Source organism: Stenella coeruleoalba, assembly GCF_951394435.1.
Source record: "Stenella coeruleoalba genome assembly, chromosome: 2".
In the NCBI taxonomy this organism is placed as follows: domain Eukaryota; kingdom Metazoa; phylum Chordata; class Mammalia; order Artiodactyla; family Delphinidae; genus Stenella; species Stenella coeruleoalba.
Window position 1 is genome coordinate 24,590,468 of NC_137147.1, and position 142,480 is coordinate 24,732,947.

Sequence of the window (142,480 nt, forward strand, 5' to 3'; positions counted from 1 at the left end):
TACACAGCCATAAAAAGAAACGAAATTGAGTTATTTGTAGTGAGGTGGATGGACCTAGAGTCTGTCATACAGAGAGTGAAGTAAGTCAAAAAGAGAAAAACAAATACCGTATGCTAACACATACATATGGAATCTAAAAAAAAAAACAAAACCAAAAACAGGTTCTCATGAACCTAGGGGCAGTACAGGAATAAAGACACAGACATAGAGAATGGACATGAGGACACGGGGAGGGGGAAGGGTAAGCTGGGACAAAGTAAGAAAGTAACATTGGCATATATACACTACCAAATGTAAAACAGATAGCTAGTGGGAAGCAGCTGCATGGCACAGCGAGATCAGCTCGGTGCTTTGCGACCACCTAGAGGGGTGGGATAAGGAGGGTGGGAGGGAGACACAAGAGGGAGGGGATATGGGGATATATGTATACATATAGCTGATTCACTTTGTTATACAGCAGAAACTAACACAACGCTGTAAGGCAGTTATACTCCAATAAAGATGTTAAAAAAAAAAAAAGATGACACAGTGCATAGCAATTGATTATAATTAATGCCTTGAATAACTTTTTCTTTTTTGCTAGGACAGCCATATTTTAAGGAAAGTGTCTTTAGAAAAAATGGCTAAATATTGGCTATCTTTAAAGTTAATGAAAATAGGTAATCTAGAAAAAGACATCCATAGGAATACAAAATAATCATTCAAAGAGCTGCCTGTTTAATAAATACTTATTAGAAATACAAAATTAAGTCAAATACTCTTGCATGAATTGGTTTTAAAAATCTTTAAAGTGAAAAGAAAAAAAAGGCAAGAAATAACAGGAAGGTTAAATGGATCTGAAAACATTCAAGAATACTTAACTTGAGGTAAACTGGGCTTTGGGAGAATGGGTTTTGGGCCATATGACCGTAGGCAAGTTGGCTTTAGGTGAACTGAACAAGAGCCAGTTTGGTGGGACATATTGGGAGGCAAGGAGGCCAATGAGGGGATCAGATCTGAACCAGGATGCTGGTGGTAGAGTGGGAGAGGAGAGGATACAGGACATACAAGGTGATATAGTTTATGGGGCATTTCTATGAAGGTCAAGACCCTCACTTCAAAGGCTGACTCCTGGCTTTTGTACCTGGGTGACTGTGGGTGGCACCAACCACTAAGACAGTGAATGCAGGTCCCTTGGTAAAAATGAAATTTGGGGAAATACTGGCCCCGAAGAGAGAGAGAGATGGTCTCATCAAATCTTGCTTCCAGGTAGAGCTGCTGACTGGCATCACTGGTCCCCAAGAGTTGTTTAAATCCTTTTCTCTCCTCCCAGACCACAGACCTCCTGGCTCACCTCTGCCCCCACCGGCAGGAGGCTCTCTCCTTACCCAAAGCCAGCTGCTCTTGTGAAATATACCCCAGTTCCTTAAAGGCAGGCGCCATGTCTGATTCATCTTGTCTCTCCACTCCCCTCCGCAATAAAAGGGCATTGAAGGGATGCATGTGACATACATGAATCGAGGCATGTGTAAGTGGCCACGGGATGACCAGTGAAAGGCTTACCATGGCCTCCACTGTCCTGGTGTCAAAGAGCATGCAAGAGACAAAGAGGTGGCCCTTGCCCTCCAAGGACTGCACAGGGCACGCAGACAGTTGAGTGTGGACGGTGGGGGTAGACAGACGTATCAAGAGAACTGAGAGGGGGAGGAGAGGAGCTCAACAAGGGCAGTGATCTTGGGAAGTTCCCTACAGAAGGCAGGACTTGAGAGCTGTCATGAACATAGAAAGCAGAGGGCTTGGATATAAGGAAAAGCAGAGAGAGGCAGAGTGAACACCCAGAGCAAGACCGTGGAGATGGGGTGACCATGGAGATGTCTATAAAACATCAAGATCAGCCTGTTTAGGAATCTCACAACCCAGACAGGCAGAGAGAGGTGACAACCCTCACAGGAGCTCTCATCTCACTCAACGGGACGTGTGAAGTAGGAAAAGCAGAAGAAAGAGAAGCTTCCACACACACAGTCCAGTTCCCAAACTCATCCTTGGTTAAACATGGGCTCTGTGAACTGGCCAGCTCAGCTCTCAGGCCAATGGGGAGCACCTACGGGAGGCTGTCTTTACCTTAAATGCTCCCAGGATGTCTCTTTCAAACTAACACTGTGATTAAAGAAAGAGCTCCTGCCAGCTCTCTGGTGGTAACCTGGGTGGACAGCAACTACGAGAATCAATAAGAGAAATTAACCCTATTTCAGCCAAAAAGCCAGTTTCTAAATACCCTATGGATCATCAGAAAATAGCCATGGCTATTATAGAAAGCGTGTCCATACAACTGGTATCCAGCCAGAATGGCATGGCCTTTGTGTTGGTTTTGACCAGAAAATAACATATAAGGTAACCAATCAGCAGCCCTCACTCTCATCGTCTCAACAACAGCAGTAACAATAAGACCTTACTGTAATTTAACTCTGTTTTCTCTTGCTCAGCTCTCTGGAGAGTGTCCAGTCTATAATCGTCTCTTTATTTTCTATCCCTGTAGACATGTCTATTATTCTCCTCTAGACTTCCTCTGGGTTCTCCACATCTTCCAAACGTGGGTCCAGGGCCCTTAAAGATAATAGCTGCAATGATAAGGGCACTTTGGGTTAAAACGCAAATACCCAATTTAAAGTAACACACAGAAAAGGGAGAGGCAGATTTATTGGCTCATGTAATTGAAAAACCAAGGTGGATCTGGCCTGCAGGAATGGCTGGATCTAGGAGTTCAAAAGAGAGGCAGGCAAGATAGCCACTGGAACTTAGGAACCAGTGGAAAGACAGTCATCCTCCATAGTCTTTGCTGAAAGTCACAGGAATGCCCTTGGAGTCATGAGCCCATGCTGGAACCAATGTCTGTGGCCAGAGAGATGGCCATCTGTCTACCCCCATGGCGTGTGGGAGACACTGGATCAGCATACTCGCAGGAATGGGTGTTGCTACAGGAGAAGGGAGTTCTGTTAAAGCTGCAAGGGATGCTGGGTAGATAAACTGTTCACTTGCACGCTATGTCTCTGTTAGATTCTTAGCGTTGCTCTTCCCTGTCGCTTTCACTGGCACTATCTATTCACATTCATCACAGTCCTCCAAGAAAGGGCAACCTATGGACAACCACTCCATTTCATAGCAGGGGAAGCAGAGGCTCAGAAACCGAAACAAGCTGCCCAGTGATAGCAGAACTAGGTTGATGGGTCTGATCTCCAGCTGCCCGGCTCAGTGTAGGCGACACTGGCCCCCGTCCAGAGAATACGGTCTAGGACAAAGGCAGGAAAAAGATCACAGCCTACTCTGGACACATTGTGCCATCTGGTTATTATGGACATAAGCTGTTACAAGTCAGAACTCACTTCTAATCAGCTCATTATAACATCCTGAATGTTCCTGGTTTCTCTTCTAAATCCCATGTCAGTCATCATTTTTCCCTGCATACCTGAGGGGAGGCAGGAGGGAGAGGAAGAAGTGAAAAAGGCAGAACCTCCTCTATATTCCTACTTACCATGGGGCAACATTGAATCTCTGCCAATGTCAACTTCCCTTATAAGGATTTCCCTAGAAGGGGATGCATTCCAGCATCCAAGGCTGCCCAAGAGGCTTGATGTGAGGCCTCGCTGGCTGGGTGAGCCCTGGGCCATACAGGCCGACCCTCTGCAGAGAAATGACTACTCCTAGGGTGCCACTGCCCAGCTGCACTCACTGCAGGAAGCACGGAAGCCCACCACTTCAGGAACCCACTAGCTCCAGACTGAGGAGGCTGCAGGAAGGCAGGACAGGTCCAACCTCTAGCAGGCTCAGTGGAAGCAGTCCACTCCAGCAGAGGAAAATGGAAAGTCAGTAGTTGAGAGCCGAAGCTCTGGCTGCAGACTACCTTGGCTCAAAGCCTGGCTCCACCATTCACTGCTTGTGTGCCTCTAGCAAGCAACCTAAGCCTCTGTGCCTCAGTTTACTCACCTGTACACAGAGGATAACAGTGGTCCCTAGACTTCATAGGGTTGTCATATGGCTGGGAGGAGTGATGGCCAGCATCCAGCAGAGGTTGCTACATGCCCAAATAAAACATCAAGTTGTACCTACCACCTCAAGATCACAAAATGGCTGCTAAAGTTCCAGACATCCAAAACCACACACCAGTCTCCCCTGCTGGAATGAAGAAGAAGGGGCAATACTCACAAACTATACCTATATCAATATCTAAAAAAAAAGCTTCCCAGAATCACTCCAAAAGATTCCTCTTCACCTGCCATGTCGTGTGCCACCACCAGCTGCAAGGGAAGCTGGGAAACCAAGACCTCACTTTTTCAGCCTCTCAAGTAGAGGGCAGGGTTAAGAAAAGGCGTTGGGAATACGGTCTGCCATGGGGGCTAATCATAAAAATAAGTGACATTTATTGAGCACTTGCTATGGTTTCTCTTCTCTAAGCATTTCTGCAAGCACATTGCATATATTATCTAACTTCCTCCTCCCAATGACCCCGTGAGGTAGGTACTATTATTCCCACTATTCAAATCTAGGAATTGGAGCCCAGAGAAGTTGTGTTGCTTGCCCAAGATCACACAGAACACTGAGGGCAACAGGATTTGAACTCAGGCCAACTGTAGAGAGAGCCCAGGCCCTTGGGCTGGAGGGCATCACCTCCATGATGGTAGCAGCCGCTGTCAACAGATGTTTACAGATACTCTGATGTGCACATGCTTACATTTGGCACAAAAAGGAGCAAGCACCCAGGGGCCAGGGAAGAAGACCCCCACCTACACACAGCCCTGGAAACTCCAAGAGGGCAAGGAATACCCAGAGCCCCTGACCTCTGTCCCCAATTCATCAACCTGGAAGGACTTCATGTCCCACCCAGTGTCACCTTGGAGGAAAGTCCTGCTGCTGGCGCTCCACCCTCCAGCCTTCCCTCTGTTATTACTCACCTAGAGGAAGGATCACCAAGCACTTCCGTCATTCGTGGCTTGGGCAGTCAGTCGTGGGCTAGAAACAGTCGACCACCAGCCCAGCTGAGACTCTGACTTCCCCTCTGGGCACTGGGAGGTGGTTGCCAGTCCAGGCTGATGCAGAGGACACCAGGCCCACCACTCAGGAGTGACTGACCGGAGGGCTCCCTGCCAACCTCCCACTAGTGATTTCCATGTCTAGGGCTGCAAATACACCTGGAAAACAAAATTGCTAGTGCCAGGCCTATCTTTTGGTGGGAGGGGTTTGGTGCTCACGCTTCTGATGTTACATCCATTTGTCACTACATTTGTGTGTTTGCTTAAAGAGTTAACGTATGGTAAATGTAAACATTAAAATTACACAGCCATTTGTATTACCTTGTGTTGCTAGAGCTGCATTTTTTAGTTTCCTGGGAGTCTTTTAATTTGGAAATAGCCAGGCCTCCCTTAATCTCAAAGAGGCTCTGCCTAACGCCCACCTGTGGAGAAGTTCATAAGCTGCGTTTCTTCCTGCTCCAGAAGATACCTGGAAGGTGCATGAGCCTAACGCTGGGTCCCAACCCTGGCCGGGGAGCTTGAAGGAACAAAATCAGTACATCCCCGCTGTCCATATGATGTTTCCCAGGGTGTGGCACGATGAGGGGGTGCTCCTCCTTCGTGGTATTCTTCCTCAAACCCCTAATCCCATTCTCATCACAAGAAAACATCAGACAAGCCAAACTTGAAAGACGATCTACAAGTACCTGGCCAGTGCCCTTCCAAAGTGTCAAGGTCATGAAAAACAAGGGACGTCTGAGGAGCTGTCCTAGAGCAGGGACTAAGGAGACGTGACAAATGAATGTAAAGTACGTCCTAGACTGGATCCTGGGACGTGGCGAGGACATTCGTGAGGAAATTGATGAAACTGGAATAGTTTAGTTGATGGTATTGTACTAATGTTAATTCTTAGTGTTAATAAAGGTTACCCTGGTTATGTAAGGTGTTAACATTGGGGAGAGCTAGGTGAACGCTATATGGGTATCCTCTGGGTACTATCTTTACAACCTACTGTAAATCTAAAGTTATTTCAAAATAAAAAGTTTTAAAAAATTGTTTTAAGTGCCTGGCCCTCATTCAAACCAAGTTAATCAGAATCTTGGGCATTCAGAGCTCTCCCGGTGATCCCGATGTGCAGGTAGAGTTGAGACCTATAGACCAGAGATTTCAACCGTGAGTGTGTACATCAGAATTCCCTAGAGGGCTCATTAAAACAGACTGGTGGGTCCCACCCCCAGAGTTTCTGCTTCGGCAGATCTGGAGTGGGGTCTGAGACCTGCATTTCTAACCAGCTCCTGGGTTACACTGATGCTGCCTGTCCCAGGGCCACACCTTGAGAACCACTGATCAGAGCCTTGCAACTCAAAGCATCACCCTCAGACAAGCAGCATCAGCATCCCCCGGGAGCTGGTTAGAAATGCTGAACCTCAGGCCCCACGCACACCCACTGAGGCAGAACCTGTGTTTTAACATTAGCCTAGGTTACTTGTGTATACAGGGAAGTTTGGAAAGCACTGCTCAGGAAGGAGGGATGAGGAAATGGGAGCTGAAATGTCAGGGGTCAGGGGGCTATGGACACCCATCGCTTCACCACTTCACCAGCCTGGACTTCCCTTTACACACGGGAGAGAGAAAAACAGGAAGAAACACCAGAGGCTCTTTGCTATCGCTAAGCCAAAGGCAGAACTGGGCAGAAAGAGCGCTTCCTGTCCCTTGCAGTGCTGGCCAGGGGCACGGTGACCTGGCTAGCAGAGGAGCTAGCCGATGACGGGGGCTGAGGCAGCCTCCAGAGAAGTCGAGTAAACCGGGCCAGGAGGCACTGGCTGTAGGAACACGGACATCACAGCCCAAGGTTTAATATTTACTCTGCTGAGGGTCCCTCATCCTTCCTTCAGAAAAGGGGAGAGCAGCTTTGTAATAAGCTTTACTCCACAGGAGGGAAGGAGGGAGGGAGGGAGGAAGGAAAGGAGGTAAGAGCAGAGCCTTTCTGAACAAATGGGTTTTTACCAAAATATTTGCAGACTTAAGGCTTAGGAGACGGGGCCTCCCCAGTCCCCCTTGGCCAGTTACAAACAGCAGCAGCACCAGGTCGCCGGGCATTCAAGGCCTCTCACCCCCGATCCAGCCCAGCAAACATCACCCCCAGCAGGCCAGGCTGCCAGGAACTCTCTGAGACCCTGTTCATCCTGTCTATTCAGATCTTGCCCAGTCACCAGTTCCCAGCTCAGACCCTAGCTCCGCCTGGCCACACCCTGAGACTGCTGAAGCCCCAGTGTCCCTCGGCAAGGCTCCATCCCGCCCTTCTCACATTTGCTTACACTGAGGATAATTCCAAACCTCCAAAGCACTGCCCCTGAGGATCTGTGCCGCTTGGAGCCACACTCATTTTCTGAGATGTCATCAGAAGTCCCTACAGCCGTGAAGTGGTGGAGGACGGGAGCACCTAGCAGCCCACGATGCTGAGAGTGACCATCGCTGATCCCGGGAGTGGGCTCAGAACACGGCAGAAATTAACCTGACAATCAAACAAGGCAGTGTTCCTAGCAGAGGGAGACTGGCATGTGCAGCTTCTTTTTCAATACACAGGTTTCAACTCCCTTGAAAATAGTGAAGCATTCTGAGAGTCTAAATATTTGCGTGTTTATTGAGCACTTACTACAAACCAGGACATCCGCACTTCCTATGAGCTGGGTGCATACTCGAGAAGCCAAATGGGCCATCGAGTTGGAATTCTCCTCAGGTGGATGAGAAGAGGGAAGGGGAACTATAGCCATGTTGCCCAAATCAAAGAAGCCAACACCTAAATTGAGTAAGGATCCAAGGGTTAAAAGAGAAGGTGCTCTTCAAAGTAAGCTGGTGCTGACTTCCTGACACACTGTAACTGCTGGGAGAAGAAAGCCGCAGGATTTTACTGGAAGCACCAAACCCAAATCAGTGTATGGAAGTTCCACAGCACAGAAGGGAGCAGGGCAAAGGTCCCACGTATAAACTCACGTGCACACTCTCTGAGCTGCAGAACAGAGATCCTGAGATGGATCCACCAGAGGTGGCTCCACCTGGCAGAGCAGAAGGCACAGACCAGTGGTCAGTCGATAAAGACGCACCTCAGGCCAAGTACACAGGATGACGAGACACCAGAGTGATTGTTATACAGTGAAGACTCTGCCTGGTCTTTGTTGCTTTGTCTGCTCCTGGGAGACGACCTCTCAATCCTTGGACTTTCTTAGTGATGGGAGTACCTCTGTTATTCATGGTGTGCCCCCTGGATCACACCTGAGCTTATGCTAAATGACTCAGGATGGGGTTGATAGCAGCCCCACCTTCTCCAGGGAGGGAAGGGGGCCTGGAGATTGTGTTCAGTCACGTGGTCAATGATTCAATCAATCGTGCTTATATAATGAAACCCTGATAAAAACTCTGGACACTGAAGCTTAACGAACGCATTTCTGTGCCAAGAGGTTCCCTTCACAGCAAGAACCCAGAAGCTCTGCATTTGGGATCCTCCCAGACCTCACCCTGTGTGTCTCTTCATTTGCCTGGTCACAAGTGTAGTGCTTTCCTGAGTTCTGTGAGTCATTCAGCAAATTATCAAATCTAAAGGGGTTGTGGGAACCCCCAAATTTGTAGTCAGTTGGTCAAAAGTGTAGATGGCCTAGGGACCCCTAAACCTGCAACTTGTGTCTGAAGTGAGGGCAGTCTTATGGGAACTATGTGCTTAAGGGAACAGAGTCTGTACTAGCTCTAGGTGGTCAGCATCAGAATTGCACTGCAGTATCACAGTGGTCCAGGTCCATCCTGTCTTAGGCCCGAGGAACATGCAGGACTCGGTCTGCACTTCCAGAACTTTTTGTCTCCTTCACCCATCCACTCCCCCACTTCCACTGAAAACCCAACTTTCTCTGAAGTCAGGGTGTTAGAGTCACAATTCCACTGAAAACCCAACTTTCTCTAAGTCAGGGTGTTAGAGTCACAATTCAGGCACATATGACAGCTCACGGAGCAGGCGTAATCCATATCTCCAGCACTGTGGAATAAAAAGCAAAGCATGGACCCTCATTCAGCAGCTGAGTGACTTCAAGCAAATTACTAAACTTCTCTGAGCCTCAGTTCCCATCTCTGTGAGATGAGGCTAATGACCCCTCGCCCTCATAGAGCTGATGAGACAAGTCAAGATGTAACTTATTTACAAAGAACCTAGCGTGTTCTCTCACACGTGGAAGGCACTCAGTAAACACTGACCCCTCCTATTTTCAAACTGCTCTGTACCCCAAGCTCTCCCAGCCTCTCAGCTCTCTCTGGATAACTGTTCTGGCAACATGCTGATGTCTTAGATCCCAAGGCAGCAGGAAGCCAACCATTAAACCCAAAGTGAAAAGCGAGTAACCATTACCTTGAACAAAAAGGACATTTATATTTACTTCAGTGGCTATAAAAGACACCATAAATGTAATATGCAGCGTGCGTCCTCGTGACTCATAACAGATCCTGCAAATTATTCTCTCAGGTCTCAGGGTGCAACCAACTGGTCACTAAGAACAATTAATTCTTTCAGGAAATAAAGGGATTGCGAATCATCTCTGGTCAGTGAAAAATCTGCTTCTTGTGTTATAAATAAAGAGAACGGAAAATGAGACTTAAATTTAGGGTTTTTTCTGCCCTCATGGATGCAGTGAAGTAAGATTGGAGAGATTTAAACACAATTACTCTCTGTGAGCCTGGGTGCTCGGTGAGAGCTAGGATCTGCCATATCTGGGGTCTTGGGGATCTGGAGACCACACCAACACAGGAGTTTGCGGGTGTCCCCAAAACAGGACCAGATGATCGAGTGGGGGGGGGGCAGGCTAGCAACAGGCAATAAGGTAGAAGCAGAGTCCAGACAGGCGACAAAGAGGTTTCAGAGTGGAAGCCCAGCCACGGTGACTGAACTTTAGACTACAGTCTCCAGGACTGGGGGTATCAAATGATGAATCCAAGGGCTAAGTCAGAAGCCAACTGGTAGAACAAGGCAGGTGCCAGGTCACAGGGAATGAGGTGAGAAACCGGGGGAACCAAAGTCAGAGGTTTCAGCTGAGCCTCCGAGTTCCTGGCCTTGGGCTTCCTAACCACTCCAACCAAGGTCTCAGTCTTAGAAAGTGAGAGATACATACAAGAATCAGAAAGCTGCCGCACAGTGGAAGGATGGAAGGATTTCAGAGCCAGGAAGCCGAGCAGATCACAATGTCGCACGGCATCCAGACCCACTCCTACCTAGTGGCCAAAGTGGATTCACTCCCAACCTGGAATAAAAATCCCACTGACCAAGCTCTGCTCTGCAACCCTGAAGGGGTTTTTATTGAATCACAGTACAGAAAACACCAAAGGGTCACCACGACAGCAGTGAACTCACAGCTGCCACAGAGGCTGGCGTGGGCGCCAAGCCACCTCGCTAAGGTCGGCACCTCTGGGGGGCGACAGCGCAAGGAGAGGAAACTGTTCTCCAGTTCAGAGACCACGCTCCCTTCCAGCAAAATCGAACTTCCTGCAAGTTAAATGTGCCCTCAGTGGGATTCATGGTCCATCCTGATAACAGGAAGGGTTAACGGAAGAGGGGGGGCATCCAACCCAATGGCCCACAGGGGGAGCGGGAAAGCAGACTGCCGTGCCTTCTCCCTGGATACAGAGAGAAAGGAACCTATCACACGGCACAGCTTGGGGGTCCCAAGACAAGGGCTCCAAAGGAGAGGAATTTCAGAGGTGGAGCACAACGGTGCCATGGACAGAGACCGTGGGGCTCCAGGCCACCAGCTGGCAGAATCGGGGCAAGCGCGTAGAGACATGATGGAAGAGTGAGGAGTGAAAAGACCCCTTGGCCACCAAAAGGTCACACCGGGAAGGGAACAGTAAGTCCACTCAGTGTGGAGCAGGCAACAGCCAGCAGAGCAGGGCCAACACCCAGCTGGCCAGCCTCAGCCCCTTCACACGCAGAACGAGTTCATGAAGGTTGATCTGCCATAAGTTGAAGGCCTCACTGAAAGAGATCTGGGTCCTTCTGAAGAATGAATGGGTATTCTTCTTCTTGTGCCTGCAGGAGGGGCAGGAAGGAAGGAGAGAACAGGAGATAAAGAGGTAAGAAGTACTCAGTATCATTAGAACAATGGAAGATGGTGGCTTTGCCAACTCACCAGCCCCCTGCCCCAGTGGACAACTCCTGGTTACGATCAGACCACAGCCCAGTCAGGGACCTGAGGAACTCAGCTATTCCAAAGGCATCTTCCAGGTAAGTGGGGTCAGCAAAAGCAGTTGTTTCACAGCGTATCAAAGGTTTAGTGAACCCAGTGGGTAGCACGTTCCAATGTTTCCCTTTTTCCAAAAGTATAGTTAATATTTATCAAATCAGAATCCCCCAAACCCAAAGGTAAAACCTTCCCCAAACTTTCTGAGGGTGAGAATCACTTGGAAACCTAATCAAGGTAGTCCTGGGAGGCTGGGGCCACTGTGGATTCAGCCCAGCTCAATCTCTTCTGCACCAACGAAAGGACATGATGAAAATTGGTGTTTATGATGACCACCTATTCCAGACTTGTGTCTTGTTTTTTTTGGCTGTGCCGTGTGGCTTGCGGGATCTTAGTTCCCCGACAAGGGATTGAACCTGGGTGCTGGCAGTGAAAGCACCCAGTCCTAACCACTGGACTGCTCCGGGAACTCCCGAGACTTTGTTTCCTGAACCTCAGAGGAAGAATAAATCATGTTCGGCCCTTTCTGTATACAGTCTATCTTCCTGTAATCTAACTCAGTATTTGATAATGGGTACATGATGTATGTGGTCAACACTCCCTTCACCCATTTACCAGAATGACCCATTCACTGCCTAGAATAGATGGGCTCGGAGCTGACCACAGTCCAGGCCTGCCTTCTCAGGTGAGAACATTCAGCCAGAGCATAGGCCTTCCTGTGTATTTGCTACTGTCAGCTAGGAGAGCCTAGAACCCTCTTTCCTCTGTCACTACCCCCCTGAGGAAGCACCCTTTCCTTCCTCATCAACACCTCAAGGATGCTGAGACATCTAAAAAGACCTGAGATTCGAGATGGCCTGCTGGTGACACCCTCTTGAGTCACAGCCACACCTGCAGGGAAAAGAACACTGGCCTCACTGCCTGGCCAATGCTGGGGACACAGTCCCGGGACCAGCTGGAGATGGGATGCGAACCCGGGCATCCCGATCCCAAGTCCGGGGGATGCTTGGATGGGACTGAGATTTTCCGAAGACACTGTAAACTTTACTAAGGGTAAGAATCACCTGCAAAGCTTGCCCAGGAGGGTGAGGTCCTAGAATCCACAATTTTAACAAGTAGAGGTGGCTCTCTGGACCACCTCAAAACACAGCCCCGAGGCATCAGCCAGGTCACTGGAGCTGTGTTCTGCCCCTAACTTCCTGCAGGGAGAGCTGGAGACTGGGGAGCTCAGGCATGGCCCTGGGGACTGGTGGGAAAACTGGAGGTGTGCAGACCCCTGGGGCTGGCGGGGAGCTAGAGGGGAGGAGCGGCCGGAGCTCACACTCACGCGGCCAGCGCCTTGACGCAGCAACGCGACATGTTGAGGAAGGAGGTGGCGCTGGCGCGGGTGCCCAGGGCGGCCTCGATGCCCCGCAGCAGGTCGTTGGTCTTGAAGATGAGCAGCATCTGACGCGGCACGAGGTTGAGAAGGTGGCTGATCTGGGGAAGGTAGTTGGCCGCATTGTTGCGGATCTCTGAGTCCTGAAGCAGAGACAGGAGGACAAACAGACGGCTGGCATGGGAAGTGGGGCCCCGGGTGGCGGGCTGTCCGGGCAGCCTGTGACCTGAGGGGCTGCAAGGAAGCTCCGGGAGGGAGCGTCTAGCACAGCTGCCTCAGCAGCACTGGGAATCCTCCCCAGAGGGAAGCCTAGCCCAAGGGGCTTTGTAGCCGGGCAAACCTGGATGGGACAACTCACCCAACTTCTAGCCAAGCACCGAACGCGGTACAGGAGCAGAAGCACATCAGCAGGAACCAGGCCACATTTCTGCTGCCTCTGCCATCCTAGCTCCTGGCAGCCAAGGTCACCCATACCCAGCCCCCAAGCCCCCAAGCCCACACTGACTGGGCAGGAAGTCTACCTCCCCGACCAACCATTTGATGAGTCCAGACTCTCAGCCCGGGGTCCACCCTTGTGTTCTTTTCTAAGGCTTCTTCGCTGGCCACCAATTTCAGGCCAGGCCTGGAAGGAGCCTTGGAAGCTGGTGCTTCTGAGTCACATCCCCCATCTCTCCTGCCAAGCCCAGGCTGGTGCAGTTGAGAGGTCTGAGCTGCTGACCCCAAACCCAAACCCAAAGTCCTCCCCCATACCCTGCCTGGCCCCGCACCCCACCAGACCTGCCCACCTGGCCACCGCTTATCACTGTCCTCCACGCTGGAGCCAGCATCAGCCCGCCCACTGCCCGGGGTCCTCCTGTCCCCAGAGCAGGATTCAGGGCTGCCCTTGCCCCATCCTGGTGGGTAAGTTTGGGGTCTGGCTTCCCAGCCTTCCCCGTCCCTGAGCTCTGCATGGTTCTGGGCAGATAACTGCCTCTAGCCAGAGTCCTGAGTATAGAGTGAGGCTCTGGTCCCTTCTCAGTCTCCAGAGAAACAGTGATGGTGACAACGATGCCAATAGTCCACTCGTACGGCGCATCACTAAGTAAGCCGGGCGCTCTGACAACGCTTGCATGTGTTAACTCACCTAATCGCACGGCAACCCGAGTAGGCAAGCGTATACCCCCATGTGAGAGGAGGAAACTGAGGCACTGAGAAGTTAAGTAACCTCCCCAAGGTCCGCAGCTAGTAAGAGGTGAGTCAGAAGTCAAACCCAGGCCGTGCAGCTCCCAAGCCCACACCCTCACCACTACACTGCCTGTCATCTCACAGAGGACTGTGTGACCCAATGTCCTCCCCAAAAAACTGGGCATGTTAACACCGTCTGTGCCCACCTCCCAGCGGAACCCAGAGGGTCATCAGGGATAAGGTACGGGGAGGCGCGTGGGGCCCGTCAAAGTCACCCCAAGGGGCCCAGCAATGCTGCCAAGCGCTTCACCCTGCCCAGCCGCCTTCTGCAGCAGGAGCAGAGCTCTCCGCTCTTTCAGCAGCACGCGTGCGCCGCTGACAACTGAGCCGCTGTGAAACCTGAAATGTCCCCCAGGCAGGAGCTATCAGACTGGAACATCTCAACACGAGCCAGACACCAAGAGGCTGTCTGCCTCCCCGCCACCTCCCCGCACAGCTGCAGGTCGCCCTGCTTGCGGGGGCTAAGGGCAGATCAAGGCCCCGCTCACCAGACCCCCTCTCAGCCCAAACGGAAGGCCCTGTGTCCACCCAGGCTACCCCGAGGGGCTCTTTCTCAGAGCAGCACAGCCGTCAAGCTTGGAACCTGCTGGATGTCTACCCGCTTGCAAAAACAAAACTCTAACTTAGTTAATAAAACCAGATATCATTCACTGAGAACCTACTGTGTGCCACGCAATCTTGTCCGTCCCTGTGGCTTTGATACCATCTATAGGCTGAAGACTCCCAAACTTATACGTCTCGAGGCTGGATCTCTGAGCACCAGGCTTAACTGCCCACGACACCGCTATCTGGACGCTCAGGAGAACTACTGACCCTCCCACCCCAAACATGTCCTTCCCCAAGTCTTCCTAGGTCAGGAAGTGGTGCCCCTCCACCCCATAACTCACCTCAAAAAGCTACGATGCAACTCTGACTCTCCCCTTTTCCTCCCCTCACGTCCAAGCCGACAGAAAGGCCTCTCACTCTTATGTCCAGAATACACCTTGGCCCCACCTGCTTCTCTCCACCTCCATTAGCAGAGTCTGAGCCCCGTCATCCTTCCACCTGTTCATCTTGCCCCGCTCCAGAGAAATACTTAACATAGCGAGTCTGAGCACATGCTTCTCCTGCTCAAAACCTGTCAAAGCCTCTGCTTTGTCCTGAGAATGAATCTGAAATTCTCCCTGTGTGATACTCTCCCAGCTCAGGCCTCCAAACGCTTCTCAGTCCACCATCCTCCTCACACACTCCAGACCACCCAACCCTGCCCCCTTAATGCATCGCGTGCCCTCTGCCTGGAGTGCTTTCTCCAAGCTCTTCCCGTGGCTGGTGCCTTTCTTGTCCTTCGGGCCTCAGCTTACATGTCAACTCCCCAGCGAGATCTCCTCCACAGCATCCCCCCATCACCCATCATCACGGCACCCTGCTTATTTCCCGCCCGCCCCTCCCCCCAGCACCTCTAACCTGCACTTATTCCATTTACCTGTTTATTCACTTGTTTACTGTCTGTCTTCCTCTACAAGTGCAAATTACATGGAAGTCCTGTCTGTCTGTTCGTCACTGGATCCATAGTCCAGGGTCCAGCAAAAACAAATGTTTATTCAGCGAACAAATTTCAGAAACTATGAGGAGGCATTTTACATGCGTTATCAATAAAGCAGAAACTATCATCCCTATCCAACAAACGAAGGAGATTGTTTTTCTTCTTCTGAGATGATGAGCTGAAAGCTGTGTAAGCCTGGGGTGACTGGTGGTCACCTTTGCCACCAAGTTTGCTGGGGAACGACGTCAACTTGGAGGAAAGCAGAGCCAAGAGATGGCAAGAGGCGGTTGGTGGTTTGCTGACATCGCTGCTGACTCTGGACCCAGCCATTCCTAAAGCCCCCACCACAAGGCAGCTCGCAAGGGAGGACTCTGAGGCTCAGAGAGGTGACCAGAACCATCCAAGGTCATGCCACCAGAAGCAGGCACTGGAACCAGAGCCCAGGTCTTTCTACTGCACAAGCAGGACCCTGTCCCTTGTGGTGAGCGTAAGCCCCTCCCCACATGGACACGGGCAAGTCTGCAAAGGTCTGCAAACTGACAGACCGGGAAGACAGAAGGCAATTCCTTGAGGGATTAAGGAGCCCGGGAGGGAGCTCACCCTGAGCCAGGAAGAACGAGCTACCCGCTAAGCCCCTACTGGAGGGGCAGAGGTGAGTACAAGTACAGGGAGAAGGTGTTCCTAGGATCGGTCTCAGCCCAGACTCCCGATCCAATGGAGGAATGAGCTACAAACAAAAAGACCAAAAGAGCTGTTTCACTAAAAACTCCACAGGAATGAAGGGACAAGCAGCCCTTGAGTACGGCGTGAGGAGTGAAGCCCCCTGCCCAGGAGGGTGCCCTAGAGCAGCCCCACGATGGGGGATGGTGCCCAGCAGGAGACAGCGGGTGGCGCCAGACTTATTCACCAGACAGTCCCTGGGGATTCCCAGAAGTCCTGGGGGAGAACTTGGTGGAAGCCTGAAATCTTATGACAGCAGGTTGTAGTGAAAGTCACAGAGCCTGGATTATACGGTTAACGTGACCTACTTATATTCCAGGTTGATAAGGCCAGGAGGGACACAGTGGGACAGCGTCCCCTTTCCCTCCGTCCATCCAGGCACACTCTTTCTCCCTCCCTCCCTCCTCCTCAACCAGTACCTCTCTAATTCTGCCCCTACTCCATCCCCACAGCACCACCAGTATAGAACCCCAGACCCTGGGTTGGCAGGGCTCCAAACGCCACGCCTGGCCCTGCCCCTTGCATCCGGGACAGGGCAGGACCGGGGCGGGGGGGGGGCACCCACCTCAGTGGCGGTGACTGGAGTTTGGCCAATGCCCCTGTTGACTGAGTCCCACGACCGGGCTGTCAGCATGCAGGTGAACAAGGGGTAGAGGTCCCCGGCTCCCAGGCGCTGGCTGTACTTCTTCACATTCTTCATGTCGGTCCAGATCAGCGACTGCCAGAGGTGGCAGTAATCCAGGCGGAATTCTTCCGTGAGCACCTACAGCGGGGGCAGCATGGCAGGACCTAGGCCCCCTCTCCCCATGAAAGACCTAGTCCCTGGCTGGTGTGACCACTGCAAAGGGGAGTGGAGGGAAACCATGGTTCCTGCACAACGTCTGCTCCTCTCCCACAGTCAGCCATCCTTGAAGGTCCAGGTACAAAGCCACTATTTGGCCAGCCTTGGTCCTGAGTGGCAGAGGCTACCAACAGCCCACCAAAATCTATATTCCCCTCTTCTTCCCACGTCTAAGATCCCCGCCTTCCTCCTAGTTAGATGTAGCCCTCTGCCTGAGCTCTGACCAATGGAATGTGGCAGAAGCTCCACTTGCAGGCCTGGTCCCTGAAAACTTCCCCATGCATGCTCCTCTGAGCCCTTACCCCTGCTGCTGGTGGGCGGCGAGACACCCAAGGAGACCTGGGAGCAACAGCCTCGGTCAGCCCCTGCTTGCAGGCTCCTCCACGCACCCCAGACTGGTGTGTGAGCAGGCAATTAGACATCTGTTGTGTCTGGGCCATCATTCACTTGGGGGCTGTGTCTAACTTAAACTAACATGCCCAACACCCCTGAGCCTTTCAAAGGAAGCCCAGATTTGGGGATGTGGGATCAGGGCTCTGAGGCGAGAAGCAGGAGACCACCAGGGAAACCTCCCCAGGAGCACCTGCCTCATGGAATCAAGCCAGGACCTGGGTCCTGGGATTGACACTGAACTTGTCAGCTTCTAGGCAGGAACACGTGGCTCACTGGAACCGGCTCTGTGTCCCAAGTTCCAGAGGACAGTCAGGACCATCCAACCCCTATCAGTTTCCTGCGCCCTTTCCCATGACATATGACCTCCTCACTGGGGCTGAGTTACCCTTCCCCTTGAAGTCCAGCTCATGTAAGGGCAGCTCACCTCCCAGGGTCTGGCTGGCCTGAGCTTCCCTGGGAAAAAGGTTTTTTTTTTTGCAGCTGAGAAAGCCCATTCACACATCCAGGCACAATCTCATCTACCCCTCACAGGTGCCTCTAAAGGAGGTGTTATCACTCTCACTCTATTAGGAGGAAGCTGAGGCTCGGAGAGCTTGGAGAGCTCCTCTGACCTTGACTTCCACAAGATAACAGCTCTAGGGGTAGGGCTGGGCCCTCTTCAGCTACCTTGCTATCTGCTTCCCATTTCTGTGGCCAGTAGGGGAGTTCAGCGGGCTCTGAGCCCAAGCAGGACCAGACCCTGGGGGGAAAGGGCGCTCCTACCTGGTAAAGCCCATGGTCCAAGAGGACGATCTCCACCTTTCCTGTGCCCGGGCACTTCCGCACCAGCACATTGCCTGGGTGAGGGTCACAGTGCACGAAGCCGTTGACAAAGATCATCTCACTGTACATCTTGCCCAGGTGGCGCGAGATCTGAAAGAGAAGGGAGGTGGGTGGGAGTTGCACCTCATTATCACGTGCCTCAGAGATTTCTCCTCTGGCCCCTCAATCTGGCCACTCTCAAGAGGAAGGCCTGAGCAGTCACGGTGGGAGGGATGGCTTGAGATTGCACCGTTCTTGATAGAAGCTCAACGCTCACCCAGCTTTTCCTAACTTCAGCTGCACATGAGATTCAGCTGGAACTCAGAAATGTTAGGGGTGGTACCCAGGCATCAGTACTATCTTTAAGTGCCCAAGGTGATTTTAATGATGGCAACGTAGGAGAACCACTGCTTCTAGGTTTTCTGAAGACTGTAACACCCACCTCCCACACCTGCCCCTCCAATCTGCCCTGGTTTTTCTCTTCTCTCAGTCCCTCTTCCTTGTTACCCCCAAAGCTGAATATGGGTTGGAAAGCTGGGTGGGGGTAGGGATCACTCTACCTGCCCCTTCTCCAAAGAACAAGGTCAGGGGGCTGAGGACCAGGGATAGATGACCCCCATTACCCTCTGGGGCTGCCTCAGCAGCTCCAGGCCAGTCCCAGGAGTACCCAGAATCACAAGCCCTTCTCCCCTCTCCCTTCAGCCCCTTTCCCTACTCCCTTCCCTGCCACAGCCCAATGCTAATCTGATTTATGATGTCTGCACAGAAGAAATGACACTGGAGAGGCCATTTAAATCATCCTGTCACTGCTGCTCTCCCTGCCGAGGCAGCCTCCTTATCTCTACTCCCTTTTCATTAAAGCTAAAAGCCTCTTCCCAGCTAGGGAACAGCTGCTGAACAGAGCCAGACCCGGACCCACAGATGGTCTGCTGATGGGTTTCCACAGGACAAAGAGATGCTTAACCCAGGAAGCTGGCGCCCTAGGACACACACTGCCCTTGGCATCCCTCAGCCTCGGCTGGACCCCATGTTCACTAACAAACATATCCCAGCTAGAGGAGAGGAGCTGGGGCCCGTGGGATGGGGAACATAGGATTAGGGTCTTAAGATAAAGACTCCTTTCCTTGGTTTACAAAGTCCTGTACAACCAGGCCCAGCCTCCCTCCCTGGTCTCATCTTGTACCACACTGACATTCCAGCCATATTTGCTCTCTTCCTCTTCTCTAATAATCTCTGTGCCTTCCTACCTCAGGGCCTTTGCACATGATATTCCAGGAACATTGCTTCATTTCCCCTTCAGCTGTTTCACTCCTCTCTTCCTTCCCACCCCACTGAGCATCACCTCCCTGGGGAAGCCTTCCCTGACCTCCTAGACTAAATGATGTTCTCCTGCCATACACCCTCACACTTTTCTACCACTAGCACACTCTTTGTATTATTATTTGATTAACAACCATCTAGCCCGCTATCATAAGCTCCTGTATGATAGCAGAACTGGCTCTATTTTGTTAAACAGCTTCATTGAGGTCTAAGTTACATATCATAGACTGGTTCTATTATTCATCCCCTTGCCTGTAACAGGCCAAACATGTGAGTATAGGACTCTGCCTTCAACATGAATGAGACCCTTGACTCTCCATGTTTTTCTGGGATGCTGAGGTTCCGGCCTCTGATGCTTATCCGAACCCCATTAGTCTCCTCTGAATCCCAATCAATGATAATTGGCCTCCAATTAAATCATTAAGAATAAGTCTACTTTAGTAACAGTAGTTGTCATCCTTATTAAAAGCCCTAAAAGTAAGTACAATCATGATCCCCATTTTGCAGATTAGGAACTGAGACTCGTCGAGGTTTAATGTACCCAGAGCTACCTGGCTGGAAAGGGGTGGAGACAGAATTCAAACCAGGTGTGACCCACAGCCTTCCAGTAACCACTATTCTATACTGGCTCACGCCGACTTCTGCACTTCTCAATTGAACTTTGTGACCTTAAAGAAGTTAGTCATACTCTCAACTTCAGCAAAATGAAAATAATAATAGTGCCCCTCTCACGGGCCACTGTCAGGTCAATGAGAGTATCATGGTGCTCGGGACCTAGGAACCTCTCCTAGGTGCCCCTGATTCCTCATAATGCTCCTGGGAGGGTGGCAGACTAGGTTTCATTGTACCTTTCTAAGAAATGATGAAATCAGGGTTAAAGAGGCCATCTAAACTCTTGACACTTAGACTGTCGCCCTGTGCCCTGCTACCACACGCTCCTGACATTTTTCTTGGAGGAAAGCAATACCCAGTACTCAGTGTCTGTGGGCATCAGGAACAGAACTTTACCCCGTGTCATGTTCCCAGACTTAGGCTGAGATGTTGGGTGCCCCAGGGCCACCATTTTCTGTTTCCTGGGAGAGGGGGTCCTGGATGAGCCAGCAGGTCCCCACCTCGGGACCACTGAGAACCCCTTCTGTTAGGCTCTTTGGAGCTTTCCGGAGACGAGCTCTAAAAGGCCATATTTGCCAAACCAATTGCATTTATTAAGTAATAATTCATTTTTATTTGTCAAGGATGCCTATAAGGTCCGATCAGGGCTCCTGATCAGCCCAAGATAAGCAGGGCAGCCAGACAGAGCTGACAGAATTCCAGCCAAAAGCAGAGACATGATATTTCATTTAGTCTGGGCAGACCTGTCATGGGGAGATGTATGACCTCCCTTAAGCTTCCTGAAATATTGCTAGTCGCTGCGGGCCCCCTGTTACTACACTGAAAGGTGGCCCCTAGGGCTCTGGGGACTCAGGCTGGGGGAGCCTTGGCCCATGAGGAGCGAGCGGCTGCTACAGGAGGAGGAGAAGAGGCTGCCAAGTGCGGCCCATATACACGCAGGCAAAGCCACCAGAGCAGTCCTCCCCTTCCAGCAGCCCCTACCTGGGTGTCTTTCCCTTTACGGGCTGTTCCTGATGTTCATTTTAGCCAGATCTCACCAGGATAGGCAGGTGTGGAAGGCAGAAACAGGAGGGAGGACCAGCCTATGTCACTGGCTTCACTCTGGGGCCCTGTTGGCACTGCCACTGTGGGCATGGGTTACCTGGGGGACAAATCACCTCCCATCTCAATCTGAGTCTAAGTTCCCTGAGCTGTTCGGTGAGCCTAGCCCCATCTGCTCTATTTCCTCACAGAGCTACCTCGAGATTCAAGGTCAAAATGTGATTGCTTGTGGGAAGGCACGTTATCCGCTACACTCTACGACACAAACGTGCTTGTTTGTTTTCTGTCATGTGGTAGCTTACTTTAAACCTGGAAAAAAAATATACCCACTGTCACCATCAAAGAGTAATTTTCGAAAAGTTAAAAACTTGACTTTCACACAAATATAGAATGAACACATGTCAAACATTGTGTAACTCATCAGTAAAGGAGCAAGTAAGAAAGTAGGTCTGGTTCAAAGAGAATTTTGAGGGACTGGGTATTTATGGGTATTTAAACAGGAATAAGAGACTAAGATTCCGGGATTAGATACAAAACTGGTTATTGCCCTACTGGGCAATAAGGAAATCATAACCTTCCGGGTTATCTTTTCTAGTAGGGAGAAATTATTTGCATCTCTGCTGGATAAGATCCACAGGTTGACATACGACTTCAGTCTGAGCCCTTAATTAATTGTCAGTAGCAAAGTCAAACAAAAGTACATTCCCTTAGATATGAAAAACTCCTCAGGTAGGCTGCTTGAACAATGCCCGAGAGTGACTTTGAAAGGACAAACCGCACACTCCTTTTTCTGAATTTTAGGTAATTTTTCTTAACATCTATCAGAGTTGCAGTACATAGTCTCTGAGAACCAATATGCCCAGAGAAAGGCAGCCAGTCCCCTCCTACTCACAGAGGCACTGAGAGTCCCAGGAGAAACCTCAGGCCATCACTGGGAACAAAGCCCTCTCTCCACCCCTTCCATATACTTAGCTATGGCTCCTCCTCAAGAACAGACAATTGTAAATAAGGCTGCAATGAATATGGGAGTTCAGGTATCCTTTTAATATTGATTTCGTTTCCTTCAGACATATAACCCAGAAGTGGAAATGCTGGATCATATGGTAGGTCTATTTTCAGTGGGTTTTTTTGGGGTTTTTTTGTCTTTTTTTTTTTGGCGGTATGCGGGCCTCTCACTGCTGTGGCCTCTCCCGTTGCGGAGCACAGGCTCCGGACATGCAGGCTCAGCGGCCATGGCTCACGGGCCCAGCCACTCCGCGGCACATGGGATCTTCCCGGACCGGGACACGAACCCGTGTCCCCTGCATCGGCAGGCGGACTCTCAACCACTGCGCCACCAGGGAAGCCCTATTTTCAGTGTTTTAAGGAACCTCCATACTGTTCTCCATGGTGGCTGTATCAATTTACATTCCCACCAACAGTGCACGGGGGCTTCCTTTTCTCCACACCCTCACCAACACTGTTATCTCTTGTCCTCTTGATGACAGCCATTCTAACAGGTGTGAGGTGATCTCTCATTGTGGTTTTTATTTGTATTTCCCTGACAATTAGTGATGTTGAGCACCTTTTCATGTGCCCCTTGGACATCTGTATACCTTCTTTGGAGAAATGTCGGTTCAGTTCCTCTAAGGCTGCCCCTTGCCCTGTTAACGGCAGCATCTGCATAAAGAAAGGAATCCCACCTTTTCAGAATAGTAACAGCTAACGCTCTGTGCCATGCACCATTCCAGGTACGTTACATGGACTCACAGCCACCTCTGCAGTAGACAGGTGAGGGAAGCGAGATACAAAAAGAGGAGGAAGCTTGGTCACCTGGCCAGCAGTTAGTGAAACCGGGATCCAAACCCAGGTGGCCTGGCTCCAGGGAACAAGCTCTCAATCACCAGCCCCTCCTGCCTCTCCACTCACTGGGAAGCTCCTTCCTGGTGGCAGGAGCTGCACCAAAAACCTCTGCAGGTCCCCACGGCAACCAAGAAAGCATTCCGTGTGGAGAAAAGAGTCGCAGTGGGAAATCCAGAGCTGTTTGTCTAACCCAAAATACACTGTTAACTAAAGCCATACTACAGCTCTTTTCAGAAAAAAATCAGTGACAAGTCTTTAATTGTCCCATGTAAAATGAATGTGCCGCTCACGTAAGTGATTTCTGTAATCACGCAATGGCAGGGGAAACCCAGGAATCTATCAAAAGTCTGAGTAATTAATTAATTTAGTAAATAATGTTTAAACCAAAGAGTTATTTTTGGATTCTTCTCAAAACTTGAATTGGCTGAAAGTACTTTAATTATTCTATAATTGCATGGATGGATTTATTCCCACCCCCAAGGGAAACTCTATTTATGTTCTTGGGGGGTGTCAAGGAAGCAAGGTCAAGATCTCTGAAAGAAACAGGAGGATGGTGTTGCAGGATATTAATAATCACACAAGTAGCCCGATATTAAGTATAAGGAGGTGAATAATTCAAGCTCTCTTTGCCCCTCCCCTGGTGTCCGCCCAGGCTTCTAGAGGCAGAACCACAGCCCCAAGGACCAGACCAGACCACTGCCTAGAGCGTTTTACTCTCCAACCCACCCCACCCCCGGGAACCACCCCTGGGATGTATAGCCTCAGGTCCCTCGCTGCTGGCCATTCACGGAGCGGGTCAATCTTGGACCAGCGAGCACTGAGTTGAAGTCCCTGAGTGTGAAGGCAGTGGGAACTTCTTCAGCCACACGTGGTGTTGGGAGCAGTAATGAGGACGAAAGAAGAGGAGCCAGGTTAATTACAAGAAGCTGGGGGAGTTTCTCTAATCTCGGAGCCTCTAGGGGCTTGGTGAAAGCTTCTCTAGATTCAGCTTGAAGCGGGACAGCACCTGAGAGCCAGGGCCTGGGGTATCCACAGGCCAATGAGGGCTCCTCAGGTGTCCTGGCCAGTGAGGCTCAAAGGGTCACGGCTACCAGAGTGGCAGGGAGTGGATCCCAGGGGCCATGACTACTGGGAGACACACATGATGACCTCTGACATCCCTGCCTCGGGCAGCAACTCGCTCCAAAGAAATACGTCCACATCCGCCCACCTTACCTGGGTCAGGATAAAGGAAATGAGCAAAGGGTTTCTTCCCTACATTTCCCCCTTCTTCTGGCCAATATTTTACTGACAGCACCACGGAGGGAGTTGGGGGTTAGTATTGCAGCAAAACAGCCTGTGTTGAGAGCATGGCCTGTGGGCACTGCACCAGCTGCTTCATGTTTCAATCATCAAACAATCCAATACTTTTTTTTTTTTTTTTTTTTGGCCACACCACACAGCATGCGGGATCTTAGTTTCCCAACCAGGGATCCAATCCGTGCCCCCTGCAGTGGAAGCGTGGAATCTTAACCACTGGACCGCCAGGGAAGTCCCTGATACTCTCTTGTATCCACTTTACAGCAGGAACCTGGGCCTTCCCGAGGGTGATGAGCTCCACCAAGGCGGCCCAGCTCGCAAGCAGCAGAGCCAGCAGCAGAAGCCAGGAAGGCCAACTCCAAAGTGACGCTGTTGCCCACTCCTGACACACCTGCTGTTGGGGACATAAGTCTCCAGGAACCCATCTGTGCACCTGGACCCCTCCAACGTCCCCAAGCTTCTCAAGATCTGGTGTGAGAAGTTACGGAGGGTGGACGATAGGAGGAGGTGTTTTCATTCTAGTGATTTCAGTAACCGGGGGGCTCTGTGCCTCTCTGACTTCTCTTCCCTAGTCTTCTGAGCACCTCCCACCACCGAACCAGAGTGACCCGCCAAGTGGGGGATGATCTGAGCACAAAGCAAATGTCCTGCACAATCCAGGCTGGTGTCGGGAGACAAGAGGAAACACGCTGGCAGCATGGCTTTAGAGACAGGAAAGGGGTCCCCATCTGCTCAGTCAATGACCACTGATCACCCCTGAGTCTACATACTCATGGACAACAGAGGGAGGTGGACAGGAGAGGAGCAAGAAGATTCTTGGAGATTCCGTGGAGCAAGACATGCCTCTGTGACTAATAACCTCATGAATTATAAATGACTTTTTTTGTTTTTAACAGAACTTCACAGCCTGCAAAGCCACACAACGACCCTGTGAAGGAAGTATTGTTATCACTCCAACTGTACAGATGAGGAAACTCAGACTCGGAGTTTAAGTAACTTACCCAAGGGTACCTGGCCAATAAATGGCAGAGTGACACACAACCCTAGGTGGCCCGACTTTGAACCCTCTGCCCCTCCCATCATACACGCAGCCCACTTGTCCCACGCTCTGTCCACACCTCTCCTATGGCACTGACACGAGGGGCCTGCACCTAGTAGGTGCTCAAGAAACGTCTGTTGAAAGACACGTTTGAGATGCTTTCACTGCTTCTCCAGTGACACAGAAGAGAAAAACGACTGGAAAGAAGAAACATGGCAAGGGCGGCTAGCTACACAGAGCAGATGGAACCCTGGCACTGACTGCATTCCCTCACCAGCCCCGCTGAAATGACTCTAAAAGCAACAGATAAGGCCAAGACCCCACTGCAACAGAGAGTAGAATGGCCAAAAACAGCACACAAAGAGATTAGCCAGGCTGTGTTTGCCAGAGGGGAGCAGACAGCTACTGACAAATGGCTCAGCAGGCTAGACGACAGGGCATCCTAAGCTGACAGTGGGGGAACTTGAAGTCTGCTGTCTCGGAGCCTAGAGAGGCCAGCAACTCGGGCCCTGGCACCTCTGATACATGGGATGGGAGTCCAAAGGAGGAACTAAACCTCCAGATTCCCTTCAGATCCTTATGGAAGACAAGATTTACTCTCTGGAGTGGTAAGAAGACAGGCTCTACAAGCCACACCACAGACCAGAGGGCCATCATGGGGACAGAGGACCCGGTCAAAGTCCACATAATGACCGCTGCGGAGCACCCGGCCTTCTTTCCCCAGCAGACTCCCGGGCCCCCGGGATAGACAGGCTGGCGTCTCTCGCGAGCCCGCCATCCCTGCACCCAACCCGTCCTTCACAGACTGCGGACGTTGCCCACCAGGCCTCCAGTCCCTGTCTCACCCAGCCCCAGCTCCTGACTTTGTCACCTTTCTCCCAGCTAATTTCACACAAATTCAATTGGGCCTCAGCCCATGTGGGGTCTTAAACACACACTCACTGAAATCCAATTAACCTTCGATAAAGGTCCTGCAATCAATAGTCGTCCTGTGGCTTAAGGAGCCTCCGTTCAGCCCAGGAAAGCGCACTCCTGCACGACCTTTATTCTTAATGAAATCAATGACAGTCACTGTCACCAGCTCTTAAAGTGACTGGCAAATATGATCACCGGGTCAGGCCCTCAATAATATGCTGCTTCTGGGCTCAGAGCACAGACAAACGAGGGCCCCTGCAGGCTGCTGGCTCCCCAGGCTCCACGCTCCCTGGGCAGACAACACACCTAGGCAGGGCCTGGACGTGCAAAACAGTGGAGGTGAGGCTTGCGGGCTCACCTGGGGCAGCCAGGGACCCCCTGGTCTTGTGGCAGGTGGTTCCTGAACTCCAGTGAGTGCCTGAACCACCTGGAGAGTTTGTTAAAATGCAGATTCTTGCAACCCTTCCCACCCCAGATTCTGATAAGTACGTTTGGGGTGGGGCCCAGGAATCTGCATTCAAGTCTTATCTCCAAGCAGGCCAAGAGTCGCTGTTCTGTAAAGTATCCAAGCAGGACAGACCCTTAGAGTCCTGCTAACCCAACGCCTTCAGTAAGAAAACTGAGGCCCAGAGGAGGGGAGTGATGTGTCCAAGGTCACACAGCAGGCCACTGGCAGAGATGGAGCTCGAACCCAGGTCTCTTGTCTCCTAAACTGGTGTTTCCCTACCTGAGTCTCTGGGGAACTGGCCACTGGGACTGGTCTTCAGGTCCTCACATACTAGCCCAACTGGGCTGGGACACTGCAGGGTGAGGAGGCCTCTTCAGAGTGGAGTGGGGATGACTAACAAGTGTTTGGAGGCGTCTAGAGCCCTCCCCACCCTTGAGAACAATTCCTTCTAGAGCCACTTCCTGCTGAGCCCCATCTTCCAGCTGAGTCAACAACTTGTAGCAGCCAAGATGCCACTAATTATCCTTTCCCCCAGGATCTGGGGTGAGATCTTTGCCCCTTGTCACTCCTATCTGTCCCCTGTATTTCCCTCCCCAAGCAACACTCACAGCCAGGCTGTCCTCAGGAGGGAGAATCACTCCAGGGACAGGCCCACTCAGTCCCACAGTCCTAGACAGGTTTTAGAATCTCAGAATTTTTTTAGAAACTTTCAGTCACATGGAGTCTTTCATGCTACACACACACACACACACACACACACACACACACACACACACACACACACTAGTCTTCCATGAGGCCTGTGGCTTTGAGGTTGGTTGGTAAGAGCCATAATAGGTTAATTTCTGCACAGTAGGGCCTGTCTCTAGTCTCCCAACATCACCAATGGTCAGCAACGGCACAGTAGAGCACGTGTCCCAGCGCCCACTGCCCAGCCTGAGGTTCCTGTGGAAGTATTTAATGACATCATCTCAGAACACTACCAAGGAGGCTCCCAGGTCATGCAAACCCTAGAAGCCAGGGGCAGGGGATTAAGGAAATAAGGAATTAAGACAGTATGGTTATTATTGCAAGGACAGACCAATGGAAGAGAACAGAGCTTCCAGAAAAGACCCACAGCCAATTGAGGACAAAGATGCCAGGCCTAGATTACTATATGGTATGATGCCATTGACATGAAATTCAGTAAGGGAGAAGGTGATCTATGGCGACAGAGGTCAGAATAGTGGGAGCTCTGGTGGGGGTGAGGGTATCAACCGGGAGGGGGCAGGAGGGGGCCTGCCAGGGGGCTAGAAATGGTTTGTCCCTTTATCTGGCTGGTGAGTACACGGTATAGCCATATGAAAACTCACTGAGGTGTACCATGAAGATCTGGGACCTCAAGTAAGTTACCTTCCCTCTCTGAGTCTCTGATTTTTCATCTGCAAAATGGAGACAAGACCTCCCTCCTAAGTTTGTAATGCAGATCGGGCCTGGCACCCAGAGTCCGGTAGTCAGTAAACGTTAATGGTCAAAGGAGGTAACGGAGGAAAGAGCAGGGCCCAGTGATGATAATAATAATGAAAACAGCAACAACCATCAACTAGCTACCAGTTCAGGGTTCTAGCCACATGCCAGGAGCTGTGCTAGGAGGACACATCTAGCGCTCACAGCATCTCTAGAAAATGGAACGTCTGTAACATGAACTTGATGTAAGCTAGAGAGTGAAGGGCTGCATTTAGATGGTGCCCTGGGAGCTGGGCAAAACTTCTGTCAGTATTCCAACTCCTTCTTCGAGGAGTTACTGGCGTGGCTGTCAACCAGGTGGCCCCAGGATCCACTGCAGCCCCAGGCATATTCCTGGGAGGGAGACAGAGAAGGTGGAGGTGCGAGGACTTTGAAGTCACGCAGACCTGGGTTTGACTCCTGACTCTGCCCCTGCTAGCGGTGTGATGTCGGGCAAATTGTTTAACCTCTCTGAGCTTCACCTTTCTCGTCTATAATTGGGGTTAACAATATATCCTTGGAGGACATCTGTAAGGAGTAGAGATTATATTTGTCACATGCTTGCTACATATAAGTTGCTTATAATAATTTTTGCTATTGTTTTTCCCAAACTACTCTGATATCAGCCTGCCCGACTCTGTATGTCCACAGAAACAAAAACCAACACTCTACCCCAGCCCTGCCTCATAGAGGCCAATCCAGGGCATGAGACTGGCTTAGTTTGTTCGCTAATTCATAGGATGTCCACCAAGGGTCTGCTCTGCACAGAACACTGGCCTTATCTGCAAAGCTGATTCAAGAGGGCTGGAAGCAGAAGCAGATGAGCCCAGGCCCTCAGAGGGCATCACCCAGCCCCAGCTCCCACCAGCCACCTCCAGCCTCCTCCCAGGTACCTCACTCCGCCAAGAGCAAGCAACTACACCAGAGCACATCTCTGTCTGCATTTGTCTTTGAAAATCAAAGCTGCCTGATTAAACGCCATTACAGCCCTGGGTTCACTGGATCAGAAGAGATTAATGAATTTAGGGGTGCTGCTGGCATGAAAAGCCCACCGCAGCTGGCAGTAACTAAACGCCAGTAACCTGAGGCCCCTGGAGTCTTTCCTGATCAGCAGGCAGAGAGACCCTGCTCCCCTTTAAGACTGCTCAGGATAAACAAGAGGTGACCTCCCCTTCCCCTCCTCACTGGCACCAAAGACTCTGTACTCAAGAGTCCTGGTGGACAAAGGACAAAGGATCCCTGGTTAGATGCGGGGACATACCCCCACCCCAACCAACAGAGGAAGAGATGGGCAAGCAGGTCTTACCACTCCCTCCTCTGCAGGAAGCTCTGCCCAGCACCCTCTAGCCAACAGTGAGGGAAGCAGAGTCAGAAGCCCCAAGTTGTCCTACTGCCAGGTGACCTCGGGAGAGACATTTGCTATCTCTCTGAGCTTCCCCTGAATTGGAACAGTAGTTTTCTCATCCTCCCCCTGCCCCCAGCCCCCAAGCAGCAGATCTCTTCCCAAAAAGCCCAATAGGCAACTCAGGTGATGGCAGAGCTGCCCTGGGTGAAGCAGGGTAGGGAGCAGAGAGGCCCATCAGCCTCCCCACCCACCCAGAGGCCCCTGAAGGGTTCTGGGAGCACTGTTCCCTAAGTCAGGGGACAACAGCTGTCCCCAGGACCCAAGGCCAGCTGTGGCTAAACAGGCTCCTGGCAGCAGCTCCATACCCTCTGGTGCAGGCCCTCCTTTTATGAACTAAGAGGAGTACTGGAGTCAGAGAGACTTGGGTTTCCATCCTAGCTCTACTAGCTGTGTGACCTTGGGAAAGTTACCTTCCTTCTCTGAATCTCTGATTCCTCATCTGCAAAATGGAGACAATAAGACCTCCCTCCTGAGTTTATCATGGAGAAAACGGCCTGGCACAGGGAGTCAGGCATTCAGCAAACATTCACCGTCAAAGGAGATAAAGGAGGAGGAAGGAAGGGCCAGAGTCCAAAGAAAAGAGTGGAAACAACAGTCCTGCTGCCATTTTGGAGTGCTCAGCATACACCAGGCACTGTTCTAAGCACTGTTGTGCACTAACTCTTGAGGTCCTCCCAACGTTTTTAGAGGTAAGGCTATCATCGTCCACATTGCAGAGGCCACACAGGCACCCAAGGCCTGGGCTCACAATCTGCACACTCCTTCAGCTCCCACTGGCTCGTCTGCTGAGCCAAAGTGTGGCTTTTTCCTCTGGGCCACCACTGGGACCACAGGCTCATCGTCGTGTGCTGCCTGAGGGGGAGTAGCCAAGAGCATTCGCTTCTACTGGGTCTGGTCCCTTTCCTTCCTTCCTCCCACCAGCCAGAGGGGTCATGTCACTGCACTACTCACCCTTCAGTGACTCCCCAGTACCTCGGGGTCATGCCCAAGGCCTTCACCATCTGCCTGCAGCCCTGCAAAACCTCACCACTCCTTAACACTTCCTTGCAGGACCACCTCTGCGCCCCCAACTCCTCCACCCCGACACACACACACACACACACACACACACACACACACACACACACACACACACACACACACACACACACACACACACATCTCTGGCAAATTCCCGCTCATCCTGCTGGGGAAGCCGGCCTGGGGCAGAGGTGAGCACTTCTTCTTTGTGGCTCCCTGGGGACTGGCTCACCCCTCGCTGCGTTGCCTGAGAGATGGCTACAAGGATAGAGTTGTGTGCCTGACTCCAGTGCTAGGCTGGGAACTCCCTGACAAAGGGAATTGTGTCTAGTTCCTCTCTGAACCCTCACACCTAGCACACAGTAGGACTAAAAAATGATGAATGCTGGTGGAAAAAAGACAACCTCATCCCTACCTGTGGGACCCCATGGTGACCAAGAAGAAGAAAATGGGGTACAGGCCCCAGCCCACCGGTCAGCCTTCCCTGAGGCCAATCAGGTGGCAGGCAGGAGACAGAAGCCCCTCTTTTTTTCGCTCCAAGCCACTAGCTGGCTACTGCCGCGCCCTTTTGGCCTGGTACCTGGAGATCTGGGGAGGGCAGGAAGAGGGAGGAGGTGCGTCCAGGGCCCAAAGGGCAGAGGATTAAGTCCCATGGATTTGCACCATTGTTCTTCAGTTTCTCTGCACTGTGGGGCTCAGATGGCACAAGAAGACAGATGGTAATCCCCTGTCCAGGCAGGAGCTGCTGTGGGTGGGGGCAGGTGGGGCTCAGCACGTGCCCCACCCCACTGCCTGCTGCCAACCCCATTTCTAGGAGATGGGCAGAGAGCTGCCATAGAGGACCTGTAAGGCTGCTTTGTGCTCAGAGATGTTATAATTCTTCAGACAACAGGCCCCACTTCAAGACCGTGAGACCTCACCCAGACACACCTGCCCTTGCTAGGCAGCCCCGCCCCGTCCCGCGCCAGCAGCCAAGTGCCCTCGACCTTACCTCATTAACGTCAATCTTGTTCCTCTCCATGTAGTCTCTGTCGTTGACCTGCCCGCCGTCCACAAACTCCATCAGAAGGACCCGCTTGGTGGACAGCTCCCAGTAGATCTGGGGGACCTGGAATAGGAAAGGGCAGGTCAGAAGGAGGCAGGAGGCTGGAAGCTGCGGGCAAGGGGGCTGCAGACAGGCACATGAGCCAGACATCAACACACGCTCCTCCCAGGAACAAAAGGGAAGGCCCCCCAGCAGGGATTGGTGGGGAAAGCGGGAGGCAGGCCAAGAGAGAAGGGTAGGCTGTTCTGCCTCCACCAGCGAGGCGCAAGGCCTCCTTTAGTGACCCCTCCTGCTTGGGGACCAGAGAAGGGCTTCCCACCCTCCTCAGTGCCTTCCAGACACAATGAAGAGCCCACACTAAAACTGGGACTTAGGGGAAAATGCATGGAACCTCTCATATCTGAGCCACAGTTGGTGTTAGAAGCAATTTCTCTCTCACACCAGGCTTATTTCAGGCTCCTCGTGTGAATATAAACCCTCTGCCTCAGTTTCTTCACCTGTGCAATGGGTGTTATATGTATGGATGATTGAATGAATGAATTTTTGCTAAGTGATAAATTTTTCAGTCACGAAGTCATGAGTTTTCTCATGCCCGTTTCCTAAAGCCTCCTGTGGCAGGCAGTGCTGAAGCCTAACCCAACACCTATTCCCAATCCTCCTCTTTCCCTGAGACAAGGGAAACTAAATACTTTCCCTGCCTGCCCTGCAATAATTATGGCCATGTGACACAGTTCTGGCTTATGAGACATAAGTGGAGGTCTGTTAGGGGGTGTAGGAAGGTTTTTATTTTCTTAATAAAAAGGGATGTTTGTAAATATTGCAACTCTTCTTACCCTTCTCTTCTTACCTTGAGAGTGAATGTGATACCTGGAGCTGCAGCAGCTACCTTATAACCATGAGGAAAAGTCTAAGAAAATCACAGAGATGCCAGCTCTGATACTGTCAAACCACTGAGACAATATCAACAGGCAACTGCTACAAGCCTTCTTGCTATGTGAGGAAAATACATCCTTCTTGTTTAAGACACTCTGAATGGGGCTGTCAGTTACCTACAGACAAATGCATTCCTAACTGATATGCTCTCCGACCCACTCTGACTCCAAGGACACCCAACAGCCCAAAAGAGAAGATTTCCCCAGGAGTAGCCACGAGATTGGGCTGCACCAAGGACTGCTGGGCTGCCATGTGAGTGAGCGACACCTGTGAGTCCCACCATGGCCAGGAGGGAGGAATGACCAGGATTTCAGCATGCCGTGATTCCCCAACAACTTAACGGGTTTATTCCACTTACAAATGACGAAGCAAGGACACCTAATTCAAGTGTTTTGGGGAATAAGGACTTCCCTCATCCCAACCCTCAGAGCTCACCTAGCAGGAGGATAGCAGCCCTCAAGCCAAGAAACCTTTCTTGTTCCTGGTTCTGCTAACAACTGTTGTGTCTGAGTCCAGACACTTAACTCCTCCATGCCTCAGTTTCCCTCATTAGAAAGGAGATTGTTCCTTCTCCATCTCAATAAGGAGCACTGGGGACAAAAAGTGCCGTACGTACAAGTGAACACCCTGGGCTCCCTGGAACACAAGTTCCTACTGAAATCAGGTGTCATTTTGGTTTGCTCCTTTCCTGCAATTCTTGCCATCTAGGCCATTAGAGAAATCTGTGACCCTACGTTACTTTGAACTTAAAATTCAGTCTCGCTTGGCATTCTTCAAAAAAATCTCTTTAAGAATATGAGTGGCGAGTTTGCTGCGGTTGGTGGTGGCTTCCAAAGGAAAGGGACATATTTGGGGGGTAAGTCCTTCCCCTGCATTGTATGGGGCCCAAGCTTGGCCGTGGGTGCCTGGGGCTCTGGAAACTGGAGGCCAGGCCCCTCCCCTCCGTGCCCGCCTGGGGCAACAGGCAAAACAGCCAAGAAAGAGCCACAGACCAGAGAGAAAACCCAAAAGCTGGAGCCTCCCTGGGCTCGTTAGTCAGGGTCACCGGTGTACTGGGTTCCCTCGCTTCCACCTTTCCCCCCAGTCTCCCTCCAAATGCAACCAACCCAGTCTCCCAGTGGAATGTGCGCCTGCCTCGGCGGCTTAGCTCTGAAACAGCAGAGACAGCAGAAAAATGGGAGGCAGAAGGGTTTGTCCTGGGAGCTCAGGGAGCGCGGCAGTTGCCCCTCGATGGGTGTAACATGGAAATGCCTGCAAGATGCAAACGTGCCTCCTGCTCAATTAGGAGAAACTTGGCTTGACAGGGGACACAAGGTCAAGTGACTTGTCCCTAAATCATCACGTGAGCAGGAGGCTCCGGGGCTATAAGGTGAAATTTACTTCACCCCAACAGCAATGTTTCACCACCATTCCTTCCTCAGCTTCTTCCATCAAGGAATGGAAAATGAAAGAGAAGATTTTTTTTTTTTTTTTGCGGTACGCGGGCCTCTCACTGTTGTGGCCTCTCCCGTTGCGGAGCACAGGCTCCGGACACACAGGCTCAGCGGCCATGGCTCACGGGCCCAGCCGCTCCGCGGCATGTGGGATCTTCCCGGACTGGGGCACGAACCCGTGTCCCCTGCATCGGCAGGCGTGCTCTCAACCACTGCGCCACCAGGGAAGCCCAAAACAGAAAATTTTTGAAGAGGCAATAAGAACCACCCTGTCCCCTGCCCAAACAGAAATAAACCCCAAGAGGCTCCTGGCCAGGGTGCCTGCTCACCCCTCATAGGCCATCAGGACCTCTGGGTCTGGCATCTAAACTTCTCACCACGGAGCAGAGGCCCCACTCCTGTAGGCTCTGCCTGCCCCCATACCAGAGCCAATCCTGACCCCCGGAAGGAGGGCACAGATTATGGAAAGTTCCAGCCCCAAACCCTGGCCTCAGCCTCATTAACTGGCCTTGACCCTGTGCTTCCTCTTTGTTCCTGTGCTTGGTCAGCACACCTGGCTTGTCCGGGCCAGCCCCCCGTCATCCAGGGCCACAGTCGTCCCATTAGCCGAGCCCAGTGGAGCAGAGCATAGACCTGAAGTCAGACTGTCAGGCTGGAGCCCCTGCTCTGCCACCTCTGAGCTGTGTGACTTGGGTAAGTTTTATAACCTCTCTGAGTGCCAGTTCCCTCACCGTAAAAGGGTGACAACAGTTACAAGGAAAGCGACGCTCCTTACTTCCTACTAGCACGTGTGAGGTCCTGGTGCTCCACACGGCAGCTGCTATATGACAGACACGTAGAATTTCACTGGTTCTGAAACACAACCAGGGCTGAGAGCTAATGCAACAGACAGTTCAGCATAACTCAGATCTGCCCATAAGTTATTACAGAGGGAGAAGAGCTCAAGGTTTAACATGCAGGCTTGGGGCCAGGCTGCCTCTGTCCCTTACCAGGAAACTGTGTAAACCTGGGCAAGTGGCTTCATCTCTCTGGGCCTCAGCCTCCCTGCTGCTGACATGGAGCTAATAATGGCATTTCCCTTGTGGGGTTGTACAACGATTAAAGAGTAAATATACATAAAGCACTTGAAAAGTGTCTAACACAGCACAGGCATGTAAAAAATATTAACTAATTATTACACATCAGTGCTTCCTGATCTTTGAGAGTCTTAGGAAGTTATGATGTTTCACCAAAAGCATGCTCATCTCCTCAGGGTTTGCCCACAGTTTCTGGAGAGTCCCAGGCCCCTTACCTAGCACTAAAAAACCCTGGAGTGCTCAAGAGACAACCCCCCACCAAGCCCCACCTCCACATATAGAGACACACTCTCATCCCTTCCAGTCCCAAACCCTGTGGTTATAAGGCTTCTCCCTCTATCTTGTCCCAGTTGTCCCCAAGGTCAGTCACAAACCTCACTGCGTGTCCTGTCCCCTCCCCACAGCACACACACACTCTGATGCCAGATCTACAAATGCCCTGGTCTGACCGTTCGGCCTGGCTGCCCCATCACCTTCTCCCCGTCTCCCCGACACCACATTTGCATTCAGTGCTTGTCTGAGGCTCAGAGATTTATAGCATAGGGCTGAGGTTATTAAACCCCACTGGAAGAGGCCTCACACACTGAGAGGTAAACTCTTTGCCGAGGCTTAATTACGCACAGATGTTGTGATGGGGTGCCAGTGTGCAAAAGCAATCTATCTCCTGTTTTAAGAGCTGAACGGGGTTCGCAACGCAAAATTTGCTTCCCACTTGTTATGTGTTTAGAGAAAATTAATTACTCAGGAGCCTTAATTCTACCATTGTCTTAGGAATGGTGTGCGCGTTTTAGAAGCAGCAGGTCAAATCATTACACTAATTATTTACCCATTTGGCATCCTCGTTTCAAAAATTTGTGTTATTATTATTACATGTCTTGGTCTGACAGATGCTAGCTGGCCCCAGCCAGGGGACGATTTTGCTGTTTCCATGGGAACAGTGGAGGAGACGGTTCTGTTTGGCACGGAGGACCACCCCTGCCGGCTAAGAGGCAACAGAATGTCCTTAGACGAGCCTCAGAGTTGAAGTCAGAAAATCCCATTTGTACCCTAACTCCTCTCCTCTAAGACTACCATCTGTAAAATGGGATGACGGTTGTTGGAAGGATTCAGTGTCCTAGTATCGTCATAGTGTTCAGTGCCGCAGAAGAGACATTCAGTAAACATTGCCTATCCCTTTGTATAATCAACACGTCTTGGAAGCCCCCTCTGAGCTCCTTACCTAGGCGGAATTAAGTACTTCCTCTTGGGCATCCACAGAAACATAGAAGAGTCTCTGGCATAGTGCTAACCAACCTGTACTATAACAACATGCTGTGTGTTTGTCCCCCACTAGATGGGACGTCTTCCCAGGCAGGAGCCAACCATCTCTTACTCATCTAGGTACCTCCAGATCCTAGCACAGCAAGAGGCTCAGGAAACGCTCCATAAATGTGGAATAATGGACTGAAAGAAAAGGAATACGTAAGTGGAAGCATAATTCAGACCCCACAGCATTATTCTAATTAGTTAATATTATTACTTGCATTAGAAAGCCAAGTTTTCATTGAATTGGTGGTTTGAAGCTCAAGGCTGGGGCAATGTTACCAGATCATCTGGATTTGCCCAAGCAAGAGGGTCTGTACGAATAATGGCATTTGCCTCGTAGGGCTGTTTAAGGCAAAGCCAGTCAAGCACACTGGGGGCATCTGGACAGACCTGACCCCCGACTCACTCAAAAAGCTGAACTTTGCCAGTGGCTACACCTTCCACCAAACCAGCGTATCAAGACGCCACACTGCTCATCACAGTTGTAGGTCTTCCTCCCGTGAACCAAGCTCTAGGACTCTCAGGCAGCTAGGGGAGATGCACCCTCAGTCTCCCCATCTCTATTCATCAATCCGGATAGCAGAAGTACAGTATAAACACGGTCTCTGTTTCTCAGGATGTCTTCAGAAGCCACGTGGATACTTTAGTCCAGAGCAAGAGACCTTCCAGTCCACATGCTGAGACACCCTGCCCAGGAAGAGCCCCACTTGACTGTTTGCTCCAGAACTAGTACCTGGAGCCCTGTGCCTCACCCTCCCACATTCTCCAGGCCTCCCCAGTTAAGAGCAAAGGGTTGATCTCTTCCAAGAGTTGAAAGTCAATCTCTCCATGTAGACTGCCAGAGAGACCCAACCCCTGCACTGCTGTGATGAAGCGGTACCCCCGGAAAATGAATCCAAGCCCCACCATGGACAAAATGTGTTGGAAGAGCAGTGGTGTGGGCATGCATCTCTCTCACTCTGACCTCCACGGGCCCTGTGGGGAACATCAGGACAGTCCTCAAAGACCAGCTCCAAGGCCAACTCCTCATTGGAGCCTTCCCTGCCCTGCTCCCCACAGGAGTCCCTTCTGAATCCTTAGAGCAGGACCTCTCACTGAGCTGGGACTCTGTGTCATTTGATGTTGTTTCCCACAGTAAGTGTCTCCTATCACACCAGCAGTTCTAGTCAATACTTGAAAACACAAATCTGTTCCAATGTGACTGATAAATGAGGGAACAATTTGATCATAACACAAATTTTACATTCACTTATGTGCAGTATCATCTGCGAGAAATACTCGGAAACGCAGAAAACTGTATGCAGCTGACCCACACAGGAATACACAAAGCAGACACGCCTCAAACATCACCACGTGTGCTATGGGTTACACTCACCCGTAACTGGCGTCACAACAGCTGTCCCCTCCCTCCACCTCTTCACAGTAACTCCTAAGCAGCCACTCTTCTGATGCCCACTTCCGCAAGCCCGCGTCAAGTAAAGCGGCGTGTGTACTGTGGTCTTAATGTATTTCTTAGCCACTTACCATGTGTAAAACTATGCTACCATTTCATTAGGTTCCTATCCGCTTTTATCTTCTGGGTCACTGGTGACATTTTTGAACGTGGTAAGCCTAACCCTATTTTGCCCATAAACCTTGTGGTTTCTGTTGTGCGATTTTGCATACTGTGGAGATTTCTAGGACACGTGTGTTGTGTGATACAGACCTGCGTACTCAATGAGCTGATGTAATATAGGTAAAGCTTTAGGAACAGTGCCAGAGTATACTAGCGTTAGCTATCACCATCACCATCATCAATGTCATCATCCCATGGTTCGTGGAGGTGGAAACCATGGCTTACAGGCCCTCAGGAGTGCTCAAGGTCTTGCAACTGCAGGTCGTTCAATAAAAAAATATTTGTTCAAAAAGTCAGCAATCCCCTTTGATAATTTGTGTCGATAACTTTGCCTTCAAGGGCTTTAATGTGCATCACCAGGGACAAATCAGTCACCCTCAGAAGGAAGACTCAGGAAGGAGAGGTCCCCGCTCATGTCTTGCAAGGGGGGATGCTCAGGGCTGGGACCAGTTTTCCCCTGCCCTCTTCCGCCCGACCAGCAGGGCCCCGTGGCCCTGACCGCCTACCTTTAGGAAGTCAAAGTGCTTGAGCATTTGGGCCACTTTCTCGGCGTTCCTCCCCTCGTTGAGGAAATCCAGCTCCAAAGGCAGGTTCTTCTTGGCTTCATCCACCAACCACATGAACTCAAACTCCGGAAATAGCTGCTTCACGGCCAGGACGAGCACCTAAAACCCATCAAGCACCCCATCAGTCTGTCCACGGCCCCCACAGAGGAAGGTACATTCTCTGTCCTCCTGCCTGGGTCTGGGCGTTGACAAGTCCCCAGGCCGCCCCTGGAGTAAGGGTGGGTGGGCAAACGGCTCCCCTGGGGCCCATCTCTGTAGTCCAAATCCAAGATTATGAAAGCCCAACAGCCGCGAGCAGAAACTGCCACCACCATTTACTGAGCGCGCCCCACTCGCCCAGCACTGGGTAAGCGCTATTACCTGCCTTATTCCTCCATTTCTTCTTCACAGTGTCTCTGGGAGGTACACACCCTTATCATCTGCATTTTACAGATTAAGAAAGTTGAGGCTCTGAGAGGTTATGTGATTTTCCTGAATTTGCCCAGCAAGGAAGCAGAGCCAGAATTCCCCTTGGGTCTACCCGGCCCCAAAACCCTTGTTCTTAAGCACGTTGCTGAATTGCTGCCTTTGCTTCTCCCAGATTTGTGCTTTGTGGTCCTGTTTATAAAGGGCTGGGAGGGGGCAGCAGCTACATTTTGTTTATTTCTTAGGCTGAGTGGTTGGTACCTGAGCATTTATATTATTTTCTATGATTTTTGTATTGAATACATCTAAAATATTTCATGATAAAAAATCAAATTGGAATAAGAAACCAAGGTTGGCTAAGACAAGAGGAGTAAGAGATAAGGGATTTGACCACTTGGGTAAAAAGCTTGGATTTTTGGAGATCTGGGCCCACGGTGGACTCTTGAGTCAGGACATGATGAAAGAGTGAGTTTCAGAAGACTTATCTGGCATTTCAGTTGTCAGTTTAATTATGTGAAACAAACATCACTGGCAGAGAACAAGAGCCCAGGGACATCTGCAGAGCACACCACGGCCCCTCCGTGGGCAGGGACTCAGTTCTGAGGCTACCCCACCACTGGAGCTCTGGATTTGAGATGGTCTCACAAGTTCACAGACTATAGCACTGTAGTGGGTAAGCAAGGGTGATGCCAGGGACATGGGGGATGTTCCAGCACTGGGGGGGCGGGGGTGGAGGGGTGGAGAGAGGGAGGGACACAGAAGGCACCTCTCCTGTTCTTCTATAAGCCCTCCTGTTGGTGTTCAAGGTCGGGCCTGGGGAGAACCACTGATAGATCCTCCCAGTAATTCTTGGTATAGTCCTCTGAGAATCCCCATCTCTAGCCCTGGCTAGAGCAGAAGGACAAGGAACGAGAACTAAAGAACCATGGGCCTATTGGTACCAAGAGACCTTCCCCATCTGTTATGGACTTAACGCTTATGTAGCCCCCAAATTCATACGTTAAGCCCTAACCTCAGGGTGATGGTGTTTGGAGGTGGGGCCTTTGGGAAGTAATTGGGTCTAGATGAGCTCATGAAAGTAGGGCCCCTGTGACAAGATTAGTGTCCTTATAAGAAGAGAAAGAGAGACCAGGGCTCTCCGCTTCTTCGCCAGGTGAGGACACAGGGAGAAGGCAGCCATCTGTCTACAAGCCAGGAAGAGGCTCCTACCAGGAACCGAATCAGCTGGCACCTTGATCTTAGACTTCCCAGCCTCTAGAACGGTGAGAAATAAGTGTCTGTCATTTAAGCCTTCCAGTCTATGGTATTTTGTTATGGCAGCCTGAGCTGACCAAGACACCACCCAGTCTATCCAGAAGGCCTTACTGAGCCCCAGCTATGAGCCTTGTCTCATGCTTCTGTTTGCCCTGGTCTATGATATGATGTCCAACACTGTGTTAGGCACATGCAGCACGAAGAAATAAATCTAAAGTAGGGCCATTAACTACAAGGCATTCTACAGTTTTGTTTTTAAATCCTATGTCCGAGGCAATGTACCAGACGCCATTCTAAAAGAATCATCACACAGGGTTATTATACTCAATTTCTCTCAAACCCTTTTTAATTACATTCGGCTGCAGTCTAATTTCCTTTAAGTCTTGTCTAGTCTTTCAGGGGCTAGACCTGTGACCTTATGATAATCGATTTAGTTTATGTTTTGTTTCTGTTTCCGTCACACGAAACAAGAAAGAAGAGGTGGCAACAGTGAGGCCCAGGCCGCATGTGTCAGAGCCGGACATCCTGTCTCATCATCGTGCCCTCAGATGGCCCTCAGCTGTCACCAAAGGGGAGGCAGAGCTGGTGCACAGGAAACAGAAGCACCTGCCCAGCCCAGGCTAAGGGCACATCTGTCATCCGAGGCACCTGAATTCCAATCTCTGGGCTCTGAGTTCAAGCAAGAACCCTCTTGGGTGTTTTGCTCCAGCCTAGATTCCAGAGCTTCTCACCCAGGAGGGACAAGGAAGGAGCCACAATGAGTCTCACTCATTTGTTCAATCAAAATGTACTGAATACCTTCTTGGTAATGACTTTGGATCAAGGTACACACAGAGACCCACATGTAGCCCAGTGGAGTCTATACCAGGAGATGAGGCTTCTGGCCACACAATAACTCCTCATCATTTGTATGGTCACTGCTATTTGTGAAATTTTTAATTATCATTAATTATCATTAATATCCAAACAGCACTGAAAGGCACTTTAAAGACTCTTCTGTTACTAATCAGTTGTGTGATTAGTCATTACTAGTACTATTGATTATTATTAATACTTAATGTCATGAATCATAAAAGCAGCCAAAGATTTTACTGATTGATATTAACTGCTAATAACTAATTAGTAAACTAATTCATAACCCAAAAAACTTTGCACTACTCATAAAACTGGTCTCAAAAGCATTCTGTGGTGGTTGGCATGTCACTTCCTTGGTTCCTTTAAAATGAGAGGGTCTGTTTGAATGGAAGTCAGGGGTTCTTAGCTTTATAGGACACCATCCCCTTTATAGGAAGTCACCGATTTGAAATTTTGATGCCAGCTATGAAGCCCAGAAAATGTAAATACTCCCATAATTTTGTACATAATTCAGGGGGGCTATCAACCCCTTGAACTTCACAGTGGGTGGGGAGAGGGGTCAGGTTAAAACTTGTCTGGTCCAAGTCTAAAATGCTTTGGGCTGCTGTCACTTTAGACTGTTCTTGGCTTGGGAAAATAAAATAAAACTCCTCAGTCTCACCTTCTGTTTTTAGTCAATTCCGTTCTTAACAGCCTGCCCTAAGTAGATTCAAGTTTTTCTTTTTTGACAACAGATGCAATCAACGAAAATAAAACAGGTGTTGTTATCAATTTGACTTTTTGATTTTTCTCCCAAATTTATCTTCTCCATAAAATTCTTCCAGCAGCCGATTTTCCACCAGTGCCTAGCACGTACTCAATAACCAGCAGATGTTTACTGAATATTCACATGAATGAATGAGTGAATGAATAAATGAACATTCCAAAAGGTTTGCCCTCTCCCCAGAAATAATTATATGTTCACATGTGCATTACCCAAATGCATTAAGTTTTTATGCCTCTAAGATTTTGGTGGAGAAAGGACTACCTCTGAACTTTGGGGAACCACAGTTTTAAGATGCCTGAGAATATTCTACTTGATTTGGAGTCTTGTTAATCAATCAAGGTATATTCAACAATTAATACTTCCTTCAAGGTAGAATAATGAAATCATTCTCCTATAGGGCTATTGGCTCACAGTAGGAAAAATAAATTATGAGCCACACAGAAATGTAATAGAAAAATTGAGAGTCACATAAAAGTTTGAAAACTAGTGACTGCTATTTATGATAGCAAAAAAAAAAAAAAGGGGGGGAGAATTATCATCATCCAGGCATAGGCACTGCACTATGAGGCACTTTATATACATGCTCTCATTTCTTCCTCTTCTTGTCCATTTCACAGAGAAGGGAATCAGATCCAAGAGGTTAAAGCATTTCTCAAGGTCACATAGCTTTTAATTTCAAATGCGGGACTTGGACCCACATGTTGGTTTTTTTTTTTTTTTCACTTCTTTCTTTATGCAGCCCTGTCTCAGGCAATACAGTACAGGACAATACAATAGGAAGCTTGAGATAAGGCATAAAAAGAGCTTTGTAAACTGTAAAATGCAACTGAAATTCGAGTTACTGCTATCAAGTTATTATATATTATAAAAGAAATAATGTTCTATGGAAAAACAGGACACTAAATAGAACGCCTACACGGATGTGAACTGGTAAAAATGGATGTTCGACAAGGATCGAAAATCAGTTCAGAGTGCTGCAAATAGCTTACCATTCATGGGGTTTATCTTTGTTCTGGTAAGTTATTAAAGTGCATACTTTTTAGAAAGCAGAATTACAGGGTGAAGAGAAGTTTCCATGGGATGGTCCACATCTCTGGGGCTTTTAAAAATGTATTTAAAAAAAATAAAATCAGCTGTTGGATTCTGTGCCAACACAAACATTACCTAGCCACCCACTGTTCAATCAACACATTCAGAAAAGAAACAAGATGACAGACAGCATGCACTGAAAATGTTCAAAAAAAATCAAAACCATAACTGTCCCAGGTCTTTACTTTTAGAGTCCCTTGGTATGGGCTGGATGACATCAAATGGTGGGTGGATGGGATTCTGGTGCTCAGATCAGAGAGTTCTAGCCTAATGCTGCAGAGCACCTTGGGGACAGGTGGTACATGAAGGGCAGGGAGCCTGGCCATGAATTAGATTCTTTAGGGGGTGATAGAGCACGGGGGTGTTCATCATCAATTTCAGAAGCTTAAGGGATAACAGGGAGTGATACAGGATAGTGCTATTGGGACCTGGGAATGATGGTCTTACTACTGCCTCATGGGTCAACTGAGTCCTACCCTGTTCTCAAATGGTGAGCGTGGCAGTGAGACCCGGCCTGCTAAGCTCCCTGCTATCGTGGGCAGGCAAGAACTGCTGCAAAGCCAGCCCGCCAGCAGACAGACTCTGCCTCGTCAGTTCTCCCCTTGCTGCTGAATCACTGTTCCAATCTCTGGGCCCAATTAGTCTGGCTCTGGACAGCCACTCAAATCAATAAGAGTCACTGGCCGTGCATCTAGAAGTAGAGTTGCTCCAACTATTAAAGGGACAATATCAGGTGATAATGACAAAGCTGAAAACACCCTTGGCTGTGCCTTTCTCTTTTGTGCAAAGTCACCGACACCATCAAGTTCATCACCATTTACTGAGAGTCAGTCTCTGTTTCTCTAGCACTGGTCAACAGCTATCACCGAGACTATCCCCTTCCCCAAGAGGAGGAGACACAAAACACCAGCACATGCTATTGGGTGCCAACTTCCTGGCTAACAGAACCTCAATTTTCTGCATCTTTCTTGTCCTTCAAGGAAGGCAGGCCTTAGCCTGAGAAGGCAAACCATGATTGGTCTAAGCCAATCAAAGTGGTCCCAATCCTCCTGCCAAGACTGATTCAGTCTTGGGGATGTGGGCCTGCTTCTGGCCAATGAAAACTGAAATGAATTCTATTAAGGGGCTACTTTTTAATACGAGGGAAGAAACAGGCCCTCTCTGGCATCTGGATGTCATCTACTTGTAACAGCAGGAACCCCGCAGCTGTTTTGCAGCTATGAGGGGCACTACCTTAGAAGGACAAGCCAGGAAGCTGAGCTGTAAAGAACCTGGGTCCTTAAAAACCACAAAGAAGTGATGGATTAGTCAACCTTGAAACAGCTGACCCTACTTCCAGATGTCTTGTAATGTAAGATAATATAGGTTACTATTGGGGCTTCCCTGGTGGCGCAGTGGTTGAGGGTCCGCCTGCCGATGCGGGGGACGCGGGTTCGTGCCCCGGTCCGGGAGGATCCCGCGTGCCATGGAGCGGCTGGACCCGTGGGCCGTGGCCGCTGGGCCTGCGCGTCCGGGGCCCGTGCTCCGCGGTGGGAGAGGCCACAGCGGTGAGAGGCCCATGTACCGCAGGGAAAAAAAATATATATATACACATATATATAGGTTACTATTATTTATACCACTTTTAGTTGGATGTCCTGATACATGCAGTTAAAACCATACTAACTGATATGGCTAGTAGCCCCCACCTCCTTATTCTCAAAAGTCCCATTTCTGCAAACCTCTATCCTTGCAGCAGATATGTGTTTGGATTTACAAGCCCACTTCTTAAACTGCACATATCCAGAGGTTAAGCCTATTAGCCACTCTCTCCTTAGCATGAACTACTTTAATCAGGTTTTCTTCCTCTCAAGACCAGGCTGTGGTCAATCACAGGGTTGGAGATGAGAGAGAGACAATAGCGGGCAGTGGGAGAGAAGCACGAGGACACACAATACCTGGAATTGGCATGAAAAGAAACACCAGAAGGCTCTTCACGGGCTTCGCCTCCCCTCTGTCTCTAAGTTTCTGGTGGCTACGATAGCCCTAATGCCTCCTAGAAATCATTTTTTTCCTACCAAGCACGCTGGAGTATGTGTCATTCCTAAAATCAAGGCACCATTTAGGTCTGGACTTAGAAGAAAATAGTAATACTCATTCCAAATATAAAACCAAATGAGCTTTCCAGTTGGCGCCTCTTAGTTGTGAAGCAGAAAGGGTGACCAGATAGGACTTTTTTCCACCAGACAAGCCCAGCGACAAGGCAGTATCACTCTGCTGCTGCTAATGCTGACGGTCCATGGAGGCAGTGACCTCAGGCCTCATTTCCAGCTTCTCTCCTGAAGGCTGTGAGTGTGGGTCTCTGATCTGCCTCGCGATCCCAGCCCCAGCCACTGCGAAGGAGCCACTCTGTGCTCTGCACATAGTCACAGGGCTGGTAATTTCCAAGAAAAGCATCTGATGCTTATCTCAGGCCAGAAGATGCCAAATTTTTATTACTACTATTATTGATATCGACCTTATGGCCACCATTACTTAGGGAGCAGTGAGGCTCTGAGCAAAGAAAAGATGTCAGCTGTCCTCCCAGCCCCAGTGGGTCTGCTGGCACAACCGGGCAGAGACAGGTTCCCAGCTAATGCAGGCATGGCTGCTGGGTCCCAGGACACCCAGGGATCCTCCGAGACTCACAGTGCACTTGCATCTATGGCTGTTCCATAGCTACTGACTGATGCTTCAGAAAACTAAAGTTTCCAGGTGGCTGGCCAATGCCACTCGGCAACCCCGCTCCCGAGTCCCGGTCAGCTCCCTTTTCCACTGCACCCAGCAATATTCCAAACCTTCATTTCCCCGCTCGAGCCTCCATGCCACCTCCTACCCCCTCTTTCTCAGCAGATGGTCTTACCTCCTACTTCAGAGAAAAAATAGAGGCTATCAGGCTGGTACGACTCAGCTGTCCACTTTCCCCACCTTCCCCCTCTGCCCCACTCACTCGTCTGTACCCAGCCTTACCACCTTCCTCTAGCCTCAAGCAAAGGCTGCCAAAGCCTAACGTTTCCACCTGTGTCCTTGGAGCCCAATCCCTCCAGGCCCCTCCTAAACCAGATCTATCAGTTACTTCTCTCTCCTAAATCTCCAAGTCTCCGGCTCCACTGCCCCTTCCCCATCAGCTACAGCCTGCCCCAGGTCCCCGCCGCTAATCCTGTGCTCTGCTCTAACCACTATGCAACCCTCCCCCACCATCCATGGCTAAACATGAAAAGAGTAGTCTACATTAACCGTCTCTGCTCCCTGAGGCCTAAATTCTCTTCCACCCCACTCACCCCACTCTCCCTGCTCTTCCCAAGAACTCTAAGTCGCCAAACCCAAAATACTCTTTCCAGAGCTTCACAAATTTATATTGCATTTGACAACATGCCGTAATTCTGACAGATTATATTTTCCAAAATGGCTGCAACAATACCTCCCCCTCTAATGCTCTTCTGGAACCGTGCCACTCCCCCATCAGGAGGCAGAGTCTATTTCCCTGCCTCTTAAACCAAGGGGGACTTTGTGACTCTTGCTCTTACCAATAAAGGAGGAAGTAACCTGCGTGACTGCCACGGCTAGGTCATAAAACTATGATGTGCTTTCAGCCTTATTCTCTTGGGACACTCCCTCTTAGAACCCAGCCACCATGCTGTGAGGAAGCCCAACCAGCCTTGGAGAGGCCTTGGTGAGGGTCTAAGGCCCTGATCCACAGCCCCAGCTGAGCTCCCAGCCAACAGCCAGAACCAACTTGCCAGCCGTGTGAGTGGGTCCTCCTGTTGCAGTTAAGCCACCCCAGCTGGCGCCAAATAAAACAGAGATGAGTCTCCCTGCCACACCCTGCCCAGGTTGCAGAGTCATGAGGAAAATACACGACTGGTGTTTTAAGCCACTGCGTTTTCAGGTGGTTCACCACGCAGACTAGTGGTTGTATCAGTTGGGATGCTAGATAACTGACAGTGCTCTCTTCTCTACATTGTTCTCATTGGACATAGCTGCTCAGCCCTGGCTCTCCTCTAATCCCTCTGACCATGCCTTCTTAGTTCCCTCCGGAACTCATCCTCCTGGGCATGATGCTCCTCACAGCTCTTTCTTTGCCCCCTCCTTTTATTTTTACTCTATATAGCTTTTCTAAGTCATCTCAGCTACTGCCCCAGATTCAGCTCCCATGAGTCTCCTTGCTGATAAATCCAGAATCTGTATTTCCAGCCTGAAGTGCAGACCGACAGAGATCCTGATCTAAAACTGCTGACGGCAATGTCTTACAGAACATAGTTGCTCCGTCACCCACTCCACTTGCTCTGACATCCATCCCACCCCCTTAATCTCATAAGAAACTACATTCCCCAGGCTCCCTTGCCAACCGGCTTCCAGCTAGGTTTGGTGGAATACAGGGGAGTGGGCGGGGGGAACAGGAGGAGGTGAAACACCCACTGCCTCAAACAGCATCTGTGGCTCCAACCCCAGGTGACAGGCCCGAGGTCTGTGATCCACTCCCCTCAGGTGCCCCCAGCACCTGGGCTCCAGGGAACCACCTCTCCTCCTTGTCCCTCCACCTGGAGGGTGGCAGTGGCTTCCCGCTATTGGTGACTATCTCACCATTCCACTTGGCTTCTCAGCAATTCCATGCCCTGTGAACCCCATGTTCTGTTTTAAATTCCCTCTGAAATACCTAGAGCAAGTTCTTTTTTCCCCCAACTGAATCCCGACTGATACACATCGTTAAAGGCACCTAAATTTAATCATTTAAGCCAGAAACTTACAATTTGTTTTCATTTTCATTCATACCAGTATTTCCCCCCATCCCATGTAAAGCTGGTCACAAAGTCCTGATGATTCCACCCTGTGAATCCATGCCTCTCCTCCACCCCCATTACACTGCCTGGGTTCGCATCATCTTTTCTCTCTCAGACCAAGGCTGCAGCCCCTCAATTAGTCTCCCTGGCTACAGTCTTTCTGCCTTCCAATACATCCTCCAGACTGTCAACAGACTTTTATTTCTAAGGCACATCTGATCACGACATTCCCCTGATTAAAATTCTTAAATGGTTCCCCACTGACTACAAAAGAAAATCAGATCTGCTCGGTTCCACAGTAAATACGTACTTACTATGTATACCATTCTGCGCCTGAGCCTGGAATACGAGGCCCTTCATGTTCTGTCCTGCCTACCTTCCCAGCCTCATTTGCACCCACGCCCAGCTCGTTCCATCTGAACCAGCTGAAGCTCTCCAAGCACACCCTGCTCCCCTAAGACTCGGGGCCTTCACACAGGCTGGGTCATCCTTCCCCTGCCCGGCTGTCTCGTGGGTGCCTTGGTGAAGCCCCCCTGATGCCCCCAACATTCCAGGCGCAGGGCTCCACGGCACTCTGCAAACACCCCTTTGACGGAGCTCATAGTCAAGGGCTGTTTTGTGTACAAGCCTGTCTGCCCCACTAAATGGGGAGCTCCCCTGAAGATGAAGATGCAGGTCACTCACTCTTGTGTCCTATGTACGTGTTAAGTTTAGCCAAAGTGAGCTGGAAGAGTAAACTAAGTGTCCAAAGTGAGGAAAGGGAACCAAGGAAAGGGAAAGAGAAGAGGAAGGAGAGGGACAAGCTGGCAGGGTAGGCAGACTGCTGACCTCCATTGGGGGTGCTGGCTACCGCCCCAACCCGGGTCGCTCACCCTTTTTCCTTGCTCCAAGCATGGAGCTAGAAAGTCCAGAGGCACAGTCCCCACTACAGCTGTCCCAGGGCCATTTTAGGGCAGACACGTTTTGTTCATTCAAAGCAAAGTAGCAGGGAAGCAAATGTGCAAACTGCATAAATATTTCTATGCGATCTGCCTGTCATTTCCACATCCCTTGACTGACCACATGCTCCCTTTTGTTATAATTTAACAAATTAGGAAGTAACTTTTTCTACCCCCAAGGAAGTCACCTGTGGGTCGTCTCATTTCTACAATATCCCCCTGAGGTCTCCTTGGCCCCAGCAGATGCCCACCGTGTTCTGAGACCACCCACAGACAGTTCCCAGGAATGAATCAAAAATCAAGCAACCCTGCCACGGGTCCCCTGGTCACAGCGCTGTCATGACACCTCCTTTGTGGTCTCCAGCTCTCCTCTTTCACTCTGCTGCTCAAAGGGCCACACTCCAAACTATAGGCCTTGAACCAGTTTCACTGGGACTGCCTGGATCCCAGGGAAATGTAGAACGAGTATGAAGGAAGGGGAAGGTGGAAGGCTCTCACCTCCATCAGAAGAATGTCCTTTGAGCTCTGAGCCTGCACCTTTGGGTGCTGGACCTTCACGGCCACCGTCCGCCCATCATGCAGCACCGCCTTGTGGACCTGGGCCAGGGAGGCAGCTCCCAGAGGGGTGTCATCAAAGCTCACGAACAAATCATGAATCTGTCAAGAGTGGAGAGAGGACAGAGCAATTAAGATGACGCAATTCAGTGAGAGGGGCCAGGAGGATGGGCCAGGGCCAGCACTGCCCAGTGCCCCCAAGACAGATTTTCTCCTCTATCAGTTGCTTTGCCTGGGCCCTTTAGTGCCACGGAAATTCACACCAGCCACCAGGGCAGGGAGTAAGACAGAAAACACACGTGGAGGGTGGGTCTCATACCTGTGCAGGGGTACCCTGAGCACCTCCATGTAAAGCCAAAAGAGTGCCATCTCGAGTGTTCAGAACCGTGCGTCATCCACCTATTTAATTACTCACCATTGTGTCTCCGAGGCTCTCACATATGGATATGATCAAAAGTTAACAGAACCTGGGCCCAGGGCAGCCCAAGCCCGGGGATCCGATGGAAGATGTTCCAACCCGCCAATCCGGAAAGCTCAAGGAAGCCCAGGCTAGAGGCTCCAAACCCAACAGCTACCACTTGTTGCTGCCTGAGCCTCAACATGGGTCCCCAAGTCCACTCCTGACCCAGCCACCTGGCAGAGGTCTCTGCACACCAGAGCCCTGCTTTCGGTCTTCAGGCGTGATGCCACCCCGAGTACCTTGGGCAGACCCCTGCCCCTTCTGCCTCACTTTCTCTGTGAAATGGAACATATACCCCTTACTCTTCCATCTTCTCTTCCCTTCTTCCTCCCCTCCTTCCCTCTTAGAAATGCCATTTCTCCTGAAGGAAAGGTCTGTCTGACTTGAGTGGTCAGATAGATGGTCCAGACATGAATATTCTACCAGATGGGAAGAAGGGCCCCAGAAGCCTTTTGCAAAATTGTCCAGGTCTGAAATTCTCATCCCCTCCATTTCTTGAATTCCCTGTATAGTCTCACAATTCTGGAAAGGCCAGACATTCACTCACACACACACACACACACACACACACACGCACGCACGCAAATGTGCATATGTATGCCACGTGCCTCCGCTCCTTCTCACACCACCCAGGCTCTCATGCTGAGGTCCACTCAGTCCGTGCCCCTGCTGCCTCTCTTCGTCCCCCTTCGGCAGCAGCCACTCCATCCTACCCCTCAGCCCCTCCCCTCTCCTTGGACTTCAGAGGTCACACGACCCACGGCCACCACCCCATCCCTTTGTTTGCTAGGCTGCACCGTCACTTTGCTAATCTCATCTCATAAATCACTCCCTCCAGTCCTGTCATCATTTTGGTAGCTTTCACTAACTCCATGCCATTTATCAACATCCTGCGGGGGCCAAAGGTCCAGGCAACACGGGAGGGGCCTACCTTTTTCTGTCACAGGAGATGGGTACAGATTGGCCTCCCGTCCCCTTTCTTCCTTATTGGGTATTTATTTGCACCCCTCCTATTGCCCCCTTCCCCAACTTGCCTTTTTCCCTCCCTCGTGAGTTCTGGGCTCCCTAAGGGCCAGATTCTTCCCACATCATCCGCCTGAATCACCCTGGGTCTCTCCACACAAGAACGCTTTATCCTGGACCTGGGCTTAGACTAAGAACGAAAGGGCCGTCAGCCCTATAGCGCGTTAGAACATCAGCTCCAAATAGGCAGCAATTTTTTTCTGTTTTGTTTGCTGCTGACTTCCCTACAGTTAGAACAGGACTGGAACTAGTCAGTGCTAAACAAATACTGTTGAAGGACTGAATCCACTATTCTTTCTATCGGAGAGGGATTGTATCAACTCTTTCCTCCTTTTGAAATGGCTGGACCATCCTACTCCCACACTGCTACTATTCCAAAGGCCTCACACATGAAAGCACATGTCACGAGTGGGATTTACCTAGGTGGACTCCACCTGTTACTCCAGAGTGGGGTGAGGCCCTGGCCTGATCATTCAGAACCCCAGGTACCTCAGGCCACACTGATTACATCAGAGATTGACCCAAGTGGTCCAATCAGACTCAATTGTTTTACTTTTGCTTAAACTGTAGAAGTGCTTCTCCTTCTTTCTGCTCAACTTGAAGCTGAAAATTGAACTTGAAGCCTGGAGCTACCAGGGGTCACACAGTAGCAACAAAGAGGAAAGCAGAGTCAAGAGAGAGAGTGAATCCTGGTCACAATGGCTGAGCCCCTGGTCTAGCCATGCCTGGATGCCCGCCCTAGAATATCTTTTTTTTGCTGAAGGTAGTTTGAGTTGTTTTCCGTCACACACAACTGAAGGGGCTCTGACTGACACAGTGTGTTCTCAGGCCCCAGCGGGGATAGATGAAAGAAACCTGGGCATGGTGCCCGGTACCCCCAAGAGGCCAGTACATGAGAGTTCCATTTCCTCCCCACCCTCTTGCTGGGACTGGGATCCAGGAACCGAAGGGAGATGGAACTTCAGCAACATTCCTGTCCGTAACATAATGAGATCAACACCACTTCCTTGGAAAGCCTCTGGTAATTCCTGAAGGAGCACCAAGGAGAATGTTTTCTAGAGAAAAGCTGTGAACTCAGACCCTCACCTCCGGCAGCTAGGATGGGCAAGGGGACCTGGGGGTCATCTGACCCCACTCCCACCCCAAGCCTCCGCCTGGCTCCCTGGGAACACTTGCTCGTTCTCTGAGAAGGACAACCAGTCTTCAAATCAGAGTCATTGCAGGGACGCTGCAGAGTCACTGCAACTGAAGAGTGACGTGGCATCACTGGGGCTGTGTGGCAGGAACAGCTGCCAGGAGCGCTGCAGGGGGCGGGGAGGCGGGGGGAGGAACGCATCAAGGCAAGCATGTCCCAATCTTCAGGGTAAGAGGAAGACTGGTCCCCCATATCCCCAGGGAATGGGGAGGGGGGCCTCCCACAGCTCCCTGCTCCCACCAGCGGTCAGGGGCGTCCCAAGATACCACCAAAGCCCAGGTGCCCATTCAGCACCCTGAACGAGGCCCAGCTGTGAGGACTTGCCCAAATCCTCAATTTGACCAGTGGAAGCAAAGAGGCATGGCAAGTGAGGATGCACTACCCATCGGCGCAGGGAACCTGCTGGGCAGATACCCCGCCCACCCCACCCCATCCATGCACTCCCACCACCTCCGGGGGGCCCCTGCAGCCATCCTCTTCCCCTTTATCAGGAAGCACGTCAGACACCCACACCCTCCTGTGCTCACACACACTCACACACAACACACACACACAATTATTGATTGCTAGTGACTGTTCCTAGCCGGCTTATAAAAAACTGTAATTAAAGATTGGGGCTACAGGCTGTAATTAAATATGAATAAAGTATCTCTAAATGGAACCTTGATTCAAAGTGTTCGCTGGAAGTACTTTATGCTGATAGAGAGTAAGGAAAAATAGACCCTGTCCCGAAAGCAGAATTGTACCCCTCGTGCAGCTGAAACAAACGTCACCCCCCTCCAATCAGGCCTCATCCCCCAGACCTTTAGCAGAAAACCATTAGCAGAAACAACCTGCAGCACTTGCAGCAATTAGATTCAAGCAGGGCCCTCAGCTGCCTCCAGTCACTCGCAGAAACCTCTCTCCCCTTCTAAGGCTTTCTTTCCCCTGTTCTTTTTTTTCTCCCTCTGGGTCTGGCGGCAATATCAATTAACTAAAACAACTACATTTTAAAATGACGTTATGTGATTTTTAATTACTGTCAGCCCATGATTCAAATATATCAATGTCCCTGTCTGGAAAAGGAAAAATAATCAGGGAAAAAGTTTCTCTAGCTTTGTATGGTCTGGGGAGGGGGGGCGGGGTGTGCGCACGTGTGTGTGTGTGTGGTGTGTGTGTGTGTGTAAGGGGTGGGGAGAAGGGCAAGAAGAAATTTGTCACCTCCTAGGGGCTTAGCTCACCAGGGGCTCAGGTTAAGACTTCAGCACGTCTATATGACATGATGGATGTTAACTAAATTTATTGCAGTAATCATTTCACAGTATATGTAAGTCAAACCATCACGCTGTACACCTTAAACTAATACAGTGATGGATGTCAATTATATCTCAATAAAACAGGAAGAAAAAAAATGTCAGCAGACTGCCTTCAGCTGGGGTCCAAGAATCAAGAGACCACGTGACATGATGCCCTAGTACTGGGCAAAGTGAGAGACCCTCCAGAAAATCAACCAGGAGGATTCCCATAAAGCCAGGTTACCAGGCAATGTTTCCAAAATGCCACGTTAAGCCGCCAAGCACTGGCCAGGTCCTCATTCAGCCCAAAATAAGGAGGCCGGAAGTCAGGACCTTCAAGAGAAGCCTCAACATGACCCCTGGGGGGAGTTTCACTTGGGTCTCTTAGCCAGCCCCACCAGAGCCTGCAGCCCAGGCAGCCCCAGCCTCATGGGGACCGGCCCATCAGTCACAAGATGGGGGATGTCCCAGATTTTCCAAGATGGTCCAATTTCAAATACTCTATCCTGCTGTCCCCATGCTCATTCACATCAGACATATTCTGGATTCAGAAACGCCATCACCAAAAGATAATGCTAAGAAATCCAGCACACCCTGAACTGGCCAGCTCCGCATGTAGACAGAAGCAAATCCAGGCCTTGATGCCAAGGCCAGGCAGTTCCCACTTAGGAGCCAGGAAGACTGCCCAGGGCACCTAAGCAGGTTACCATGGCATCAGCAGCAAACAACATCTGGCTCTCAAGGTCTTGAGATGGCCCAGCCCACACCTGGCTGGGTGCCAGCAGCCATCCACTGCGGCCTGATGGGGGGAAGGACAAGTCCCCGTGCTAATGAAGTGGCTGGAGTGAACCATACCCACCCCAGCCTGAGGCAGACAATAGAGCTCTAGCTCGCTAGGACTCTGCCAAAACACTGATGTCTGATGTCTGCCTTGGGCAGAAAATCCATCCCTCCTCTCAGCACCAGGAACCCCGACACCTCACAGTCACCCTATCAGCTGATACCCCATTTTGCTGCAATTCCTGCCCCTCAAGTAGGGGCAGGACTTAATGACCCACTCCTAGCAAACAGCACATGGAGGAAGTGACGGTGTCCAATTCCCAAGACTGTCACCAAGATGTCCTCCTTGCTTTCTCTCTTGGAATGCTTGCTCAGGAGGAAGCAAGCTGCCATGTCACGAGGACACTCAAGCAACCTGTGGAGAGGTCCACGTGGTAAGGAACCCAGGCCTCCTGCCGACAGTGGGCCATCTTGGAAGCAGCTCCTCCCTCCCCACTCAGGCCTTCAGATGACTCTACCCCAGCTAACATCTTGACTGGAACCTCACGAAGAGACTGAGCCAAAGCTATCCAGTAAAGCCACTCCCAAATTCCTGACCCGCAGAAACTGTAAGATATCAAATGTCTGTTGTTTTAAGGCACTAAGTTTTGGGGTAATTTGTTATGCAGCAATAGCTGATTAATGTACCCCAAGCACACCCTGCCAGACATCACGAATCCATCACAGCCTTCGTTCCTGCTGGGCCCAGATGATGCCTCAAAATCTCTCTCAACCCAGGGTTCCACGCAGCCGCTACCAACCGACAAAAGTTAACGTATGAAATGAAACCAACTTGCCACTTCTTAGCCTAAGCCAATGAATATTTACTGCAGGCCCATCAAATGACAAACACCATGCTAGGAACATGGGCCAACAAAACAGGCAGTCCCTAGCCATGAGGAGACCTTGGTGCAGCCGAATGTCCTACTAGAAAAAGGCGACAGCCTCTGAAAAACACACCTGCATTTTAGCAGTACCTGCTGGAGAGAGTGCCCCCTGCCCAGTACTGCTTAACCCAACCCTGAAAGGACCTTCAGGCAAGGTAAGAAGAGGGGACCCCCAATATCGCCATGTAGACCCTGGGGGGTCAGGGGAGGGGACAAGGCATCCAGGTGTCTCTCCGTCTCCCCACTCAATAGCTGCCCTGCCTCAAGGTGGGTGCAGCCCCATCTCCAGCTTCCCACTCAGAACAATTTATTATAATAAAAATCGTAATGACAATAATAGCTCAAGGACACCTAGAACCTGTTTTCCATGGAATCTGTGTTATTTCTGGGGTGCTAAAAGATCAAAGTGTTGGTTCTGCAGAGCCGTTAGCTATTGCTACTGCCAAGCTAGGCCAACAGCAGAACCTGAGGCCCTTCTCAACAAGGGTCCTCCCCAGAAATTACAAAACAGCATTCCTGTCTAAGTTCTTGCAAGGAGGCTGGCACGATGCTAAACTCTTACCAATTTGCCGAAGAGCCTCCAGGTACAGGATAATCATCTACCTGGCTCTGCCGAGGGCGTCACAGGTCAGACCAAGCTTCTTTCCTCCTGCGGGATGGTAACAAGTAGCTGACAGAAGGAGAAGCAAGAAGCCAGGAGCAGCCCACCCTAGGATGGCCATGGGCGTGCTCCCTGGGAATGCCCACCTGCTGGTCAGGACAGTCGGATCTGAGAGGCAGCAAGGCATAGTGATTCCAATGCCAGCTCTGGGTCAAACTGCCCCTACTCAAGTTCTGGCTCCAAGGTGCATCAGCTTCGGCAGTGACATAATCCCTCTGTACCTCAGCTTCCTCATCTGTAAAATGGGAATTTGGGTACCTACCTCATAGAGTTGTATGAAACAACATACATAAAGGGTCTAGAATAGAGCCTACAGAAGACCCCCAATAATTGTAGCAGGAGTAGTGGGTGCCCCATCTGATGCCTCCATGAGGAGGACACAGTGGTCTAATGAAAAGAGCACTGGACAAGGAGGCTCTCAGGTCTGTTCTGTCAGTGAGTAAAAGCCACCACCCTCTTTCACCCAAAGACACCTAACTGGTCTGCCCACTCATGTTCCTTTCTGTGCCAAGCCCTCTTCCCCATACAGCTAAGGGGAGTTTTCCAAACATAAACTGATCACGTCACTTCTTGCTTCAACTACTTCACCAACTTCCCAGGGCCAAAATCTTTAGCACGACCCACAGGGTCTGACCCTGCCTACATGTCCTGCCCCTTCTCCTCCCTCTGCCCTCCCCAAGATCCATCTGCCCTGAAGAGATGGCCTCTTTTGACCACCAGCATACTCCCTCACTGCCCAGGGCCTTTGCACGTGCCATCCCCTCTGCCTAGAAGGAATGAATAGGAATTCTTCATCGAGGGAATTCCTACCCATGCTTCAAATCACAGCTCAACTGTCACCTCCTCAGGGAAGCCTCCCTGTGTACATTCTCAGAGTTCATTGCCTTCCTCAAGAGCAATTACACAACTGCACTTTTGCCTCAATTTATATTTGCTTCATCTCCCTCTTTCCTTCTAGATGATAGACTTCTGTTTTGCTCAGCATTGCATCCAAGGCACCTGGCATACAACTGGTGCCCAGTATGTATTTCCTAGTGAATGAATGGATGTGAGGTTTGATTTCCCCATCCTCTTCCTGGTGAGGGGACTCCAGGCCTTCCAGCTGATCCAGGATAGCTAAAACACCTCCCGGAAGTGGCTACAGTTCCCTCAAGGTGGCTGGGCACTTCGAGAGCTGTGGGTAGAGGGACTCTATGGAAATGTTGTGATAATAATGATTAATAAAAAGCAGATAAACACCCAGTGTGGCCGGCCAGCCCGGAAAGCCATCCATTAGATCTGTCATTCATTAGAGGTGGGGGAGGGCACAGTCCAATCAGATCTTCTCAGTTTAAGCAAACCTTCTGTAAATTGTAGGCTGCAGGCACTGACATTTGATAAATTATTGTTCATAACCCACCATTGGCTGTCATAAATCTAATCTTTCAACATTTCCCATCTTAATAACTTGTCCAGCTGCACAGGGTGACAGGTCTATGTCTCTGCCTGTGACAGAGATCTCTGGGGTAAAGATACCAGAGATCCTAGGCAGTGCTGTATGAAGTTGAGGACTCCCACAGCCAGGGCCCCACCAGGGCAGGCATCCCCTGGGTGATCAGAGTACAGAGGTGATGAGCTGTCCGTGGAGCTGCAGAGCGCCCGTGAGTCAAGTGCTCACACCCCATCCCAGGGTCCAGAGACAGGTGGTGCCAGGAGCTCAGACCCAAGAATCGGGCAGGTTGAGCTCTACACCCTCCACCGCATGCCTGCCCGTGTGAGGACTCTTCCTTGAACTTGAGCTTGGTTGGAATAAGGGATGTCAGGATATCTTTGCTCTGCAGGCACTGAATGCTCAACCATGGGTAATTCCTTGTATTTGCATAATATCTTGCTCTTATGTAATTCTCAACCCTCTCTTAAGGTTAAGGTAGAGGAGATACAATCACCCCCATTGTACAGAGTAGAATATATTCCCTAAAGGTCATTCGTTTATTCATCCAACAAATGCTTGTTGAGTGACTACTATGTGCAGGGCCCTGTGCTGGTCAGTGGGGACTCAATGGGGAGTGAGTCCAAATTGGGTACGGCCACCAGCCTCCGGAGTTACTACAGGAACATGAAGTCCAATAGGGAGACAGGAATTAATCACGAGATCACAAAGAAAGATAAACGGCCAGCTCTGATAAGTGCATGAAGAGGGAGGGTAGCTGGTACCATAAGAGCCTTTGTCCAGAGGATTAAACCCAGGCTGGGAGAACTTCTTGGAGAAGGAGACAAAGAACTGAGCTCCGAAGGATGAGGAGCCAGTTCACTAGTTAACTAGCTGAAGAAAGGAAAGAGGAGCCTTCCAGGCAGAGGGGACAGCCTGTGTGAACCATGAATAAGGGGAATAAGGTATGGAGACAGCAGAGAGCCAGAGAGAAGATGACCACCAACTCCCAACCTGGAATCCAGGCCCACTTGGGCTCCCCGGGTCTCCCCCTGGTTGAGGAGGTCCTCATCCACAGCTCATGCCCACGGCGGAGAAAGCCAGGCCACAGTGACTCGCATTCATACTTCTAAAACCAGATGGGCTCACCCTCACGAAACCCCAAAGGCCTTCTCCCAACAACCTTCAGCTGTTCCTACACCCAAAAATATAGGAAGGGAAAAACTAAAGGGCTTCCCTGGTGGCGCAGTGGTTGAGAGTCCACCTGCCGATGCGGGGGACGCAGGTTCGTGCCCCAGTCCGGGAGGATCCCGCATGCCGCAGAGCAGCTGGGCCCGTGAGCCATGGCCGCTGAGCCTGCGCGTCCGGAGCCTGTGCTCCGCAACGGGAGAGGCCACAACAGTGAGAGGCCCGCGTAGTGCAAAAAAAAAAAACAACTAAAGCCTAAGCATTCTTTGCTTACAGCGGCACCATTTGCTGTCAGGACAGACTTCCTTAGCCTTTGGGAGGTGGCGAAATAACACACAGCAAATGAGCCCAAGCTGCGTTCCTATGCCTCGGAGCCCCAAACAAGAGGGTTCACGTACCAAAGCCCTTGTGGTCTTTCTATAACACCTGAGCGTGTTCCATCCAATAAGAAGTTTCCCAGATTTACTTTGCATGTGACAGAAGCAGTGCCCAGGAATTTTAGAGGGAGGTAAACCCAGACTTGCTGGATCTACGGGGAAGACAAAGCTCACATTTGGGGGAAACATGCACACGCCTGGCTAACCCTATCTGCCAACATATAGCCAAGTGGCCTTGGGCAAACTGCTTAGCTGCACTAACGTTCTGCAAATGGGAGTGATAATAATGCCCATTGGTAGGGGAGTTCTAAAGGTTAAAGGATATTATGCATCTAGAGCAGGGGGCCAGGAAACTATAGCCCATGGGCCAATCCAGGCCACCACCTGCTTTTCTGTAGCCCACAAGCAAAGAATACTTTTTTACATTTTTAAGAGAGAAAAATCAAAATAATAATATTTTGTGACATGTGAAAATTACGTGCAATTCAATTTCCATGACCATGAATAAAGTTTTATTGGGACACAGCATGCCCATTCATTACTTATTGTCTATGGCCACTCTCATCCTGCAACGGCAGAATTAAGTAGTTGCAACAGAGAGTGTGTGGCCTGCAAAACCTAAAATATTTACCATCTGGCCCTGTGGTAGGCAGAAAAATGGCCCCCTAAAGATGTCCATATCCCAATCCCCAAAGGTGTGATGAAGGTAAGACCCTTGAGATGTGGAGAGTATCCTGAATTCCCATGTAGGCCCAATGGAACCACAAGGGTCCTTATAAAAGGGACGCAGAAGGGTCAGCGTCAGAGCAGAGATATGACAACAGAAACAGAGGTGAAAGGACAAGAGAGAGAGAAAAATTTTAAGAAGCTATGCTGATGGCTTTGAAGATGGAGGAAGGGGCCACAAGCAAAGGAATGCCGGCAGCCTCTAGAAGCTGGCAAAGGCAAAGAGATTCTCCCACAGAGCCTCCAGAAGGAACGCAGCAGCCAGCACCTGAATTTCAGGGCTTCTGACCCACAGGACAACAAGATAATGAACGTGTATTGTTTTAAGCCACTAAATTGGTGGTAATTCGTTAACAGCAGCAATAGGAACCTAAAACAGGCCCTGAAATAGAGCATTAGTGTAACACTCTCAGTACAAGTCGGGTTTTATTGTTTTGCTGCATTTCCCAGGACAGAGAAAGGGCTAGAAAGCTGGGGAATGTGACAAGAGGTTGCACTGGCAGTGGGGGGAACACAGGTCAAGTGCAAACCCTGAGATGTGGAAACAGGAAGGGCACATTAACTGCTTCCAGTTCTGCTGTGCCAGGTGGCACAGTCCTGTCCTCGCCCGCTTCCCAGGGCAAGGTGTCCTCTGCTCCCCCAGCTGCCTCCTACATGTCATTCCTTCCCAGCCCCCAGGCCAAACCCTAAAACCTGCTTGGCTGAAACAGCATCTTCCCCTCTTCCCAAGGAGCTTCAGTCCTCACGCACAACTACCTGTCATCGGCTCACACACCAAAGATGGGAGGAGCAGTGGGGGCCCATGAGAGACCCCTCATCACAATGCTGATGACACAGTTAATTTGCAGAAGCTGTTCCAGCTGTTGAAGTAACAGCTTCTCCTTCTACAAAATCCATTACACACACACACACACACACACACACACACACACACACTCACACACACACTCTCACACACACACACACACAGCCCTAGAGCTCACGTCAGATTAGGGTACGTTTTTAATATCTGGAAACCAGGAACCCAATGCTGGATCCCAGCCTCTCAATGCTGAACCCCAAATTACTCAAACCCATGTGGACTCTCTGGCCTTCTCTGACCACTAAGGAGAGAGGGAGCCACTGTGCAAACCCCAGCCCTGTAGAAAGACCCTTCCCCAAACTGCTTGCAGGCTGACCTGCTAATACACTCTCCGCACCGTCCCCTCCAGTGCTGTGGTCAGAACCCCAGGAGTCCACTGTGGCACCTCCCTCTCCCTGCCCCCCCCCCACGTGATTCATCCTTGAGTCCTGTTGATTCAGCCTCCAAAGCACGTCTGTCCACGCCTCGTCCAAGTCACCAGCACCTCTTGCCTGGACAACCACAGGAGCCTCGTAACTGGTCGCCCAGTTCCACCCTGATCCCCTGCAAGCCTGCAGGCTGGACTGCGCCGTCCTCTGCAGGGAGCCGGTCAGTGCCAACCTCGGCTGTCCCGAACGGGCCCAGCACCTCTCCAGCCTCACCTTCCAGGGTGTCTCTCTGTCCAGCCACTACCACCCCTTATCTGCCCCCAGGCAGGTCCACTGTCTTCCCCACCCTGAGGCCTCTGCATTCTCTGTTCTCTGTGCTGCCTCCCCTTCCCCTAACTACCCTCTGGCCTCAGCTTAATCCTCACGTCCTCAGAAAGGCCACCCAGCCCCACACTCAGAGCACTCCTCCTCTGTCGTGGCATTTATCACAAGTGTCTTTAGATTTTCACTTTCCTGGTCGCTTGTTTAGCATCTGCCGTCCCCACAACTGGATCATGAGCACCATGACGGCAGCTTGTTCATGCACGTAACCCCCGGCTCCCGCACAGCAGAGCTCAGTAAACATCTGCTGAGCCAATAAACGAATCAGCAAAAGATCGGTGACATCCTGGAAGGGAGGTGGAGGGTCCACACACGGGACCCCAGCCTGTGGGGCAGCCACACCACCCAGGCCCAGAGGTACAGGCTCCCTGGTCTGGCTCAGATCCAGACGCCTCCCTGAGATCCTCAGCCCTGCCTCTGCCGTCAGCTCATGCCTCTCCACCCGCCCAAAGGCCCTCTCCAGGCCTCTCTGCTCGTTCTCCTTTTACAGCACTGAAGTCCCACTCAGGTTTCTCCTCTTTCAGAGAGCGTCCTAACTCACCCCTCCCTAAGACCCTATTCCCTGATTCCCAGAACACCTGAAAACTGTAGCCCAAACTTCAGAGAACTTTCTCTCAGCCTGTCTTAACCTCTCATTAAGTTACATCTACAGCTCATTCTGTACCTAAAATACAAGCTCCTCCGAGATGTCAGAGTTGTATGATGTCAATAACTCAAGGAGAGCAGCCCACACAGTACCTTTCTCTGACTCTGCCCTGCTTGTACTGCTGTGGAAAGTGTTCTGTCCTCTGAGTAGGGGGGTCTAACCCCACCTCTGCCACCAACCAGCAGCATGACCTTAGGGAAGTTGCTTCACCTTTTCTGGGTCTTAATTCCTCACTTGTAAAAGGAGGTGTCAGGGTACTTGATCTTTGAGTGCCCTCCCACTTCTATGACCCTGTGACACTGACCTTCCATCCAATGCTCCCCTAATTGTTCCCCAGCCCATCCCACCCTCTACACAGGCAGACATGCACCCATGCACACTACATCCAGTTCTCCACCTGGAATCAGCTTACCCTCTCTGGTCTCACTCTCTCTCTCTCTCTCTCTCACACACACACACACACACACACAGACACACACACACAGAGTCACCTCCAAAGTGGCACAGGCCAGGCAGCCAAGGCACCACTCCTTGAAGCTGGGCCCCTACAGCAGAACTCACCAGGGGAGCCTGGCCCGGGACATGGGCTTTTTCCTAAAGCTCCATGAATAAAGAAGCAGGCACAGCTGGCCTATTCATAATCAGCATAAAAAATTGATTAGCCCTTTCCAGATTAAACATTATTGTTTCAACGATGAACATAAATCAGGCGGACGTGGAGGGCTTGCCTCCCTCTGCTGCCAAGGAGCAGCATCAGGTAGACAGCGAACGGGGGCAGTGGGAGGAGAGGGGGGCTCCTAGCTGGAGAAGTCCATGGGGGAGCAGCCCACTCCCCCATCACCAGCCCCTGCCTGCACACACATAGGGGGAGCACCTTGTCCAGAGGTGAGATGGAGAGGAGAGCCTGATGACCTCCCAGCAGGCTCCTTAGAGCACCTCCTCAGCTACCATCTGATTGGCTCTCGAGGCAACATAGGCCCAGGGCCAGCCCAGGGCTGAAGGCAAGGGGGAAGACTGGGCTGATGTCAGAGGCAAGAGCATGGCCCTCAGAGGCAGACTGGGTCCCACAGGCCCATCAGCACAGCCTTGAACCAGCCCCTCGCCTCCATGAAGGGTATGCGTCTCTGGAGTCAGACAACACTAAGGTTCAGTTCCCAGTTGAGCCACTGTCCTGCTGTGTGATACTGAGTAAGTTACTTAGCGTCTCTGAGTCTCAGTTTCTACATCTGGAAAAAACGGGGAAAGGGATACCTACCTCGCTGAGCTATTGTGAGGACTAAGTGAGACCTTATGTTTGAAAACACCTAACACATGCTAGGAAGGAGAAAACACTTAATAAACATTCAGTTCCTTGACCTGCCAGGTTCCCCATCTGCCTGTCCCGCCTCCCACTCAGGAATGCTGGGAAAATCCATCAAATGCCAGAAGTATGAAACCTTGTGAAAAGCACAGGGGTCCTTACAGAGAACAAGGGAACGCAGTGGTTAGGAGCTTGGGTTCTGCAGTCAGCCCTGGCTCCTGCTCCTGACTCTGCCTGGTACTCTCTGTGTGACCTCAAGCATGTGACTCAACCTCTCTGGTCTTGGTTTGCTCCTCTGTAAAATGGAAAGAATAACAGTACTTCCCCTCATAGGGCAGCTGTGAGGATTACAGGAGATGATGCCTGCAAAGTTTGCCAGTGTCCCCCCATTCCCTCAGATCTTTCCTCCTTCTCTGGCCTGATTTGCAATTCTCTGTATTTGCATCTGTGCCTGAGGACTCCTCCTCCAAAGCCGCAGGAATTAACAGCCCTCTGGAGCAGCCATCACTCAGGAAGTTAGAAAGCTGGTGTATAAACACCCCACCCTCTCCTCTGGCTGTTGAGTGGGATGATTCTAAGGTGACTGTTTAGCACCGTTTCCCAGTCTCCCCACAGCATTCACCTTCATTCACCCACTGGCGCAGCTGGTTTAAGAGCACACAGCCACCGGCTGACTTCTCTTCCCTGGACCACGTTCCCACTGCCTACTGGAAGACCCTGAGCTTCCCACAAAACCACTTGCACTGGAACCCTTTTCTTGGAGTCATATTCTGGGAACCCCCAACTAGGATGAGCACCTCTCACGCCAGGAGCACTGGGCCAAGGTTGGCAATTATGTTCACTGTAGGATGGGGCAGAACCTGGGACTCCTCCAGATCATCGCTTCTCCACCAGCCATCACCAGTAAAGACAACTGCTTGGCTCACATGGAGACAGAAACCACTGCGAGCACATCCAGCCGGCCCACACCACCAACCCCAGCCCTGAGGGTTGCAAGTGGAGACCCACCCCTTCTCCCTGGGAAGGGGAGGAACGGCCACAATTTCATTCAAGGAGAAGATGAGGACCCTGCAGTCCCTCCAGCAGTCCCAGAGGGCATGGGGTCAGCTGTCCGGCCAACTCCTTCAAGAGCAGTGACCGTGGCATTCATCCTCTGGCTTGTAGCCTCCTGACTCTCTGCCCAGCTCGGGACACTTGCTCGGAGCTCCAGGGGGATGGCGAGAGAAGGAACTGGCCCTGCCCAAGCCCCAGGAGACAGCTAAAAAAAGGCTCTGTAGGGAGAGTTCACCTCTGCCATATGCAGATGATGGAAAGAGCCCCTTCCCACAGCTCCTGCCTTGGGCCCCTCCATCCATCCTGCAATGTTGGCCAACTCTGCCCGAAATGTCTTTTTCCATCAGTCACGGGAGCCTGCACACACGTACGCACGCACGCACACACACACGCTATTAGCTGATTTGACTTAACATTACTTCCCGGGGCCTGTGGCCACCCCCTAAAGCCTACACATGAAGGCCCAACACTTATGTCCACTCTAACGCCCTCCGAGAACCAGTCCCTCCTCAGGGCTGGCAGCTGGAATGCAGGAGGGGCAAGGCCTTAGGCAACAGAGTTCAAAGCCTGGCTCTGCTTCCTTTAGCTACGTGACTGTGGCTGTTACTTAACCTCTCAGGGTCTCTGCTTCCTCATATGGAAAATTGGAACGGCAAACTCTATCACACTTGCAGAATTATTGTTAAGGGTTAGAAGCAATATCTGTAAAACATCCTGCCAATGTGTACTACACAGCAAGTACCAAATAAAAAGAAACTAACATTATCATCCGCTGACATGAACATGTCCGGTTCTGCTGGCCTTACGCATCTTTATGCCTTCTTCTGCCTTGCTGCTCCCCACCCGACCCCAATTCTAAACCTTGGCGTTTAAATGAGGGGGGTAATTATCTTACAGACCCCACCTCCTCCGACCACAGTGATTGGTCCGTATGGAACAGACAACTGTATTTGCTAATTAGGGCTACCACACCAAATTACCACTAACTGGAGGGGCTTAAAACAACGGAAATATTGTCTCACAGTTCTAAAAGCTCAGCTCGTCTGCAGTCAAGGTGCTGGCAGGCCTGCGTTCCCTCTGAAGGTTCTAAGGGAGAATGCTCCCTTGCATCTTCTTAGTTTCTGCTGTCTGCCAGCAATCTTCAGAGTTCCTCGGTTTATAGTTACATCACTCAGATCTCTGCTTCCGTTGTCACATGGTGTTCTAATAAGGACACCAGTCATTGGGGACCACGCTAATCCAGTGTAAACTCATCTTAAGTTGCCTGATTACATCTGCAAAAACCTTATTTCAGTCTCAGGTTCCAGATAGACATGAGTTGGGGGGAAGAAGGGGGACACTTTATTTTATAAAATGAAACTAGAGTGGGGGGGGAATTCCTCCTGGGGCCACAGATGGAAAGAGGTGAGGCTGAGAGCTTCCAGTGCCAGGCGGTCATGGAGGGAACATGAATGAAGCTGACCTGCAGGAAGAAGTGGAGAGACAGAGAGAAGAGTCCGGGAAGAGCTCCCCAAAGGCTCAACTCCACCCCAAGCCTTCCTAAGATGTTGGTTACATTAGACAGGACACCTGCCTTTTTGCTTCAGCTCGATCAAGTTGGGGTTCTGATCCTCACAACCACAAAAGACCCAACGCACCCACCTGTTATGGGTTGGTTTGTGTCCTCTGAATACGCAGGTGTTAAAGTCCTAAGCCCCAGTTAGGGGGTTAGAACATGAACTTATTTGGAAACAGTGTCCTTGCAGGTGTAATTAGTTAAGATGAGGTCATGCTGGCATAGGGTGGGACCCCTAATCCAACATAACCGCGTTTACGAAAAGGGGCAATTCAGACACACACACACGCACGTGTGCACGCGCACACACACACATGCGCACACACACAGCGAGAACGCCAGGTGAGAGCAAAGGCAGAGATCAGGGTGAGGCTTCTACAAGCCAAGGAACCCTAAAGATTGGCTTCCAAACCCCAGAAGCGAGGGGAGAGGCAGGGAACAGATTCTCCCCGACAGCCCTCAGGTTACCATCCCTGCCGACACCTGGACCTTGGACTTCCAGTCATCAGAACTACAAGACAATAGAGTTCTCTTGTATAAGTCATCCAATTTGTGGTACTTTGTTACAACAGCCCTAGCAAACTAATACACCCCAACAAAGTTCCCTGTCATTCCAACCCCACTGGTCTGCTCTTGGCACAAAACAAGCTGTGGTCAGCCCTCGCCACCACACTGCCCGGCCTCATGTGCTGTCGTACTTTCCCTCCTTAAATCTTACTCATCCTCTAAGGCCCAGCTCAAGGCCCACCTCCTCCAAGAATCCCCTTCTGAACTTCCCCCAAACTTTTCCTTCATCAGCCCCACAGGTGAGGCCTTGATTGTTCTCTAATTACTCCCTCTGTGTATTGTTTTGTCTGCCTGGCTTTGGGGGTGGGGGTGTGGGGGGGGTGGGGGGGTGGGGGGGTGGGGGGGTGGGGGGGTGGGGGGTGTGGGGGGGTGGGGGGGGAGGCGGGAGGGAGTGACATGGCTTTGACATTTTCTGTATCCACCACAGCACTGGCACAGAGGTAAGAACCTATCAGCTGCTCAACAAACCTGTATTTTCTGAGTGAGCAAAGCAGCAAGTGGTCGCCCCAAACTTCCTGAGTCAGTGAGTGGGACCACCATGAGCTGAGGCCCTTTCTTTCTCCACAGAACAGCCCAGACACAGCAGCTAAGCAGAGGGTTTGGGCACCACCCTGCAGGACAGATCCCAGAGAAGGGGAGCACCCCAGGCATGGCCTGTGGGCCAAAGGTGAACTGGTAAGCGCAAGGGTATAATCTCCCCAAAGCACAGACAAGGACTGATAGAAGGATACGAAGAAGAGAATCCATCCCTTTGAGGGATGAACTTAGGAAAATACAGCTTCCTGAAAGTCCACAGGAAACTACAAGGTCCCAAGTAGGATGGAAGCTACCTGAGGCCCTCTGGGTTTCGCTGAGAGCAAGACCGGCCTCATTTCCTGTGCAGGGCCTCTCCTTCTGGGCACTAAGCTTCCAGCCCTGAACAGAACAGTCCAAGAGCACTAGCCCTGGATCAGGAGCCATGAGACCCAGGTGCTAGGCCTACTTCTACCACTAAGCAGCTGTGCCACCCTGGGCAAGTTACTTCTCCTCTCTGAGCCTCAGTTTGCTCATCTGTGAAAAACTGGGGTTGAACAAGATGATTTCTAAACCCTTACAACACATGAGTTAGTGACGCTCTTGGATAACCTGTGTCTAAAGCAGCTGCCGCTGGAAGATGAGGGCTGAACGAGAAGATCCAGTGTTTGTCAAACCCCAGGAGGATCCAAGTACCAGGTGAGGTGCTGGATATAATCTGAGGGTCCCGTCTTATTGCTTCAGTTCTTCCTCCCAACCTCATACATGACAACCACAGCTAACAGCTACTGGGATTCACCGCACGCTGCGCACTGCATTTTACATGGGTTAATCTTTCAATCCTCATCACAGCCCTATTAATACAAAGGTTTTATTACCGCTCTTGTTTACAGATGAGGAAACTGGGGCTCAGAAAGAACTAATGATACAGTTAGAATAGGGCAGCATTTGGGATGTGTGCAAGGCCCTCTGAATTCAGAGCCTGTTTTATTGACCTTCATGCCACGCTGCCTCAGAAATGATCCTTTTGCTCCTTCTAGAAGCCAGACCCTGACTGAGCCTCGGCCTGTAGTTTATTTTTTTATTTTATTTTTTTAAGACTTTTTTTGATGTGGACCATTTTTTTTTACATATATTACATGTATTCTTTTTTGCCCCTATTGGTATACAGATTGCTCCGCAACCTCTTCTTCACATTTAATAATGTATTTTGGAGATTGTTCCACATCAGTTCCTGAACAGTTTTATACTTTTGTTGGTGTCATCCATTCGGTGCGTCATATTTTGCTTAGTTATGTCTTAATGAAAGCATATCCTTGCATATATGTTATTTCACACATATTCATGTACATACAGGATGGATTCGTAATAGTGGAAGCACTGGTCAAAGGCTACATGCATTAGTAATTTTGATAGATGGTTATATCAGTTTCAACTCCCACCAGCTATAGTTTGAGAGTAATGTGTTTTTTTCAATCAAAGAGAATTTGTACTTAGGAAAACTGTCTACACAATTAGAATATCTAACAAAGCAAAAAATCACTGGGCCAGGATGCTAGGACTCAAAACTACCAATTTATAAGGAAATCAATGAACCATGAGTGAAGGGATGGTATAAAAAGAATAAGTGTTATGCTAACGAGAAAGAATTGGGTGATGGGGAATTACAGGAGGAAGTAGAAAAAGGGAAACTAACACTCACGGAGGGTTGACTGTGTAGGATTTCATCCTGACTACAGTGCAGTGAGATAGGTGTCATGCCCATTTTATAGTAGAAGAACACAAAACTTTTGGGTAACACCCCTGTGGTTGGAAATCTGGAATTAACTTGTTCTAGCTCTGGAAGGATGGGCAAGGAGGCTTTCATTTTGAAAGCGGGTTTAGCCACGGAAGTACCCACAGAACACATCTTGTCTCCACAGTGGAAAGAGGTCAGAAGATCAGTGAGCACATTGTCATTGGCACCCCTGGGACCGTTCTGGACTGGTGCTCCAAGCTCAAGTTCATTGACCCCAAGAAGATCAAGGTGTTTGTTCTGGATGAGGCTGACGTGATGATAGCTACTCAGGGCCACCAAGATCAGAGCATCCGCACCCAGAGGTAGGAGCTCCTGAGCCAGGAGGAGCTTCTCGGCCTCCTGATCCACAGCATCATCTCCTTCTACTTCACCCTCCTCTCCTCGGCCCTGCCAGGTTCTCTACGCTGCAGCTTTCAGAGGCATCTGTTTGGTGGGCCATTTCCATGTTGCACTGACCATACCCCCAGCCCGGGTTGAGGAAGGAGACTTAGGGACTCTACCACCACCCTTCCCTGCCCCACGTCTGCTCCTCCCTCCTCCCTGCAGTGCTCCTCCCTGCTTTGCCACCTTCCTGGGGACGCAGGTCATCCAAGCCTGGGGAGACTGTGCTTCTGTTCCTTCCAGTGAAACACTCGGTGGGAGTCATGTCGAACACCTGGGCCTTCCCTTGCAGGATGCTTCCCAGGAACTGCAGATGCTGCTTTTCTCTGCCACCTTCGAAGACTCTGTCTGGAAATGTGCCCAGAAAGTGCTCCCAGACCCAAACATCCTCAAACTGAAGCGCGAGGAGGAGACACTGGACACCATCAAGCAGTATTATGTCCTGTGCAATAGCAGAGATGAGAAGTTCCAGGCCTTGTGTAATATCTACGGGGCCATCACCATTGCTCAAGCCATGATCTTCTGCCCTGTGAGTAGCAGCGGCAGCAGGAGGAGGCCTGCGGGGGAGGAGCTCCACTGGAGGGTGTGGCCCTGCGCCCTCCCTCTCAGCCAGCTCCACTTCGTGCTGGGGGACCAGGTTCCTTCCCTGTGGCTGTGTGTCTTGGACATGTGACAGGGATGTGCCTCACTCAACAAGCAGCATTCCAGCGCGTAGCTGCCCCAGCATTACATCATGGCTCCTAGCGATAGGCACATGGGGGCTTCCCCTGTGTCGCTGCCCACGGTGAAAATACCAGTCCCGCTCCTCTCTGAGCCCAGCTGAGACTCACTCAGGATGTATACCTCTCTGCGCCTGACCGATAAAGGAAATGTGAGGTCTAGCTCCCTCAGAGGTCCAGAGCGGTTTTGATGTGGACCATTTTTAAAGTCTTTATTGAGCTTGTTACAATATTGCTTCTGTTATATGTTTTGGTTTTTTGGCCCACAGGCATGTGGGATCTTAGCTCTCTGACCAGCGATGGAACCTGCACCCCTTGCATTGGAAGGCGAAGTCTTAATCACTGGACCGCCAGGGAAGGCTCTCAGCCCGTAGTTTAGATAGCCCCAGACACACCCTCGCCCAGCCCTCCACAGGCTCATAGGGGAACGTCCCAGGGAACAAGGGGGCCAGTACCGAGCCAGGCGCAGAGCTGGCTACCCCAAGGACCCCAGGCCCTACAACCCCACACCACGATGTCCTACGCTGGATGGAGTGTCTCAGCGCGTGTTATAATCCATTATTAAGCATCTTTTGTGTGCCAAGCACTGGACAGAGCTCTGAGGAAACCCCTAGATGAGTGGGAAGAGACCTGCCATCCTGAGAACATAAACCGAGCTCTGAGATGACCAGACGACCAGGCTGAAGTGAGAGGACCGCCCAGTTCAAGGGGACAGGGGCATCTGAAGTAGTTCTACAAGTCAACCCAACCACATTACTAACACCTACTCTGCGCAGAGCCCACACGAGGCCTCGTAGGGGACTCAAGATGGAAAAGCAACCGATCCTAACACAACAAAGAACTGCAACGGGGGAAGCGCAAAGGAGACATTAATCCTGACTGGGAGTACGTGAGGAGGCCCAGGGGGCCCACTTCACCAGACACTGTACCTCAGTTTCCTACCTGTAAAATTAGGAATAATGGTATCCATCTCAGAGGGTTCTAGTGAGAAGTGAGTTGATCCATGTGAAAGCTTTAAAGCGATGCCTGATACCTGGGCGGCATTCACTTGTGAGTGTGTGTGTGTGTGTGTGTGTGCGCGCGCGCGCGCACGCGTGCACACGATGTTGTTCATCATCCTTTATCAAAGGATGATAAAGAGCCTGAGAAATAAAGGAGGGCCATGAGAGGACAGGCCTGAGGTACAAATGCAGGTTGATGGGAAAACCCTGTGCAGCCAGGTGCAGCTGTGTGAAGAGCGGAGAGGCCAATGGGGCTAGAAAGAAAGCAGGGGGCGGGGGGCAGCACTTGAGTTGCTCTCGGGGGGCCTCCATTCCACAGGCGTGAGAGGGACGTGGCCCAGGCTGGGTAAGGTTCACCCAGGAGCTACAGAAGAATCGGACGGTAGGCGCCCCAGAGACCGGCATGGGCGCCCGCCCACCCCAGAGGAGGAGGCCTGCAGAGGGGTGTGGGCCTGAGGTGGAGCCGGGCCAGGAGGCCTGGGGAGGAAGGGCCAGTGTGGATGCCTCAGTCTCTCACCCAGTGACTAATGGCACGCCATCTGTCCCGGCTGACAGGAATGCTTCCCGCCATCCATCTCCCACTCGTTAAATTACCATTTTATGGCCAAAATCTCTCATAATTGATAAAAATCTCCTTTTGATGTTCAGCATTATTGGGGGCAAAATGTTTTTCTATTCTTCATTATGTTTTTAATATAAATGTATTTTTTATTGAGAGCTGCTGGGAAGGCTGGATGAGCCCAGGTCGGGAGGGAGGGTGGTCAGCTCCCCCCGTCCCCTCCCCCTCTCCCTCCCCACCCCGCATTCCAGCTCCTTCTGTTCCGTTCCCAGAACGCTCACACGGTAGCCTTGGGGAGGAGGGGTGCTGTCTGGGGAGACAAAGAAACCAGACGCCAGAAGAAGACCGAAAGAAGCAATTCTACAGACAGCTGAAGCCCTCAGGGTGCGCCTCAGCTGCAGGCCAGCAGAGCAGCCCAGGGGGGGTAAAGGGTGAGCTGACCTCGGCCGGCCCCTGCCAGTGTGTGCGAGAACAGGGCAGGAGCCCCAGAGGGCACGGACCCCCGGGGGCTGGCGTGGTACCTGGCACAGAGGAGCACTCCATAAATATGTGTGAACAAATAAGAGATGGGCAGGGAGAAGTTGGGTCGGCATTGGAAAGAAGGCAGCAAGGAGCACGACAGCACGGAGGCTTGTGTCATCAGGGAGGAACGTGTTCTGCCAGCTGCGGGCCCCCAGGTGGAATCAGCCCCGGGGGCAGGAGGGGCTCCTCTTACCTCTGTCCTAAGCTCTTCTCTAGCCCTAGTCCAACCCAGGGCATGTTCAGCCCTGCACACATCCCATACCCACCTCCTCCAGGACAAGGGAAGTTGAGTCCAGCTGCCTTCCTGCAAGTGAGGAAGGCACGGTGGGTCCTGGACACAGCACAGCCGCCGACTCATGGCCCTGGGCACCCGTGGCTCCCCCTCCTCCACGGAATCAGACCAACAGTACATGGGAGGTGCTGCTGACGGGCCTCAGGAAACTGCCCGCTGAGCTGCCAGCAGCCCCCAGCGTGGGGGTCTGTTGGGAGGGTGGTGCTCAAGGAGCCCAGGAGACAGGCTCCAAGGCAGCCTGTGCGAGGTTTCTAACAGTGGGAGGGAAGGGGCTGGCCACTAGATGGAATGCTGGGTACCAATCAGGAAGGGGAAGAGAAAGGCCGATGCTTCTAGCAAAATAGTATCTGGGACCATACCTCGTATCAGAAAACCTGGCTGAAGACCCAACTCCACCATTTAAAGTCTCCCAGAACCTTGGTTCCTCGCACATATGAAGCATCCAGCACAACACAGAAACAACAGCTAACCTTTGCTGGTCACCTGCTCTGTGCCAGGCATGCCCTAAGTGCTCCACATTCATTCATTCATTTCATCCCTGCAGCAAGCCTGTGAGGCAGGTACTGTCATTATCCCCATTTTACTGATGAGGAAACTGAGGGACAGAGAAGATACGTAACATGTCCAAGGTCACAAAGACAGTAAACCAACAGGCAGTCTGGCTCCTGCCCACCTCAAAGGCTCAAAAAGAAGCTCAAGGGCCGTGTGAAAGCAGGACCCAGGGTACAAATGTGCAAGCCAAGTGAAGGGCCGTGTGGGGAACCATGAGGGTTAATTTTACGTGTTAATTTGGCTGGGCCACAGCGCCCAGAAATCTGATCAAACATTATTCTGATGTTTCTGTAAGGGTGTTTTGGGATGAGATATATATTTAAATTAGTAGACTCTGAGTAAAGCAGACTGCCCTCCTTAATATTGGTGGGCCTCATCCAATCAGTTGAAGACCTGAATCGAACAAGACTGACCTCCCCAAGCAAGAGAAAATTCTGCCAGCAGATGCACATCAGCTCTTCTTGGGTCTCCAGCCCAATGGCCCACCCTGAAGGCTTCTGACTTGCCAGCCTCCATAACTGCATAAGCCAGTTCCTTAAAATCAATCAATCAATCACTATTTATTTATCAGATAAAAGAACACACATGTACCCTACTGGCTCTGTTTCTCTGGCCAATCCTGACTCATAGAAGAATAAAAATCCAGCCCTGGTAGAGCGGTCACCGCCTGGGGGAAGGGATGCCCAGCTCAGGCACCTTTTCCTAGTTCTCACAAAGTTCTCTGCGTGCCAGCAGAAGTCCTGTGTGCAGGCATGCAGAAATGATATGGCTCAGCCCAGAGCCGGTCATTCACTCTCCGAGCCTACGGTCCCCTCCCCCAGCCCTGAGGCCTCCACCCAAGCCCCTGTTCCAGTCTCTGCACAGCCCCCACCCAGTGGTCCCACACCAGGAAGCCCTTGCACAGGCCAGGAGTTCTTGCCTCACCTCCCCGCCTTCTGCTTTTGCCTCCGCTCGTCCTCATGTCAACAGTGCCTTCTCTCTGCCACCACCACCAAGCTTGAGAGATGAATGATGTTCCTGGGAGCAGAGCTCCTTTATCTCTTTTTCTGAACTTTTGCTTACAACTGAAACATCGCCCTCCACCCGTACCTGTAGGTTTGTATGAAACAATGACGGGTGCATTTTCCCATCTGAATCACAGTGGTTCTCTTCTGCATTCTCACAGCCACTCCGGTCAGATGGCCCATCAAAACACTGAGCCCTTGTCCCTGGGAGCTATGCGGAGTTACAAAACAAGGTGAAATCTAGATCCCCACCCTGTGGGAGCTCAGGGGTAAAAGACAGATAAAACATCTTTCAGAGCACAGAAGCAGCACAAGCATTGCCCCTAACAAAGGTATTTCTGTGCTCTGCTCCAGCCCCTAACTTCATTTCCTTTGGTTTTTCATAGAATTTAAGGGTTCGAAAGAACGTTATCTGATATGACTATGTTCTGGGACAATAAACAAAACTGGATCATTCACTGAAATATATTGTAAGGAGATTGGACTTGTCTGTATGTGCTGGGGAGGTGGGGAGAGATATGTGTGTGTGTTTATGACCAAAGATAACTGTCCCATTGCAGCTGAGGGTTCCATCATCTCTTCCAAAGTCCCACTGTAACTCCTACCCCCAAGCTCTCCGCCCACCTCAAACCTCCCGCCTCCACCTTCCCCACCTGTAAAAGATGACCTCATCTCCCATGTTACTAAGAAAATTCGGCTCCACTCTGTCCTTCTTTGCTCAGGCCCCTCTCCTCCAGGCGCCCATTATGAAAAGAACATTCAAAGGCCCCTCTCAATGTAACCTCAGCCCCAACTTTGCAACCTCAGCTCCACTGGCCACCAGCTTGAACCCCATATACTAGTCAACAAGACTATTCACCGTGCACTCTCTGTACTTTATGCTTTCCACCGCTTGCATCTTTGGCACATCTCATTAATCAGTAATCCCCTCCTCCAACCTCCACCTCCTCCAACCCCACCCATCTTTGAGATCCTGGGTCAGATGCCACCTGCTTCAGAAAGCTTCTGTCCACCCAAATATAATATCTATCTATCTATCTCCCTCTCTCCATCTCTCTCTCTGCCTCTCTGCCCCTCTCTCTCTCTCTCCATCTCTCTCTCTGCCTCTCTCCATCTCTCTCTCTGCCTCTCTCTCTCTCTCTCTCTCCCTCTCTCTCTCCATCTCTCTCCATCTCTCTCTCTCTCTCTCCCTCTCTCCATCTCTCTCTCTCGCAGGCACTTACATGGCCAGGTATTACAGTGATGAGTGTACCTCTTGATGACCCCAGACCACAGGGGCCAGAATGAGGTCTTACCCATTATGGCTGCAGCCACAGCTTCCAGCTCTGTGCCTCTCTCACTAAATTCAAGCTGCTTAGACAACAAAGAGAAAGAAGAAATGGAAAAATGAAGGAAAACGTGTTGAACCATAGAACTGCATGCTCTTAGAGCCTGCAGGGGCCCTTAGAGGACTCCCACTCCAAACGAGGAAGCCGTAAGGATAGGCTGGTGGTCAGTGTGAAGAACCCTGCCAGGTCCTCCAACACACAGCCGAGAGCTCCTTGGGACCAGGATGGTCAACAGTCTCGTACCTGAGGCTTGTGTCTGCCCCATTCAGGGTCAGAGGTGTCAGCCCAGGCTCCCTCCACAGCATGGACCATGCCCAGGAGTACAAATCATCTGAATCTCAGCCAGCTGCTGGGGCTCCCCTCTGTAAGGAAGGACCGTGTCTTCAACACCCCTCCCTGACTCTCGAGCTCAGGCGCCATCTGCTGGTCGAGATCAGCACTGCACCTGGACCCACAGCCCTAAGGGCAGTCAGGAGACCAAGGTTGAGACCATCTCCAACCCACTCCAGATCCAAGTCACTTTGGAAGCAGCAGAAATGACCCCACATCCTAGAGTTCTGACTCCTGACTGATTCCCAGGACCTGTCCTTCAGGACTTAAGCCTAACATTCAAAAGAAAAAGAAAAAAGTAAGTTTCTTTGTGGTAATAATAGTAGAAACTTCCAAGGCACAGACACACGGACACAGAGAAAAGTGATTTACAGAGGATTTCTGCCAAACAGAAGCTCTGTTAATAAGAGACAAAGCACTGGCCAGAAGATCAGGAGATCTGACGTCTTGTCCCATCCCTCACATGCCACTCCCTTAGCTACCCGGTCCCCCAGACTCCCTACCCAGGCCAAGCCCTATGCCAGGATGGTACCCCTTCACTTGCCCTCACCTCTGCACTGACAGCGCTGGCTGCTGTCCAAGGATTTGGACTGATCCAGAACCAAGTGCAAATCATGGGATCCAGAAGAGCCGCCACCTAACCCTCACCCCCCATGCTGGGGACACCCCTCAGGGCCAGCCCTATCTGCCTGGGATAGGGATCGGTCTGAGGATATTAGTGACCCGCCCCCCAAGGCCTCTGCTGATGCGAGGGGCCCCTAAGAGCATAGAGGGAACCAGTCAGTGCAAGCTGGGACGCACCGGCCTCGGGCTCCTCTGGCCACCTCTCCTCACTCTTCAGTCTGAGACCTAGGGGCAGCTATGCAGTCTCTGAGCTCGAGGTAACCTCAGAGCCCACACAAGGACTCACACCTAGAAAGAAGACGGTGATGCATGGCAGACTCGGCTTCCTTTCACCACACTCCTGGAACCAGGGACGGAACGGAGGGCCCCAGGGCAGGCGTGGAGCCCAGGATCAGTGGGGCTGGCTGAAACATCTTCCTGGGGGGAGGGCTGCTCCCCGAGAAGTGTCACAGGACACTTCACTGGAGGAGGAGGGAAGTGCAGAGTGAGTGACTTTCCCCGCCCTCACAGCCCCACACCCACCTACCCTGCTTCCCACCTGTCTCCTTTCCCCTCCCTCCACCCACAGGCTGAGAAAGTGTGTCACCGGGAACAAAAGGGGTGAGGGAAGACTTTGACTGTGCACCTGTAGTGCCGGGTAAGAAACCAGAGGTCTCTGAGCTTCCCAGCTGTAAGGGACGCCCCCTCTGAGCCATGACCTTGACATTAGCCTCCTTTTCTCAGAGGACTCGAGTCAAGCTGTGGGTCAGAAGCCACAGGCCACCACGCTCAGGAGGACTTGGCCGGGGGGCTTAGAGAAGAGACCCTGAAGATGCAGGCAGCATCCTCTAACCCCAGACATGCCAGCTGGGCGGGCACACCATGACTGCTGACACCCCCAGCTTCCCATCTCGCTCCACCCTGGCTCGGAGGAAGCCACTGCCCTGCTCTTGCCTCCCCCTCCAGCTCTCCAGAGACAAGTCGGCCTCCAAGGGTTAATCTGCTGCCTTCCCTCCCTTGCCTCCGCCCCCCACTGAGCGGCCACATGCTAGCAATGATGCACTTCACACTGCTATTATTTTAGTTTTATACTTAGTTTTAGTGATTTATTTAGTTTGAATTTGGGGGTGCACCTCATGCTGTAGGAAGCAGGGGGCCAACGGTCTTGGCAAGAAGCAAGGGCACACACGGCTGTGCCAGGCCAATCCCGTCCCCTCTGCCTGCGGCCCCTGCATCCTAACTCCACTCTTCCCAGCCTGTGGTCTGCTCCTGACACCAGCCCTAAATCTTCACTCAATCTTCCCCCGTCCCGTTGGAGATGTTCCTCCTCAGTAGGAAGGGAATCCACAGAGGCTTCTATGCTCACCTCCTGCGTGACCCAGGCCCCCCAGAGTCAGTTAATGAGGCCAGCCCAGGCCAGGCTATCACTGAGGAGTGGTTCCCCTTTGGCTGGATGCCGGGCACAAGATACCAGCTCTACAGAAAGGCACCGACAGCCAGGGGCAGCTCCACGCAGACCAGAGAACATGGAACATGGTCTTTATGAATCTCTGCCCCTACTCTCCACCTAGTCCGCAGTAGACTAAGGAAACTGTCACTTATCAGCCATTGGTTCATTAAACAAACACTGGTGCCCACGATATACCACATCCTATCCTGGAACTGCAGATGGGATTAAAAGGACCATCATGGTCTTCATCCCCAGACTTTACAACTTACTGTGAAACCAACTAGACACAACTAACCAAACTACAAGAGGCACAAGCAGAAGGAGCAAATGTGTGCAGAGGGTCAGAGAAGATTTCACAGGAGAGCTGGGATTTGGCCAGGACACACAGCACCTTGCACAGTGCCCAGCATTTGGTAGACAGATGGACGAATGGCCTAGAAACACAAGGAATCACTTGACAGGGAGAGAATGGGGTAAAGAGATTCCAGGCAGACAGAGACCATGGCAACTTGAAAGTGGATGGGGTAGACCTTGAAAGTCCTGCTAAAGATTTGATTTGGGGAAATTGGGAGGCACCAAAGGTGATAAAATAATCTCAGGAAAGGCATCAGCTGATCTAGGCTTGACTTTAAGATTATTTTGCTCAGAAAGGTTCTAGATCCAAAGGGTTCTCCCTCTAAGAGGAGAATTTCAAATATAATAATAGGTGAAGGAAGAAAATAAGTTTTTTTTTTTATTAGCGTTCTCTGGGGTACCATGAAATTATAGCACATAATTTGTAAGGCTGGGCCTGATCGGCCAGTCGGCACCCTGCAGACGGCTGCTCCAATCCCTCCCCGTCCCCAGAATCAAGATGAGCGGAACAGGTCAGCAAGGATCCACACCACTGTGGCGATCTGGGTTCCACACATCCTGCAGGTCACTGGCATGAGCCCAGAGGAGTGTGACCAGGGCTGTGTATGGAAGGGCCCTCAGCCCCTTTCTCTTTTGCTCCATGGGGTGGATGAAGATCAGGAAAGTTTGAGGAGGCAGGCCTAGCCCTTAGGAGGAAGCCTGTATAACAATTAGAGATGAGTGATAATAGAATGGACCACCTTAGGCAGCAGGTAAGAGAATAAGCTTCCTATCACTGGAGGTAATCAAGCAGTGGCCCACAGACGTTCTGGGAAAGTCATAGCACTGAATGATTAGGACAGCTCACTGACAGAGCAGTGCACTGGAATCACTTCCTAACAGTCCCCTTGGACGCGCTACCTGATCACTCTAAGTCTCCATCCCTCATCTGCAAAACGGGGTTAATGATGGCACCTACCTCATAGGTCTGCCCTGAGGACTAAGTGAGATAACATGTGGGAAACAGCGCAGGTGTGAGTGCGCAGTAAACCCTCAATAATTGATAGGTATTATTTATTTTTTATTTTTTTTTGCGGTACGCGGGCCTCTCAGTGCTATGGACTCTCCCGTTGTGGAGCACAGGCTCCGGACGCGCAGGCTCAGTGGCCATGGCTCACGGACGCAGCCGCTCCGGGGCATGTGGGATCCTCCCGGACCGGGGCACGAACCCGTGTCCCCTGCATCGGCAGGCGGACTCTCAACCACTGCGCCACCAGGGAAGCCCGATAGGTATTATTAAATTCAACCATATGAATCATATTAAGTTACAGGTCAAAAACAATCAAATATCAACAATTTTGTATGGCCCAACTAAAATTTTATACTGAGGGCCACTCAGGTTCCTTCTAACCTCTCTGCTTTCACACTGAAAGTTTCTGCGAAGCATAGTTCCACGCCACTGGTGGAGCCCCAGGGCCTGGGGCCAAGCAGTGAGAACTCTGCGGGGGCCTTTTCGGAAGCCCATCCCCCCTGGGAGAGGTGGGTACCTCTTTGCCCAGGTCCTCTCGGATGACCTGGCGGACCTCCTGCATGCTGCTCTGTGGGGCCTGGCTGTGTAGCACCTTCAGCGTGCTGGTGTACTCCTCCGGCAGCAGGTAGTCCAGAGCCCCCAGGTGCTGGCCCACCTTGATGAACGTGCCCCGGTTGGCACAGCAGAGCTCGCAAAGGCGCCTGGCAGAGCGAAGGTGCACCTGCAGGAAGACAGGCGGGGCCAGAGAGATGTGAATGCTCACTGTCTGCTGCATGCTCTTCTCTTCTCCTGCTCCCTCTGGTTAGAAACCCTGATTCACCACCACACACCCCCCCCCCCAGTGTACGTACACACACACACACACACACACCCCGTCATTCACCTTCAGTCTCCAGTCTCCAGCCAGTCTCCCGGTACCCAGAGCAGTCAATTCCAATCTCAAACTGGAACCAGCCTCCTGACATGGCCCGATGCTTCTGATCGCCTTTCCTTCAAAACTTACCTAGTCCAAGTCCCACTCCCTCAGAAACTAGCGTTTGTCCAAGGCTTTCAACCGATTCTAATCTACACTTATGCTTCATTCAAGGATACACTGAGTTCACGCATTTGTCACCCACCCCTCAGTCATACTAATAATACCATCTGTCTGTTTGGAGGTCTACAATTTTTAAACATGGTCATATTCATTATTTTTTTAATCCTTACAACAATTTAGGGAGGCAAGTGCTGGTATCTTTAAGGATAAGAAACTCAGACGTTTTGCTTATCAAGAAATAGCTAACTAATGTCAAAGGAAGGTCTAGAAAACGCTTCAAACCTACAGCGCTTTAACGCAGCCAACTTTAGCAGGGTCTCCTGTCAACTGAAGGAGAACTTTACAGGGAGCATCAGGCATACGGGGTAGGCAGCAGGGCAGGCTCTGCAGGACAAGCCGGCCTTAACTTGCAGCCTGATGCCCACCTGTCCTTCCAGAGTGGGAGGTGGCCTCCATCCGCCCCCAGGCTACACATCCCCAGTCATCACCCCAGCTCAGCTGAGGGCCTTGGCATTTTGAGGGTCCTACCTTCTTGGAGCTACAGTTCCTGAAGCAGGATGAAGCCATGGGCACACACAAAAGACAAGGGAGCCCAGTGCCCTGTGGGAACCTGGTACCCTCTTCCACCCATAAGTCAACCGGGAGGGTGAATATCTAGGACGGACTTACACTCTCTTAAGTGCTATGAAGGATGCTGACACAGTTAAGTGTGTATTGGAGGCAATAAACCACATGAAGAGATAAATAACCGCTGGCAACAAAGACGGAAGAAACGTTCAAAGATCCTACATAATTAGTTGCTGAGTGAACCATACAGAAAACCGTTACCTTAGGAATTAAGAAGAGGACCCTGCAGCCCTGAACACCCTGGTCCCAGCAGCCAGGGAGCCATCTATCCACTCCCTCTAGAGCAGAGGGATGCCCCACACTCCAGGCACTCGCAAGCTGTCCTTAGGCCCTCAAGGGCTCTGCTGGACACCTCTGCATCCCGCCCCAACCCACTACTGGGGAAGCCTATGTCCACATGACTCTATGCCCCTGAACAGAGTGCGGGCGCCTGGTCCAAACTAGGCCAAGAAGAGTCTTTTTTCCCTGACAGGAGGGTGCAGAGAGAAGGGAATTGACTCTAAGAATTAAGGCGGGGCGGGTGTGGGGAGAGAACACATTTCCCTAGATGAGTAAAAGGCCCATGGGGGCAGCAGCGGGGGTGGACTGGGAATTGAGCTGGCCGGTGTCAGATGGTAGAAGGTCACTACTGTCCAAGGCCACACTCACGTTCTGAGGAAGTGAGAAAGAAGGCAAACGTGGTCAAATATGGAACTGGGCGTTTCCCCACCCTCCATGAGTCCAGGCTGTTATGAACAAAATGACTCTTTACAGCTCAAATAATCAACGCCAATTCCCACCCTGCCGAATAAGAGGCAGCCAGCAAGTCATCCACGATCCATGTGTCCTAAGGTACAGTGTGACCGGAAGCCAGGTCCCACCAGAGGCTCCCAGTGAGGCTGCCCTGGCACCCAGCTGCCCACTCCCCCAAGGAGGCATGCTCAGCCCTCACGCCAAAGCCACTGCAGGGTCAAGGCAGAGGACTGGAAGGCGGAGTGAGGACACACCCCATGGTCTCTGCCCCTCCCAGGAAAGACATCAACCACTGTGTATTCACTGGGGGCTGAGTCCCACGCCCTCCACCGCGTGGGGAGATGTGACAGAGCCACTCACACACAGAGAATGACACGTGGCAGTAGGATCACACTGAGGACCACGGAGCTCACAGACGGGAGAAACAAGAGGGTTGGAATTAGAAAGGCTTGGCTCCTGGGGAGAAGCGGGGTGCGTGCAGCTCAGGAACACAGGGCCCCTCAGCTGCAAATCCACGCTTCTTTGCCGTGCGCTGTGATACTGGTGCTAGACCCTGTGTCATTTCTCCTTTGTCAGATGGGTCGCTATTAGGCTTTGTCAACAGGGGGCTCTGGGGAACACTGCAAGGCCACAGCACAAGGAGGCTCCCTTATTGTCCCCGTGCACTGTTTTCAGCTCATCAGCCAGTGGGTAGTGGCTTGGGGGTGACCACTTTGGTGGCCCTCACGGACCAGCCCACCCTCTGTAAATTTCTCCACTACCTGATGGGCCCCTCCTGTGGACCAACTCAGGCCCCATATCTTCCAGCAAGTGTTCTGACCACCCAGCAGGCGGCTCCTACACACTAGCTCCAGGTCGCACCCTCCTACAAATCTCTCTGCCACCTGGCAGGCTGTTCCCATGGACCATGCCCGCCATCACGTCTCATCACCAGGGCAGCCCAGCATCCCAGCCTTGCAGGTGGCAGGCCCCCAGCTGAGTCTTTAGCTCTGTTCTTGTTCACCACCCCCTCAGCCCTAGAGGGAGCAGGTGCTTTACGCAGTTACTACTTCTGCACCTTTAGAATCTTCTTCTACTCCTTTTAGGAGTTAACTACCTTTTCCTAGTGAACAAGTCTTTATATTTAAATTACAGGTATGACTAGTCCCTGGCTGATACATAGGATTAGCCCCTGAAATTGAACCTGAAAAGATTAGAATAAAAAAGGAGGGCCTTTCAGATCGAGAGAACAACATGCATCTGTGTGTGTGTGTGTGTGTGTGTGTGTGTGTGTGTGTGATACTGCTGAAGACCTGCTCCACCATTTTCTTTAGACAGGATTCACATCTGCATTTATCTCTGCTGCTGGCAGCCCTCAGAAAGCATTAGCCTCACCCTAACAAGCCCTCCTACCAAGGAGCAGAGCCAGGGCTCTGTTGCCCCTCACCTGTGGCCTGAGCCAGTCCTGGGTAGGGCGTCTCTTGGCACAAAGTGATGGTCACCTTCAGGACACTGTCTGGGCAATGCAGAGAGCCCTCTCTGGTCACACAAGCCCAGGAAGGCTGGTCTACTGCTGACTCACTGGTTACTGGGCACATCAGCCATTGGGGACAGAGACCATGTGTTGTGTACCCCAGGGCAAGTCATGCATGAGCTAGCAATGTAGACTGATGACAACCTTGGGTCATACACTCACAAAACCATCATCCAGGAAGCTGAATCAGCATCTACTGCAAATGGCACCCACATTTCAACAAAAGAAGCCCCAAAGTCACCTTCAACCAGCTTCTAATTAAATACACACACACACACACACACACACACAGAGTCACATGGGGGTGAGGGACATTGCCACTAACCAAAAAGTGTAAATGTTCTTTTAAAGCCAAAAGACACACATGCTGAATAACAGAGCAGCACTCTGGTCTCCGGCATCCCTTTCTAGCTCTAGCTCCTACAGCTCCACCATCCTTTGGGATCAGAAGGCAGGTGCCACTCAGAACTTCAAGAAATTACTCGCTTAGTGCAAACTCCCTCTTTTAGCATTCACGTCCCGCTTGCTGGTACCTGGGATGGAGGACTGCCCCTCCCCCAGCTCACTGAGCATCCTTGCTTCTGGGATCTGTAAGTAATAATAAATCTTGTAACTCTACTTCCTCTGTGCGGGTGTATTTAAACTGTACCTTCAATCAAAACAACCCACTGCGTTTCACTTCCCCAGTGGAAGCTTGGATGCCGAGGGAGCTACCAGCCAACCCCATGTAGGAGGCTTGCGCTCCTCATTCATCAGGTCATAAACTACATATTCTTAATTCAATACACCAGCTCTTGCTTCTCAACACATGTTACTGCCCTAACACTCCCCACCCATTTGCTCACTGGACCCGAGTCCTGCCCTTACCCAGCACCTGGTTTCACTGCCGCGTGTCCTCACTGCAGAGTCCCCACACTCCCCCTTCTGTTCCTGCCAAAACACGGCAGGAACGGCTGGCAGTGTCTCTCTGCCCCTCCTCCAACTTTGTTTTCACTCCCAGCTCAATAACTTGCCTTATGATTATCTCATTACCAATAACCTTGTTGTAATGAGTTTTAATCTGCCTCATATTAATTAAAAGCACTGTCATCAGCCAGCTTGGGTTGGGGTTGGGGGAAAGGCAGTGAATAGCTAATAAGATCAACTCAGTACTGATTAATTATTGATTGGGAGGGATGGAGCAAAGGCCCAAGGAGAGCAATCCTTTACTCGTGTCTAAATCCCCAAGAGTAGGGATCTCGAGCCCCAAACTTGGCAGAAAGGCACCAAAGCCAGACCGAATCAAAGAGGCTTCCCATCAGAATTGAGCAGTGTCTCCAACGGGATTTCGGGGTGTGACTGTGAGACAGAGACGAAAGAGACAGACGCATATACATACCCCACACATCACAGGAAGAAAGAGACAGTGAAAGACAAGGTCACAGACAGACCCCAAAACAGACAAGCCCCTTGACGGATTCTTCTAATCAAAGATTCAAGACCCAAAGGAAATGCACTGACATGTAAACAGTGTTACCTCTGGGCAGTGAGATTAAAAGAATACTTTTCTTTTTAGGTTTTTGTGTACTTTTCAAATTTCTTAAAACTAATATGTATTATATCAATAATAGAGGAGAATTTTAAAAAATAATCCCGTCTTCAACATCTTCTGGAAATAGATAAGTCCAGCTGACAAGATTCTCCCATGCAGACTGGACCAGCTTGGTGCAGAATCCAGCATCTCTTCCCCGATTTTCCAGGGTGCTATGATCCACGTGTGTGTTTTTCATCATGAAAATGGAACTGCAGGGCTTCCCCGGTGGCGCAGTGGTTGACAGTCCGCCTGCCAATGCAGGGGACACAGGTTCATGCCCCGGTCCGGGAAGATCCCACATGCCGCGGAGCGGCTGGGCCCGTGAGCCATGGCCACTGAGCCTGCATGTCCGGAGCCTGTGCTCCACAATGGGAGGGGCCACAACAGTGAGAGGCCCGCGTACCGCAAAAAAAAAAAAAAAAAAAAAAAAAAAAAATGGAACTGCAACTCCTTCATCCCCAAGAAATCAGGCCAGGACGGTCTCCAAGGTTGCTTTTCTGGATGTCACCCTTTGCTTTAAGCTCTCATTTAAGCAAAAAAGTAAAACTAACTCATCATGTCTTGGGGGAAAAAAAACAAGTTGCAGTTTATAAAAGTTTTGAAGGAGGCTGACCACAAATTTAATCCCACTCCTTGGGAGGGTCCTCTGTCTCTCCTCTGACTACCTGTCAGGTAGATCCTGGTTAAGAGCACAGGGCCAGCATCAGATTGCCACAGTCTATATCCCAACTTCACCACTCAGAATTTGGTGATCTTGGGCAAGTTATGTAACCTCTGCTTACTTCTGACTGCTCATCTATAAAAGAAAGACAATAATAGTACCTACCTCATAGGGCTGCTGTGAAGATTAAATGAGGTGAGGTAATGCATGCACTCCACTTAGCCAGAACTGGCATTTCTGTACTTGTTGCAAGGGTACCTAGAATTTGTTTTAAGGTATGGTAAGACACACAGACATGGAAATGACTGTCATAAAGAAAGAAGTTTTTACTCACGATTCCTTACAAGTAGGAGAGTTGGCATACCACACAGAGCCACACTGGGAAGCACCAGGGTTGGCCAGGAGAGAGAGGGCGTGAGGGAAAATGTGGGCAAAGCTTTTATTGTGGATTCGATGGGAAAGAATGGGTGAGACTTAGGAGTGGCTAGTTTTAAGTATTTCATTTGGCTTTGGGGCGTAGGGGATGTTCCTAGTTGTTTGGTACCTGGCCCTGGGGTGAATAAGGCAGGTGGATAGTGACCCAGAGTGTAACAGCTCAGTAACAGAGGTGGTTGGCAGGTATGGGCTCCAGATTGGTTGGTTTGCCTATGAAAGGCATGCTCACAGGTGAGTTGCTTACTATCTCTTGGAACTAGTTAACCTTGAGAGCAGCAGTACCCCCAGTTTCAAAGCATCAGAATATAAAAAACATGATCAATACAATACTCTAGCTATACTCCCTTGGGGAATCTCACCCAGAATCATGGTGGTAAATACCGTCTACACACTGATGATACACAAATGCATATCCCCTACCCAGACCTCTCCCCTGACTCCAGACTCACATATCCAACTTCTTCTCTGACATCACCCAATGTCCAATGAGCTTCTCAAACTCAGCGTGACTTTCCCACCACTTCTACCACCACCAAACCTACTCCTCCCTCAGTCTTCCCCATCTTAGGAAATTGCAACTCTAAACTTGGAGTTGTCGAAGCCATAAATATTGATGTCACCCTTAACATCTCTTCCCAAATGGGGACCAAAATTACCTTCCCATCTGAAATAACAAAAAAGTAGACAAGATTTACCAAAAAAAAGAAAAAAAAAGTTTTCTAAGGCATTGGGCATCAGGAAAGGAAGGAGAGTGGTTCCTGAGAGATGGGAAGCAAACAAGGTGAAAACTCCCCAATTTACAGCATTGAGGGTTTCCAGGCCACAGTGCAGGGAAGGGGAACCCAGGCAGTGAACAGGAGATTCTCTGAACTGAAGAGACAGAGCTGAGAGGCCAGAAAGACCAAAGTAGCTAGAGTTCGCAGGACAGAGTACTGGAGAGTGGACAGATGTACAAAGAAAGAACTCTGAAGATCTGCTGAGGGTCCATCTCACATATTCAGCTAAGTACTAGTCAGCACATGCACACAAGAAAACTACCTGAGCCAGAGAAATAACAACCACAAAAGTTAACAGTACCCAGTGTTCATATAAGGTCTATTTGCACCAGCCAGACCAGAAAATCTCATAATTCTTGAGGCTTTTGTTATAATACCCAGAAGGGGCTTGCCTCAGTTAAGGGGAATATCTCAAACTAAACACTGTTCCATTCCCAACTAATAAATATTAAAAGAAAGACTTGAAAAAAAAATCACTGTTTTCGGGGCTTCCCTGGTGGCGCAGTGGTTGAGAGTCCGCCTGCCGATGCAGGGGACACGGGTTTGTGCCCCGGTCCGGGAGGATCCCACATGCCGCAGAGCAGCTGGGCCTGTGAGCCATGGCTGCTGAGCCTGTGCTTCCGGAGCCTGTGCTCCACAACGGGACAGGCTGCAGCAGTGAGAGGCCCACGTACCGCAAAAAAAAAAAAAAAAAAAAAATCACTGTTTCCAAATAACTTAACTGTGTCCAGAACAAAGCTCAAGAATATTTATAAGAATACAAATATATCTAGTACCCAAAAAGATAAAACTGCAATGTCTGGCACCTAATAAAAAATTTACCAGGCATGCAAATAAACGGAAAAATACAACACATAATGAGAAAAAAAAATCAATCAATCAAACCAACCCAAAACTGAAACCTATATTAGTAAAGGAGGACAGCGGTTATAACTGCATTTCATATGTTCAAAAAGTTAAGCAGCAACATGGGCAATATAAAAAAAGAGAGCAAGATCCAAATGAAACTTCTAGAGGTGAACACTAATGTTTGATATGAAAAATTCACTGGATGGGATAATTGGCAGATTAGACATTGTAGAAGAAAGGATTAGTGAACCTCAAGACCTACCAATAGAAACTATTCAAAATGAAACACACAGAGGAAAAAAAAATTTTTTTAATGAAAAGAGCATCAGCGATCTGTGGGACAAATTCAAGCAGCCTTGTAAACATGTAGTTGGAATCCCCAAAGGAGATGGAATGGGAGAGGTGGAGAAAAAATACTTAAAGAAATAATAACTGAATTTTTTTCAAATTTGATTTTCAAAATCTATAAACCAACAGGTCCAAGAATCTCAACAAGCCCCAAGCATAAAAAACATGAAGAAAACTACATAATGCAGTTGTTCAAAATCAGTGATAAAGAGAAAATCCTGAAAGTATCCAGAGAAAAAAGACATATTATGGAGAAAGGAACAAAGATAAGAATGACAGCAGATCTCTACTGGCAACAATACAAGCAGAAGTTAGTGGAGCAACATCTCTAAGAGCACTGAAAGAAAACCCAGAATTCTATACCCAGCAAGACCATCTTTCAACACTAAAGGTAAAAAAAAAAAAAAAAAAGCTCTTACAGACATATAAAAGCTGATAGAATTCATCTCCCTTCACTACAAGAAATGTTAAAGGACATCTTTCAGGCAGAAGGAAAATGATATTGGAGAGAAACATGGATCTACATAAAGGAAAAAGAGACCAGAAATAGAAACTTCAGGAAAACATATAAGAATTTTTTTACATTCTATATCTCTTTAAAAGATAAGTGACTGCTTAAACAAAAATAATAACAATGTAATGTGGAGTTTATAACATACGGAAAAGCAAAACGTACTACAATAGCATAAAGGATGGAAAGAAAGAAATGAAAGTATACGATTATAAGAGTCTTATACTCTGAAGAAAGTAGTATAATGTCACTTGAATGTAGACTGTGACAACTTAAAGATTTATGCTATGAACTGATGCAATCACTAAAATAACAAAAAGAATTATAGCTCATAAGCCAACAAAGGAGACACAATGGAACCATGAAAAAATATTCAATCCAAAAGAAGGCATGAGAGGAAACAAGGAATAAAGCATAAATTGGACAAGTAGAAAACAAATAACAAGATGAAAGACATAAATCTAACCATATCAATAACCTCTTTAAATATAAATGGTCTAAACACCCAAATTAAAAGCCAGAGATTGCCAAATTGGATAAAAAAGAAAGACTCAAATATATGCTACCTATAAGAAATTGCCCTTTAAATATTAAAACAAAAATAGATTAAATGGAAAAGGATGGAAAAGGATAACTCATGCCAATGCCAATTAAAATAAAGCTGGAATGGTGCATATCAGACAAAGAAACTCTGACCCGAGATGGTGTCACAGTTGAATTCTATCAAACATTTAAGGAAAAAATATTGCCAATTCCACATAAACCCTTCCAGAAAACTGAAGACAGAATACCTCCCAACTCATTCTATGAGAGGAGCATAACCCCAATATCAAAACTAGACAGAAAATACAAGGGGAAAAAAAAAGCTATAGTCCAATATTCATAGTGAACAAAGATGCGAAAATTCTTTTTTAAAAAAAAGTGTTAGCTAATTGAATCCAACAATTTATTAACAGGCTCTGTTCTTCTCATTACAACCTGGTGGTGCACAATTCTGATTTGTCTCCCTAGAGACACTGTTAATTTTGATAATGTCTTAAGATGGTTATCCACCTAAATTCCTCACTTAAGTTACTTGTTTTCTTTTGATAATTAAGTGTTTTATGGGGAAGTCCTTCCAAACTTGATAAATAGCCAGTTCTTTACCAAAATTTCAATTTATTCATTTGTTTATTTATATCAGTATGAACTCATGGATTTCTAATTTTTTCAAAGGATCATAACCCATTAACATCATTTTTTGTTTTAACAGCCTCACTGAGGTATTGATATTTTGACCCAGTACACTGCACATATTTAAAATGTAAAATCTGATACGTTTTGACATATGTATACGCCTATGAATCCATCACCATAATCAAGCTTGTAAACATATCCAGCATCTCTCAAAAGCTTTGATGTCCCTTGGTAATTCCAGCCCCATCCCTCCACATACCTCCCACCTCCAGAAAACCACTGATCTGCTTTCTATCAGTATAGACTAGAATTTTCTAGAGTTTTATATAAGTGGAATCATATAGCCCATACTCTTTATCCAGCCCTTTTCATTCAACATAATTTTTCTGAGACCCATCATGTTGTTGTATATATCAATAGTTTATTCTTTTTTTTTAACTGAGTAGTATTCTACTGCATAAATATACCACAAACCTTTCTACACTGAATTGCCTTTTCACCACTGTATAAAATTCATTGTTCATATTATGTGTGGGTCTATTTCTGGACCCTCTAATCTGTTCCATAGATCAGTCTGTCTATCTTTATACCAATACCACACTATCTTATTACTACAGTTTTATAGTAAGTCTTGAAATCAGATAGTATTAGTCCTCAACTTTGTTCTTTTTCAGTGTTATCTTCTAGAATTGACTCTAAAACCCTCTGCATTCTCACATAAATTTTAGAATCGGACTGTCAATTTCTACAAAAAAGCCTGCTGGGATTTTGATTGGGACTGTTATGAATCTATAGATTTATTTGGAGAAAATAGACACCTTAACAATATTGAATCTTCCAACCCATGAACATGATATATTTCTCCATTTATCAGGTCTTCTTTAATTTCTCTCAGCAATGTTTTGATCCATATATATCACTTTAAAAATCCCTCCTAAGTAAATAATCCAGGACATAGGGAAAAACCCTATGTACAGAGAGGTTCAGCACAGTGCTAATTATAAAAGAAAAACATATAGATAGATGCATCCCAAAAGTAGGAAAAGGGTTAAGTAAATTATGGAACAGTGCAGTATTAAGTAGCCATTTTAGGTGAAGACCATGAAGATTATTGTAACAAAATGGAAAATGCTAAAGATAACACAGTAAATCAGAAAACCAGATAATTATATTGATAGAACTACGGATATAATAGGAAAGGGTTAGAGGAGAGCATATTAAAATCATAATAAGTTTGAATTGGTGAAACTATAGATTTTTTTCTTGAACCTCTAAGTTTTTTATAATTACTGCTTTAATAAATTAAATTTTCTATTTTTTAATTGAGATATAATTCACACACCATAAAATTCACCATTTTTTTCTTTTTGGCTGCACCAAACGGCATGCAGGATCTTAGTTCTCTGACCAGGGATCGAACCCGAGCTCCCTGAAGTGGAAGCGCAGAGTCTTAACCACTGGATGCCAGGGAAGTTCCTAAAATTCACCATCTTAAAATATACAATTTGGTGGCTTTTACTATATTCACTAACTTGTGCAACTATCACCACTATCTAATTCCAGGACATAAAAGCTGTTTTACTTTTTAAAATCAATTATAATATTTTAGTCACACTTTATATAAACATCCATCTTGAGCCTTTGAAATAAGACTGTCTTCATTCAATTTATCAGTACTCACTAATAGATGATAAAGGTTGTGAATGCCCAGTATGTATGAGTTTCCTATTATCTTAGGTTTTACTAACACTCAAGTTCAGTTAATAATTTCATATTAAAATGAGGATCAAACTAAGATGCCGGGCTTCCCTGGTGGTGCAGTGGTTAAGAGTCTGCCTGCCGAGGCAGGGGACACGGGTTCGTGCCCCGGTCCGGGAAGATCCCACATGCCGCGGAGCGGCTGGGCCCGTGAGCCATGGCCGCTGAGCCTGCGCGTCCGGAGCCTGTGCTCCGCAACGGGAGAGGCCACAACAGTGAGAGGCCCGCATACAGAAAAAAAAAAAAAAAATAAGGTGCCAAATGACTTGTCAGCACAATGCAAGTACAAATAGGTCCCTAATTTATAATTTTCACATACTCTTCTCCATAATCATTAGCTTCTATTTGAATTGTTGATTCATTATACCAACATATGATATAAGCCGCTGGGAAACAAAATCTTGTTCATCACACACTCTGTAATAATGGTCCTCAGCAGTAAATGCACAATTCTTTATAAGTGCATTAAACCTTTTACACGCATTATCTCACCTGATCCAGGTAAGAGCCCCTCGGGTGGATATTACCATTCTCTCCAAGGCCCCTAACAGAAAAGCTAGGGGCCTTGCTAGGGTTACTCAGCCAGTAAATGGGAGATCCAAGGTTTGAGTCATTGTCTTCTGACTCCAAAAGCCACCTCTTTCTGCTATACTCTGCTGCTCCTCCAAAAACACTGTTAAACATCCTTTATGAATTAGAAGGAAAAAGTCCAGGGGACCAGTGCCTGCCATGGGCCCTCAGTGTTGTCCTCCCCACTCCCACCCCCAGCTATTTCCCACAACTAGGTCACATGGCCGCCACGGCGCCTGGCCATGTCTGGGCTCCCAGGAGCCATTCCAGTAAGCCGGCTAACACCAAGATTAGGACATATTCATGAGCACACAGGGGCCTGGAAAACACCAGTCACACGAACAAACTGCAATCAGGGAGCCACTGGGAGAAGGAAAAGAGGGAGGCCCGGGAGGCATAACGTGTCTCACTACAGACACAGGATAAGACCACAAGACTGTACAGCCCAGGCAGGCAGGCCACGAAGGGGCAGGATACTGGCCACAGTGGGAAAAGGGAAATAGCCTTCCATAACCCTCCAGAAGTCCCCACTGCCCTTGGTATGAAATCCAAGCTCCTACCAGGCCCATCACGATGCAACCCAGGTGCCCTCTGAACTCAGCGCTTACCCTCCCCACTCACTCCCTATCCCCCACCCACAGTGATCAGTCCTGCGCCATCCCCTGCCCCCCGGCGTCTGCACAGGCAGTTCCATAACCTCACCATCTCTTTCTCCTTCTCACCTGTCAAAATCCTCTTCAGCCTGGACCCAGGCCTCACTCCCCTCACCTTTTCCTAGTCCCAGCCTGGCCCATTCTCCTCTCCTCCCCATCTACCTTCTCCCAGATGATGTGACTGCTGCCCACTATCCCAGAACTAACAGCAGAGCCAGAGCTCCATCGCCAGTGTGCCTCTCAATCCTCCCTTTCTCTGAACCTCCGTTAGAAAATCCTAGGCTTCTGAGCATGCTGCAGCTCTGGGGCTCTAATCATCTGCTCTGCTCTGGGCCCAGACAACGAAGAGCAGGGAAGCCACCGCAGACATGGCCAGGTTGCCACCAAACTTGGTTGTGATCCAAGATGAAAGGCCCAAAGCAACAGAGCTTCCAAATGTTAGGGACAATGACGTGACTGTCCTTCAGTGGGGATGGCCTCCTTCCCACAGCCCCCTTTCCCCACTTTGTCTACCAGGAACAGACAGGCAGACCCTAAGAAGGCCCCTATTTGAGGATCCAGAGCAGAGGCTTTTCCCCCACAGCCAGTCAGGACTGGAATCACAGATGATTCACTTAACGGAAGCCACACGCCCATCACAGCACCCAGGGAGCCCTCCCCACCGCTGCAGCTCCCTCCCCCATACACTCCAAGGGGAGCTCCCGGGCACTGCTTCCATGAGGAACTGAGCACGCTACCAAGAGGCGAAGTCGAATAATGCAGGGGTAGGCCATGGTCCTACAGGAGTCAGCCCCAAGTCCCATCACCCCAGGCCAGACATCCGGGACCATCACGGACTCCTCCCGGCTCTCAAGGCCTCCCTGGGTCCCCCTCAAGGTCACCCAAAGGGACCACTGACAAGGGCCTGTGTGGCTGGACTAAGATGTAAAGAGGACCCCAGCCCAGTTATGGGTCCAGGCTCTGCCTGGGCCCTGCTTTCTAAGCCCACTGGAGAGGCGGGTGTGAGGGGAGGGGGCTGGCACCAGCTGGGCACTGATGTCCAGTCTGCAAACTAGGTTGGGGGATGGGAGCACATACTGGCTCAGGGGAGCAGGGATGGTCTGGGGAGATGCTATAGCAATGTTCCGATCAGAGGAGAGACCAGGCAAAACGGCCACCGAGGACTCTTCGGCAGCTGGTCCTCAGGGAACCCCACCAGGCCTCCAGGACTTTGTCGATGTCCCAAACCAAAACAAACTCCTGTGGAGTGTGAAGTATGACGCCCCAAACGTGGGCATTTACAGGCCCAGCACCATCTCACACTTGGTTGTTAGTACTGTGGGACTTTTCATCACCAAATTACAAATTCCAGGAACACATCAAACACAGAAAATCCCAGAGCGTTCAATAGGGAAGGAAGAGAAGCAGGTGTCTGAGGGGTACCTCTGCAAGATACTGCAGAGGGAGTGAGCATGGGGAGTTTTTGTGTCCGTATCCAGCAATAATCTAGAAGGACAAGGCAATAAAAATTTTAATTAAGTTACTAACATTTATTAAGTACTCACTATGTATAGGCCCTAATCCAAACACTTTATACGCATATTATCTCATTTAATTCCATAACCACCCTATAAGGTAGGCACAATTATTATCCTTTGTTTTACAGATAAAGAAGCAATGACTCCGAAAAGTTAAATAACTTGGCCCAGGGCACACAGCTAACTAAGATCTGAACCCAGGCAGTCTGACTCCAAGACCACACGCTCTTCAACCACAGTGAAATGCTTCTTAGAATACCTGGATACTTCAAAAGAAAGGGTTTTGAACCAGGATTCAAGGAACCTGGATTCTGGGCCAATTCTGCCCCTAATTTGTCACCCCTACTTATATAATCCTGAACAAATCATCCCAGCTTTCAGGACCTCAGCTGGCCCATGTGTACAATGAGAGGTTGCAGAGAATCAGGAATACAAGTGCGGCATACATGCCTCCCCTCTATTACCATGGCACCCATCAGACATCACTAATCAACCACAACACACTGAGCCCAGGTGAAGACTCACTCATTCTCCACCCTCCCCTCAACCACTATGTATCAACTGGTATCGACAAATAAAATGCATTTGCTTTCCCAGAGTTAGATTGTTTCTAAGGTGTCTTCTGACTCTAAAAATCTAAAACGGTGTTACTGGGGTTCTGAAGACAAAATTTTAATTCTAGCCCCACTCCAACTAGATCTTGTCCTTACGCTTCCATTTTCCTTCTGCAAAATGGACATTATGTTACACGTGGTCAGCTCCACTTTCTCCCCGACCCACAATGGACGACACTCCAAGCCAATGCTTTAATCGTAGTTACATGAACTGGATGTGCTGGCCCTCTCTCTCCTCTGTCTCTCTAAGGGAGCCCAAAAAAAGGGAGATCTAAGGTCAAAGCCACTGACATAATAGGATGAAGGGGTACAGGTTCCTTTGTACTAAGCACTGTGCTCCCAGAAATTTCCACTTAAAATACAAATACTCCCTAGAGATGGTAACACAGTAAATTATTATCAGTCACTGACACCTTGGCATAAGTTTCTGTCTGTTTTCCCAGCTTCAGCAGCTAGCTGAGAGCAGAGTTCTCTCTTTGGAATGAGAAAGACTCCAAACATAGGTTCTGTTTCAGAGAAGCCCATCCTAAAAAGAAAGTTGCGGGAGGGGGCATTTGGGGAGGGCAGCCACTAGTGGCTGAGAAAGCTTCATGAATAAAACATGCTACACAGCTGCCAAGGCTACTTGCATTTTAATAGGGAACAGTTTGGGGCCAAAAGAATTAATCTCTAATGGTGGAATTACAAGCATCAGCAATGATTTAGGGAGGTATTAAGCAAAGAAAGTTGTTCCAGCATCCCTGAAATCCCATCAAATGAGCTGATGTGAGTGCGCAAGCCCTCAGCAAACAGCAAATATGCTGCAAATTTAAGGGATTAATAATATTATTACTGACAACTTCTAACTCTGCCTGCCAGTGAGCAAGCCTGCCACTACAGAGACAAACCCAGATGCCCACGGGAGCCCAGGACACGCATTCTTTGGTCTGGAAAGCATCCATTTGGGAACCTAGTTGCCAGAAAAACTGAAGAGAACCCTTCCCTCCATCTGCCCCTTAATCACACACACTGAGAAGATGCATAATTAATTTGTTCTCAACAGTTGCTCTGTGGCTAGAAGAGTGAGGGCATTTCTGGAATGGCAATTACAAGCAAAAAAAAAAAAAAGAGAGAGAGAGAGAGAGAGAGAGAAACGTTAGGCCACAAGCAGAATAACATATCCATCCAGCCTGTTTCCCTTCCGTTCCCCTCAACCCTGTTCAGGCTACAGTCCTGGGTGTGGGACAGGAGTGGGAAGGAACAAAAAAAAAAATCCTAAAAGATACAGAGAAGGAAGACTCATTCTAAGCTCAGAAGAAGAAAAGGTGCAAAGCTCAGGTACAACGTGAAGATCAACAGGCAGGGTATTTGAGGGACAACTGAATATACACGGGAAGTTGATGAAGTTAAAGAATTCTTGTTAATTTCATTCATTGTGATTATGACGTCAATACTTATAAAAATGTCAGTTGTTAGAGATGCATGTTGAAATTACAGTTGAAATGCCATGATTTCTATAATTTAAAATTCTTCAGCAAAAAATATAAATAAATAAATGAAAGAATTATGGCAACATATTTTAGATCTAGGTGCCAGATATAGGGTTCACCTTATTACTCTCTCTACTTTTTAATTATATTTGAAATTTTTTATATGGAGTTGGGTTTTTCGACGGGGGGTTGTTTTTTGTTTGTTTGCTTGTTTTTTTCAGATTTAAGGCAGATCCCTACCTGCTGTTCCTAATATTTCACTGTGGCCTAGGAGGCCCTGTGTGCTCAACCCACGCCAGCCTCTCTTGATTCATTTTGTACCACATGCCCTGTCATCCACTCTAGTCTTATCACGCCAGCCTCCTTTCGGGTCCTTGAACAAGCTGTGCTTGTTCCCAGCTCGGGACTTTTAGGCTTGTAGCCTCCTCTTCCCAGGGCCAGCTTCACGGACATGTGACCAGTGCAGTCAGACTGCACTCTGCACTCAGAAAGCTCCACACTTGTGGTTTAATGCGGAAGACAGAATAATACCTCCCTAACAAAGATGTCCACGACCCTAATCCCTGGAACCTGTGAATATGTTACCTTACATGGCAAAGAAGAATTAAGGCTGCAGAAGAAATTGAGGTTGCTGATGAGCTGACCTTGAGACAGATTAGCTCAGGTGATCCAGGTGGGTCCAGTGTAATCACAATGGTTCTTTTAAGTGCAATGGGGGGGACAAGAAGAGAACCAGAGAGGTAGCAGCATGAGGACCTGGCCAGACGTTGTTGGCTCTGAAGATGGAGAAAAGGTGCTTTGAGCCAAGGAATGCAGGTGGCCAATAAAAGCTAGAAAAGACAAGGAAATGAATTCTCCCCTAGAGCCCCCAGAAGGAATAAAGTCCTGCTGACACATTCATTTTAGTCCAGTGAGAACCATTTTAGACTTCTGACCTCCAGAACTGTAAAAGAATAAATTTATATTGTTATAAGCCACTAAGTTCTGTTGGTTTTTTTTTTGGCTGCGTTGGGTCCTCATTGCTGCACGCAGGCTTTCCCTAGTTGTGGTGAGCAGGGGCTACTCTTCGTTGCGGTGCGCGGGCTTCTCATTGCGGTGGCTTCTCCTGTTGTGGAGCACAGGCTCTAGGGCGCGCGGGCTTCAGTAGTTGTGGTGCGTGGGCTCAGTAGTTGTAGCACACAGGCTTGGCTGCTCTGCAGCATGTGGGATCTTCCCGGGCCAGGGATCGAACCCTTGTCCCCTGCATTAGCAGGCGGATTCTTAACCACTGCACCACCAGGGAAGTCCAGCCACTAAGTTTACAGTAGCTTGTTACAGCAGCAATAGGAAACTAATACAGAGTAGCTGTCTTGAAATTCTTAATTTTATCTTTGAATTTGTGTCTTTCAAGTGAAGCCGAATGGGACTATGGAGCATGCACTGGGGGACTCAGCACACACACAGTCCCACCTCCCCAGTGGGTTCTCAGCTGCCCATTCCTCACCCAAGCCCAGTACCCTGGCCCCATCCAGCCTCCCCACAATTACAGCTGCTCTCCACCCAGCATGGCAAACAGGTCATGTTGGTGGGAGATGTCTACATTCTTCCATTGCCCTTCGTCCCTACTGGGGGCCTGGGTACAAGCATAGGAAGGATCGGGGTCTAGCCTCACCACGACAAGTTCAGCAGGTGACTCAGCAGGACTTCTCACTCATGCCCAGTCCAGAGCCTGAGCACATCCCAGCACAGAGGCTGCAATCCCTTGGGAGCTTCCCATCCACTGCGGGTTGGGGCAGCAGGGCCACAAGAAGGGGAAATTGACTTCCCACCCAGCCACAGCCCTGCATTGTCATTTTGCACTGGGCCCTGTAAATTACATAGCCTGCCCTGCCTCTTCCTCTAACAATATTCTCCCAGCTCTTCACTTGCTGGTTTTTTCATCACTTTTCAGTTTCAACTGTAAAACCCCATGTAAGAGAGCTTTTCCAAAGCCCAGCTTCCATCACTCTTTATCCCGTGACCACGTTTTATCTCTTTTAGGGAACTCAGCAAGAGCTGACATTACCTTGTTTACTTACCCCATTGAGTCACTAAAAAGTATTCACTGAGCCCGTTGTGTGCCAAGCACTGTTCCAAGTGCTAAGGATACAGCAGCAAGAAAAACAGGTCGAGTCTCTGCCCTCCCGGACCAGACACTCTTGTGAGTGCCATCAATTGCTAATGATCTCCTATCCCCTCAAGAATAGACCATTGTACACCCAGCACCTCACACAGTACCTGGCTCATAGTAAGTGCTCAAAAATATTTGCTGCACAATTGACTGTATGAATGGTGAGTGGCCCAGGTACTCTGGGCTGTGACCGGGCACAGCATGGAGACATCCCTCTTCATCCTATAGAGTGTGGGGCATGAAGAGCCATCCCAAAAGCAAGAAATTGGAGGGAAGGAGAGTCCTGGAGACAGACTGGGGTGGGAGGGGGCAGTGCCTCAGCTCCCAAACCATGCTGCCTTAAATTAGCTTCACATATGTCCTGCCATTATCTGTCAACAGTTTATTTGTATATTTAAGTGAAGTTATTCTGCTAATTGGACGTATGTCTCACGGTTCTACAAGGAAAAGTCTATTAAAAAGTCTTGCTGTAACAGGGAAGAGCTTTGAGGGTAGTTTTATTCAGGAACAGGAAAGGAGCTGAGTGGATTTTAATTTGGTAGAAAATAGCTGCTTGGGGCCAAGACAGTGAGAAGCAGGAAATCAAAATAGGCTATTAGATTACTAGTGTTGTTAACAACCGCCTCCATCACCCTTACAGCTGCAAATTCCTTCCAACAACTTTATTAGTTGTATTATGGCCTTCCATCTACCCCTGCTATTCCAGCGATTCCCATTTTGGAGACGTGGCCACTGAGGCAAGAAAAATGCATCTCGCCCAAGCCAGTATGAATGTGGCCTCATAGCCCCTACGGCCTCACCTCCCAAGCACATCAAGGTGCGAGAATTTCTGCATCTGAGATGAACAGCCCAAAGGGTTTCAGGAGAAATGGTGGAGGGTCGAGGCGATAGGAGAGCGGTAGAGGAAAATACTGGTTTGTCAACTCTCTGATACAGCAAGTTAATCCATGCCTCGACTGCTGGCCTATAGGAAGCCTAGAAGCTCATCCAGTCCAGGAGACGGAGCCAGGAAGTTGAGTGGTTACAGGCACAGGCTCAGGGGCCACTATCTGGGATTAAATCCAAGACCCTATAGTGGGTTGAATGGTGGCACCCAAAAGATATGCCCATGTCTTATTACCCCCAGAACCTATGATTATAACCTTAATTGGAATAAAGGGTCTTCATAGATTTAATTAAGTTAAGAATCTTGAGATAAGAACACCCTGGATTGCCCAGATAGGCCCTAAATCCAATGACAAGTGTCCTCAGAAGAAAAGAAAAGAGAAGACAGAGGCAGATATTGGAGTGACGCAGCCACAGGAATGCCTGGAGCCGCCAGAAGCAGCAGGGAAGGATTCTTCCCTAGAACCTCCAGAAGGGGCGTGGCCCTGTCCGCACTTTGTTTTCATTGTTCTGGCCTCTAGAACTGTAAGAGAATAAACTTCTGTTGTCATTGGCCACCTAACTTGTGGCCATTTGTCACAACAATCACAGGAAACTAATATACCTGCTTACTAGCTGTACGCCCTTGGACGAGTCACTTAATCTGTTTGTGCTTCAGTTTGTCCATCTGTAAAATAGGGATGACAATGATAGCATCTACCTCCAGGTCATTGTGAAGTTAAAGGAGATAATACAGAGAGAGCTCTCAGCACAGTGCCTGTCCCGTGGTGTTCAGTCAATGTAAACACTTGCTCTTAGCATCAGAAGCCCACCTGGGGAAAAAAAAAAAGAAGCCCACCTGGGGAGCCCATTTTAAAAAATGGGTTCTCCAGGCCTTACCCCAGAATCACTGAAAACAAATTTTAGAGCATAGCGTCTAAGAATCTGTACTTTTAAGGCTCCCCATCTGACAGGTTAGAAACCATCCGTGAGCTCCACAACAGAGTCTCTGCTGTTTCTGGAAAGCTGCCCTTCCAGATACAGATTTCACATCTGTCCTTGGTAACGCAGTCCAGTACTAAAGAACCTTAGGGGTAGGGAAGTCCTAGCTTTTGCCTACTCCTAATCCCCCACCACGCAGCTTCATTCCATTTCCCTGCAGCGGTAGAAAGACCTTGGTCATGGTGAAAGCACCCAGTCCAGGACAAGAAAAGAAACTGCAGGGAGGTTTTCAGTGGAAAAAGCAATCAGCAGTGAGAAGCCCAGCCATGGTTAGTCTGGGATGGGATCTGAGATGAGCAAAGACAGACTGCAGTTGGGGTTTCTCCAGCTCCTGCCCCATTACGTGCAGGCTAAACCCTCAACACAGCACCATCTCTGGGGAGCAGGGCCCTCTGCCTTCCTCGGGCCACTCCACAGAACCAGGTGGCAGGGGCAGTTGGAGAGCAGATCTGCAGCAGCAGAAAGCCAGCTCTGAGTGTCAAGGCAGCCCACGTAGGCAAGGGAGCTGCAGACACTGCAAATGAGGAACTGGCTAATGGTGATAATCGCGCTGATCAGGATGAGAGACGCCCAGCACAGGCAATGGCCTCCCATCACCGGAAACCCAGGGGCTAATTTTGTTGGGGGGTTTTGGGGGTTTTTTTTGTTTTTTCTGATTTTGTTTTGTTTCAGCTGTGGCCTTTGGGAAGGGATCACTACTTCTGAGCAGCAGGAACAAATATCAGCCCATCACATAGCTTCAAGCCCGAAGCAGCCCCAGGAGATAAACAGGGTGAGCTAGGGGAAGAGGAAAGCTAGAAAAAGAGGAGCCAAACCCAGCAGGGGAAAGACCGAGGCAATGGAGGGCGCAAGCCGGAGTCTGGCCCAGCATCTGCTACCGATGGTGCAGTCTGTGTTTCTCTAAGTGTGACCTGGCACCAGTGTAAAAAAAAAAAAAAAAAAAAGTGGTACAAGAAGCAATTTTGGGTGGTACCCAGAACACGTCTTACTTGCATATGCATTAGACCCCAAAAAAGCAAGCTAGTCTATCAAACCTGCAATTTCACAGATATGTTTGCTTAGAACAAAACCAAGTAAAGGAAAAAGAGTCAATAAAATGAAAAATATCATACCAATACATAAATAGTTGGGTATAAAGAAGTGCATGGGAGGGGCTTCCCTGGTGGCGCAGTGGTTGAGAGTCCGCCTGCCGATGCAGGGGACATGGGTTCGTGCCCCGGTCCGGGAGGATCCCACATGCCGTGGAGCGGCTGGGCCTGTGAGCCATGGCCGCTGAGCCTGCGCGTCCGGAGCCTGTGCTCCGCAACGGGAGCGACCACAGCGGTGAGAGGCCCACGTACCGCGAAAAAAAAAAAAAGAAGTGTATGGGAATGACAACTCGTTATGCAGGAGGAAGACTGGAATCAGGGAAGAAATACCTAGGGGTCTACAATTATATGGGTAAGGTATCTTTTCTGAAATTGAGCAGGGAGTGTAAGGGTGATCACTAAATTATTTTTTATACTTTTTTTTAGGTCTTATATATTTCACATGTTTTTAGAAATATAAAAGGTATGCAGGCATGGCAAAGTGGGTACTGTTATGGGCCATGGTCCATAGGTCACTGAGAAGTCCAGAGCAACCAGGAAGACAGCTTGGCATTTGCGTGGTCTGCCTGGGAACTACAGAGAAGCCACCGCACAGTGGGCCCAATCTCCTGGGGAAGCTCAAGGCACACCACATTTTCCCCCAGGGTCCCCACTAATGGGAGTGGACCCCACCAAGACTTTCCCCAGCCCACACCAAGGCCCAAGAGCCTCCTGCTGTGTAACTCTCTCTGAATCAGAAAAACTTTGGGGTCAGGGCCACCGCAGCAAGTTGTGTAGGTTTGCAATGCAGTACTCAGAAAGATCTGGGTATGCAGAAAACTGAAAAGGAGGTGCTAGATTCAGTAGCAGACTCTGGTCTCCCTACTCCACAGGCCTGGTCCTTAGATGACCCAACCAGAGCACATTAAATGCAGCTCATGCTCCTGCAGAAATTATCACAAACTCTGAGAAAGCCAGTCACCAAGACAGCAAGGATTCAATTTCCCTCCTCCTCTGTGCAGAATACTCTCAGGCAAATATTCCATGATGACAAACAAAAGCAGTAAAAGGGGATCTGAGGGACAGAATGCATTAAAACTCCCTGAAAAGCGTCCACGCCAGCTTGACAGACACCAAACGTGCAAAAGGAACAGCAACACAATTAGAAAAGGCAACTCCAGGCCTTCTAGGCATGTACCCCCACCCCCCAGGCGGGGTTAGCAGCCCCTCCCACGCAGGGCTCCTGCCCACCACGCACGCCCCACCCACCCCGATCCTCCTGGCTAGGAGTTAGCTGCTGTCAGGGGCCAGAGCTAGAATGAAACCACATTGATCTTCTGCAACTGGAGATTTAACGTCTGGTCCCCCCCACTAGACTGTGAGCAACTGGAGGGCAGAGATCGAGTCTTATTTCCCTTTATATCCTCTGAGCCTGAGCCTGACGCAGGACCTGGCATACAGCAGGCTCAGTTAACGTTGGTTAAAATAACAGGTGGATGGAAGAATGGTGAACACATGTCCTGGTTTGGCCAGAATAGTCCCAGGTTTCAGAGAATATTCCTAAAGAGTCAGACGCTGCTACAGTTCCCCTTGCAAAGCAAGAAGAGCTTTAAAATGCTTGCTGAGTTATCATACTCTCACTAAGCTGCGAGTGTGGTTATCCTCAAAACCAGCAGTTGCTCAATAGCTTGAGAGTTGAAACTCCCAAAGCAGTCTACTGATTCCTTTGGAGGGTCTACACTCCCCTCCACTGGGGAGTGCAAAGTCCAAATATTTGTTGAATTAATAACTCTTTGGTTGATGGGTTAAATAAGTAAAGGAATCCCAGGGAGAAGGCTCCATTGCCCTTCTCTCTCTTCCTCTGTTTTTCCCAAGCCCACCCCAGGCAGCATCACAGCCTCAGGGCTTGCACCAGAGGGCGCGGACCATGGGGAGAAGCTGCACAGGCATCTTTGGTTCCACTTTCTATCCAACTTGGTGCTTTCCCCCAGGTTGCAAGTGGATAAAAAGGGAGACAACCAAGTATAAAGTGCAAAGAACATGACATTGGGCAAGATCTGGATGTCCAAGACCCAGTCTGCGATCTGCCAAGACCTGCAGGGGGCTGGGGGGTGCCTGAAGAAGTAACACCCTGCTCTGGGCCTCCAGTTCCACATGTGTACATTAGAGGTTTGAGTTAGCTGATGCCAAAGATGTCTTTCCCAAGTTCAATGGAATGATTACAAATAGCCCTCACCTTCCCTGAGCTCCTTATTCTGCTCCTCTGACCAATACCCACTGGTCAGAAGTGGAGTCCATTTTCCCCCAAAATACCCTACCACATGCCATAATTCTAAAGGTAGACAGCACATGACTCCTCCCTCTAAATGCAGATTTCAGTAATGCTGAAATTGTCAGCCCATATTCAAGCCCGAAGCAGCCTGTGTCCCTATACAAGGTCAGGTGAAAAGGTTAGCAGGATTTAATGGGCACAAAAGGTTCTTACAGCAAATTTAAAGCTACCTCCCCTTCCGAGGGTAAGTGCTGCAGGTAAGCCTCCTTTCACTAAGTTTCAGGCAAGCACATGGAGGGAGCCCCATCAGAGGTGTAAGGCTCCTGACCTCTCTCTTCCCTCTCCCTCCCTCCCTGTGGGAGGAGGAATCCTCAACCGGATTGGTGAGTTTGGGAAAAGAAACAGCTCACCTCTTCCTCTCTCCTCCCTTTTGGGATCTGCAAACCTGCCAAACACTGGTATTCAGTCCCTCCCTGCCCTAAGAGGCAGGCCCCCATCTGAGAGGCTTGTCCTGCCACGTCTGTGCCTGGGTAGGCAAGTCTATCAAATTCAGGGGTGAAGTTCAACAAGCCCACTTGTTCACAGGCCCAAGACATGTGATCCAGCCGAACATTTACCAGTAATAAAGCTGACATTTTGATCTCTACCTGGCAGAGTCCTGCATCTCCTTGGTTCTGCTTCTTGGGCAAAGAGGAAAAGAGTATTTATATCTTTACCTCCTAAGCCCAAATATTTATTAAGTACCGTAGTAACTAATATGACGCACACATACTGCACACCTGAAGCGTCCCAGGAAGCATACCACAGGAGCCCAGTGACCTGCTCCATAAACAAGAAACTGAATTCAGCTAAAGATTCCCAGTCACAGCAACAATCAAGGTCCCCTCCCTATATTAGGACTCCGATTAAGAAAGGAAAAGGTGGGCTTCCCTGGTGGCGCAGTGGTTGAGAATCCGCCTGCAGATGCAGGGGACATGGGTTTGTGCCCTCGTCCGGGAAGATCCCACATGCCACAGAGCGGCTGGGCCTGGCCACTGAGCTTGCGCGTCCGGAGCCTGTGCTCCACAACGGGAGAGGCCACAACAGTGAGAGGCCCGCGTACCACAAAAAAAAAAAAAAAAAGAAAGAAAGGAAAAGGCACATGCGATTTCTCTCACTCTCTCACTTTATCCTCTCCACACACATACACGTGTACACACACACACACACACACACACACACACACACACACACACACACACACACATACCACTTTTTTATTCATTGTCTAACTCAAAGCAGAAGCTCAGAAAATATTCAGTAACTGATGACTTGAAGCATTCTCATTCATTAATGGCTTAACAAAACTTTACTCTAGAACTTTCCAGGGCTCCCTACTGTCCATGGTATAAAACTTGGCCTTTAGTCCCTCTGCAACCTACCTCTAATTCTGTTTGCCAGTATAACCCTTCACTCACTCATAACCTAGTCTCCAGTAACACTGAACTACTCTCTGCTTCTTATAGACAATCGCCAAAATTTTACCCATCAACCTCAGCCCAGATCACCTTGTCCCCAATGCTACATGTTTCTATCTTATGCATCTATCCAAACCCAGCTCAAATACCCCCTTAATTCATCTTGAGCCACTCTCTCTGCTCTTGTATGCCTTAGGGGTGTTAACTAATTTGGGCTATACTAGGGTTTAACAAATAAGTGAATATATTGTAGATAATAGGCATTCTCACTGTTGGAGAAATAAGTTACATATAAGGAAAGGGAGAAGGCTAGAATGAACTCTGTGAGTTTAGATTGAAATTAGAGGTATCAGCATGAACTCATGTTTTTTTAATAGACAGATGTGTTTATGCATGTGTTAAGTATACATCCATATATTTCCTAGCTATGTCTCCTGGAAGAGCCTAGAAACAACAGCACCCCAGTAGCAACATGCAGCCACATCTTGGTTTCTGAATACCATTCTCCAATAAAAGGAATCAGGGCTCCTTGGAGAAGTGACTGATTCCAGGGATTGGGCAATGAAAATACAAGATGAGCCTGGGGCAACTTGTGGTACCACAAAGTTAAGACAGTGCTGAAAAAATGATGGGGCATATCAAAAGAACACAGGAGACAACCTGAAGAAGCTCCCAATGGCCAAAGTCAGAACAATTTGAGTGATAAAAAGAAATAATGATTATTTTGGACTCTAATCCATAGAATAAAATAAATATCCATGAGTTGATACCGATAAAAATAAACAAATAACTGATTGAGAAGGGACAGCTATTTCTTGTAGGATAATTCCAATTAATACATGTAAAAATAAGAAAAATAGAAAATAATTAACTTGTTCATTAAAATGGTAAGGAGCCATCAAGGCAAACTGTGCTTCTAGATCTCCTCTCTGGCTGGTTAAATAACCCACAGTATTTAATTAAGTAAAGCTTCTCATCTCTGTTCTTACAAACTTAGCTGGGGCAAAGACCCACTTTACAGTTAGGGAAGTAGAGGTGTTGGGTGACAGACCAGGAGCTCTAGGTCCAAAATGGCTCACATTCTACCCAGCACCATCATTCTATCTCCTCATCCTCCATGGGCCTTGGAATTTCTGAATTTCATTTCTTTCCTTGAGTTACTGGTCCTTCTGTGACCTATCAAAACACTAATTACGCTTCCCCAAGAGTTTATCAGAACTCATTTGGCTGCAAGGAACAGAAAACTGAACTCAAAACATCTTAAACAAAAAGAGAATTTCCTGGCATAAATAACTGAAAAGTCCAGTGGTAGTCTAGCTTAGGACTCAAATATATCTCTCCACAATACTGGCTCCATTCACAGATGGGCTCTCCCCTCGTGGTGGCAAAATGGCTGCCAGCAGGTCTAAGCCAACATCTGATACTCTCAGCTAATCCAGCAGAAAAGACAGTGTCACAGGGGGGACTCCCCCGAAAGTCCTGGAGCTGATTTAAGTTCACTGACCAGCACTGGCTTAGATACTCATCCTTGAATCAATCACTAGGGCCAGAGGAATGGACTACACTGATAGCCAAAGTCACATGCCCACCCTGAGGGTGGGGGGAGCTACACTCAAGCCTCAAGGCATGTATATGAGATAGGAGTGGTTCCCCAAAGGAAGTTTAGATGCTGCTCCCTAAAACAAGAATGGCTCCTGTGCTGCAAAATTAACATATGTCCACTACACCTCGACTCCTTGGTCAGAGTCAACTCAGTCCTGCCTCCTCCAGCCCATCGTCTGGACATCTGTACCAGCAGTGACTTCTTTCTGCTTCAGGCACAGGCAAGTTCACACCCGTCCTTTCTGGGCACCAGGAGTCTCGTTCTCCAAAGCACCTGGGTCCCGTCCCACGCCCTCACTGCCCAGCAAAGTGCCACCGTGCCCCTAGAAAACACACCTTCACGCTGGCTCCCACCCCCTCTCGAAGCAGAGCTGAGTCACTGTGATCCCAGCCAGCTGAGCACTAACCTTGAAAGTGCTTCTCGAAGTCACTGCCTGCCAAGCTCCTGGCTCTGGCGCACTCCGGGACCTGGGGACACTGGCTTAACAGGTGAGATAATTATGTTTTACCCGTCACTCACTTCTTTATCAGTCTCACAGACCAGAACAGATAAGTGCTCCGATGCAAGAAAACACTTCTGCGGTATTTACTTGTGCTCTTTAGTGCTGGCCGGCTCTCCCTTCCCAGGCACAACTCCCAGGGACCAGCCTGCACCCTGTTATCTGGTGCCAGTCACCACGCGCTGCTGCTCTCTTGTCAACTGCCAGACTGTACGTTCCTAACTGCATTCCCCCAAGCTTCTCCAGGACCTGCAGCACCACTGCTTTCCAGATGACTTACACATGAAGGGCAACTGTCTTCACGACATCCATCCCCCTGTCTGCTCTGCAGATTCCCCAAGGCAGAGGGCTTGCCCCTGTGCCCTGGCCTGGACCTCTCTGCAAAACGTGGCTCTGGTGGGTTCCAAGGCCCATAGCATTGGTTAGATGGAGAAAAGGGGGTAGGGAAAAGCAGGGGGCATTAGGTCTCAGAGACAAGGACTTTGAGATCTTCCAATACAAACTAACATTTCATTCATTCATTCATTCAACAAACCTTTATTTAGGAGCTACTGTGTCCTGGGTACTGTAGTAGGTGCTGCAGAAGGGAAGATACACAACATAGACCAAGTCTCTTTCCTCACGGAGCATACCTTCTAGTAGACATCTGACTTACTTTTGATACCTGCTTTATTTACATTTATATTCACAACACACTGTCTCAGATACTATCCATACCTCAGTAAGTGGTATAACTATCTGTAGTCCACAGACCCCAAAAGTTGGAATGACCTTCTCAAAGCCAAGGCACAAACTCAGGTCTTCTGACTACAAACCTTACTCTCTTTCTGGGGCCTCTCCCAAGGCAGGGAGCTAGCAGGGTACAGCCTGGCACTGAGACAGACATTAACTCAACTCAGTCCCAGGCACCACTGCTAGAGATAGGAGATGTAAAAAAGAGAGACCCATCCCTGATCTAAAAGAATTTATGGTCTAAAGAGAGAGAAAGACACATAACCAACTATCATCTATGACAGGAATAAAGAACATAGAGTGGTTAAATCCAAATAGGAAGATCTCTCTGGAAAGATATACAAGAAATAATGATCACCTCCAGGCAGAAAAACTGGGTACCTGAGAAACAGGGATAGGAGGGTCATTTTTTATGTTCAAATAGTATATATTTTGAATTGTGTACTTCTCATTAAATGACACTGTGAGGATGCAATCAGCCAAATGCTGAATGTAGGAAATTCCACAGGATAAATGATCTGGTTTCTTCAACAAGCAAATAGCTCCCCCAAAAAGCAGGGAGGGGAAATATTATAGACTTAAAAAGATTTAGGAAACATCAGCCAAACATAATATATGAACCTTGTTTGGATCCAGATTTGAATCAACTTAAAAAAGAAATTTTGGGGACAACATGGAAGGTTTTTTTAAAAATAAATTTATTTATTTATTTATTTATTTTTGGCTGTGTTGGGTCTTTGTTGCTGCCCGCGGGCTTTCTCTAGTTGTGGCGAGCGGGGGCTACTCTTCCTTGCAGTGCACGGGCTTCTCATTGCGGTGGCTTCTCTTGTTGCGGAGCACGAGCTCTAGGCACACAGGCTTCAGCAGTTGTGGCATGCGGGCTCAGTAGTTGTGGCACACGGGCTCTAGAGCACAGGCTCAGTAGTTGTGGCTCACAGGCTCTAGAGCACAGGCTCAGTAGTTGTGGCTTATGGGCTCTAGAGCACAGGCTCAGTAATTGTGGCACATGGGCTTAGTTGCTCCGCGGCATGTGGGATCTTCCTGCACCAGGGCTCGAACCCCCATCCCCTGCATTGGCAGGCGGATTCTTAACCACTGCGCCACCAGGGAAGTCCCAAAAAGGAAGATTTGAATATGGACTAGCTACTAGAGGTTATTAAGGAATTATTATCAATTTTGTTAGGTATGATCATGGTACCGTAGTTAAGGTTTTTTTAAGGTCCTTATCTGCTAGAGATACATTCTGAAGTATTTACAAATGAAATAATATGATGCCAGAGATTTGTTTTTAAATATTTCAGCAAAAAATAATAATAAATAAATAAATGAATAAAGAAGTAAATGAAGGAATGAATAAATAAAGGGAAGAGTAGATGAAACAAGATTGGCAAAAGGTTGATAATTTCTGAAGCTGGATGACAGTTCCATAGGGGCTCATACTACTCTACCCTTATGGATGGTTGAAATTTCCATAATGAAAAGTTTAAATAAAAATTTAAAAATTAATTATTCCAGCCACCTAGGATGACTGAGGAGGTAAGTGTCACAGAGGAAAGGTATTTGAGCTGAGTCCTGAAGGATGACTAGGAATTTTCTAAGGGGCAAAGGGCCTTCCAGGCTGAGTAAAGATACACAGATCTATCACAAACCTCTCTCTGGGAGAACCAAAGTTATATACACTTGACCTCAAACTCAACTTACATCCCACACAAGTGCCCTCTTGCTTAATCCCCCAACTCTCTGGGACATGTAGACATAGCACCAAAATCAACCATCCTGTTCCGAATGAGAACAGAGTGTGTGGTCGGCAGCTCCACTCAGAGACCTACAAGAGGCCCTGGCGTAGCCTTCAGAGGACAGGAAGGCAATTAACCTCTCTCAACTGGGTTTTGCCTGACAAGGCAGTTTAGAAGCCAGCTGAGTTATCTCAGGGACAGAGCCTTCATTCCTCCTGAGTCATCCCAGACGCGTGCCCTCCCCAGACATACACACCAGCCTCCCCAGCAGCACCTTATAGATTTATAACCTCAGTACTGGGGGGTCCAGCTTGACGGCAGCTTGGCAGCCCAGCCCATGGGCACTAAAACACGCCCCCTCCTTCCTCCCAAGCCCCCAGCCTCAATCCCTACACAGCCCCCGCCCACCTCCAGCTGCACTCAGGAAGCTTGCTGGCTTTGCAGTCACTTCAGGACTTATCCAGGCCTGGCCTAGCTCGGATGGGTCCCACAGGTCCCTTACCTTGGATCGAAGCTGCAAGTATTCCTCTGAACCATAGGGGACACTCCTCAAGGAGGTAAGATAGTCGTAACTGATGGCAGCTGTCTGTGAACCAAGGAAGAGGAAGGCTTAGCACCAGACATCAAATATTACTCCTCTGTCCAAGGCCTGCAGCTGCAGCCCCCTGACACAGGTGGTATGTCTAGAGAAGCAGTCCAACCTCTAAGAGGCCCTGCTCCCAGATTTCGAGCTGGCTGGCTTCTTCCTGTCATTCAAGGCTCTGTACAAATGCTACCCCTGCAGAGACCCTCAATCTAAAGTTACCCCCATCCACCAGGAACTCCCAATTATTTATTATAGCAAACTACCATCCAAAATTACCTTGCTCATTTGTTTCCTTGTATATGGATGGTTTCCACTTCACTAGAAATTAAGCTCTATAAGCTCAGGGGCATGTCCTTCCTGTTCATCATCGTATCCCCTGCACCTTTCACAGTGCCAGGCTACTCTTCATTGCGGTGCACGGGCTTCTCGTGGTGGCTTCTCTTGTGGTGGAGCACAGGCTCTAGGCATATGGGCTTCAGTAGTTGTGGCACACAGGCTTGGTAGTTGTGGCTTGCAGGCTCTAGAGCGCAGGCTCAGTAGTTGTGGCGCACAGGCTTAGCTGCTTCACAGCATGTGGGATCTTCCCAGACTAGGGCTCGAACCCATGTCCCCCTGCATTGGTAGGCAGATTCTTAACCACTGTGCCACCAGGGAAGCCCTAGATTGTTTTTTTGACCCATTCATGTGAACACTCCTCAGCCAGAAGGTTCTTCAAAGCTGCACCTGTAGGGGCTTCCCTGGTGGCGCAGTGATTGGGAATCTGCCAGCTAATACAGAGGACATGGGTTCGAGCCCTGGTCTGGGAAGATACCACATGCCGCGGAGCAACTAGCCCCGTGAGCCACAACTACTGAGCCTGCGCGTCTGGAGCCTGTGCTCCACAACAAGAGAGGCCACGATAGTGAGAGGCCTGCGCACTGCGATGAACAGTGGCCCCCTCTCGCCACAACTGGAGAAAGCCCTCGCACAGAAACGAAGACCCAACACAGCAAAAATAAATAAATAAATAAATAAAATTTTAAAATATATACATTAAAAAAAAAAAGCTGCACCTGCATGGGACAGTTCGTTTCTACCCCTAAGACATATAAGATAATGCTGGGCCCAAAAAAGGCATTCGGCAAACACTTAGGAATCACTACATATGCCATGGCCTGTTTATCTATTTGCTAATCTGGAGTCTATGACCCAGTTTATGTTAAGGAGCAGGCAGTACATCTGAGCCAGGCTAGGAAGAAGACGGGACAACACTGAGTATTAAGGAAATGATTAGACAACAGCCCAGACAGACTGTGCATCAGAGTGTCTCTACACTGAGGGGAAGAAAGCATGGGCTCATCCTGCAGCAGAAAAAGGAGGAAAGAAAGCAGGATGCATGTGGCACTCTACCTACCAATGGAGCAATTATGTAGGGGTGCCTGGAACAGCCACTTTCAGCAGAGTTAAAGAGGATGCGATCACACCGGAACGATGTTCCTGAACCACTGCAGAAAGCCTCTAACAGTCAAATATTCAATTCAGATTCTGCTAGTTTGGAGCTTGGAGGGGATCGGCAAAGTTCTTCGAGGCATAGATACTCAGAGCATGAGCCCTGCATCACGAACCATTCACGAGCTCACTGGAGGCAGCCCAAGTTTTCTGGTAGAATTTACTCAAAGCTGCAAAGCTCTCTTTCCATGTGTTTCCTGAGAAGACCGCCTCCTGAGTCTGTCACTAAAATAAGGTAAGGAGGTTCTGTAAAGGTAAAGGCTTCAGAACAGAGACCCCATGCAATACCACTCTGTTTAACTTCAGGATGCCAGAGGCTGTGTGAACAGGGATACAGGCACACAGGGGTGCACACCCATGCCTGTGCAACTGTGTGGTGGGAGCTTCACACGTGTAAGGTACATGTGAATCTCCACATATGTGTGACTGGCAGGTACATCTGCTACATGTATGAACACCTGCAAGTAATACTGCAGTTCCTCTGCCCCTCCCAAAAGGTGAAGAACCTACCGTGGCAACTGCTCTGCCCACCCTGACAGCGCCAAAGTCGTTGAGGTCCAAGTACTTGTTGCTGTAGAGGTAGACGCCAGAGGCGGCAAGAGCCATGCTGGTCCACGAAGCAAGCTTGAGAGCCCTCCGGGCCATGTCCCCAGACCCTGAAGAAGGAAAGCAGAGGAAGAGGAGCAGTTAAGAGTTTCCCAGGTGGTCAAATTAAAATCCGGGCTCTGCCACTTAGACTGCATGATCTTCAGTCATTTCCTCAATCTCGCTGCACCTGTGTTTCCTCATTTGTAAAACAGGAGGATACCTACCTCAAAAGCTGTTGGGATAAGATGAGATCGTGTATGTGAAATGCTTAGTACAGTACCCAGCATAAGTCAACTGTCAAAGTCATTCTTCCTTCAACAGTACCAGGCACTGTTCTAGGCACTAGGGAGAGAGCCAAGAAAACAGACAACGTTCTTACAGTCTAGAGGGGATGACAGATCACAAGCAAACAGACATGTATTAGAATAGCAGCAGGTATTCAGTGCTGAGAAGAAAATCAAAGTGGGTAAGAGGAAGGATGACGAATATGTGATGAAGGATGCTGTTTTAGATAAGAGAAGCGAGTGCGTGTTAACGACTCTTACGGAAACTATGACTGGACCACTAAGCACACAAAGGCGTCATTAGCCCCCTGTGCCCAGGTCAGAAGTAACCACAGCCAAGATGGCAGCTGGTCAGAGCAGCCAGGTAAGCCCTCCACATCTGACTGATTTTCAAAATATTTATTTTAATTAGAATAGACAGCCCCTTTTCTAGACTGTAAGCTCCTTGAGGGCAAACACCATGGCTGTTACTACTTGTCCACTCACAGCCCTCCAGGCTGCTTTCTGGTTAGGGGCTCAAGGTCCACCTGCTGATTTGCTCCGTTTCACCAAACTCACACTCCCATTCAGTGGGACCAAGTGGGCTCCCGGCTCCCTTTCCCCACCCTACTTGTACTGCTCAGCGTGCCAGGTGGCTGCACAGACAGTCTTTGGGGCCACTGTAGCCAGTGGGCAGATTCCCCTTCAATTCCTAGGAATTCTATATCAGAATAAAGTCCTTGACCGCAGCTGCAGCTGCCAGTGGAGAAGTCCCACCCAGAAGGGCCACCATCAAGCCACCTGCAGCTGCAAACCCGGCACAAATGCAGCAGGAAAATTTAGGTCATCACCCTGTTTGCTTCTGCCCTGGACTCAGTCTGTGACCATCCCCTCCCTGCTCTGTGCCTCTGTTTCCCCTTTGTATGGAAACAATTGCTCCAAACAGCCTTGTCTGCATTTTCTTTAAAGTCTATCTTGACTCATGCCTCATAATATAGTCACAGATTTTTTTTAAGTATCCACAGGGACATATTTTTCCATTCTTTTACTTTCAACTTACACTTTATACTGTTTCTCTAAATAGCATATAGTTGATTTTGTTTGCATTTAACACAATCACTTATGTATTTGGATTTAATTTTACCATCTTCTGTGCTTTCTATATTCCTACCTGTTCTGTTTCTTTTTCTCTCCTTTCTTGACTTTTCTGGACCCAGTTCTTTTTATAATCCCATTGTTTTTCCCTTTGCAGTGTTTTTTCCTAGCCAGCATTTCTAAAGTGTGGTCAGAGGAACTCTTAAAAAAAATAAATATCTATCTGGGTGCCATTTCAAAAATGTAGATTTCTACTAGACTCACGGACATAGAAAGCAAGCTTATGATTACCAAAGGGGAAAGTGGGGGAAGGGATAAATTGGGAATGTGAGATTAACAGATACACGCTACTATATATAAAATAGATAAACAACAAGGACCTACTGTAAAGCATAGGGAACTATATTCAATATCTTATAATAACCTATAATGGAAAAGAATGTGAAAAATAATATATGTGTATAACTGAATCACTTTGCTATACACCTGAAACACTGTAAATCAACTATACTCCAAAAAAATAATAATAATGATAATGATGTAGTAAAGTAAAAAAAAAAAAAAAAAAGTGCAGATTTCTGAAGTTCACCCCTTGGCCCACTGAATCATCAAAGCTGGGGGTAGGACTCAGGAATCTGCATTTTAATAGGAAATATATTGGGTTATTTTTATGCAAAGTTTGAGAACCACTCTTCTAAATATTTCATTTTTAATAAAGAGAGGCTTCACATGTTCAAATTCATCAGTGAAACCATGCCCCCTTCCAAGTTTATCCTACCCACTCACAACCCCAGATGACTGCATTCACCCAACAAGGATGACTGCAGCAATTTTTTTTTTTTTTTTTTTTTTGGCTGCATTGGATCTTCGTTGCTGCACGCGGGCTTTCTCTAGTTGCAGTGAGTGGGGGCTTCTCATTGCGGTGGCTTCTCTTGTTGCAGAGCACGGGCTCCAGGCACATGGGTTTCAGTAGTTGTGGCATGTGGGTTCAGCAGTTGTGGCTCGCGGGCTCTAGATCTAAGGCTCAGTAGTTGTGGTGCATGGGTTTAGCTGCTCCGCGACATGTGAGATCTTCCCGGACCAGGGCTTGAACCCGTGTCCCCTGCATCAGCAGATGGATTCTTAACCACTGCGCCACCAAGGAAGTCCCATGCAAGCAATTTTTTTTTTTTTTTTTTTTTTTTTGCGGTACGCGGGCCTCTCACTGTTGTGGCCTCTCCTGTTGCGGAGCACAGGCTCTGGACGCACAGGCTCAGCGGCCATGGCTCACGGGCCCAGCCGCTCCGCGGCATGTGGGATCTTCCCAGACCGGGGCACGAACCCATGTCCCCTGCATCGGCAGGCGGATTCTCAACCACTGCGCCACCAGGGAAGCCCAGCAAGCAATTATTTTTAAGGGGATAATTTAAGAAACTCATTTCTTTCACCAAAAGCAAATGCTCTGGCCCACCTCCTGGGAGCAGTTCCTAACTCTGCAAGAAAGGGGTTTATAAACAAAAAGAATAAATTAAACCTTGCTTTGCAGTGTCCCCTTTCTTTACATCTTCTTTGTTTTATGAAAACTTCCTTACCCCATCCCTCGTTCCTTTCAGATGAGAGAGAGCACAGTGGTTGAGAATGAGCACTCCAGAATCCAGTGGGCCTGAGTTTGAGTCCCGACACCATCACTTACACATTGGGTAAGCAGGGGCAGACTGCTAACTCTCTCTCAATCCCATGACCTTGTCTGTAACATGGGGATGATCATAGCAGTGCCTACTTGATGAGGTGGTCAGGAATGAGCAAATGTTTAGCAAGGTGTTTAGCAAGGTGTCACCTACACAGTTAAGAACACAGTAGCAATTACTATTGTTGGGAACCTTGGACCAAAACCGCCCACCCTGGCCAGGCAAGGTAATAACCACTTGCATGAGTTGTCTCACAACAGGAGGTCCCAATAAGGAGCAGGATACTGACAAGCTGCCACCAAAGAAGAATTGGGGAGGGGCCAAGAGAAGGGAGGAGACCCGCGCCCATAATATGTCCTGCCAACCTCCCAGAAACCCTCACGCGGGAAACCATCTTGGCTGAGAGATGCACGTGCCACCAGGAAGGACTCTGAGTCAGACCAAATATGAGCACAAAGAAGATGATTGGCCAGAGACTACCCGGAAGGCTAAAACCCACCCCACACCCCCCCCCCCGCCGCGCCATAAAACCTGAGACCGCGAGCCACGTGGCAGAGCAGTCCTCCTGGGTTCCCTTTCCCTGCTGCTCTCCGTTGGAGTGTCCCTTCTCAATAAAGCCCTTTGTTTTGTCAGTCTCCTTGGACAATTTATTTCCGAGTTAGACAAGAGCCCATGCCCGGACCCTAGAAGGGGTCCCCCTCCAGTAACAGTATTACCACCACCGCCATTGTGGTTGTTGTTATTCTGTCTTCACCCAATGCCAGGCTTAGTAAAGGATCTTGTTACTCCCCTATCAACTTCTGCACGCCCCACTTCTAGCATCTTGGCAGTCCCCCACCTAGCCCTACCTTTTCGTCTTGCTCTCTACACCCTCAGCCTGTAGTATTTTCTATCGAAAGGGGCAGCACGCTCAATGTCCCCTCCACCTTGTTTCTGCCAAGACACAGGTTGCCAGTTGGACACGGACGCAGGCCTTAAATTAGGCTGAGTGCCCTCAACTCCTCACACACCTTCCTCCTTCAAGATCATCAGTTCGAAAAGGTCCATGAGGGGTGATCCAGGGACCTTCCTTGTGGGGCCTGCAGAAAAGCCCACACTAAGAAGGCAGTACAGAGCAACCGGTGGTCAGGAACTCAGCCTCTGGAGCCGGGAAGAGCCTCGGCTCTACTGCTCACCAGCTGTGTGACCGTGAGCAAACCACAACCTCTTAGAGCCTCCATTTACAAAAGGGGCTCTTGATAGTACCTACCTCATAGGGTCATTGTGGGAATTAAATGAGATGCTGCTTTAACAGAATGCCTACCATGCTCAGTAAATGAGACTTCTTCTCCTTATTGTTATTTTAAACTTCATTTCTTCTTCTCTGAAAAGCTGAAGAGCTTATATAGAAGAACTCCTAGCACTCAGGGACCAGAATTCAGCGCAACCTTGTACAATTAATAAAGGAGGTGGGAGAAACCCATCACATCTTGCCTGAACCATTCAACCATTCCCCATTCCAAACACTTCCCCACATCCCAGCCAACCTTCACTCTGCCACACAAGTCATCATCATCCTAACCCACAAGTGCATTCTTAACACTCTTACCTACCCACTCTCTATCAAAAAGTCCAAATTCTCTAGCAAGGCATTCAAGGCCCACCCCATTCTCATCCCAACCCACCTTTCCAGCTTCATCTCCCAAAATATCCCCCCACACTCAATCCCGCATTATCCCTCTATGAAGTTTTGTCAGCCAATCAGAGTTCCTTGCTCCTTCCTCTCTGGTCTCATTGTACACTGATTTTACCTCTAATAATCTGGCCCTATATCTGCCTCTTCCACTAAATGCAAAGGGCAGAATTCACTAATAAATAATAAGTGAGTAAATAAGTCTGCTAAAAAAAAAAAAAAGAGACTGAATGAATGAATGAGAGAGTGAAACTTTCTCCAGTCTATTCTCAACATGGAAACAAGTCAAACTCTGCATTCCTCTGCTCTAAACTCTCCAATGGCTCCCACCTCACTCAAAGTGAGACAGGAGGGAAGGGGACAGGGCACAACCTTTAAAAGAATGACACAGGGCTTCCCTGGTGGCACAGTGGTTGAGAGTCCGCCTGCCGATGCAGGGGACACGGGTTCGTGACCCGGTCCGGGAAGATCCCACCTGCCGCGGAGCAGCTGGGCCCGTGAGCCATGGCCGCTGAGCCTGCGCGTCCGGAGCCTGTGCTCCGCAATGGGAAAGGCCACAACAGAGACAGGCCCGTGTACTGCAAAAAAAAAAAAGAATGACACAGCCATTGAGGATATGACATCAACTAGTTAGAACCAATTAGGCCCAAGATGGCAGAAGATTCGACTTCCAGTGGACCTCGAGCCTCATCATATGCTCATTGTGATACATTAGCTAAATGACACACCCAAAGGCGCCATGACAGTTCAGAAGCTGATCACAAACGGCCAAAAAGTGGGTGATGATCTAATTCCTGGAAATCCCCCCCCTTCCCCAAAATGACTGGAATAATCCTCCCACTTACTGGCCTATGAAATTACTCAGCCCATAAAAACTAACCACCCCATATTTCAGGGTCTCTCGCCTTCTGAGACGGCCCACAATCTGTCTATGGAGTGTGTATCTCACTAAATAAACCTGCTTTCCCACTTAGTTCTCAGGCCAGAGCCCCCTTGCCTGCCTGCTTATATTCTTCACAAGTGTCCTATATTAATGAATCTACTTCTTGCCTATCACTTTGCCTCTCACTGAATTCCTTCTGCACTGAGACATAAAGAACCTGAGCTTCAGTAAGTCCTGACACCAGGTGAGTGACTTTAATTAAAAGACAGTGGGTTCGAGTCCCAGCCCGTGGGTTCGAGTCCCAATAGGAGTTTTGGCTGGATTCGAATCCCATCTGAGGTGCAATTGGGTTCGAGTCCCAATCTGAGGTATGTGGTTTCAAAGGAGCCAAGGCCTTGGCGTGACCTGAGAGGGCCTTCTTGATCTGACTCCCCAGTTCCCTCCAGGGTTTCAGGCCATTCCACTGTCTCCCCTTGCTCACTTCACCCCAAAGCCACCAGCCTCCCTGCTATTCCTCCAACACGCCAGGCACATTCCAGCCTCAGTGCTTTTGCACTTGCTATTCTCTCTGCCTAGAATAGGGCTCAGCGAACTTTTTCTGTAAAGGACCATATAGAAATATTTTTGGCTTTGCAGGCTATAACATCTCTGTTAGAACTACTCAACTCCGGCATTGTAGTGCAAAGCAAAAGACAGCCATAGACACTATGTAAAGTAATGGGTGTGGTCAGATTTGGCCTGCAGGCTATGGTTGGCCATAACCTTGCTTAGCACATGGAATAGGTGCTCCAAAAGTATTTACTGAATGAATGAATTAATGAATGGGTAAACTATACCCTATGAGACCTGTACAGAGTCAGTAACAACACAGATTCCCAGGTGAGAATCACAAACTGGAGCTGCCAATTTGACAGCCATCCTCCTCCAGTCACCCCCAACATCCCTCCCAGACTTCCCTCCCCGAACCCCATCCTCCTCAGGTTGCACCATCCTCCAGGCCTGTCCCTCTAGGTAATGAGGCCACCCCAGCCTTAAGCCCACCTCTGAGTGGGGAAGCAGTAGCAAAGCAGACACAACTCCCAAGACCCAGTTTTCATGCAAACGTCCTCAGTAATAAAAGAGGTGGAAATTGAAAAACATAAAATAGATGATATAGGAGTCAAACTGTGTCTAAATAGACTGGAGCTGGAGTTTCCCATAAGGTGTCAGTGAGTCTTTAACATGTCAATGAGTTGCTTTCCTCGGGGTAGCAATTTTAAAAGACCCTGTCAGCCGTGAAATATGTCTGTCAATGAAAAACCCCTTTCATTATTAAATCTTTTGCTAATGAATCACCTGCCCTGTTCTGTTTACTTGCGTTTTTTGACTTTCACCTGAGTTGTTTCTCATAACAGCACATCCTTTTTTTTTGGTTGGGGGTGGGAGGGGGAGGTGCCTGGGGCCACTGGACCCTAAAACCTAACCATTAGATAATAATATTAGCAATAACTGACCTTTACACAGCCCTTTGCACTCATTATCTCATTAGTTATTCCACACAACCCAGTGAGGTAGACAGATATTACTACCATCCCCAGGTATAAATCAGGAAACCAAGGAGCAGAGAGGGTGAGTGATTTGTCCCAGGTGGCTCAGCTGGTAAATGGCAGAGTAGACCTTCAGCCCTTTCTCTTTATGGCACGTGACCTTCCTGACAGGGACTCGCAGACCTCCAATCCCCAACATTCTTAACCCCATTCTCAAGTAACTGCATCAGTCACTATGATTTCTGACCCTCTACCACCCCCAAACAGTGCCAGGCACAGGGAAGACACTGCTTGGCACCCTGGAAGTCAACAGCATGTCACACATCAACCAAAGCACCTCACTAGAAACCACCAATTCCAGGCTATGAAACATTTAGGAGAGCTGTGTTATTGTCAAATCAAGGATGAGCATGGAATCCATCTCGCTGGACCACAGGAAACATACTAGCAAGCATTGAGACAAGGCAAGAGGAGAGTCTGGGAAGTTCTACAAATTAGAAGTTGATGGTCAAATGAAATTCCACCCTCTGTGCAGAACTAAACAGAGAACCAAGCACTTACTGTTCACAGGGCTAGGCCTTTTCAGCTACTATCCACCTGCTGCCTCCTCCCCAGGCCACATTACAGGACAGTAAGCCTAGAATCACCGCGCCCTGTTTGCTGCACAGGTGAGAATGGCCACAGAGGAAAGAATTTAGGGCTCCAATCCCATTAATCCCATAAAGTGACCACAGCTCCTCCTCCCATTTCCTAGAGAGACCGTTAGACAAACGAGCAGTATTTCTTTTGGTCTGCTCCCAAGACTGGAAAAGACCCAATAATACATTTGGAGACAGTGATCTGGTTTTCAGGGAAAATTGGTTACTGATGTAGATAAAAAGCAACCAAGTTGGATGATACCATCATGTTTCATATCAATGCTGAGGGATCATCTAGTTGACCTGAGCAGGTTTATAGCCTGCCCTGCCCTGCCCTGTAGATAGGAATATAATCCAAATGTAATCACTCTCTTTCCTAGTGTTTGATGCCCAGAAGGTGATTCAGTCAATATTGATTAAAGGAATCCCCAACTGATGCCGAAGTCCCAGAGTAGACAGGAAAAATAAATCTCATCCAGGCAAGGAATAGAATTCTCCACTTACTTCATCCAGAGATAGGGGGACTCAGGGAGAACAGTGGAAAACCAAGCACAAAGCGTGAGTAGCAGGTAAGAGGAGAAGAGTGAGTGAGATTGTAAGCAGAAATGTACGGTGCCAAGTGCTTAAACATCTCATGTAACTCTCACAACTACATCCTGGGGTGCATCCTATTACAGCTTCATTCTACAGATCAGAAAGCTGAGTTTTAGAAAAGGTAAAAAACTTGGCTGGGAAGCTAAGTGATGCAGCCAGAACTTGAATACAGGTGTGTCTGCTCCAGCCAAGAGAGCGCAAGGCGGACGAGAACAGGGCTTGCTGGGCCCTGAGGTGGGTCCCTGAAGTGCCTCTGATGTAGATAGCTAAACTGAGATGGCTTATTCAGTGAGTTGGGTGGAAGTGGGGGGGGGGGGGCAATGCATGAACCAAGCACTATTCTTGTCTTATAGGTCCCTTGTGTGACAAGAAAATAAGTGTATATCAGAAAGGGAAAAAATGTAAACTCTCCCAGCAGAGGTCAAAGTTTACATCCTGAGGGCTGCTGAGAAATGGCCAAAGATGCAATATGATGTAACCCAGGAAAATTGACACAAGTGTAGACTACATGAAAATCTGTATATAATGTGGGGGAAGAAACAGTGAAAAAGTAATATGTACATGCTTACTAACGCTACCGAAGTTAAACTGGCAAGACAGAACAGAAAGGCCCAGGACCAGGAGTGACGAGTTGGTGCTTTAAGTTCACAGGAATTTTTCCTACAAAACAGTGATACTCCAAAGTATGTTCCCAGACCAGCAGCATCCGTATATCCTAGGAGCATGTTAGAAATGCAAATGCTCGCTCCCCACCCCAGACCTACTGAATCAGAAACTTGGGGGATGGGGTCCAGGTTTCTGTGTTGCAACAAGCCCTCCAGGTGATTCTGATGCACGCTAAAGTTTGAGAACTACTGCTTAAAGAAAACGTGTGAAGGCACACATAAAGTCTAATTCACTTTCAACTCCGCAAATATTTCCTGAGCAGCCACTAAGTGCTAAGGATCATGGAGGTGATCAATAAGTACTTGTTGAATCGAATGACTTCATAGTTAGTAGAAAGGAAATGCCACTTAACCTGGGGAGAGAGCTGTACTAGGCGTCTTCTATAGGCTGCTCTCCATATAGCGCTGTCATCAGCACACGTTTACTGTGAGATCCGGAAGCTCAGGGCCCCACCAAGTGCTATAGATACGGCGCGCTCCGGGGTCGCGCAGGCCCCTGCGGAGGGCAAGGATACCTGCGCGCCCCTGCTCTGATCCAGCCTGCGCTCCAGCCCCGGACACCTGCGCCTAGGAGCCCACAGACCACCAAGGCTGAGGAGGTCTGGGTGAGCCACCTGCTGCCTCCCTCCAGCTCCAGCTCTGCCTACACGCAGGACTGCGCCACGCTTCCACCCAATGGTGAGCCAGGCTGGAGAGTCGCGGCAGAGGTGATGGGGCACTGCCAGTCACCCGAGTCACGTGGCCGCGCGCCGGGCCCCGGATGATAAGGTCACCGGCCCAGGGTTCCCTCCCGGCTGGAGGCCCCAGCAGAGGCGGGCGCCGGGCGCGTCCATACTGGCTTACCCGCGCCCCGCGGCCCTGGCAGCACGGGCTTTGCGCGGGCCTCCGAGGAGCTGCCCCTACTCACCCCGTGGCAAACAGAGACGCGGCGCCCGGCTTCCAGCAGCAGCCTGGTGGCGGGAGTTCGCGGGGAACTTTGCTTGCCGCCACCTCCGGATTGCTCTTAGTGAAGCCGGGGCGCCGCGCGGCCTGCCGGGAGTTGTAGTTCTTGGTTCCCTAAGCCGCGGGGACAAGGGCCAAAGAACAGCCGCGGTCGCCCTGGACCGCTCCACCTAGGGAGGCAGAGGGGTCACAGACACTTGACCTGTCAGATAGCCTGTTTCTTTGCCTGCGCTGAGGCCAGGATCCTTCCTGAAAACTTATTTTCAAGAAGCTATCCAAATTGGTCATAGATTTATGTTCAGTAGGAGGATGGAGTCGTGGGTTTGTGTATTACAACAGGCAAAGAAGAATTTTACTGACAGTTGCTGAATAGTAAGAAAGTGCTGATCGATCTTAGTCATTTTATCCCCCATTCATTCATTGACCTCTATTTACTGAATGTTTGTTTATAAGATGTACTTTGGAGACAATCATCAGACCTTCATTCCTTCTACAAACATCTCTTGAGCTACTTCGTGGGGGAACAGAGATGGGGTGGAAGATTGATCTATCAATTCAATGCAATTCTAATAAACTTTCCAACAGGATTTTCTCTGGACGTTTACAAGCTAAGCTAAAATTTACATGGAAAAACAAAGGACAAAGCATAGCCTAAACACTCTTGAAGAAGAGTAAAATGTTTCAAGGGCTTACCCTTACATATATCAACATTTATTATGAAGCTATAAAAATTAAGACTATGGGATATTAGTATAGGGATAGGCAGAGAGGGAAAATAAAACAGCCTAGAGAGCCCAAAAACAATCCAGGCACATGTGGAATCTTGATACATGACAGAGCTGGCATATGAGCTGAACCAACTGGTTCTCTGTTGGGCCCCTAACACAAAAAACTAATTCCAAATAGATTAAAGAATTTTAAAGGAAAAAGTAAAATCAGAACTTTTGAAGGAAAATTTCCTACTATCTCAGGGAAGGGTTTATTAAATGACATCAGAAAAACGGTATGGAAAACTTTGATAAATTTGGATTACGTTAAAGTTAAGAACTTCCTCATCAAAAGGCATGAGGAAAAATACAAGCCACTAACTGGGAGAAGACACTTGCAGTACAGGGCTACAGTACAGAGCTAGCAGTATTATAGAGTTGCATAATACTGCTGCCACCACCTCGAGTTTGCAATGTATAAGTGTTAAGATGAAAACAAAGGAATAATTTCTGGGCTTCCCTGGTGGTGCAGCGGTTAAGAATCCAGCGGCCAATGCAGGGGACACAGGTTCGAGTCCTGGTCCAGGAAGATCCCACGTGCCGCGGAGCAACTAAAAGCCCATGCACCACAACTACTGAGCCCACGTGCCACAACTACTGAAGCCCATGCACCTAGAGCCCATGCTCCACAATAAGAGAAGCCACTGCAATGAGAAGCCCGAGCACCTCAGGGAAGAGTAGCCCCCGCTCGCCACAACTAGAGAAAGCCTGTGCACAGCAATGAAGACCCAATGCAGCCACAAATAAATTAATTAATTAAATTAATATTTTTTTAAAAAGGAATAATTTCTAAATGGTGTGAATAGTGTTAGAATAGAGGTATGAACAAAGTGGTATAGGAACATAAAGAAGGGAGCATTAATTTTTCCCAGGAGATTTTGAAATGCTTTGTAAACTCAGACATGACTTACAGGCTGAGAATCAAAGGTTGAACAGGGGCTCCCTGGGAGAAGGGTGTTGGGGAGCAGACCAAGCATAGGAAAGTTCATATAAAAAAGCATAAAGATGAAGAATACAGTAAAAGACATTTAAATTAAAATGGAAAATTTTAAACCACAGAGAGAGAAAATATATTAAAAACTTAATACGGTTACTCTAATTGGACATTAACTTTAACTATGAAATTGTTACCAGCAGGCTAGCAGCTAACCCTGAAGAATGGGAATGGGGGAGGTGGGTCTGGAGTACTTTCAGTTTATACTGTACCCTTTTGTAATATTTGAATTTTTTACAGTGAATGTATGTATAACTTTTATAATTAAAATTTAATTGTTTAAATTTTTTTAAATTTTTAATTTAGCAGGTTTCCAGTTCAACATGCTATGTTTAGTATACCCATTTAAATCCATGCCTGCCTAAAATCCCATGAAAATGACAGGAAAGGAATAAAAAAGGCATAAACCCCAAAAGGAACAAGAAAAGAGACAACAGCAGATAGAAAAAATTTAAAAATATATGTGGGAAACTCCAAAGCAGATAGGCGAGTGAGGCGCTTTTAAACAAGCTAGTGCCTGAGCCCCAGCCCCAGAAATTCTGATTTTGGAGTCTGGGCCTCTGTAATTCCTAGAAAGCTGCCTTGGTGATTTTAATGGGCAGTTTAGTGGAAAGGCTCTGTCAAGAAGGCAGTTCATATAGTGAAAAGTGGGTAGATTGAGAGCAGAGTTCTAGCCCCCGCAGAATCACCTGGAAAGCTTTAACAATCCTCCTGGGACACACCCTGGAGCTCTTGAGTCCATTTTCCAGGGACAGAACCCAGATAGAAGGATTTTGCAGAGCTCCCCAGAGGATTTCCATGCACAGCCAAGGTTAAACACCACTGATTCACAGAATCTTGTTTGAACTGTGTGACTTAAAGCAAGTTTTCTCACTTAGCAGAGCTTTCATTTTCATCTTAATAAAATGGTGGTTTCCTTCTTGATAAAAGATATGAACTATCATCTGTCCTACTTACCTCAGAGGTTCTTGTGAGGATCAAGTGAGATGGTGTTTGTGCTTTGGAAACTGAATAGTGCTGTACAGATGTGTCCCATCACACTTAGAAGAAAATACAAACTCTTTACCCAACCCTCCCTTCTGCTCATGGCTGTTACCACTCCCTCTGTCTCCAGCCTTTGTTTCCCACCCATCTCCCCCAGCTCACACCACTCTAGTCACACCAGCTTCCTTTTTGTTCCTCAACCTGCCAATCTGCCTGCTCCCTTGAGGCCCTTACACCTGCTGTTCCCCCAAAGGTCTGCTCTGTCACAGCAATCTGTTCTCTCTTTCATCATCACCCCTCCAGAGAGGCCATCCCTGATCACCCTTATCTAACCACCACCCCCCCTCCACATTCCCTGAGACACATTCTATCCCTTACACTGCTTTATTTATTAAAGTACTCATCAATTCTAAAAATTATATCATTCATTTGTTTAAGATGGCTTTTATCTGTCTCCCCCACTAGAATATAAGCTCCACGAGAGCATGGATTTAGATCCGTGGTGCCTAGAACAGTGCCTGCCACACAGTAGGTGCTGAGGATATAACGGTGAATAAAATGGAAAAGGTCCCTCACAGAGTGTCATTTACCTGAGGTGGAGAAAGAGGAGACAGACAATAGACATGCAAAGAAATAACAGGATAGTTGCATGATGTAATAAACTCTGTGAAGGAAGGAAGCAGGGGGGTATGGTAAAGAGTAACTGGACAGAGGCCATTGATTGCGTCTTTGGAGAGAGTAGTCACACAAGGCCTCTTTGAGGAAGGTGCACCCGAATGGATGAGGACATCAGCCCTGGGGAAGATGAGGAAGCAGTTTCCAAGCAGGGGGAACAGCAAGCCCAGGGGTAGGAAAGAGCTCGGTAGGTTTGAGGAACAGGAAGGAACCCAGTGTGACTGAGCAGAGAGAATAGTGTAAGGGGAAGTAGGAGAAGCAGGCAGGGGCCTTTGGAGAGCTCATCAGTTTGGATTTTAGTCCAAGTGCACTAGGAAGCCACTGAAGTGTTTTAAATTGAGAGGGGACATGACCAGCGAAGCTAAACAGAAAAGGCACTGAGCAACCAAAGCCATTAAGGAAAGCAACTAACTCATTCCAGAACCTGCCAGGGTCCCGGTTACATTTCTGCGAGAGCAAGGCCTGGGTTTGGTACATTGAGTATTTAGAATGCTGTCCAAGAGAGGTTTTCATTCAGGGTGCTGTGTGGCTTGTCCCAGAGGTGGACCATCTGGGAGAAAGCATCACACAGCCAACCAGAGGAAAAGCAAGAGAAACCAAAGTACAAAATTCTTCCTTAAGGCAACAAGAAAAAAGCACGGCAGAGGAAGTAATAAGGGAACTGTGTTCTAGGCAGGGGGAGAAGGCTTAGGGCCTGTGGTAAAGGAAGCAGGAAAGCTGCATTGGCTCCCAGCAGCATCCCAAAGGGGAGCAATGCCCCACAGGAGTCCATCCACAGAAGCAGCAGCAGAAGGAAGCATGGGCTAGAGGCCCGAAGCTGGTGTTAGCACCTGCCCAGGACAGAATGTTCCAGTAGGACAAAGGAAGTCAACTCAGACCCAGGGCCAGAAGGTCAGGATCCAGCTACCCCAGAGGGCAGTTTAGCGTTTGCCAGAGGATTGGCGGCCCAATCCATGTGCCAATCCATGTACATCTGTGTAGTAGAGTGGAAGGGCAGAAACCTGCTTGGCCTGCCCCATGAGGTGGTCAGACGGGCCTGGACTTGATGGAAGCCTAAAGGGATTTTTTTTTAGTATCTGGGAGGAAGTAAATCAAGATGAGTAATCTGGAATTAATTTCCAACCTGGGGGCTGGAGTGATATTGAGAACAAGGATTTCTTATCTGCCTCTGACTGACTGAGAAATCCCACAAAAGGCACATCACCCAGGCCCTTCAGGCTTTTTTTATTTTCCAAATTTATTGAAATCTAATTGACATACCCTTCAATTTTCTTATCTGTCATAAGGGAAAAGAAAAATTCCTTGTGAAAAATAGCTGATATATCTCAGTAAAAAAAACATATAAATTCTTAACCAGAATTGCAAATCTATTTATTGGAATATATACACATATATATTTCCCATATATATTTATATATCTGAATAAATATTATATATACATACATATGCTATCATTTATCAAGCACTCATTGCCAGATGCTAGTCTAAGTGCTTGAAGTATGTACGTTTTCTCATATAATCCTCATGCTATATGAGATACATATCACTATTATCCCCATTTTATAGTTGAACAAAGTGAGGAACAGAGAGTTAAGCAACTTGTCCAAGGTCATGCCGAAGGGCAGAGCTGGGCTTCCAACCCATGAGTCTAACTCCAGAGCCCACACTCTGGAATGGGCAGCCCACTATGATCACAGATGTATTTAGAGAGGGAATCATTTGAGGCAAACGTCTGGGGCCAAAGTACAATACACCCTGAGGTCTTTGAGCAGTTTTAACAGGAAATAGGCAAGCTGGCTCAGCAGTAATCCTTTATTACCAACGATTAATTGACCACAGTTCTCAAATTGAGAGGCATGATGGACTGGGAGCTAGGGAGCTGGGTTCCAGTCCTGCCTATGCTACTAATTAGCAGCTGACCTTGGACCTGTCATTTTACATCCCTGGGATTCAGGATCCTCTTTTGTAAAGTAAAGGAATTCTACGGGCAGAACTCTAAGGACTCTTCCATCGTTCACATTCCACGATTCTTTGGGTCTGTAAGCACTGTCCTACCCCTAGAGACTGACACGGAGGGCAGGCTTGAGTAAGCCCCTTTGCTGAATATCCTCTGTATCCTCCCCGAGGTCAACTCTCCACCCTTCTCTGCCCTGCTCCATGCCCAGGAGGCTGACCAGTACAGGCTGCATCCCTGAGACTCCCCTGCCCTCTGTCTTCTAGTTGAGCTTGGCCAGTGGTAAGCGTGAGTAGGAGGCAGGGAGGCCAAAGAAGAGAGAGACCCCGATGTCTGCACACACACAGAGCCCCCTTCCGCATGTGCTCCCAGCCTTCCTGTCTGTGTTCTGGCAGTGGCTGGGTTCCTTTCCTGCCACAGCTCCCGTTGGAGCACCTCTGCCCTAGCCCCAGCTCCCACTGGGCTATAGGAGCACCACTCCCACACCACACCCCTTTAGACTTAGTGATGACAATGACTTCCTGCTCTGCTGGTGCCCAGCTGCTTCCCCTTAACGTCCCACACCTCCTCTAAGCAGTCCATCCGTTCAGTGCTCTGGATTTAAACCTTGAATGTGCCATCTCTTTCCCGTAGAACCCTGACTGCTGCAGCCCCTGGGAGTGGGGTGGCTTTCTTCCTTGTCATTGCCACCATCTCTCCATGTGTCATAAATCAACACAGGAATCCCAGACCTCCTTTCAGAGTCCTACAGGCATCCTCATCAAGTCAGAGGGCCTAGAAATAGGCACTTTCAGGGTGAGGGGGCAGGATTCCCCAATTCTCCTATGGTGGTGGGAGCATCAGTACCAATGTTCTATTCGCCAAAGTCTATAAAAAACTCTTGGGCTCTTTTGAGAGAGGTGACATAGAGTCAGACAGACCTGCGTTGGAATCCGGGCTCAGACTCACTGGGTTTGAACCCTGGCTCAGCTACTTACAGGCTGTGAGAACTTCCTGTGCCTTAGAATCCTCATCTGTAAATTGAGGAAAATAACATTTGCCTCTCAGCCTTGCTGCAAGGATTGAATATGATAATCTATGCAAAGGTTTTGTACAATGCCTGGCACATTCTAAATAGATGCTCAGTAAATGTTAATTCCCTTTCTCTGTGAGGTAACTAGGAGGAAGAGAGGAGAAGCCATGAAAACAATTAGATGGGTTAAAGTGGCTTCTTGAGAAATACCATACCAACTCCTTCAGTTCTCCAGTGGGATAGCCAGGGCCTGATATGGCAACGGACCAAGGCAGGGGAAGGAAAAAAAAAAGAACAACTCATCAGAAACCAGGCTTTTGTCAAAAAAAAAAAAAAAAAAAAAAAAAAAAAAAAAAAAAACCAACTGCAGCAAGCAATTAGGGAACAATAGCTAAATACTTTCTATAATTAGAGAGAGAAAGCATCGCAAGTGATCAGAGTGCCTTTGTCTGCACTGACCCTCTTCACCCAAAGAATATCTTGGCTCACATGATATGGAGACGGGGGATCTTTGTGGTTTTTTTAGTTCTCTTGAGAAATTTAATCTCACACCACCCTTCTGTTGCCAAGAAAGGAGGACAGCAGAGCCAGCGAGGACCCTCTCATCAGAAAGAAAGGCAATTGGAAATATGACTCATGTCTAGGACTAATTCAATCCTGAAAGAGGAGATGATCTTACAGCTTTGCCTGGGAGTTCCTGACACCCTGGCCCTACGCTGCTCGTGGGGCAGGTGGGTGGGTTGGAATTTCTGTAGGAAGAGGAGACGGATGGGTTTTGACATCCACCTAGCCTGCTCCTTTTGCTAAAATCTGGGGGGCAGCAAGTCCTTACTATTTTTTTTTAATATTTATTTATTTATTTATTTGGCCATGCCAGGTCTTAGTTGTGACATGCAGTATCTAGTTCCCTGACCAGGGATCGAACCTGGGCCCCCTGCATTGGGAACTTGGAGTCTTAACCACTGGACTACCAGGGAAGTCCCGGGGTGCACAATTCTTCTTTTTTATTTATTTATTTAATTAATTTATTTTTGGTTACGTTGGGTTCTCGTTGCTTCGCACGGGCTTTCTCTAGTTGCAGCGAGCAGGGGCTACTCTTCGTTGCGGTGCGGGGGCTTCTCATTGCGGGGGCTTCTCTTGCTGCAGAGCACGGGCTCTAGGCACGTGGGCTTCAGTAGCTGTGGCACACAGTCTCAGTAGTTGCGGTTCACAGGCTTAGTTGCTCCGCAGCATGTGGGATCTTTCCAGACCAGGGCTCAAACCCGTGTCGCCAGCATTGGCAGGCCGATTCTTAACCACAGCGCTACCAGGGAAGTCCAAATCCTTACTTTTTTAATAATGGATATTCCAGATAAAAGCAAAGGAGAGGATATTTCCACAAACATTCGTGCTAGAGAATTGATCTCTTGGTCTTGACAGAAGGACCAAGCTGGCTTCCGCAGCCTGAATCTCTCTGCCTTCCCAGGCACTGCTATTCTCCCAAGCCCCCAGGTTCTAACCCAAGTCATCCTTTTTCCTTCATTCTTCTCAACCCCTCTTCACGAACTCAGCCTCTTGACACTTCCTTCTATAACCCTTCCCATCTTTCTCTTCCTCCCCATTCCTATCACCACAAACATTGTCAAGCTCCCCGCACATTCCATGACTAGACTTCCACAGACTTCGGTCCAGTACCCCTTCCTCCAGACTCCTCCCCATCAAAGACTTTCCACGAAACACCACCTAAGGCACTGCATTCACAGTGCCATTCTGTATACCCAGACTTTCTAAACTATGGTACAAGTGCCCCTGGTGGTAGATAATTTTAGGTGATGTGGTACACACAGTTAGTGTTCTGCCCAGGTCCCCTTGAGCAGGCCAGTGTGCCCATCACTCAGCTGCTGTGAATGTTGGCTGCTAACAGCTCACAGCTGCCTCAATCTCCAGAAAATTGATGGGCTGAAGGGAGCTGCCTCACCATGAAATGTCTGGAAGGTTACATCCTCACACATTCCTACATCATGTTTTCAAGAAGATATCCTCTTTCTTGAATGATGGGGTGCGACAAACCATTTCTTTGGCAGAAAACCAGGTCAGTCTAGGAAAATCTAGGACACCTGCAATTCCAGTCTGTGAGAGGCCATGGAGACCTAGTTGTTAGGTTAGGGAAGGTATTTTGTGATCAAAAGATTGGAAAGGTGTGCTTGGGCTGGAGATGAGTAGAGCCTGATGGTGCCTGGTTTAAGGTTACAATATAGCTTTGCTAAAGTGACAAAACAATAGGGGCCTCCTGCAGAGAGCTCTTTCCTGCCTAAAGCTGCTTGTAAATCCCCACTTGTCAGAACATCATTCCATTTCTATGGGATTATGGGTGAAGGTCTGTCTTCTTTTTCTTCTTCATGCTAACATAGGGCGCCATATTCTCAGAGTGGAAGATGTTGACATGCGTCTGTAGGCTCTCTTGGCTGACAATTTTAGTTGCCTGCTTACTTACATATATGGGCAGAACAAGCTACAATGATTTTGATGCCCACAAAGATATAGATTATTATGAGCAACAGTGTTAATCCCATTCTTTTAAGGCCAGTTCTTGGAATTGTGCTCTAGCCATAGATTCAGTACTGCTCAAGGTGGAGCCGCTTAAGTCACGGCTGCAGTCTGGTCATCCCTCTGGTGGCAGTTACAGTATCTGTAAAACAACTCAGATGCTGAAAGTTTCTGTGACCCTATTGTCCTGATCATTAACTGCTTGAGCCTGCTCTTTTGTGACACAGGGAGGCCTGGGAGACTTCAGTTTTTCTACAAAGAAGAGGCAGGGGACATGGAGGGGCCTTTGTACTTGGAGGGGCCCTGCAGGATTCTGCTCGGTTCCATGAGATATATCAACCAATCACAAGGGATAAAACTTACTTGGATCTCAATTCAGGTAAGCAAAACTCTGTGTGTGTGTGTGTGTGTGTGTGTGTGTGTGTGTGTGTGTGTGTGTGTGTAAAGCAAAACCAAGAACACATTAAAAAAACATGTAAAGCCTAATTTTAAGACAATCAGGGAAATTCAAACACTGGATATTTGATGATATCAAGGAATTATTTTTTTTAATTTAGGCGTGACAATGGTACTGTGGTTGTGGTTTTTAAACAGGGGTCTATCTTTTAGAGAAACATAATGAAAGTTTTACAAATGAAATATAATGTTTGAGATTTGCATCCAAATAATCCGGGGGAGGGAATAGGAAAGGGTATGATAGGCAAGATTGGCCCTGTGTTGAAAATTGTTAAAGTCAGTGGTGTATTCATCAGTTTCATTTTTCTGTGCTATTTTTTAATATCTTTGAAATTTTCATCAATAATATATTCTGGAAGTTCACAGCTGAAACTTGAAACTTTCAGAAAAGTAAAAGAAGAGAACTTATATTATCCATAATCTCCCCCTGCAGAGATAATCACTACTATCATTTTACAGTATATTCTTCTTGACTTTTAAATAATATATAAAATAGAAATCCTGCTGTGAATATTGTTTTGTGATCTGCTTCTTTCACTTAAGGTAGCATTTTTTCTTGCCATTAAAAACTCTAAAACCTTATTCTTAATAGCTGCAATAGTGTTTTAGTTCCTAACATTTATTTAATGAAAGCTCTATTTTTACTGCTAAAAATTACTCTGCTATAAACATCCTTGAAAATCTTTCTTTGGGGGCAGCACTTATTTTTAAAAAGTAGAATTCGTGTTTAAAAGACAATAAATATTTTCAGGTATTTAATACATACTACCAAACTACTCTCTAGGAAGGTTATCCACTTAATGTCCTACAAATAGTGAGGTAGAATTCCCCTTTGCCCCAAATCTTACTCTTCTGGAAGAATTTAATTTTCCCTATTTAATAAAAAATTCTAAGTCAAAAGAGCAATTGATAAGTGTATTGGAGCCAGACCTTTGAATCCTATTAACTGTGTGACATGGGGAGAGTTACTTAACATCTGTGGTCCTGGGAAAAGAACAGCACTGGGAGGTCATACCCATTAAATAAGGTCATAAATGTAATGGTATATTATCTGTAAATTCCTAGCCACCATGCCTGGCTTGGCAGATGTTAGCTATAACTATCATCATTATCATTATTATTGTTATCACATACTACCTTCCTATAGAATAAAATTCATATTTTTGTAACAGCTGTTTTCCTTTTCATGAAGAGGCCTTTTTACTTGTTCCTGCATTCAAGTCTGTATTTAAGGTAGCTTATGGATGAGTTAGGATGCCTTTGGTTGCATCCAAAAAAAAAGCCCAAGTTAAGCCAATAGAGCTGCAGCACCCAGAGGTACGAAGGATTCAGAAGATGTGGTCTGACTGTCCTCAATGATTCCCTTGGTTCTGCCCATCTCTGACTGTTGTTTTCAACCCCATACTGATGTCGCTAGAACAAGGCAGCTGTCAAATAAAAGAGACACAACTTTATCTACATGCTTCTTTGTTCCCTTCCGGCTGGAAAAAGAAAAAAACCCTGCCCCCTACCCTCCAGTTAGATCTTGAGATGTATACTGATTGAGAAAACTGTTTCTGTTTTATTTAGTTTTCAGTTTGTGTGTGTGTGTGTGTGTGTGTGTGTGTGTGTGTGTGTGTGTAACTTGATAAGCAGATTCTCAAGGTAAAGGGCCAAGATGTAACGCACTATTGAATAGAAGAACAAGCTGAGAGGACTTGCTGAAACAGGACAGAATAAGGATCCCCCAAGCAGACCTACACATATGGTTACTTGCTACCTGACAGAGGCAGCCTGCAGAGCAGTGAGAAAAGAACAGATTTTTTAATAAATGGTGCTGATAAAATTGAGTATCCATGTAGAAAAATATTGAAATTGCACTTGTATCTCACCTCATACACAATAGTCAATTCCAGGTGGAATTGACCTAAGTGTAAAAGGGAAAACTATAAAGCTTTTACAAGATAGTACAGGAAAGCATATTAAAGACCTTGAGGGCTTCTCTGGTGGCGCAGTGGTTGAGAGTCCGCCTGCCGATGCAGGGGACAGGGCTTCGTGCCCCGGTCCAGGAGGATCCCACATGCCGCGTAGCGGCTAGGCCCCGTGAGCCACGGCCGCTGAGCCTGCGCGTCCGGAGCCTGTGCTCCGCAACGGAGAGGCCACAACAGTGAGAGGCCCGCGTATTGCAAAAAAAAACAAAAAACAAAAAAAAAAAACAAAAAAAAACCCAGACCTTGAGACAGGGAAGAATTTCTTAAACAAGACACGAAAAGCACTACCATTATAGAAAAGATTCATATATTCGCTTACTTAGGAATTAAAATTTTCTATTCATCAAAAGATACCATTGTTAGAGCAAAAAGACAAGCAGAGTAATAGAAAATACTTGCAATACTACAAAACAGACTCACAGACATAGAGCACAGACTTATTGTTGCCAAGGAGGTGGCGGGGGTGAGGGGATTGAGAGTTTGGGGTCAGCAGATGCAAACTATTATATAGAGAATGGAAAAACAGCAAGGTCCTACTGTATAGCACTGGGAACTAGATTCAGTATCCTGTTATATACCATAATGGAAAAGAATATGTAAAAGAATGTAAATATATGTATAACTGAATCATTTTGCTGTACAGCAAAAATTAACACAACATTGTAAATCAACTATACTTCAATAAAATAAATTTTTAAAAAATACTTGCAATAGACAAAGCACTAGTTTCCAAACCACGTGAAGAATTCTCACAAATCGATGAGAAAAAAACTTATCAACCAGTTAGAAATGGACAAGAAACTTGAGCAGGCTCTTCATAAAAGAGTAAATCAAAGACACTCCCCTCATCAGTAAGCATGGAAATGCAAATTAAAATCAATGCCATCGTTACATACCAGATGTAAAATTTTACATGATGAGTATATCAAGTGTTGGAGGTGGGAATGTAAACTGAATCAGCAACTTTGGAAAAGAGTTTGGCATTATCTGGAAATAGGAAGATCCACATACCCTGTGACTCAGCAATCTACTCCTAAGTGTGTACCCAAAGAAGCTGATGGGCAAATACCCAAAGTTGCACTATTCATTAATTACACCAAATTGGAAGCAGCTCAAATGTTCGTCAACAGGAGAGCAAAGTCTTGGACAAGCTTGCCATTACCCTCTCTAATAAAAATTAATTAATTAATAATAGCTAATCTTTTTATGAGGTATGGTTGAATAACAGCTAATCTCATTGGGCACTTAACACGTGCTAAATACTGTTCTAGGGTTTTAATATATAAATAATCATTAAAAATACTAATACAGAATTTACTATGTGCCAGGTACTGTTCTAAATAGGTTTCATATATTTAGTTATTTTATCTTCACACTTAACCTATGAAGGAGTCCCTGTAAGCGGCTATTGGCAGGAAAAAGCTCTTTGCAGGAAAGAGCTCTCTGCAGGAGGCACCCTTTTGTCTTGTCACTAAGCTTAAGTCAGGCGCCCCCATGCTCTACTCATCTCTGGCGCTAGCACACCTTTCAAATCTTCTAATCACACAATACCTTGCCTAAATTGTCGGTTCTTTCCGTAGATCAAGGAGGTAGAAATGAAGAATAAGTAATTAACAGATGACCAGATCTCTTCCCCAGCTTCCCCTTCAGTAATCTAACGAATACACTGTGTGAACAAGATAGCATCTAAAGAAAGATTACCAGGAGTCGACAAGCCTGCACACAAGCCTGCACACAGTGGGAGATGGCTATGAGTCCAGTCCCCTATCTCAGTGATTAACTGAGATTACTTCCCCTTTTCCCTTTATAAACTTTCATGGCCGAGCAGAATCTTCGGAGGTGGTTTTAACGTGGGACACTGAGTCCACCATTTCCGCAGATTGCTGGCATTCTGATTAAAAGCACCTTTCCTTTCTACCAACATTTGTCTCTCTCTCTCGAGTATTGCTTTTTCCAGCGGCGAGCAGCTGGACCTGATTCAGTAACAATGCAATTATTATCCTCATTTTTCAAATGAGGAAATTGAGGTCAAGAAGTTAACTAATTTGCTCAAGATCACACAACCGTTAGTGGTAAAGTTGGGAGTCTGCTTCATGGAGCATAACTAGGAAAGGGTCTAAAGCAGAACCTTAAGAAAAGCCAGCAGATAAGGAGTTAATGCGTAAAGAGAGGCTAAGGAATCTTTTTCCAAGATAAGGGGAGACAGACAAAAGTCTCTTGTGGCTTCTATTTATCTCAGACGGAGTGTGAAGAAACTTGGAGCAGAGATTTGTTTTAGTATCAGCTTTACTGAGATATAATTCCACATGCCATAAAATTCACCTCCTCAAAGTGTACAATTCAGGGACTTCCCTGGTGGTCCAGTGGTAAAGAATCTGCCTTCCAATGCAGGGGACGCAGGTTCGATCCCTGGTCAGGCAACTAAGATCCCACATGGCGTGGGGCAACTGAGCCCGCCTGCCACAAACTACAGAGCCCAGGCGTTCTGGACCCCACGTGCCACAACTACAGAGAGGCCCTCGCCACAACAAAGAACCCACATGCCGCAACAATAAAAAAACATCCCGTATGCCACAACTAAGACCTGACGCAGCCAAAAAATAAAAATAAAAAAATCTGCCAGCAAAATAAAGTAAGACTAATATAGCTATTTAAAAAGAAGTGTACAATTCAGTGGGCTTTATTATATTAACGGAGTTGCACAACCATCACCACTATCTAATGTTAGGACTTTTTTAAGACTCCAAAAAGAAACCTGTACCAGTAGCAGTCACTTCTCCTTCCCAGTCTCCCCCTCCTGTCCTCCCACCCTGGCCCTAAGCCCCCGGCAACCGCTAATCTACATTCTATACGATAGACCTATTCTGGACATTTCATATACGTAGAATCATATAATATCCAGTCTTTTGTGGCTGGCTTCTTTCATTTAGCATAATGTTTTCAAGATTCATGTATGATGTATCACCTCTGGGTACTTCATTCCTTCTTATTGCTGAAGAATATTCTATTGTATGAATATATGTAATACATTTTGTTTACCCACTCATCAGTTGATGGACATTTGGGTTTTTTCCACATTTTGGCTATTATGAATAATGTTGCTATGAACACTGTGTACAAGTTTCAGTGTGAACATATATTTTCATTTCTCTTGGGTATACACCTAGGAGTGGAATTTCTGGGTCATATGGTAACTCTGTGTTTAGCATTTTGAGGAACTGCCGGACTGTATTCCAAAGCGGCTGCATCATTTTACACTCCCACCAACAATGTATGAGAGTTTCAATTTCTCTACATCCTCTCTGGTACTTGTTGTCTGCCTTTTTTGATTATAGCCATCCTCGTGGGTGTGGAGTGGTATCTTATCGTGGTTTGGAGCAAATTTATCTTTTTTTTTTTTGACCACACTGCACGGCTTACAGGGTCTCAGTTCTCAGTGCCCTGACCAGGGACTGAACCCAGGCCACGGTGGTGAAAGCCCCGAATCCTAACCACTAGGCCACCAGGGAACTCCCTGGAGCAAATTTCTTGACTATAGGTTGAACTTCACCTTGAATATTCTCTTCCATCCTCAGCTTTCACCCAGCCTTTGCCATGTCTCTCAGACCCCTCCTAAGAATGGGCTCCCAATGCCCTCAAAAAAAAAAAAAAATTCTCAGTCTACCCACTATGAATAACAGTATTTTTCCTATGGGCTGAGGCTGAGCCTGACCCTGTCCCTGACCATTCAGACAGGCTTCCATTCTCATGTTGAAAGGAGCTAGATTCCTCCTCTCTCCACTTTTCTGGATTCTCCCAGAAATACTCTCACCTCACCTCTGGAGGCTTCTCTTTACTGCCCTGGGAGGAATTTAACTTGCTTTTGTCAGGAACAGCATTTAGGGTGGTTATTTTGTAAGGGGATATAAATTCTACCTGCCACACGAACTAAGATCCTGCATGCACACGGCATGGCCAAAAAAAAAGAAAAGAAAACAGTGCACAACTGCAACCGTGAATGGCCACTGACCCCCTCAGATACAATAGGGAGTGGCGGGGACTGTGGCCCACATTCCCACATTGGCAAACTGCCTCCTAGATGATTGCTGCCATGTGAGAATATAGGCCCAGTATTGCCATCTCTACTAGGTTTCCAAAGTTGGAAATACAGATATTTATTAAAATCTCCCAATTTTTAAATGTCTGCAACTAATTCAAAAGTTTTGAAGCATGTGTGGACCAACAGAACACTTCTGAAGGCCAGATTCAGTCCACAAGCCCCAGATCTACTAACCCCCTGGTCTTTAGGACTCAGACTGTGCAGTATTTAACTCCAAGTCCCCCCAGATTAGCACAGGGTCTGGTACAGAGAAAGCACTTGATAGGTTTTTGAAGGAAAACACCTGATATTCATTTAGTACTCACTGGACCAAGCACTTACGCACTGTATTATCTCATAGCATCCTCAAAGCTTTATGAGGTAGGTAGACTTGCTAAAGGTTATAGAACTAGGAAGCAAGGGTGGCAGGACTCGAACTCAGGTCTGTCTGACTCCAAATTTTTAGAAAGGTACCCTCTTCCACTCGGGTGCCAGTATGGAACAGTGGTTAAGACCATATTTGGGGGGTTTAAGTCACTTTGCAGATTTGTCACTTTCCATTTGTTGCCGTGGGCAACTTACATAACATCTCTAAGCCTCCATTTCCCAATCTGTAAAATGGGGATAAATAAGAGTTAACTACTCATAGGGTTGTTGTAAGAGTTAAATGAAATAAATAGACACAGAGGAGCTCATCAACACACAATAACTATTCTTATTGCCCCCCGTATTTTCCCCCTTAGGGTTACTAAATCATAGCCATCCACGCCCACATCAGCTCCTTAGTACACAAACAGGCATATTTTAGTGGGATATCTTGTTACAAGACAAGAGAAAAGACAAGGAAGTAATGTAAGGAGTCACTTCAGGTATCAGATGGCTGCCTTCTGAGCCAGAAGCACACTTGATAGGAATGAAAATGATCAAAATAAATGACAGTGCTCAGGGCAAGGGGCAAATTGTTCCCCTGCCAGGCTGTTCAATAGCAAAAGGAATAGTTATCTTGGGTCTAAAGCTTCATCCCCACTGGAGCCTTGTGTTTCAAATCCCCTTGAGATTAGAGCCAACTTTCAAAAAGAATAATTAAATCTGGAAAGAAATGGGGTCAGCAGGTCTCGCAGTGCTTTCAATCAGGAAGTCTCAGAGCTGGAGAAGGGAAGTAGCTGCCAGCAAAGCTGCTTTCCTCCATCTCAACCCAAAAAACTGCTCATGCCCAGGAAGAAGACATAGGAGCCCATCTCACCACATACAAGTTGACCTTAACTTTGGCATCTACAGTCAAAAAATTGATTCTATTCATAAATAGAATGTGATTATTGGCCATTCACATATTTTCTTTGAAGAAATGTCTACTTAAATCCTTTGCCCGTTCTTTTAATTGGGTTATTTGTCTTTTTGTTGTTGACTTGTAAGAGTTCCTCTGACTACAAGTTCCTTATCAGATATATGATTTGCAAATATTTTCTCCCATTCTGTAGGTTGTCTTTTTACTTTCATGATGGTGTCCTTTGAAGCATAAAAGTTTTTAATTTTCATGAAGCCCCATTTGTCTATTGTTTTCTTTTGTTGTTCAGGTTTATCGGCTGATAGTAGACTACATGATAGAATTTTTACTAATTTTCTTAGGAGTATTAACGACAATGTGGTTACAAAGAGAATGCCCTTATTTTTAGGAGATGCATGCTGAAGGGTTTGGGAATGAAATGTGTGCCACTTTATGACATTGACATTTTGAAGATTCCAGGCCAGTTGTCCTGTAAAATGTCTCATATTCTGGATTTTTCTGATTGTTTCCTCATGCTATTTAACCAATTCCTCTATCTCCTGAATTTCTTGTGAGGTCAAAGTTAGGTCTAGCTTGATCAGGTAATTTAGGAACATCCTGTCAGAAGCACCTAATATCAAATTGTCCCTTGATCCAGATTTCTCCACTATAAAGGTACATTTTTTCTTTTGCAGTTAATAAGTAATCTGTGAGTCTAGCCTTTTAAACTGTGCTTCAGTACAAATCAGTACTTGGATTTAAAAAAATTTTTTTAAGATTGTGAAGGCATATGAAAGGCTTCTAAAAAGGTAGGACAGTGCTACTTTTCACCAGGGAATGAATATAAATAATAAAGCAGCAATAACTAAAGCATAATGGCATCAGAGCATAAAATACTGGCATTGCAATAAATAAAAACACGCATCATACAGAATAGAATGTTAGTTCGAAGGTACCCTAGAAATAAAATTGAGTTTAACTGCCTCACTTTACAAATGCAAAACCTGAAGCTCAAGAAGCTTAATAAATGTTGTTAAGGCCAATTAAATTAAGTCCAGAAAATAATAATAATTTTTTGAGTGCTTACTCTATCCTGGACATTATTCCAGCACTTTATGTGATTAAATTAATTAATGAGTTCATTTATTTATCCCAACAGCTTTATGAGAATAGATTATAATTACTTTCCCCATTTTTTTGGCCAGCAAGAAATTTAGGCAGAAGTTAAGGGACTTGCCCTAATTCCCTAGTAAATTAGGGAGCTGGGATGGGAACCCAGGAAAGCTGACTCTAGAATCTGTGTGTTTAAGAGCTCCACGCTTCTACCTCACAAGTTATGTCACTGTGGCTATGGGGCCACAGCTAGTTAGGAATCAAATTAGGCCCTCTGAGAATGAATTCCTCCCTCTATCTGGAATACCAAGAGTGGAGTCAGTTGATAGTTCCTCGTAATCTGGAGCATCACCAATTCTAGCCTACACTGGGCAGTCTATTATGAACAGGCAGCTGCTACTTACCTGTGATAATAAGGGAAGAATGCTACAAGGATGATCCAGCACAGCTGAACACAAGCCCCCTCCCCACAAAACTGAATAAAGTCCTTGGCCTTGGGGTATAATATCGTGTTATTTTTTCAGTAGATTTGCCTTCATAATTATGTTTTGCTAACATTGCTATTAAAGTCAGTTGCTATTCTCTATACACCCCATGGACAGCAAGGGACCACAAGTAGAAATGCTTCACATGGATATGCCTCTGTGAAAAATGAGACTGGACTGTAAAAGCTCTTCTCCACCCCTTTCTTTCAATCCTACATCCCAGATCTTGGTCTATATCTTACTGATCTCCCATGTTAATTATTTTAACCTTTTCCTCTGTGGGCTCCTTGGTCTCTCATCACCATAGAAACCCATTCTGCCTTAAGAATTGTCTTCCTTGCCAGTTTCTTTGACCCAGGCCCTTTGTTTATGTCCTCCTTCAGCTCCAAGTCACCTGCTGAATTAAATCTAAGCTTCTTGATCTTGGCTTTGGGACCTTTCTCTAATTTGCCCCTTTTTTATTCTCTTTTTAGAAATAATACATTCCTGGAGCAGAGGTTAAAGCAGATCACTGTCAGCCAAAATATTAACAGAAATAACTAATATATTTACACAGTACTTTAGATTTGAGTAAAACATATTCACCATTACCTCAATTAAGTCTCACAATTACTCTACGATATATACATAAAGCAGGTAACAAGATCAGCATTTTAAGTTTGATAAAACTGGGGGCCAAAGAAGTTAAGTGTCTTGACCACGATAACACAGCTTACCAGTGAAGCTATAGCTTGAATTTATATCTTCAGACTCCCAGATCATGCTTGGTACATCATACAATACAATCAATAACCCTGCATTTACCAAAATATTTTTTGTCTTTTGGCTTATATCCTGTGGCAGGCAGAATTCTAAGATCTCTCCCATGATCCTCTCCCCACACCCAGCTCTGTGTACATGCCCTGGGGCTGTGAATATGATGAGCTATCAGTCCCCTGATTGTGTTATGTTTATAAGGCAAAGTTGATTTTAAAATAAGGAGATAATCTGGGTGAGCCTGACCTAATCTATGAGTCCTATAAAAGCAAAAACTTTTCTCTGGTTGATAGCAGAGGAGAAAGTCAGAGAGATGTGCTCCAACTGGCCTGGAAGAAAGCCAACAGCCATGATGTGAACTAACCACAGGGGTCATGTGGGAAGGACCTGAGAGTGGCGTGTAGGAGGTGAGGGTGATCCTCACCAGTAGCCCACAACAAAACAGGGACCTCAGTCCTACAACTGCAACAACTAGAATGAGCCTGGAATTGGATTTTTCACCAGAGCCTCAGCCTGATGAGAATTCAGTCCAGTCAACATTTGATTTCAGCTTTATGATACCCTCAGCAGAGAGCCCATTCATGCTGTGCCAGCCTTCTGACCTACAGAAATGTGAGTTCATAAATGGGTGTTGTTTCAAGCCACTAAGTTTGTGATAATTTGTTATACAGCAATAGTAAACAAATACATCTAATATTCCCTTACTCTTCTTAAAAAAAACAAAAACACATTTTCTGAAACCACTTCTATGGGCCTAGGAACCCAAGATGTGTTCTGAACCACAGCAAGTGTAGAGTAAACATTGCTGATGCAGAATGAGGCTAAGTAGGCCCTTCTAACAGTATGGTAGCAAGAACTGGACCAGGAATTTTAAAAATTTTATTTTTTTAAGTGTCATACAGTAAAACTGACTTTTTGGGTGTACAGTTCTATGAATTTTAGCACATGTATAGTTGCATGTAACCACCATCACAGTCAGGATACAGAACAATTCCATAACCCCCCAAAATTGCCTTGTAGAGGGTCACATCTTTCCCCTACCTCTCATCCCTGGCAACCACTGATCTGTTCTCCGTCACTGTAGTTTTATCTTTTCAAGAATGTCATAAATAAAATAACATAACATGTAATCTTTTGAGAATGGCCTATTTCACTCATCATAATGCCTTTGAGATTCATTTAAGTTGTTGTATGTATCAGTAGTCCCTAAAATGGCATAGTTTTAAACCTCTTTATGTAGAAGTTTAAAAACTAGAGAAAAGTACCAACAATCAAAGAATGTTGACACTAGAAGGGATGTGTGATATTACCTGAGCCTATGCTGTCCTTTAAAAGATGAGGAATCTGAAATCCAGTGAGGATTGAGGACTTCCCAAAATTGTATGGCTACAAGTGAATGGTGAGAGAGATTCAATCTCCCTTGCAGTCACATAACCCATCAAAATCTATAAAGTGTGGTAAATGTTAAGACTGGGGGAAGTTCAACAGAGAAATTAAAACCTTTACAGACAAGCAAAAGCTAAGAGAATTCAGCACCACCAAACCAGCTTTACAACAAATGCTAAAGGAACTTCTCTAGGCAGGAAACACAAGAGAAGGAAAAGCACTACAATAACAAACCCAAAACAATTAAAAAATGGTAATAGGAACATACATATCGATAACTACCTTAAATGTAAATGGATTAAATGCTCCAACTAAAAGACATAGACTGGTGGAATGGATACAAAGACAAGACCCATATATATGCTGTCTACAAGAGACCCACTTCAGACCTAGGGACACATACAGACTGAAAGTGAGGGGATAGAGAAAGATATTCTATGCAAATGGAAATCAAAAGAGAGCTGGAGTAGCAATTGTCATATCAGACAAAATAGACTTTAAAATAAAGACTATGACAAGAGACAAAGAAGGACACTACATAATGATCAAGGGATCAATCCAAGAAGAAGATATAACAATTGTAAATATTTATGCACCCAACATAGGAGCACTTCAATATATAAGGCAAATGTTAACAGCCATAAAAGGGAAAATTGACAGTAACACAATTATAGTTGGGGACTTTAACACCCCACTTTCACCAATGGACAGATCATCCAAAATGAAAATAAATAAGGAAACACAAGCTTTACATGATACATTAAACAAGATGGACTTAATTGATATTTATAGGACATTCCATCCAAAAACAACAAAATACACTTTCTTCTCAAGTGCTCATGGATCATTCTCCAGGATAGATCATATCTTGGGCCACAAATCAAGCCTTGGTAAATTTAAGAAAATTGAAATCGTATCAAGTATCTTTTCTGACCACAACGCTATGACACTAGATA

At 48.3% G+C, this 142,480-nt stretch overlaps 1 protein-coding gene across 4 annotated transcripts; it reads right to left on the minus strand.

Moving 5' to 3' along the window:
- Positions 1–8,191: 8,191 nt before the first annotated feature.
- On the minus strand, positions 8,192–121,201 carry ADCK1 (aarF domain containing kinase 1). 4 transcript variants are annotated; one of them, XM_079914845.1, is made up of 11 exons: positions 121,070–121,201; positions 111,082–111,227; positions 109,000–109,083; positions 78,816–79,019; positions 49,077–49,235; positions 38,413–38,571; positions 31,491–31,607; positions 18,035–18,184; positions 16,604–16,801; positions 12,522–12,715; positions 8,192–11,043 (listed from the first exon to the last, which is right to left on the minus strand). In XM_079914845.1, the coding sequence occupies exons 2-11, from the start codon at positions 111,214–111,216 to the stop codon at positions 10,872–10,874; spliced, it is 1,572 nt and encodes a 523-aa protein (XP_079770971.1). In that variant the 5' UTR covers positions 111,217–111,227; positions 121,070–121,201; the 3' UTR covers positions 8,192–10,871. The 4 variants fall into 4 exon arrangements, with proteins under 4 accessions (XP_079770971.1, XP_079770972.1, XP_079770973.1 ...); XM_079914846.1 differs by having other exon boundaries at positions 121,006–121,095; XM_079914847.1 differs by lacking the exon at positions 38,413–38,571.
- Between the last annotated feature and the right edge of the window lie 21,279 nt (positions 121,202–142,480).

Excerpts from the sequence above, each read along its gene's own strand:
- ADCK1 (XM_079914845.1), bottom strand. The coding sequence starts at position 111,216 with ATGGCCCGGAGGGCTCTCAAGCTTGCTTCGTGGACCAGCATGGCTCTT. Across the intron at positions 31,608-38,412 it reads AGCACTTTGACTTCCTAAAG|GTCCCCCAGATCTACTGGGA; the intron begins GTAGGCGGTCAG and ends TTCCTATTCCAG. Across the intron at positions 12,716-16,603 it reads CTCCAGTCACCGCCACTGAG|GACTCAGAGATCCGCAACAA; the intron begins GTGGGTGCCCCC and ends TCTCTGCTTCAG.